This window comes from Balaenoptera acutorostrata, chromosome 3 (genome assembly GCF_949987535.1).
Source record: "Balaenoptera acutorostrata chromosome 3, mBalAcu1.1, whole genome shotgun sequence".
In the NCBI taxonomy this organism is placed as follows: domain Eukaryota; kingdom Metazoa; phylum Chordata; class Mammalia; order Artiodactyla; family Balaenopteridae; genus Balaenoptera; species Balaenoptera acutorostrata.
In genome coordinates this window covers 147,916,095-148,054,669 of record NC_080066.1, presented here as the reverse complement: position 1 = coordinate 148,054,669, position 138,575 = coordinate 147,916,095, and the positions used below count along the sequence as shown (strand labels likewise).

Here is a 138,575-nt window from a genome sequence, read left to right as displayed (position 1 = left end):
TGAACATGTTTTTGTGTGAACATATGTTTTCAATTCTCTTGTGGAATTGCTAGGTCATATGGTAACTCTGTTTAACTTCTTGAGGAACTGCAAGGACTGTTTTCCAAAGTGGCCACATGCACCATTTTACATTCCCACCAACAAAGTATGAGGCTTCTGAATTTTTCACATCCTTGCCAACACTCGTTATTTGCCACTTTCATTCTTTCTTTAAAAAAGAGTGGGCTTCCCTGGTGGTGCAGTGGTTAAGAATCCGCCTGCCAATGCAGGAGACACGGGTTCGAGCCCTGGTCTGGGAAGATCCCACATGCCGCGGAGTAACTAAGCCCGTGCGCCACAACTACTGAGCCTGTGCTCTAGAGCCCGCGAGCCACAACTACTGAGCCCGTGTGCCACAACTACTGAAGCCCACGTGCCTAGAGCCCCTGATTCCAACAAGAGAAGCCACCACAATGAGAAGCTTGTGCACCACAATGAAGAGTAGCCCTCGCTCGCAGCAACCAGAGAAAAGCCTGCGTGCAGTAACGAAGACCCAACACGACCAAAAATAAAATAAATTTATAAAGAAAAAAAGAGTATTATAGTCATTCTAGTAGGTGTGAAGTGGTATCTCATTGTGGTTTTGAATTGCATTTTCCTAATGATTAATGACATTGGCAATTTTTATATCTTATTTGTAGAAATGTCTATTCAAACCCTTCAAAGCCTATTTTTAAATTGGGTTGTTTGTCTTTTCATTGTTGAGCTTAAGAGTTCAATATGAATTCTGGATACTAGCCCATTATCAGGTACATGATTTGTAAATACATTATCCCATTCTGTGGCTTTTCATTTCACTTTTTGATGGTGTCCTTTGATGCATAATAGTCTAATTTACTCTTCCCCCCTTTGGTTGCTTGTGAACTTTTGGTGTCATAATTAAGAAACTATTACATAATTCAAGGTCACAAACATTTGTATCCAAGAATTTTATAGTTTTATCTTCTATTTAGATCTTTGATCCATTTTGAGTTAACTTTTTAATATAGTGTGAGGTAGGAACCCAACTTCATTCTTTTGCATGTGGATATTCAGTTGTCCCAGCACCATTTGTTCTAAAGACTGTTCTTTCCCATTGAATGGTTTGACAACCTTATAGAAAATCAACTGACCATAGGTGTATGAGTTTATGTCTGGACTCTCTCTGGCCCATGTAACTGTGGCCGAGTGAGAGAAGAGCGGTGGGAGATGAGATCAGAGGAGTCAAGACCTGGATTGTTCAGGGTCTTGCAGGCTGTAGAAAGGATTTTGGCTTTTGCTCTGAGTGAGATAGAGCCACTAGAGCATTTTGTTCAAAGGAGTGTCATGATCTGACTGACATTTTAGCAGAATCATCCTGTGTGTGCTGCTGTGTAGAGAATAAACAGAGGGGCAAGGCCTGAAATAGGAAGACCGGCTGGGAGGCTATAGTAATAATCCTGGCCAGAGAAGCATATCAAGTGTGAAAGCAAAGAACATGGCCCAGCAAGTGCCTAATGCATGGACTCTGTCAGGACTGGGTTAGTTTCCAGGAGCAGAAATCCATCACCTAGTTGGTTCTAGGTGGTGGTTAATAGGACAAAAGGGAATCTGGATTTGGGAACCAGCAGGTCAGTGGGTGACCCGCCTCCATAGGTCTCAGTGGTCCATCGTCTCTCACCTGCTCTCTCAGTGGACCAGCTTTCTCTGCTTGATCGGTATGGGGCTAGAGAGAGGAGCTGCCCTTCCCTAGTGTCCAAGGATGGTGCCCCCTCCCCTTTTAACTGGCCTAACTTACCACCATTAATTAGACAAAAGCAGCTCCTGACATGCCCAAGTCTCAGCCTCTCAAAGGCCCTCTGTCCAGTGCTATTATTAATAATGATAAAAATATTTTCCATTTCTGTCTGTGCTTCCCAGTTTTTGAAGCCAGAAAATAGCATATTCTAGGAGGCCAGAAAGCATTATGGTTAAGATGTGGTTCTGGAACCCAGTGACTGGAGCTGGAATCCCAGTGTTCCATCATTTATTAGTTCTGTGACCTCCGGAAAGTTTCTTGACCTCATTTACAAAAAACATTTAATGTGTTTGTTTGAAGAGTTAATCCATGCATATGTGTAATATTCAATAGGCATAAAAAGATATAGAGTAAAAATAATTATCCTCCTCCCCCTGTCTCATATGTCATCAGTCCCCACACTGATCAGTTTCTTACTTAATCTGTTGGAGCCTCAATTTCCTCTTCTGTACAATGGGAACAATGATGTTCGCCCAACCTCCCACCCAAAGCTTTCATAGAAATTAAATTAAACAACCTGAGCAGAAGTGCTTCATTAGTAAGCTGTGAGCCTATACAAATGGAAGGAGACAGTTTATATAAGCCAGGGTCATGACTTTGAAACTTTAAATAACCAAAGTCCATCAGGTTGTCCTCATTGATCCCAGGTCTGGATTTTGTTGAGATAAAACAAACTGATTTTATGGAGTCTTCCCATAATTTTTGAACTGTCAACATCCTACTCTTTCAAAGTCCAGCTTGGGTGTCACCTGTTCTGAGAGGCTTTCCCTGTTCCTTGTGTGGATCCCTCACCCCAACTCAGATGCACCTGCTGTTTTTGAGGCCCACAGTCTCTCCTTTCAGAGCTCTCTGTGCTGCAGGAGGCCTTTCTCCTGTTTGCCAATACATGGCGATGCAGCCCTGCATGGTGGAGTGAACAGAGCTTGGATTTTGGTGTCACCACCTAGGGGCTATGTGACCCGGGCAAGCGATTTAATCTCTAAACCTCAGTTTCCTCAGCCACAGATTTTGGTTAATAACTTTACCTCTAAGGCAGCAGTTTTGGTCTCAGGACCTGCCACTTCAAGGAAAACAACAGTATGAACACAGAGTATAAAGACCATAGAACTTTTATGTGTGTAGGTTATAGCTATATATTTAGATATCCACGTATTTACCATATTATTTATACCTATATATTTATTTACTTATAGATTTACCATATTAAACATTAAAACTGAGAAATTAAAACATCTTTATTTATTCATTTAAAAATAACAATAGCTTTGTTGTACACCTGAAACTAATATTGTAACTCACCTAAACCTCAATAAAAAATAATAAAATAAAAATTTTAAACATCCAACCCATTACATGTTAACATGTTTATTTTTTTTTTATTTTTTTTTTTATTTTTTAAGAAGGGGACACTTTTAAAAAAATTTTTTTTTATTTTTTATTTTTTTAATGCTATTCTTGTCTGCTTACATTCTTTTTATTTATGTATGTATGTATGTATGTATGGCTGTGTTGGGTCTTTGTTTCTGTGTGAGGGCTTTCTCTAGTTGTGGCAAGCGGGGTCCACTCTTCATCGCGGTGCGCGGGCCTCTCACTATCACGGCCTCTCGTTGCCAAGCACAGGCTCCAGACGCGCAGGCTCAGTAGTTGTGGCTCACAGGCCCAGTTGCTCCGCAGCATGTGGGATCCTCCCAGAACAGGGCTCGAACCCGTGTCCCCTGCATCGGCAGGCAGACTCTCAACCACTGCACCACCAGGGAAGCCCAACATGGTTATTTTTAATTTTTCAAAGTTATTTGTACTTTCCAAAACAAAAGATTTACTGAGAAAAAAATAATGTTCTTTTATATTTTTGCAAGTCTTTTTAATAGAAGATAGCTGGATTCTCATATTTGTTCTACCTTCATTATGCTGCAATATGTGCTTTTGGTTGAAATATATGAAGACAATCTAACCTCATGCAAAAAGTAGTTGGAGGGCTTCCCTGGTGGCGCAGTGGTTGAGAATCTGCCTGCTAATGCAGGGGACACGGGTTCGAGCCCTGGTCTGGGAAGATCCCACATGCCACGGAGCAGCTGGGCCCGTGAGCCACAACTACTGAGCCTGCGCGTCTGGAGCCTGTGCCCCGCAACGGGAGGGGCCGCGATAGTGAGAGGCCCGTGCACCGCGATGAAGAGCGGTCCCCGCACCGCGATGAAGAGTGGCCCCCACTTGCCGTAACCAGAGAAAGCCCTCGCATGAACCGAAGACCCAACACAGCCAAAAAAAAAAAAAAAAGTAGTTGGAAAAGGGAGAAGTACTGATACTTTAGTGGCCCTTTCAAATTATTGTGGATAGTCTTCTTCGACACTATAACAAAAATCAGCAAGTGATAGTTCATTAAAGATCTCCTACAGCATGAAATCTGAACTACTCGATAATCTTTTCATAGTCTGTCATATTAAAATCCATGGGTCTATCTTATACTTTAAGTGGATCTTTTACCTATGCATGATTTCATAACTTTGTGCAGTAGTCATTTGGAGAGTATTTTTTATAGAATATGCAAATCTTCCGAAAGTTGACACATCTCATTATCAACCTAGAAAAATCACATGCCTAATATCACTGCCGATTTCATCAGAAAAGTCTTTAAGCATGAGAAGCTGTCAAGATCATAGTGGCAGATACAAGTTTTCCAAAATTCTATCATACTGTTGTTTTCCTTGAAGTAGAGGGCTCATTTTGTCTATTTTCAACAAAATGTCTGCCAAACATCCAAATATGAAGAACAATGGTTTGTCTGTCAAGCATTCTTTAGAATAAAAATGATGTTCCAGGAGAAAGGTGTCTAATCTAGCTCACAACTCAAACAGTCATATGAGTACTAGTCCCTGAGACAGTCGTTGAAAGGCAGCAGAAGTGCTTTCTGTGTACTTCCCATTGTCACACAGAAGAGTAAAACATGTACTTGGGGGAGATTTAATAAGATGGCTAATGTTTACCGCTTCATCAAGGACATTCTTCAGTGAAACTGGAATCTTTTTGCTGCAGCTATGTGGTGGTGAGGAAAACAATGACCATTAGTACAGTTTGGTGCCACTGCCTTGATTCGTGCTAAGACATCAGCAGTCTTGCCCACCATAGCTTTTGTGCCATCAACGAAAATGTCAACACAGTAAAAAAGCAAATAATATCTTAGTATTATAATGAAAATACTCTAAACCTTTCAGGATCCCTTGAAAGGGTCTTGGGACCCCCAGGGGCCAGCAAACTATACTTTCAGAACCACTGCTAAAGGGTTGTTGTTAGGATTAGATAAAACGATGTATGTAAAGCAGTTGCTATGGTGCCTGGCACACTCCAAGTGCTTAAATGCTAGCAATTCTGTTTATTATTCAAAATGACTTCACATACTGTATCTCACAACGACCTCTCTGTACCTACCACATCTAGCCCAGACTGCCTTTGTAGTATTAGCTTCACTGGATTATACTTATCCATGAGTTTCTCAAGGGCATGTATCTGTAACCAGGAGGCCTGACTAGTGTCCAGCTCATTTAAATGAATAAGTGAGCTACTCATGGTAATTATGCCAATTTCCATTTTATAGATGAAAAAGGCTGAGTGTCTGAGATTGAGTGACTTTTCAGCTAGTGGCTGCACCTGTACTGGTAAGGTCAATGCTGAGGGGCGGGGGAGAGGGTTAGGCAGCAAATGGGGATCCATTGGGAGTAAGGGGTAGAGGAAAGGCAGGGGAAACATTTGCCAAGTGTAAACACTGCAAACAGACTTCCCAAAGGCCAAGCTTGCCCACTGCTGCCTACATGGTGCTTTAAATTTTAAATCCCTGAGGAAAATGATAGAGTACAAATGGGGAATTTGCAAAAGAGAAAATCCAAAAACTAAAAAGCACTTGAAGAGATGCTGAAACTCATGAGTAATCAGACAAATGCAAGTTAAAACAACAATGAGATCTCACTTTACACCTAATAAACTGGCAAAATTAGAAAGCTGAGTGACACCCAGCATTGGTGTCAACAGGGGTGGCCAGGAACTCCCATGAAATTTAGGTGAGCAGATCAACTGATGCTGCTATTCTGAAGCATAACCAGTCAGTGTCTAGTTAAACGAGGTATAGACCTACCTAGGACCTGCTCCTGCGCAAGTATCCTATGTAAATTCTGAAACTGCTGCATGTTTGTATAAAACTGCATGAAGTGGTTCAACATAGCAATGTTTAAGGATGATGAAGAACCAGGGGCGTGGGAAGGTCTGTCTCAGTGAAATAAATGGGTAAAGCGTGGTTGATGTACACCATAGATTAGTGTATCAGTTGGGTCCCTGCAGGAACCAGATGCAGGCTCAAAAAAGGTGACTAAAGATAGTCTTCAGTGAAAGTATGGGCATGATTCAGGGAAACCAATAAGGAATGGTAAAGCCCCAATCTCTGGCAAGAGGGGCAAATGGCGAGAACAACCTGAATCAACCAGAACTGGAGTCCTAAGGGAGGGCCACCTGACAAAAGCTGTGGCTTATGTGGAGAAATGCAGCTACTGACAAACTGGACTAGCAAGAAAGGAGCCAGGGAGCAAATACCTGACCTCTCTCTTCCTGCCCTCTTATCTCTTGATAGTGCCCCCTGTTGGCCAATCCAATTGAAATTTGGAGAGCAAGGGAGCATATAGCAGGAAAGAGGAAGCTGAAGGGGCAGACACAGAATATCGATCAGAAGTATAATGCAGGGACTTCCCTGGTGGCATAGTGGTTAAGAATCTGCCTGCCAATGCAGGGGACACGGGTTCGAGCCCTGGTCCGGGAAGATCCCACATGCCACAGAGCAACTAAGCCCGTGCGTCACAACTACTGAGCCTGTGCTCTAGAGCCCATGAGCCACAACTACAGAGCCCGTGTGCCACAACTACAGAAGCCCCCGCACCTAGAGCCCGTGCTCCGCAGCAAGAGAAGCCACCACAATGAGAAGCCCATGCACCACAACGAAGAGTAGCCACCACAATGAGAAGCCCATGCACCACAATGAAGAGTAGCCTACAACTAGAGAAAGCCCGCATGCAGCAACAAAGACCCAACGCAGCCAAAAATAAATAAATAAATAAATAAATAAATACTTTTAAAAAAGAAGTATAGGGCTTCCCTGGTGGCGCAGCGGTTGAGAGTCTGCCTGCCAATGCAGGGGACACGGGTTCGAGCCCTGGTCTGGGAGGATCCCGCGTGCCGCGGAGCAGCTGGGCCCGTGGGCCACAACTGCTGAGCCTGCGCGTCTGGAGCTTGTGCTCCGCAACAAGAGAGGCCGCGATAGTGAGAGGCCCGCGCACCGCGATGAGGAGCGGCCCCCGCTTGCCGCAACTGGAGAAAGCCCTTGCACAGAAACGGGGACCCAACACAGCCAAAAATAAATATAAATAAATAAATAAAAAAAAAAAAAAAAAAAAGAAGTATAATGCAGTAGTTGCAAATAGTGAACTAAATGTACACACAGCAACACAGATGGATCTTAAAATATTGGATGGAGAGTAAAAACTAAGAAACGGAATGAGATCCATAACACAATGACATTTAGGTCATTTTTAAAATGCACACAATCTAAAAAAATAGATATATATGTATATATAGAGAGACAGACAGACAGATAAAAACATAAAATACCTAGGAATAATTTAAATGAAGAAGTGTAAGACCTGTACACTAGAAACAACAACGCATTGCTGAGAGAAATTAAAGAACTAAATAAGTAGAGTGATATACCATGTTCATGGATTAAAAGAATCAATACTATAAAGAGGTCAGTGTTCTCAAATCCAATGCAATAGATTCAATGCAATCCTAATCAAAATCCCATCAGGACAAGGTGATTCTAAAGTTTATATCGGAATGCAAAGGACCTATAATAAAATAATCTTGAAAAAGAAGGGAAATTTTGTAGAACAAATCACTACCTGATTTGAAGACTTATGATAAAACTATAATAATCAAGACAGTGTGGTATTGGCAAATGATAAACAAATGCACCAATGGAACAGGAGAGTCCAGAAACAGATCCACCAAAATATAGTCAATTGATTTTGAGAAAAACATCAGAACTTCCCTGGTGGCACAGTGGTTAAGAATCCGCCTGCCAATGCAGGGGACACGGGTTTGAGCCCTGGTCCGGGAAGATTCCACATGCCGCGGAGCAACTAAGCCCATGTGCCACAACTACTGAGCCCGCATGCCACAGCTACTGAAGCCCACTCAGCTAGGGCCTGTGCTCCATAACAAGAGAAGCCACCGCAATGAGAAGCCCTTGCACCACAACAAAGAGTAGCCCCTGCTCACCACAACTAGAGAAAGCCTGCGAGCAGCAAAGAAGACCCAATGCAGCCAAAAGTAAATAAATTAATTAATTAAAAAAAAAGAAAAAGACATCAAGGCAATTCAATGGGTAAAGGAAAGTTATATCAACAAATTGTGCTGGAATAACAAGTTACTTATAAAAAAATGAACCTTGACTCCTATCTCGTACCACACACGAAAACTAGTTCAAAATGTATCACAAACCTAAACATGAAAAGCTAAAACTTTAAAGCTTCTGGAAGAAAACATAGGAGACTATCTTCACAAGCTTGGAACAGGCAAAGATTTTTTAGATAAGACACAGAAAGCAATAGCCGTAAAAGAAAAAATTGATAAATTTCTCTCTCCTTCCCCGAGTCTCCCTTCAGGGCTGGCATGCCTCCTCTCCCCACACGTTCCATACAGAGCCCTCACCCTCTACTCCCATCAGCACCATGTTTCTGAGGACTTTGGGGGATCATTCACACAAATTTTGCCATGATTTACTCAGCATTTCCCTTTAAACCAACTCACTCCCTTTTACTTAAATCTTGTCCAACCTTCTTTTAGCTTTGTCCTAAACAATCTTTGCTGTGAAATCCCTAGTTTGATAGGGTTGTCATTTTTCTCTATTAAATATTAAAACAAGTCCCTAACTATTAAATTTTTTTTTAGTGTGTGAAAAACCTAAAACTATTTCACGTACTGCACTTTTTACAGGTTCTTGTGAATATGTGTATGAATGGGCGTGAGCATGTATGTGTGTGTCTGAAGGTGTGTGTGGGTGGGTGAGAGTGAGCATGTGCAAGTGTTCATAAATATGTATGAGTGTGTGTCTGAGTGTGGGTGCACTGCAGGTGAGTGTAGGTGTGTGCATGTGTGTATGTGTGAGTGTATATGAATATGTGAGCATATGTCTGAATGTGTGTAAGTGTATGTGTTCCTGACTGTGTAGTGTGTGTGAGTGTTGGGGTGGGATGGGGCTGGAGGAAGACTAGACTGGCTACATAGTGATGAGTCATAGTGGGAGGTGACCACCTCCCCTTGCCCCCCAACAGTGAGCCCTGATCACCAGGAAACAGGCAGGGCAAAGAAAAGGCATGTGGGCTACCATCCCTTTCAGCCGCTTCCTGCTTATTATCCGCAGGCCCTCAGAGGAGGGGTGTGGGGGAGTCTCTTCTTGGCCACGGGAGCACCTGGTTACAGCTGGTGTCCTGGTAACCATCACCAGGGACTGGGAGTACTTCTGGGAACAGCAGAAGCCAGCAGGCGGGGGCAGGTCCTCCATTGCTATATTTACAGGTCTGGATTTAGCACAGGACCTTGAGGCGGGGGACCGAGCTCCTAAATTTTCAATATGTTCATCTCCCTGGCAACCTTGTGCAAGGGTTATTTTGTAGGAGCTCAGAGAGGTTAGATAAAGTTGCTCAAGTTCGCACCGCTAGGATATTCAGAACCAGAGCAGGACCCAGGTCAAGGGTTTTTCCATTAAAGTTCAGACAGCACGTCACCCCCCAAAACCCTGTGGCAGCCATTCCTTGCACATGAGAACCTGAGCAGTAATGCCACGTGACACCAGATTTCACTGTGGCTATTATCATATGGGTCTACCCTGTGGTCTTAGCTAAGTGGTTCTTTTGCCAATTTCCATGCCAAACCCCTCAGACAGGAAGCAGTTGGTGTCTTGTGCATGGAAATCCCATGAGTGGGGTGACACTGCACACAGCAACTGGCATGCAAGGGCATTGATCAAACAGAACTGACTTCAATTTGAAGTACTGGGGCAGGGTCCTGGAGGTGGGGGAGGGCCTCTGTGGCGGGACAGGGGTGGCCAGAACATTGAGGGTGTTTGGGGGCTCAGGGCTGTGACTGTTTAGCAACCAGCATGGAAGCATTTCAATATTTAAATAATTCTGGCACATTCTGCATGTCAGCCTTGTACAAAGGATCCTGGTGTTTTCAATCTTCTCAGAGGTAGAAGGTGAGGAAGCGCCCCTCTCTGTCCTTCCTCTGTCCCCTACGCCCTTGCATTGTAGATGAGCCCTTTAGTGCCAGGCACAATACTAGAGACTGAAGACATTAAAATCCGGATCTCTGTCTGCACCCCAGGAGCTCCTGTCCTCCTTTTCTAAGAGATATTCTCTCAGGAATCCGGCGCCAATCCCAGGTTATAGAGGAGTCAGGTTGGTACCGGTCAAGGTCAGTGTGCCCTGAGGGTCTGGGACGCAGGTCATTGTCACTGCGTGGAGTCCAGGGCAGAGGCATTATGCACACAGGGCCCTGAAGTTGGCTCTGGGACTCAGCCCCCCACTGTCTCATTTAGGCTTCACAGCGGCAAATGTATTCACAAACACTTTGGGCTAAAGAAGCTTCACTTTAAAGAAAGTAGAGGAAACCCTGTGGCAAGCGAGATCGTGGCCAACTCAGGGTGGATGGGTATTTGGAAGGCCCTGGGCTTCTGCCTAAGGACCTGCCTTCCTCTCGCTCAGTGGTTCTCAAACTGAAGTGAACACGGGATCACTCCAGGGGATTAATAGTTAGGCATGTATTTTAGCATGAAATGGAGGAAAATGACAAACCTATCAAACTAGGGATGGTACAGCACTCTCCATGGCAGGTCCCGCGGGGCCGTGCTGGGCCCCCCTGCTGCGGGCAGAGAGCTCCAGCCCTGTGTCCATCTTTCCATCACTCCACTCCGAGCTGAAAGTCCTGGGGGAGGGAGCTGGAGTGACAACCAAGACTGCCAAAAGGAGAGAGATTCCCCCTAAAAAGAAAATCTAGGTGCTGCTTTCTAAAGCAGGGCAGAATATATGCTGGACAGATGGATAACAGCAGACGTCCCCAACTGGTTTCTGTGGGAGGAGGGTGGTGCTGTGGAAAGACATGGACTCTGGGGCATGGACACCTGATTATGACCCCAGACTTATCACGTCTGCTCTGTAACTGTGGACATCCTCCATTTATAGCTGCGCCCAGACTTCCGGCTGCTCCTAGGGAAAAGCCCCAAATATTTTCAAGGCTTGGTGTGATCTGGTCCTACTTCATGTCTCTTATCTGTCCCCAGACCCATGGCCTGGGCCTGAGCCATCCCTTCTCTCTTCAAGCTCTTCCTCTCCCTCTCTTCTGCATAATTAATAGAATTAGGCAGCCTCCTCAGCCTTAAGACCTCACTCAAACCCCCAGCTGCCTGAGGAAGGCCTCTGTATGAGTCAGGGTTCCCTAGAGAAACAGAATATCTCTGTCATCTCTATCTCTGTAGATATAGAGAGAGATTTTAAGGAATTGGCTCATATGGTTGTGGAGGCTGGCAAGTCTGAAATTTGTAGGGCAGGTCGGCCAACTGGAAATTCCAGTAAAAGTTCATGCTGCAGTCTTGAGTCCGAAATCCACAGGGAAGCAAGTTAGAAACCCAGACAAGGAAGGTTTCTATGTTGCAGTCTTGAAGCAGAATTCCTTCTTCTTCTGAAACCTCAGCCTTTGCTCGTAAAGCCTTCAACTAATTGGATGAGGCCCACCCACAGTATGAAGTGTTACCTACTTAAAATTCACTGATTGTAAATGTTAATTACATCTAAAAAATACCTTCACCAAAACATCTAAGTGGTATTTGACCAAACAACTGGGTACTATAACCTAGCCAAGTTGACACATAAAATTAATAATCACACTTTTCCTGACATCTAGGGAAGATAAGCACCCCCTTCCTTCCCCCGCTTCCTGCTTACATGCTATTCTAGGACTGTGACTCTCTCCTTCATAGAACTATGACACTTTCTAATATTATCTGCTTAGCTTTGCTGTTCTCCACATTTTGCACTGTGTGCCTAAGGTGTGAATTTTTGTTATTTATTCTCAGAAATTGGGTTGGGGTGCTTATTCGATCTGAAGATTTAGGTTTTTCTTCAACTTTGATCAATTCCCAGCCATTATCTCTTCAAATATTGCTCCTCTCCCATTCTCTCTCTATTCTCCTGGGTGTGCTAGCTAAGGTGTGCTAGATGTTGTCATTTTTTTTCCCCTCTGTGTCTCTTAGCCATGGTTGCTTCCATATTTTTCCTCCCTTCTTTTTCTCACTATGCTAATGGCAGAGTGATTTTTTTCAGAGGAATCATCCCACTTGCTAAATGTCTCTTTAGCTGTGTCTTATTCTGCTGTTCAATCTATCAATTTTAATAAAAATTTGTTAAAAATTGGGTTGGCCAAAAACTTCATTCGGATTTTTCCATAAGATGTTACAGAAAAACCGGAACGAACTTATTGGCCAACCCAATATATTTTTCATTTCTAAAACTATTTGGCTTGTGTTCCATCAGTTATTTTCATAGTCTTCTATTCTTTTTTTTTTTTTTTTTTGAGAGTTATGTTTTATTCGGCAGGAATTTTTAGGACTTCAAGCCCAGGAGGCAGCATCTCAAGTAACCCTGAGAGAACTGCTCCAAGGAGGAGTTTTACAACAAAGCACAGGTAGTTGGGAACATCAAAAGATTACTGTTAATTAAAGAAAACCAGATATCCCAAGTTAAGGAATTTAGCGTCTTTCTATGTTTGGGAAGATGCAAGAGTCTGGGCTCACTGAAATCATTCCTTTGATATGCACCTCAGCTATCTGGGGCCAGTATCCTATGTTTGCACATCCATAGTTTCCTCAGGTCTCACTGTTGGGAGTGGCCACAGTCCGATGGCTGCTAGATGGCAGGTATTCTTTCCTTCCTGAGTTTCCTCAAGGCTCACCGGCTCGTTGGAGGGCTGCAATCGCTGATGACTGTGACATCCTTTGTTTACTGATATGGCAGGAAATATTCCATTTCTCAGATCCTCCTCTTGGTCAGGAATTCAGCCAATATTTGGGAGACATATCATGACCAAATTTTGTCCCAAGGCACTGGGACATAGTATCCTATTCTTTATTATTATTTTTCTTTAAAAAAATTCTTTATAATCACTTAAAATGTTTATTTTAGGTTTTCAGATTTTTTTGTATTCTTTCCATTTCTTAGGAGGTGAATTCTTCTGTATTTTTTGTTTATTTTATTTTATTTATTTTTTTTCTTTTTTTTTTAAATTTATTTATTTATGGCTGTGTTGGGTCTTCATTTCTGTGCGAGGGCTTTCTCTAGCTGTGGCAAGCGGGGGGCCACTCTTCATCGCGGTGCGCAGGCCTTTCACTGTCGTGGCCTCTCTTATTGCGGAGCACAGGCTCCAGTCGCGCAGGCTCAGTAATTGTGGCTCACGGGCCCAGCTGCTCCGCGGCATGTGGGATCCTCCCAGACCAGGGCTCGAACCCGCGTCTCCCGCATTAGCAGGCAGACTCTCAACCACTGCGCCACCAGGGAAGCCCTTTTTTGTTTATTTTAAAAAATGCTTTTGTATTTACTGATTATTTCTTATGGTAGTTTGTTTCCCTCTGTGGTTTGTAATTTTTGATTAGGAACTTCAGTGGGAGTTGTTTTGTTGTGGGATGTCTGTGAGAATGTCCTTACAGAGTACTTTAGGTTTTGCTTCTGTCCAGGTCCTAAGTTCCAGACTAACTTTTTTTTTTAAATTTATTTATTTTATTTATTTATTTCTGGCTGCGTTGGGTCTTTGTTGCTACACACAGGCTTTCTCTAGTTGTGGAGAGTGGGGGCTACTCTTCATTGCAGTGCACGGGCTTCTCATTGCCGTGGCTTCTCGTTTCAGAGCTCGGGCTCTAGGCGCGCGGGCTTCAGCAGTTGTGGTGCATGGGCTCAGTAGTTGGGGCTTGCAGACTGTAGAGCGCAGGCTCAGTAGTTGTGGTGCACAGGCTTAGTTGCTCCGTGGCATGTGGGATCTTCCTGGACCAGGGATCAAACCTGTGTCCCCTGCATTGGCAGGTGGATTCTTAAACACTGTGCCACCTGGGAAGTCCCTGGACTAACTTTTATGTTAACTTTTTGGCACAGGAGTCCTGGGACCGGTGGCACACCAAGGAGGGGATGCAGTGGGGGCCATCTAACTCTCCCCTCCATGTGGGGCAGGCCTGGACCTTCCATCTTTCACAGGAACTTTTCTCCTACCCAAGCTCAGGACAGTGAGAAAATTTTGTTGCTCCTCCTGCCGGCCTGATTGGTAGAGTTTTCCCAGGCTTCTTTTTCCCTGACTAGTTCTCTCTTTAAATCTCTAAGCCTTAAAAGGATAAGTTCACAGGGATAAATTCCTGTCCTCCTGCCTCAAACAGCCTAGGGCTACCTCCTATCTTTGAAAGGGCCTTAGAACTCTAGGCTCCAGGACTTAGGGCCTTTATCTAGTCAAAACCCCATGAATCATAGGCTCAGCTCTCACTTCTCATTCTGACTTTGAGTTCTTGCACTATCTTTGGAATCTGAGGATTTTCCTTTTTTTCTTTTGAGTTCAGCTGTGTATTTTCAAATGTTTTACTTGTATTTATGCAGCACTTCTATATGGTAGCAAGAGAGGGGCTGCCTGAAATACTTCAATCTAGCATGTGGCCAAAAGTGTTCTAATACATTGATCTGTGTGTTATCCAAGTAATATTAGTCTCCCCTGCTAGATGGTAAACTCCATGAGGTAGGGAATGTGTTGGCTTTTGTTTCCAAAAAGGACTGAGCATATGAGTTCAATAAATAGTCTTGAATGAATGAATGAAGATACTCTCTCTGGAGACATTAGTACCTAATTCATAGAGCTGTTGGGAGAACTCAGCAAGAGAAAGTATGTCAAATGCTTGGCATATGGTGTGAGCTCAGAGACGGTATTTATTAAAATAATCATGTCTATTAAGTCAAAGGCTCTACCATGATGGTTTCCCTGTAATTCAGCTCTCACCCCTCACCTCAGACTTTAGTCCTGCCTGGCCTAGGATAGCAGACACGTTCTGTGGGTGTGGCCTCCTGACTTCCTCAGAGTACAAAGGTCAGCCCTTCCCACCAGAACAGCCCTAGCTCCTGGGTTTTAACCTGAGCCCCAAGGTCTGAATATGAGTTGGCTAAAGTCCTGTCCTGTCTAGGGATCCCTGACCATGCCATTACCAGTGATCCCTTGTACGGCCGATTTTCTCTAGAAATCTCAGCTTTGAGAGGTTTGTTGAGGAAAAATGCATTTAATAAGTAATCATTGATTTATTTTTGCATTTTAATTAACCGAAGGCATTCAACTGCCAGGGCTTCCAATCAGCGTGATAGGGTGAGATAATTTTAGCCCAAAGCAAGGAAACATAATATTTTAATCTGGCTGTGTGGGCTCTCCTCCCATTTCTAACCCAGGGATTTGAAGACTCCACATGAGAAAGTCCTGCCCAGGGGGACCCACCAACAGCAGCAGTGCCTTGCAAACCAGAACCAAAGAGGACAGACAGGGGCTTCTAAGATGGCACCCAAGGTCAACCTTATAACTATTATAGTTTCAAGAAACTAGGTGGAAGTGGTGAGAGGCAAGAAGGGAACTGACAAGGCTTACAATAGGGTTTATGTAGCCTCAGGAAAGATAATTTAAAATGTGGTGTGTGTGTGTGAGGGGGGGGGGTCTCCTTGGGCATGTTGGAAAGTATACTCAACCAATGAGGGGAACTTTGAGCTATGGACTAAAAATAATGAGATATATTAAATGCCTTTTACATATCAGTCATCCCACTTAATACAATTCCTCAACACCTGTGAGGTTGGTACCCCCCCCCAACTTTACAAGTAAAGAAACTGAGTCAGAGGGATCTTAAGTAACCTGGCCATGGTCATGTAGCTGGTAGGTCAAGAGCCAAACGGGTCTGACTCCCATGCGCAGTCTCTGGCCACCAGAGGACTGCCTCTCCTGCGCATGAGGAATGAGTTTTAGGCCCTGATTCCCAACTTTGGCTGCTTGCTGGAATCTTCTGAGGATGTTTAAAAAGTATTGATGTCTGGGTTCAAACACTAGAGTTTTTTAAAAATTAATTAATTTATTTATTTTTGGCTGCTTTGGGTCTTCATTGCTGGGCGTGGGTTTTCTCTAGTTATGAAGAGCAGGGACTATTCTTCGTTGCAGTGTGTGGGCTTCTCATTGCGGTGGCTTCTCTTGCTGCAGAGCACAGGCTCTAGGCGCACGGGCTTCAGTAGTTGCGGCACGCAGGCTCAGTAGTTGTGGCTCACGGGCTTAGTTGCTCCGCAGCATGTGGGATCTTCCCGGACCAGGGCTCGAACCCATGTCCCCTGCATTGGCAGGCGGATTCTTAACCACTGCGCTACCAGGGAAGTCCCACTGCGTGAGCTTCTAAGTCAATGGTGCAGGTGAGGAGAAGTTGAGAATTCTGAGCTGGAGTTGTGAAGCTTCGAGTCTGGACCCAGGGTGGGGGCCGGGGAGGGGAGGTAAGCTGGAGATACATTTCATCAGCTTGTAGATGGGACTGACAGCCATGGGAGAGGTGGGATCCCTGGAGAAACTTAGAAGGGAGGGGAAGGGAAGTGAGGACTGGGCCCCAGGCCTCCACCATGGAGAGGTCAGGAAGAGGAGGCTGAACCAACCCAGGAGATTGAGAAAGAGGAGCCAGTGAGGGTAAGAGTGAAACCATGTGAGTGGGGTGTGCTGATGGGAGTGAGTTCGGACAGGCAGGAAAGAGGGAGGGCTTAACTGTGCCAAAAGCTTCGATCAGCTGGTAAGATAGGGACCGACCTAAAACGCTGAGACTGGCAAGTTGGAGGTCATGGGCAACCTTGACAAGAGAGCTTCAGAGGGGTGGTGGGGACTTAGACTTCACAAGAGTGAGTACAAGAGTGAATGGGACAGAAGGAGATGGAGATACAAGGACAGACCAATCTACCTGAGGGATTTGCTGTACAAGGGAATAGAGAAATGGACTAGCCCATTGGCAGAAGAAGGAGAACCCAGATGGCCGCTGATGACCTTGCTGAGAGGTTTCAGAGCAGCAGATGTGACAGACTGGGGACTGCTGTGTTAGGCAGGAGGCCGGCATGTCTTCCCTGAGACTGAAGGAAAGAGGGAAGAAAGCGTAAATGTGTAGACATCTCCGAAGGAAATGGAGGGCTTCTGCCAGTGTTCTTTCTCTGTGGTCTGAAATTTCACCATCACTGTTTTTGGAAACCTGACTTCCAGCAACCAAAGAGAAAGATGCCACCTAAAGAGCAGAGCCAAGATGGAGGCTGGTAGAGAAAGGTCCCAAAAGAAAGGATGAGCTCTAGTTACAGCCCCTTTGGTCTAAGGCTGCCTGTCAGGGTGGATCTGGTCAGAAAGCTGGTCTGGCTGGGGCAGCGAGGGCAGGACAGCACATCTGCAAACAGTCTACAGCTTCAGGACCCAGGACTTTACCACTGGATGATGCATTAATTTAGGAATCCCCCAGTTCTGACTAGGGGCTGATGATTCAGAAGGGCTAATGGACCCTCGGTAGGAAAGAATCCTTCCTACTGTTTCATGGTTCCCAGAGCCGCGCCTGTGAAATAATGAGGGTGACCTTTGCATCCAGAAAAAGGATGTACCAGTTAAGATGCCTCAAGCCAATAAAACAGTGATGCTTGCTACTCAAAGTGTGGTCCCTGAACCATCAACTGGGATCTCGATAAAAATACAGAGTCTCAGGCCTATTACATCAATCTCACTTTAACAAAATTCCCAAGTGATTCGAATGTGTTCACCTAACCAATAACATTGAGAACCACTAACTTAAGCCATAAAGATATTTACTTTGGGAGCTAGAATCCAGGGTAGATTCAGCAGCCCCCCTGATGTAATTGAGGACTAACAATCAGGGTTTTGTTTTGTTTTTTTTTAATTCTGATGCTTATTGCCTCATGATTATAAGATGGTTGCCACAGCTCCTGGAATCATGCACTGATATGACAAGGTTCAAAGCCTGGGAATGGGGTGAAAGGCCAAGGTGATAAGAGCTTGTTTTGTGAACTCTCTCCTTTTGTCAAACAGGGAAAAAACTTTCCCAGATCCCTGCAAGAAATGTCCCCTTGGTTCTAACTGGGCAAAGACTTGCCTCCCTCACCTGCTAGGGCATCTGGGAAAGTGAATTTCTGGCTTTTCGTTGTCCATAATAAGAAGCAGAATATGGAGGAGATTGGAAAAGGCTACTAGGCAGCCAGTCATCAGTGTGTGCCGTAAAAGGCAAATGTGAAACATAAATGCACATATGGCAAACTTAACATGTTAAATAATTAAGTAATTAGTTAAGTAATTATTTAATGATAGAAAACAAAGAAGATCAGGGTCTCCCCTTAATTTTGTCTTTAACTTATTCGATCAATTAATAGATCATTTTTTTTCTGTTTGATTGATTTGCTTTATGTTTGTCCAGATCAAAAATCAAAAGGTTTTGTTTAAAATACAAGCTTCTGAACTTCCCCAGTGGCACAGTGGTTAAGAATCCGCCTGCCAATGCAGGGGTCATGGGTTCGGGAAGATGAAGACCTCTTCATCTTCCCGGGAAGACCTCACATGCCGTGGAGCAACTAAGCCCGTGCACCACAACTACTGAGCCTGAGCTCTAGAGCCTGTGAGCCACAACTACTGAGCCCGCGTGCTGCAACTACTGAAGCCTGTGCGCCTAGAGCCTGTGCTCCGCAACAAGAGAAGCCTGCGCACCGCAACGAAGAGTAACCCCCCCTCGTGGCAACTAGAGAAAAGCCCGCATGCAGCAACGAAGACCCAACACGGCCAAAAAAATAAAATAAATTAAATAAATTTAAAAAAAAATTACAAGCTTCTTTGAAGGCAGAAGTTCCCATCTGAATGTACTGTTCCTAGCTCTGTGTCACTACACTCAGTAAAAATATAGGTGAAGAGACCAAGAATAACGTAGTCAACCTCGTCTATTAATGCTCTTCAAACATATAAATGTGCTGTCCACAACAGCTGCATAAAAAAACCCTTAGAATTTTACATACCCTTTACCACAGAAATTCCATTTCTGGAAATTAGTCCTAAGGAAATAATCATGAATGCATTTCAGAAACAGCCATTGACAAGCTGCTTATAAAAACTGGGGACAGGGGCTTCCCTGGTGGCGCAGTGGTTGAGAATCTGCCTGCCAATGCAGGGGACACGGGTTCGAGCCCTGGTCTGGGAAGATCCCACATGCCACGGAGCAGCTGGGCCCGTGAGCCACAATTGCTGAGCCTGCGCGTCTGGAGCCTGTGCTCCGCAACAAGAGAGGCCGCGATAGTGAGAGGCCCGCGCACCGCGATGAAGAGTGGCCCCCGCTCGCCACAACTAGAGAAAGCCCTCGCACAGAAATGAAGACCCAACACAGCCGTAAATAAATAAATAAATAAATAAAATTTAAAAACAACAACAACAAAAAACTGGGGACAACTTAAATCTCCAATGACTGGGTGTTTGTTAGATGATACAGCCATACAATGAGATACTAAACAGCTATAAAAAAAATTGACAGCGTTGAGTAGTATTTACTGGCAAGCGAAAATGTCTGCAATATATTATTAAGTGAAAAAAGCAGTTTATGAGGCAATAAGTATATAGTATAATCACATTTTAATTTTTTTAAACATAATTATGCTATGAAAAAAAAAAACACTGCAAGGACACACCACAAAATATTGCCTTTCTGGATGGCAGGATTATGTGAGGTTTTAATTTTTTCCTCACATAATTTATTTTGTAAACATGTTTTATTTTGCTATAAGGAAAAAAAAAAAAGTTAGAGAGGGTTTCTGGAGCTCTGATTAGGACCCAGGCTTCCCTTTCTCACCCCTTCTCCCTACCCCCAGGCTAAGCAAGAAGACTTCCCCTGCCAACTCAGAATGCTGTGGAGGCTTCTGGATACCCCTCCCACTTGGCCAAGTTTCTGTTTTGGTGGAAACTCTCAATGTTTCCATTGTCTGACTTGAGAGTGTTCAAATTATTCATCTCAGTTAAGTAGGACTAGGTGTTGTTTTGATAGAGACTCTCGCCCATCGATTTTCTTTACCTCTTGTTTGTTTTAGAAGCCAAGAATGAAAAAGGTTGAGAGGGAAGGCAGCCCACCTTGCAGTATCTACATCTGAAAGGCAGCCTTTCTGCTGGAAGAAAGGACAGTCGGGATGGCCTCTGGCTGGTGACTTTCCACACTGCCAGGTCCTTAGAGTCTTGAAAGCCAGCAAGAACTGTTTCTTTGCAGTAGTAGCTGCCTGGGTTCCAAGGTGAGTCAAATAATATCCCTTATCTAAGTAGACCAGCTGGTGGTTTCATGAGTGGACATTTATCCTCTTAACTCAGATGTACGTTCCTACTCTGTGCCAGGTGGTTTTGTGGGGAGGGGGATCCAGTCTAGACAGGTGACCATGGCAACCTCTCAGGGGTGGTGACATCTGAGCTGAGACTTGAGTGGACTCCCAGCCATGAGCAAATCTGGGGGAACAGGCTTTCAGACAGAGGAAACAACAAGGGGAAGGACTTGTGTGGGAATGAGCTTGGCCATTTCTAGGAAAGGAGGGAATCCTAGGAGGTCTTTTCCTGGGATAAATTCCCACAATGGGGTGACGGGACCAAAAGTTATAGACATTTTTAGACTCTTAATATATATATGTGTGTGTACATATATATCTCTCTGGATTGTTTCCAAAGTGAACTTAATTAAGATCTTGTGTTCAATTGTTAACAGTGGTTATCCCGGAGAGTGGGATTCAGAGGTCGACAGGATGAGAAAAGGGACTTTAAAGTTTCCATCTTCTGCATGATTTGAATTTTGTGCCGAGAGTATACGTCATTTTTATAATTTAAAGTGACCTAATGTTTTCGAACACTGGTAATAAGCAGGGTGATAGATATAGTGTTTTATTGTTCTAAATATCACACATGCATATATAAATCCATTATATGTATGAAATACTTCATACTAAAAGCTTGATTTTTAATAAAATGTATTAATTTATACACTACCAGGTAGCTCTAAATGTGACAGTTTCACCACATATGCACAAGAAATGACGATTATTACTCTTTAATATTTTTGCCTCTTAAATTGGGTTCAGGCTCTCGTTTGCTCTGATGCTAGACAAATCACTTTATCCTCTGTAGGTTTCAGTTTTTTGTCCAATGAGAAGAAAGATCTGACCAAGCTCTCAATTCCCTAACAGAATTTTTCAGGAAATTAAATAAAATAGTACGTGGAAAGGCACTTAGTAAAATTTTAAATGCAATAGACTAGAACACAGGAAAGAGAGAATTAGGAAGGAATTTCCACCTGGAATGGACTCCCCCTTTATCCACATCTCACCAAGGCCAGTGGCTTCTCAGTACAGCCTTCCTAGACTCTCTCATTTACCCTGTTCTGTCCATTATCTAAATTCTGTCTCAAATGTTCTTAAACCTAAGGCTTTACTGTGTGACACATTAATTGTTTTGCATGCATTCATGATGACATCCCCCAGAGGAGGGTCCAGTGAAGGCATGGTGTCCTGAGGGTGGCATTTTAGAGGAGAGGAGATAATTTGGGAGGAAAGGGTGGTCTCCCGATACTAAAGTTACAGCGAGTGAGATGGGTTAGGAAGAGTTTCAAGTGAGGTTTTATCAGAATTAGGTTCTAGTCTGGGTTTTTCAAAAACTAGCTCTGAGCATGTCCGGTCTCTTCACCTTTCTGGTTTTGGTTTCTTGAGATGTGGAGCTCAAGAAGCGGGGCTACAGAATTTTCCCTTTCTGTTTCATTATGGTGTTTTCGGGATTTGGTAAAGCAACATACTTTAAGAAGCCTTGAAAACGGGGAGGTTTTGTAGAAATACAAGGGCCTATTGCTGCTATTTAATGACTGCCTTTGTGCCCGGCGGGTCACACAAGGATGCTGACACAAGGCCTGCTGACCGAGGTTGGAGGGAAGGGGCCCTCTCACTGGCTCCAAGTGTCATGGACAGACCTTGAGCTTTGATTCTAGGCAGAACTCAGTTTACACCTTCGTTCTGCCAACTACTACCTGCTAGTTATTAAACCTCCCTGTGTTCAACATCACCTGTGCTCACCAGTATCCTGTGCTTCTCGCCTTCCTGGCACATGGAAGACTCAGCCCACTTGTAGGCAGGTGGGGCCATAGGACTAGTTCTGGCAACTGAAATGACAGCAGAAGTTCAGTTCCAGGCTGAAGAAGAAACTCATGCATGATTCTCCAGTCTCTCTCTTCCCCTGCCATGGCAACTGTGGCAGAGGCCTTGAGCTTACATGGTGGGCCAAGAGATCAAAGCAGCCAGGGTCTTGGAGTCACTGCATGGAAGGCTGCTGTGAGTGGCAAATACACACTAATTGCATAAAACCACTGAGATTCTTAGGACTGTTTGTTACTACAGCACAACCTCGCCTATCCTGACTGACACACAACCTGAGTCTCAGTTTCCCCTCCCCTATTTCACATGTCTGTGGTGAAGATTTAATGAGAGAATATGTGTCAAGCTGTTAGCTCAATGTTGGCTCATAGAAGGGACTCACTAAATGTGTAATTCTTGCCCACCCCTAGCAAGATGGTCATTCTTGGTAAAGTCACACAAGGCCACCCGACCAGACCTTCCCATGGACCTCTGGAGCATAGCTATGAGATCAGTAGTTCCTCATGGAAGCAGGCATGCCATCCTTATTAAGCTGCAGGTATTATGAGTTCTGTCTCTCCACACTTCCCAGTTCTTTCTGTGGAAATCCTGGGGTGGTAATTTGAGTTTGTTGAGAGATGTGGCACTGACAGCCCCTGACATCTGTTTACAACGAGCTGTGACAACTCCGCTTTCCCTGCACCATTGCCACCGTCTCGGCTTCCATCCACAGCAGGGGGCAGGGGTGGGGCTGCTGAATGGTTGGGAGTTGGGAGGGAGCTACCATTGCCCCTCCACGCCAAGCAGCGCAAAGAAACATTTGGGAATATCAGCATGCAGTAGGGCCTCTGAACCTCACCTGGTCCATGCCTCAACTATTTAACAACAATAAGATAATAAAAATAAAATAATTAATTCAAAACAAATTCTGAGCTGTGGGTGCCTTTTTTTTTTTTTTTTTTTGAGTAAGGTTTAATGAAATATTGGCGGTGCTAAAGCAAAACATGAACCTGAATGCTGAATGGGGAGAAACAAAACCCCTGTGGAAAATCACCTTTCCCTTGTTAATAATGGCTGGGTGTGTTTGAGGGGTGGTTCTGGGCGGGGGTTTGTGCAACCAGGCTGACACTTTTAGCTACATCAGGAAAGCAGTTTCCTTCTTTCTTTTTTTTTTTTTTTAAACTTACGTATTTTATTTATTTATTTTTGACTGCGTTGGGTCTTCGTTGCTGCGTGCAGGCTTTCTCCAGTTGCGGCAAGCGGGGTCTACTCTTCGTTGCGGTGCGTGGGCTTCTCACTGCAGTGGCTTCTCTTGTTGCAGAGCACGGGCTCTAGGTGCACAGGCTTCAGTAGTTGTGGCGCACGGGCTTCGTTGCTCCATGGCATGTGGGAATCTTTCCGGACCAGGGCTCGAACCCGTGTCCCGTGCATTAGCAGGCGGATTCTTAACCCCTGTGACACCAGGGGAGTCCAGAAAAGCAGTTTCTTGAACCCCACAGTGAGGGAGAGAAGTTAAAGAGCCCTTAGAAATTTAAATCAGGGCTCTGGTGGTATTTTCCAGAGCCAGTGACTCAGGATTGCTCACCTAGACACCTTCCCCAGCAACAATTCCCCTGCACACACACTGTCTCTCCACACACACACACACACACACACACACACACACACCCTCATCCAGTTATGGAGAAGATGGGAGCACGCAACTCGGAAATGCTTTTCGCCTAGCCTTGGAAGACACAGAAGAAATGCAAGTCCATTTTCAAAGTCTAGGCCTGGCTGTGGAGGGGCCGCTACTCCTCCCTCAGCCCCTCTCCTGACCCACAGGAGCTGTACGAGACAGTTCAAGAAAATGGATTCCACCCCACCTCTCCACCTTATGAGAAACAGATGACTCCTTCCTGGGAAATGGCGAGCGCCTCCAGAAATCCATCCTTGTCCCTTCTTTGTTCCAAACCAAACACTTGCCTTGGCTTCTGTTCTCACGCCCAGACACGCTCTACAGGAGTAGAGCTCCTGAGCCAAAGGCCTGGGACTTGAATGGAAGTCAACAGACTCTCCAGGAGCTGTGATCACAGAGAGGTGGGGCGGGTGTCCTAACAAACATTCCAGACTTACACATCCACACAAGGCTTATCCCCTTCACCTAGGTAGGCTATGGATTCACTTCAAGGGTGATAATAATTAACAAGGTATCAGCATGTATGGATCATTTGCCAAATGTTAGGCTCTGTGCTAAGATCTGTGCGAGTGTGTCCCATTTGACCCTCCCAGTCCCATTAATAGAGGAAGAAACTGAGGTTCAGAGAGATCAAGTCACGTCACTCCTGGGTGAGGAAGATGGAGTCCACCCTGGGCCCAGATCTCTCCACTCCAGGCTTAAAACTACTTTCAGAACTAGGAATAAATGCCGTTTTTTCAGATCCTCACTGATGGCCTGAGGATTCACCTTCATTTAGGTTCAATCAGTGGAATCTGGAGCTTTCACATTCCCTCCTTATTTCACTGAAATCTTACCACAGTGAGGCATGTGGGCGAGCCTCACAGCCATCTTAGGGAGGGAGCCCTGGACCTTCAGAGAGGTTAAGGAACTTGCAGTAAGTGACACTGTGATTGCTCTTGGGAATGGATTTGAATTTTGGAAACAGCCAAAAGCTATTTGGAGTAAAGTCTACTCAACTAGTTAATGTATCTATCTGCAAAATTAGGCGTGATCAATATAAATTTACACACAACGGATCATCTTGTGTGGTTCACAGGCTGGTCATTTTGAAGCCAATTCCAGAAGAGGCGTTTCAGGAATGGTCAGAAATTTCTTCCGAGTCTGAACCAAAATCTGCCTCCTTGTAATCTGCTCCTGGGACTCCAGTTCGAATCCCGGAGTCACATAAAATCGGCCTCATTGCTACCTCTCTCCACACTCCACTCCGTCCTCAGAAGCGTAGTTATCTGGATGCCAACCCAGCAGATTAGAAACTGCAAAATAGAAACAAGTGGGCATGCACATTAGACGAATCACCTGAAATGATTCTAACGTACCGGTGCCCAGGTTCTACCCCCAGAGAGTCTAATCTTATCAGCCTGGGTTAGGGCCCAGGTATGGTTGTCTTTTTGAAGTTCCTCAAGTGATTTTAGCCAGGGTTGAGAACTGCTGTGTTCAGAAGAGAGGAGAAATTAAACCCGGAGAGGCTGGGTAACTAGCCCAGGGCAGCACAGGAACCATATTGTAGAGCTGGGCGTTAAGCCACTGTCCGCCTGCCCCTTGGTTCCTCTGGACATGCCCACCCTACTGGACCCAAATGGGTGCCCTGACCGTGGGGTCCCAGCAGGGACAGCAGGGGAATGACGGTCTCTGCAATCCGCCCAGTTCTGAAAGTGTTGCTTATCACTCACAGTAATGTTTGATTTCTTGTGACAAAAGGAATGCTGGAGAGCTAGGCGCAGGTGATGCCCAGGGACCCCTGAGTGCCACTCTGCTCAGCTCCCACATGAGGACGTGGACTTGGGGATGTGGAGTCGGGTCCAGAACCACGAGAGGCCCGTGTCTGTGGACATTCTCTCAACTTGCACTTAGATCGTTAGAAGTACATACTTCTGGAACCATGACACCAGCCCTACTCTAATGGAGCAAGATATCCAACTTTCCAGGAGATCTTACCTCCCAGGCATTGAGGCAAGCACCCCTGCCCACCTCCTTCAGAATTCTGAGGGCCAGAGGAAGTTTGTGGAATGAGGCCGCCTCTATTGCTGTCTTGTTTCTGATAAGAACAAAGATTTTGAATCCTCGTCTAATTTAATTTCTAACCTTATAGGTACTGTGTACGTATAATGCTGATGTTTTGGGACTTCCCTGGTGGTCCAGTGGTTAAGACTCTGCGTTTCCACTTCAGGGGCATGGGTTTGATCCCTGGTTGGGGAACTAAGATCTCACATGCTGTGTGGCGCGGGCCAAAAAAAAAAAAAAAAAAAAGCGCATGTTTTATATAACCTGTAGCTGGGGACATGAGGATGGGTTGCCCTCCTGGCCCTGGCACTGAGACTGATAGGAATAACAGGCCTTAAGGAGCCGAGGCAGGGATTGTCTCCACTGTGGCTCACCAGGGGAGAGTCCACCGACTCGCCAAGGCCTGGCCTCAGTCCCGCTCCCTGTAGCCCTATATTTAAGCTTCTCTAGATGTCTCTTCTTCTTAAGCCCCAGATGCTGTGGTCCTGGCTCTCCATTACCCTTCTGCCACTAACAGAAATATTTATCTGGTTGTTACTCCCCTTACCTTTCCCTTCCATGGCTGTCCCTACCCCCTTCCCTCAGCTCCAGGACATACTTTACCTAGAAAACAACAGGAGGGAATTTCAGGCCAAGAAAAAGGCACAGGTGTAGTGATTAACTCAACTGACTACCATCTATACACATGGATACAAATATATTGATTCCACAGATGCAAGTTCATTTTGTCCATCCTCAACATAACCTTGTGTGATGGATAATTTTATGGGTCAACTTGACTGAGCCACAGGTGCCCAGATATTTTGTCAAACATTATTCTGGAGGTGTCTGTGAGGGTGTTTTTAGACGAGATTAGCATTTAAATCAGTAGACGAGTGAAGCAGGTTGCCCTCTTTAATGTGAGTGGGCCTCATCCAATCAGTCGAAGGCCTAAATAGAACGAAAAAGCCTGACCATCCTCTGAGTAAGAGAGAATTCTTCCTGCCTGATGGCCTTCAAACTGGGATGTTGGCTTTTTTTCTGCCCTTGGATTCAAACTGAAACATCAGCCTTTCCTGGGTCTTGAGCTGCTGGCCTTCAGATCTTGGGACACGCTCACCTCCTTAATCACGTGAGCCAATTACTTATAATAAACTTCTCTCTCTATTTATATACATCCCACTGGTTCTGTTTCTCTGGAGAACCCTGACTAATCATCACCTTGCCTCAGAGACATTGCCAATATCCCCATTTTGCAGATGGAGAAAATGATTCAGAGTCAGGGCCACCATTACCCACTCCGATGTGCGCTGCCCTGCCCTCTCTGGATCTTGCGCACTCCAGCTCTGCTCGCCTCCTTCCCTCCTTCCTCCCCATGTCTCTGTCCCTTCTGCAGCTCATCTTGTCCAGGTGGCAGCTCCATCTCCATCCTCCTTCCCCATCTGGGCCAGCATGTACCTAGATCTAAGAGCTGTGATTCTTTCCCTAGTTCTTTACAGGGAGTTGGACAAATCGATATTTATGGGGGAGTTAAACACACACACTGGCCTTCCCTGATTCTGCAGTCACTTCTTTTTTTAAACGCTTGAAAATATCTCAGAACCCACATTATTCCTTTGGTTGTCAAGCCACACCATTGTTTTGTAGAGAAGGCTGTATTTGCTGGAGACCCTGTCTCTCTAATCTCCATTTCTTTCCTTACCACTTTGCACATTCCTTTCTCACTCCAGATAATCTCCTTCTGCCTGCAGGTCTATTTCCAAAATAATTCAGGGAAAGGTGTTTGACTGGCTCACACATTTTGACCTGTTGTGGTTCCCAAAATATTCTGGAGAGATCTACGGGGTAGGTTAGCTTCTTCTTGGCCATAGGCTGGGTAGTTTTGGTGTGACGGCAAATGTATTCTGACTTTCAGATGGTAGAAAGAAAGGAAAGGAGGAAGAACAAAGGAAAGGAAAGAAAATGAGAAAGACACCAATAGCAACGCCCAACAGCTAAGTTTATATGAATGTAACCATAATAATTCTCTAAGGACAGCTTGTACTTTACCTTGGGCCAGCCAGGAGCAGGGGGCACCAACAAACACAGTGAGCCATATACCAGGTTTAAGATTATATTTACCCAGGTTATTTTTCCATCCTAAGTATTTGAAAACACTTCAACACATTCACTGTTAATAATTCTTCCTTCTGAGCATCTAGAGAAACAGGTCAGTGAAGGGACTTACTCAGTATGATGGAGCAAGTGGGAGACAGGAAGATCTTTGAGGCCTGGACAGTGTCCCTTATGAGGCTTCTCCTCCAGGCTGGAACCTGGGAACATCGTCTTAAGCTGGAGCCAAAATAGAGTTAGAGAGAATGTGGAGGAGGGCTTCCCAGAAGGCAGAGCCTGGAACAGGGACTTGAAGAAAAGGCTGGTAGGAGGCTGCCAGGCAGGCCAGGAGGTCATGATTCCAGAGTCCTCCAGCCCTCTGGCTGAAGAACCACTTCACCGCGAATTATTACCCCAGCTCTTGTTTGTGTCTGTATAACAGCCATAACAATGGATGCCACAAAGGTCAACCCTGGGGCTCTTGTTGCGCTAATGCATTTAGTAAGGGTTGGGGTTGGAGATTAGTTGATGCAGTTGCTGTTGATCCAAACATGGTTTGGCTAGGCAAGGCGGTGGAGGCCTGCGAGAAGCCCCAGATGGAATTCATGTCCTCTGGGGTCCCAGGCAAGGGGCAGCTAAAATTTAACTTGAACACATTCAAGGTAAGGCACATGGCGTGCAAGCTCATCTCAGCTTCTTACATGAGACGTAGGACTCTGAGTGGAGGGCCGAGAAGCTGGGGTGACCCACAGGGAGTGGGCACTCACTCAGTCCAGGCCAGAGGCCCACCTTGGTCACCAGAGCAAGCAGCGTGCCAGTTGTAGAGGAGCCCTGGGCCCTGGCCTCCTGAGGAGCTGCTGGACCCCACAAGGGTCTGGGCTGCCCCTTTCTGTGTGGGGTCATCTCAAATCCCACCTGGCATTACTTGGTGGGATCTTAGCACTTCCCCTTCATGTGACATTAGAAGAGGAGTCCCCAAGGGGTGGAAGGACCGACCCAAAGTCACCCAGTTGGATGGAAGCTGAGCCAGTACCAGAAGCTGACCCTTGGCTTCCAGTTGGATTATTTCCGCTTTTCTGGTCTGTGGGCCCCCGACCCCTCCAACCCCCATTCAACCAGAGGCAGGTAAACAGCAGCCCCCCAGCCCCCAGCTGGAGATGGTAGGGGATGGGCACCTGGGGGCCGCCCCGTTCTCATTCGCTCCTTCACCCCAGTTGTGCCTTCCAATGAGTGCACACCAAGCACTTGCTACGCCTCGTGCACCATTACATGTAAGGGCAGGAAATCTAGAGTCAGACCTCGACCGTTTCATTCCTCTGAGGCTTGATTTCCTCATCTGGAAAATGGACAACATTAATCCCTGTGTCTAACACATGCACTGAAATGCTCTATGAAGGGCGGCTGTACAAGACAGGGGGTCCAGGCCCCCAAGAAGTTCATGGTCCTCAGGGGAGCCAGATTCACCTATAACTATACTCAGGGTGTATGAACATGGTGGTTTAGGAGCAAAGGAAGGAATAACTAACTAACTAACTAACTAACTAACTAACCATCTAGGGTGTACCAATATTTGTCCTGCCACTTACCAGCTGGATGACCATAAACACATTTCTCATCCTCTCTGGAGGAAGCTGAATCTTCTTATTTGTAAAACGGGATAACAGAAATAGCACATAAATTCAGGGTTATGGATTTAAGAATTGGACATAACAAATATGAATAACAAATATGAAGCACCTGACACTCAATAGACATCAATATAGTAGTATCATCATTTTTGAGGGTGAAGTCAGAGAAATCTTCACAGGAGAGGTGACATTTGAGTTGAGTTTGAGAGATGAGCTGAGATCTATGGGGAGAAGTTTGAACAGCATGGACACATGGAAATATGGCTTATTCAGAGGAGAGCAAGCAGCTTGGAGATTCTGAAGCAGGGAGTTTGTGGGAGAGTGGGAGTGAGGACACAGGGACCAGGCCATGGTGGGCTTTGTGACTGATGCAAAGAATTTTGGACTTTTGGACAATGAGGGCCATTGGAGGTTTTTGAGCTTACGTAGGACAGGATCAAATTGGCATTTATAAGATAAGGTTTGTTGCCACTTTCTTGGCTACTGCGTTTTTGTTTGTTTTACCACAAGCCACATTATAACACCACTAATACAATAGTACTAAACTCCTGAATATCTATCAATCAGAAGTCTATTGGTTCCAAGTGACAGAATACCAAACTCAAACTAGGTGTGGTGGTTTTAAAATATGTCCACAAATTCTTTGGTCTTCATCCCTTCAAGAGGTAGAGACTGATTCCCTCCCTTTGATTGTAGGCTGGACTTAGTAACTCACTTCTAACAAATAGAACAAGTGGAAGTGACAATGTGCACTTCAGAGTCGAGGTCATGAAAGGACCCCCTCACTTGCTCTTTTGGATGACTCATTGTGGAGGAAGTCAGCTGCCATGTTGTAAGGACACTCAATCAGCCTACAGAGAGCTCAATGACCAGGAAATGAGGCCTCCTGCCAACAGCCACATGGGTGAACCATCATGAAAGCCCAGTCAGGCCTTCAGGGTCCTTGCGAACATCCAGACTGAAATCCAGTGAGAGACACTGAGCCAGGATCATTCAGCTTACGCCACTCACAAACCTTGACCTACAGAAACGGTGAGATAATTAATGTTTGCTCTTTTCAGCCACTAAGTTTTGCAGTACTTTATTATGCATCAATAAATAACTAATCTGATATACCAGCTTAAGCAAATAAAAATAAAATAAAATAAATTTTAAAAATTAAAAAAAATTAAAAAGATAGAGAAAGAGAACATGTCACCAGATTTAGATTAACAAAAATCCTTTAACAAGGAAACATGTTAAGAAATAAATGAAAACATGTGACTATAGATGCAACAAAACCCCTGTAATTTTTCCATGGGTAAAAGTGTACAAAATCTTTAAGAGAATCTTACTGAATTTATCTGCCGTATCCTATAGTGTGCTGGTTTTATTCTCAAATATTAAAATGAATAACACAGCAAATTTAAAAAATTAATAAATTGATGCACATAACTGAGAATTCCAGAAGTGGTACAACTTCATGCAGGGACTCAAAAGATGTCACCAGGACTCAGTTTTTCTTCACCTCTGAGAGCTGTCTTCCTCTGCCCTGGCTTTTTCCCTTAGATTCCATGTGGTAGATCCTGAAAGCTCCAGGCTCCTATCATCCTTACTGCTGGGATCTCCAGGGGAAGAGACTGTGTGCCTCTCTCCCAGGAGTGCCAGCAAGAGTCTCGTTGCGTGTCATTCATTCTGACTGGGTCCCGTGCGCAGTCCTAAACCAATCGTTGTGCTTGATTGGCCAGGCCCGTCATTGCCCAGCCCTGGTGTTTAGGGGTGGGGTCAACTTTACCTGCAGCACAGGGACTGGGGTAGGGGAAGTGCCTCCCTAGAGGAAGATCAAGGTACAGTTGCCAGAAGAGGAAATGGTTTCTGGACAGTGAAACAATGAGTATCTATTATACCCACATTTGCCCTGTACTTTTCCATATGTGTCTCGCATGCATTATTCCACACTAGCCCTCTGGCTGTTCCTCAAATGCTTTCCCTTCTTCATGTCACTTAGGTCTTAAATATTCCCTACTCAATGAAACCTTCCCCAAATACCCCATTTAAAAAAGTAATCTCCCTTTACTTCTCTTCTGTGATATTGTGATTTATAATAAGAAATATATATTTTCTCTTTGTCCTGTTTCTGGCACAGAGCTCCTAAAACCCTCAAAATTTCCTAAGTGGTAAGAGCAATAAAGATGTCTTGAAATTCATGACAAATCCCTTTCAACCACATCAGAGTTTATGTTAATGAGATGACTTTTGGAAAGCACCTAAGGATGGGGGCTGGTTGCCAGGGGAACCGACTGTGTTATTGGAGGGTTGGAACTTTCAGCCCTACTCCTGAGACCTCCAGGGAAATGAGATCAATTGGAGATTGAATCAATCACCAGTGGCCAATGATTTAATCAATCATGCCTATGTAATGAAGCCTCCATAAAAACCCAACAAGGACAGGGTTGGGGTTGGAGGGTGTTTCCAGAGAGTTTCTGGGTTGGTGAACACACGGTGATTTGGGGAGATGGTGTGCCCGGAGAGGATGTAAAAACTCCACCCCGGGACTTCCCTGGTGGTCCAGTGGTTAAGAATCTGCCTTCCAATACAGGGAGTGTGCGTTCAATCCCTGGTCAGGAAACTAAGATCCCACATGCCACACAGCACAGCCAAAAAAACAAAACCAAAACCAAAACTCCACACCTTGCCCTATGCACCTCTTCCATCTGGTTCTTCCTGAATTATATCCTTTTATAATAAACCGGTAATCTAGTAAGTAAAATGTTCCTCTGAGTTCTCTGAGCCACTCTAGCAAATTAATCAAACCCAGGGAGGCAGACGTGAGAACCTCAGCCTCTATAGCTTGTGGGTCAGAATCACAGGTGGCAACCCTGACTGTCAACTGGCATTTGAAGTCCCATAGGACTGAGCCTTGACCTGTGAGATCTGACACTGTCTCCAAGTAGATGGTGTAAGAATTGAGTTAAATTATGTGTAGGACACCCAGCTGGTGGTGAAGAATTGCGTGGTATTGTTGGAAAACCCACACCCTCTATTCCCCTTCCCTGCTTAATTTTTTCCTGAATACTATCATATTATTTTCCTCATTTATCTTACTCTTGGTCTCTCCCATTGGAATGTGACTCCTTGGGCAGGGATTTCTGTCTATTCTGGTCTCTGCTCTACCCTCTGTGACTAGAACTGTATCTGGCCCAGAGTAGGTACTCAATACATAATGGTTGGATAAATGAATGAATTTTCACAGCCATCCTGGGAAGTAGGTGGGATGAAGGTGATTCTCCTTCTGTTAGAGGTAAGGACATTGAAACCTGAGAGAAGGCTCCCGTTGGCAAAAGATTAAAAAGAATTTTTAAAACTTTAATTGTGGAGTGCTAGTGAGAAAACAGCAGAGGAGAACTTAGTGCATGACAGTGTGTTCCTACCAAATGAAGGTTAAGTGATGCCCTGATGTGGTGGTTCAAATAGAGAAATTAATAGGAGAATTGAGTCATCGCCTGGCACGTGGTGATACAGGTATACTGAATGCGAAAGAAGCACCTGCTCTACCACAGTCAGAACTTACATCACGCTGGGAGTTGTAGTTTAATTTCAGCAAATAGCAACAGTCACATTTAAATTAGTGTAGCTTGTTTGAGTCTTACTGGCTTTATAGTTCCTGTTAAATACAATTTGTAAGCTTGTTTTGATTTTATCTCAATCATCAACCTTACGAAGTTTGTGCCTAGGACTTCCCTGGTGGTCCAGTGGTTAAGACTCTGCGCTTCCACTGCAGGGGCACAAGTTCCATCCCTGGTTGGGGAAGTTCTGCATGCCATGTGGTGTGGCCAAAAAGAAAAGAGCTTATGCCTAGTTTTATGTTTGTGCACATTTAAGGAACATTAAAACAAAAATTAAGTAACTTTGTGAAAATTTGTATCCTTTATAAAGGAATTGAGTACTCCAGATTGAGAAACACTGTTTCCAAAGACTCAGACCCTCTTGTCATTGGAGATCTGAAGGAGGAGCCTAAGGAAGATATTCTTAGAACAGAGCTCAGAGCTTAAAGACCATCCGGTGAGTCCAGCTCTCTCAATTTGCAGGTGAATAAACTGAGGAGCTCATGTCTTCTGACACCCTCACCCCCTCCTGCGCCCAGTTAAGGACACCTGCTCCCAAAAAGCTATCCCTTTATTTCCATGGAGTGACCTGAGAAGGTCTCTAGGGTTGAGCTTCTGTGGAAGACCAGTGGGACCCAGTTGCTAAGGGGGGGGAAGCTGGGGTTGATCAGACTCCCATGGAACTCACTCCCTTGCCACCTCCCAAGGGGGTGGAGGTTGGGGTGTACTACTCACCAGGAATTTCCCAGCTGTGATTTGGGTGTTTTGCTCCAGTGTTTGCTGGGAACTAGAGGCAGCTGGGGGAGAGCTGCCCCCGCTCCTTGGGGGGCTCAGGTCAGGCAGTCACCAGGCACGACTATCTCCTGCTCACAGAGCTGACCTCAGGGTGGCTATCTGAGGGGGAGATTTCTGAGGCTTCTGCTTGGATTGACCCCTGGACTTTGGGGGAGAGATATATGCAGAAAAGATGGAAAAGAGGGCACCAGACAGGCTAGATGTTCCATCACCTGAGGTCTAAGACCTGAGAGCTGGCCAGAGCATGAGAACCAAAGAAAGTTTTCTGCCTGCTCCAGGCCAGCCTTTTAGTAAAGATTCTGCAGGAGGGACGCTGTTGATTGTCTTCTTTCCTCCCTTGATGGGCCTGAGGTGGGAGGGGCAGGAACTGGTACCGGTGTCTTGAGGACTTAGGCCTGAGGTCTGAGAGCTGCTGGCTGGGGTGCAGGAGGACGATGGCCTAGTCACTTTCTCCAGCACTGGTTTCTTGGGAGGTCAGGGGACTGGTGAAATGCTTACATGGACTATGGCAGAGGACTGGCTTCCCAGAGCCTCCCACAGGTTGATGGGGGAAAAGGAGGCACAGAGATGGCATTTGACTCAGGCCATTTTTCTTTCAGCAAAGATTGAACTGGAGCACATTTTGTGTGCTAGGCCCTGTAGTAGGCTATGTGGGGGCCAGTAGAGGGGTAAGACTGCATAGGAACAGTAGGAGATGAAATGTGGGCAAAGGACTACAATAAAGCAAAAAATGCTATCTCAGTTACAAATGGCGTCCTGTGGGAGCTCAGGGGAAAGCGAGTTAATGAATTAGATTGCTATTGGGACTGGAAAAAACTGAGGCCTCTGACCTTCTGAGCTGGAAACCCAAGAAACCATAGTGATTTCCCCTCTTCTTCTAGCCTTCTACAAATACAACCATGTCCTTAGCTCTTAGGAAGAGCCCATAAGGAGCCTTAGGCTGTAAGGTCAGAGGTTCAGGACACAATGAAGGAAACTCCGAGATCTCTGGGCTTTTAGTTTCCAGAATCTTGCAGATCCTACGTCTCTGTTTCCCCACAGGGCCTCGTGTGGTCAATTACACATGGCGGGGCCTGAGGAGCATTGGAGTGGCTGTGGCACTCTGCATTGTTTATGTCCCTGCATATGTCAATCCAGTTCATTTTTACCCTCAGACTGTGCGTCGGTTACTATCTGTTGGATGGATGAATTCTAGGAGAGGAAGCCCATGGTTTGGTCCTAGCTAGACCTGGAGGTTTGGGAGGACCAGGGCTCTTCTCTGAGTCTCCTAGTATTCTGCCTGGCACAAAGCAGGTGCTTGGTAAGTACTCCCAGAACTCACAGACATCATAATTCCTCCCTCTTTCTAAGGGAAGTTGGGTCATCTATTCCAGAGGTAGGTTCTTTCAGCAGCAAAGCACTTCTGGCTTTCCGGGTGATTCATCACCAGCTGGATTGGGGCTGCCTGGAGTGCTGGTAATGGACTGGGCCAGCGTCCCAGAGCCTGCTGCTTTTGAGCCGGGAGTTCCATTCCTGAGCAGCTCCAGAGAAAGCCCCAGCTGGTGGAAAGGACCTGAGTATTCGCTTCCTGGCCACTGACTCGAGCAGACACCTTCAGTCTCGATTCACACCCATTGGCCTGTAGAATGGCAAGACCTCTGCCCACAATCTTGGTTCCTTTGTCATCGCATCCAGAGAAATCCAAAGGGTGGATGGAAAAGGGGCAAGAAAGGCTGAGCCTCTGGGAAGAAAGGAGTCAGGGTGGTTCCCCAGATGAACCCTCTCATTTTCCTTTATGATCTTACCTTACTTCACTTGGGCTGCCCATGTGACCCTGGGGAATTTTTTTTTTTTTTTTTTTTTTTGGAGCTGTTTTTCTTAACCTTCTTTTATTGAAAAGTCATAATGGACCTGCTGCAATGGAAACCAAAACAGCTCCCATCAGGGGCCAAACAGCCTCCCCAGACAAGCATTCATGGAATATTTACTGAGTATCTATTACCTGTTTTAAGAGAGACAGGACCACATCTTTCTTGTTTGCTCTTGTATCTTTACTCTCCAGCCCAGTGCTGTGCACAGAGCAGTTGCTTGATAAATATTTGTTGAATGAATGAATGAGTGAATTAAATTTGGGGAAATTAATAAAATATGCATGTCATCATCTATCTCAAGCAGCTAAAAAAATCAATTGCTATTATCAATGGCAGTGGGAATGACAGTTATTGATTCAAATGGTCAATAAGCATATGAACAGATTAAACCCATAAGAAGAGACCACTACTCACCCATCTTCATGGCTAAAATTTAAAAAAAAATTTTTTTTTTTTGTGATAACACCAAGTGGTGGGAGAATGTGGAGCAACTGAAATTCTCACATCCTGCTGCTTGGAGAGTAAATTGTTACAGCCAGTTTGAAAAACTGGCAATATCCACTAAAATGAAACATATATCTACTCTATGATGCAACAATTCCCTTCCTAGGTATATATATACCCAAGAGAAATTAATGCATATGTTCATCAAAAACACACATAAAAATATAAAACTGTTCATAGCAGCTTTATTCATAGTTTCAAATTGGAAACAATGCAAATGCATTGACAGGAGAGTAGATAAATTACTTAGCATATACTTATACAATGGAATACTACACAGGAGGAAAAAATAGAAAACGAAAAACAAAGAAAAAAATCAACTACTGATACAAACCACAACATAAACAAATCTCACAGACATTAAACTGAGTGAAAAATCCAGAAACCAAAGTGTGCATACTGTATGAGTCTAAAAACAACTTTTCAGGCCTTACTTTCCCGGCTTTTCTGCCATATCTGATGTTGCTGATGCCCCTCACTTTGAAGCTTCACTCTGGATTTTTATGACACCATGTTGTCCAGGCTCCCTGAGCTCCTGCCGACCACTTCCTCTCTTTCCAGGGGTCCTTGTTTTTTACACTTCCTTTCTAAGTCCTGATCCTCTGGGTTCTGCTGGGCGCTCTTCTCAGCAGAAGAAGAGCTCTCATGGTGTCCATACTATCCGTAGTCAGATGACTTTCAGACACTGTTTCCCCTCAGGTCAGGGCTGTGCCATCACCTGCTTGCTGGACAGCTGACTCTGGACATTCTCAGAGCCCTTCCAGTTCAGTGGGTTCAAACTCAATCCATGATTCTGCTCCCAAACCTAAAATTCTTTATCTCAATTGATTGTACTTCCACCATTCACCAGATCCTCTAAACTAGAAATCTATGGCTAAAACACTGGTTCTTAACCTAGGTATGGCTGATATTTTGGGCTGGATCATTCTTTGTTGTAGGGAGACTGTCCTGTCCACTGTGGGATGTTTAGCAGTATCCCTGGCCTTTATCCACTGGATGCTAATAGTAACGCACCAATTGTGACAACCAAAAATGTCTCCAGACATTGCCAAATATCGTGTGTGTGTGTGTGTGTGTGTGTGTGTGTGTGTGTGTGTGTGTAACTATCCCAGGGTTGGGAACCACTGGGTTAAAGGCATGGTTTTAGGAGTCATATATAACTTTGGACTAGTTAGCTACCTCTCTGAGCATTAGTTGGTTTTCTCTGTAAGACGGAGACATTCTCACATCAAAGGTGGAGCTTAAATAATATAGGTAAAGTGCATGGTCTGTCCCATATCAAACATTTGTTGAGGGAATTCCCTGGCAGTCCAAGGGTTAGGACTCTGCGTTTTCACTGCTGAGGGTGCAGGTTCAATCCCTGGTCGGGGAACTAAGATCCTGCAAGCCGCGTGGCCAAACAAAACATAACAAAAACAAACAAACAAAAAACCAACCAAACAAACAAAAACATTTGTTGAGAACAGCAAAGACTCCTCTCTCTCCTGCTTCTCTCTCTCCTGCTCACATGCAAACTCCTAGGCCTCTCAGTTTTATCAAGTATTTCTTGTCTATCCACTCTTCTCCATTTGCTAAATACTCAGTGTTTATGTGCCTCCCAACCAAATTCGTATGTTGAAATCCTAACCCCTAATATGATGGTATGAGGAGGATGATTTGGTCACGAGGGCAGAGCCCTCATGAGTGGGATTAGTGCCCTTATAAAAGAGACCATAGGGAGCTCCCTGCCCCTTCCACCATGTGAGGCACAGTGAGAACATGGCTGGTTTTAAACCAGGAAGCATGCTCTCCCCAGACACCAAATCTGATCATGGACTTTCCAGCCTCCAAAACTGGGAGAGATAAATGTTCTTGTTTAAGCCATGTGATCTACAGTATTGTTATAGCAGCCCAAATGGGCTAAGACACCATTCCTATCTGGATTACTGCAATTCCTTTGCAACTGGTTGTCACAGCTTCCAGCCAGCCTTGTTCCCCTCAGGGCCACACTTCACAAGGCACAGGAGGCCTTCATGGTCTGGCTGCTGCCCACCTCTCCAGCCCCACCTCTTGCCCGTCCTTGCCTTGAGTTTCTAGTCTAGCCATGCTGAAATGCTAGGCATGCCTTTTATACCATGGTTTCCTGCCCCCATGTATTAGCTCACACTGTTCCTTCTGCCTGGAATAACCTCCCACTCTCTTCTTCGTCTGGCTGACTCTTGTTCTTTAAGGCTCACTTGAATTTCACCTCCTCCAAAAAGTGATACCTGGAGCCTCCTTTCCTATGCTGGGCTCAAAGCTTGTCCTCTGTACCCCACTCTGTATCTGGTCAGGGAACTATCTATCTCCTTGCAGCATATTTTTGTTTCTGTGTCTGTCTCTGCAGGGCTGCATGGGGGCAGGGAGTATATCTTTTTCATCTCTAGATACATAATATCCAGCACATCCCCTGACACACGGATGGTACTCAGCAAATATTTGAGTGAATGAACGGATACAGCGCCATCATTACCCTCTATGTCAGGTTTAGAGCCATAGTTTAGAAGTGGATATAAAATAGTCCACAAATCTGCTGTCTCCGTGGTTCTGAGGCAGTGCTTCCTCAGCCAGGGACTTGTGGTAGGCACAGTGCTGACCAGTGACACTTGCATAAACGTGCGAGATTGACTAATGATGCAGGGAGCGACAGCACCACCCATATCTGCAGCACCCATATCTGCTTACAACAGCATCAGCTGGCTCTCCTGGGAGTCACAGGCAGTTTCTTCACCTTTTCCATCTGCGGCCTTTCAGGTATCCTAATTCACGGCCCTTTCTAACTTCTTCACTCACCTCTGGACTGACACGCTTACGTTTCTGCAGTAGACCCAGTCATCCCTCAGGGGAACAAATATAGATTAAGCACTACTCTGTGCATAAGCTATTGGAGGCCTCCTTGCTACTGTTCTTCAGTCCAGGACCCCTCAGAGGAGCCCACCAGGGTGTGAGACCTGCCTCTTCTTGGTGCCTGTCACTGCTGGAGCCCACTGGGTAGACCTCCCTCTTACTAGGCCTGAGGAAGGAAGCCCAGGCAGGCACCAAGAAGTTAAAGGTGTTTCGTCAATCTTGCCCTCCCTCCTTCTCCAATAACAATATGGCTTTGTTTGTCAGGCATAAGATTACAGGGTTGGCCTGTGGAGTCCTGAGAACCTGATAAACCCTTTTTAAGCTCAGCTCTTTGAACCTCAGTTTCTCCATCGGTCAGGGGTGTGTGTTGGAGGGACGTGGCGTAGGTAGATCACTCGGAATTATCGGGATGCTGCCCAGGTGTATATGAGGGTAGCTCGAGCCCTGCCAGCCCGCGGGGACTCGCAGGGGATCCGGGGAAGCTGAGCGACATAGCCCCTGAGCCCAAGGGCGGGCGGCAAAGGACCCCGCGGCGAGGCGGGAAAGCTGTGTGGCCTCTGAGCACAGTTGGCTGGCAAGAAACCTGGCTCCGGGAGGGCAGGGGTCTGCGGGGTCGCGCAGGGCGGGGCGGGGCGGCAGAATCAGGAAATTCCCAGGAAATTCCTTTCCATTCCGGCACTTCCCGCCCCCCTTCCTTGGGTGCCGACCTCTCCGGACCCTGGGAAAGAGAAAATGGAATGCTTTTCGGGTTTCCAAGCGTCTGTCCTCCAGCTTCTGGCACTCTGGGGTTTGGAGCGCGCGCGGGAGCGCAGGACGCCGGCGCGCCGGAGTTCGGGGCCTTCGTGTCGGCGGGGAGCGTGTCCAATCCCCCGGCGGCTCCTGGGGCTCCCGAGCGCGCGCCCGCTCGGTCCCCGAGCTCGGGGAGGCGTCCCGCAGCTTCGGTCCCGTTCAGCTTAAGCTGGTGTCACATGAGCCGCGGGGGAGTGGGAACCCGGGGAGTGGGCGGGGGCGTGCGCGCCCGGAGGGGGCCGCCCAGTCCACCTATATGCGCCGCGGCCCGGCTGACGGATGCCAGGAATTCCCAATGAGAGGCGATGGGGGGAAGTTTGGGCAACTCGGCCTGGCCAATGGAGAACCTCGGGAGGGCTCTGCCCCTTCCCCTCGCCCCCGCCCGCCTCTGCTCCCGCAGCTCCAGTGTGTCCGCCTCGCTCAGTGTGCGTGGAGATTAGGTCTGAGCGGCCGCCTGAGGCAGGCAGTCAGCGAGCTCGACCCGCCGCCGCCGCCGCCGCCCCTAGCAGCCGCCTTCGCGAGCAGCGCCGCGGCGGAACCGGGCGCAGGGGAACTAGCCCGGCCCCGCCAGCCCAGCCCAGCTCAGCCCATCCCCGACTCCCTCCCCACGCCGGGGCAGCAAGCCGCAGCAGCCGCCACCGGGAGAGAAGGTGGAGGAAGAAATCCAGCCCCTAGCACGCGCTCACCATCATGGACCATTATGATTCCCAGCAAACCAATGACTACATGCAGCCCGAAGAGGACTGGGATCGAGACCTGCTCCTGGACCCGGCCTGGGAGAAGCAGCAGAGAAAGGTCAGCAACCGCCCCAGCCCACCGCAGCCCCCGGCCCCGGGCCACTCCGCCCGCGGGGCTCTGGGCTCCCGGCTGCGAACCGGTTCCAGGCGCGCACGAGCGGGGGCGGGGGATGCGCGGCCGCAGCGAGGAGGGGTGTTGGGTTACAGGCGCGGGGCGGAAGGGGGAGCGCCCCGGTCCCAGAGCCCGCGAACGCCGAGGCCAAGCGCGGGGAGGTGGGGCCGCCGGCGGGCAGGTCGCCTTGGGGCGGGCTATCCAGGCCACCCGGCTATACAATCGCACCAGCCCCGGGAGGGCAAGGCGCGGGGGCGGTGCTCGGGAGGCTGGGGCTGAGTCCCCGGCTCGGTGGCTGTTAGCTCCGGATCGATTTTCCCTTCCCTTCCCCGCCCCTTGACCGCCTTTCCGTATGGCGTGCGGTGGCAGCGCGCTTCCTGGGTCGCCTTGGTACCTGGCGGGGACATGCTGCACGGGTCCTCCCAGCCTCTGCCCGCAGGCCGAGGGGGAAGCGGGCGCCGGCGAGATTGGCAGCCTCCTCTGGGTCTGCCTGGAGGTGGACCTGCCAGAGTGGGGTTGGGGCCGAGAGGACCCGGGCGCAAACGCTAGCTCCCCAGCGGGCCCTGGGGGGGGGCGGGGTCAGGACGGCAAACCGTTTTATTGCTTAACTCAGTGGTTGGTAGCTGCGAACCGAGATGGGCTTGCGTCTGCGTCCTGCCTCTCTGACCCCCGCTGATTCCCGGGAGATCGCGAATTTGGGCAACTTGATCTGAGGCGAGGGGCTTTAGGGCAAGGCATTGTCTCCGGGGATATTTGGGGTCAGTCACTGGGGCTCCATGCTTAGCCAACGAGGCGCGTCCCAGGCGCCGCGTGCGAGGGCGCGCTCCGCCACCGGCGCTGGGCTCGGAGCTGGCGATGGGACCCGGGCACAGTGGCCGGTGGCAGGAAGAGTTCACAACCCACTCTTGTTGGGGGGGGGAGGGCGCCCCAACCCTGCCCCAACCCTGCCCCTGCTTCCTGCCTGCGCGGTGAGCTCTTGCCCCAGGCGGCCACGTACCCTGAACAACCCCCTCCCCCTCCCCCGCTCCCATCCGGTCCCTCCTTACCCCCCAACCCCCCACCTCCACCCCTCTGCTGATCTGGGAATGGGGGGGGGACAGGATGGCCGTCCCTCTGGATAGTGCGGTTAGGGCTGGGCTTGAGGGAGAAAGCTCATGTCCAAAAATGGTAACATTCATTCCCTTTTTTAAACTTAAAAGGGGGGGGAGTTTAGGGAGCCGACTGAAGTTTTTTTTCAGCCAAAGGCATCCTGTATTAGCTCACTCAGGAATCCTAAGCCCTGAAACGGCGCCCTTTTACTCACTTCATCAGACAAGAAGAGGTAATTTAAAACACGCGCACAAAGGGCTTCCCAAAGCCGGGCGACCTGAGCTCCAGGGTCTTGGCTTCTCCTGGACCCAGCCCTCTGGCCGCATCCGAGGGTTCCCGGGCTTCAGCTGACTTCTTTGCCATGTGGCAGTTGCTTAAACACCCCTCCCCCTCTTCCTGTCGGCCCCTCTGGGAGAGCTGGGGGAGAGGTGAGTCCTCCTTCACCCGATTTATCTCCTGGGTCAGTTGGGCTGTTGGTGGAATTGAGAAGGGAGTGATTTGGAGATTCCTATGTGGGAAAGGGTGGGGCTCTTTTTTTCCCCCCAAGGTGCAGCTTTCTTGAGAATAGATTTTAAATTGGACGTGAGGGGTGGAATTAGGGATTAGGGTGTGGTGGATATCTTGGGATCTTCCATGGGCAGTAGAAGAGGAAAAATTCCTGTTTGCCTAGCACCTACTGTGTGCCTGGTGGGGCAGGAGTGACAGGACTGCCCAAGAATTAGGAATTAGGTCCTTTTAAGGACTGTGGGACTAAGCACGGGGCACTGGACCTGCACACAGTACTCATTATTATCAAATGAATGAGTGAATATATTAAAAGCAGTTGGGGAGAAAAATTATATAGTCTCTTTCTCTCCACACACACACCCCCGCACTCACACTCAAAAACTCTGACCTGGGTGGTAGTGGGTGTGCACCAGGCTTTTGGGCAGCCAGGTGGGAACAGAGTCACCTGGGAAAGTTGGTTATCTAGGGACAAACTCAACAGTTCCAAGAGCTGGCATTGGCTGATGTGTGCCGGGCACTCTTCTAATCATATATATTGTTTCAGTTGTTACTCCCAACAGCTCTGTGAGCTGGGCACACGTGAGGATGAAGAAATAAGGGGCAGAGGGGGAAGTAACCAGCCCAGCGTCCTGACGGGTGCACGGTGGGGCTGCGATGCAGCCGTGTTCCGGGCAGGCAGCTTCCCCTCACTTGTTCCTTGTTGGTGAGAGAGGCCGGAAAGCTGGGTCTGGCGTCCAACCCTGCAAAGATCTCAGACTAAGAGGAGCCAACACCTGCTTTGGTGGGGTTGATGGAGAGGGGTACACGGCACAAGCTCTGGGCCTGATTGGGAAAATCTGGTCCAAGGTTTGTTTTTTTTCCTGCCATTAATTCTGTTACCTCTCAGTTTCTGCACATTTTCCCTAGTTCTCAGAGGGCTGGTGGGGATATAAAGTGGTACAACAAGTGGAGGATCAGACTTAAAGTAAGTTGGTTCTTTGGACACCCTCCCTGCTGACCATGGGAGGTGAGGGTTGAGTGGGACCAGAGTTAACGAGTGGACAGAGGCCGACCATTCCAGATGCAGGCCGGAGAGTGAGTCTGGGGGTGAGGGCGGGGAGGAGGAAGACACAGTGCCGTGGGATACAAAGGCCACTGGGTGGGAGGCTGAAGACCCTGTTTTTAGCCCTGGTACAATCAGTGCTATGTGTGAGACTTCGGGCAAGTCATTTCACTTCTCTGAGCTGTTACTAGAAACTTCAGCACATACTTTTGGAGCACCTACTCTGGGCCAGGCCCAGTTCCAGGTGCGGAGGCTAGAGCAGTGAACTAGACAGGTGAGGTCCCTGTCCTTGTGGCCCTTCCATTCTGTTTCCTCCTCTGGCTGTGTGCCTGCCCTGCCCTGCCCACCCCTCGGGGCTCTTAACAGGCATCAGATTAAATGACTTCTTGGGCAAACGGTAAGGCTGATGCAGATGCAGGTAGAAGTTCGTGCAGGCAGCAGGCATGACTCAAGAACCTGCCTCAGGTTGGCCACGGCTTGTCCCTTCAAAGAATGTTTCAGTGCAGAGTTCATCATGCTGGACTCCCTGCCTCCAGACACAAAATGCAGTGGATTGGGGAAGTTTACTGGCTTTCACAGTCCTTCTGATCTTGGAGGCTGAGCACCAAAGTCACCTCTTCTAGGGGCCCCAGGTCTGAATGCCCATTTTGGGGGGATGACCATAGTCCCCACTTTATTCCCTCATGTGGATCTAACCCACGTCCTCGTGTGCACACGCTCACGCATGCCCGGGGTCAGGTGGGCTGGAGAGAGCATAGATTTTGAGTAGCATCCTGGCTTTACACTTTTAGGCTTGTGGCCCTGGGCAAGTTACTTAACCTCTCTCAGCCTCCAATTTCTTATTTATAAAAAGGAGCTAATACCCCCCTGCTGGGCTGACAGCAGAGAATATGTAAAATGGCAGCTTCTGCTGTTCAATTTTTTAAAAAAATTAATTAATTTACTTTTATTTTTGGCTGCGTTGGGTTTGTTGCTGCGTGCGGGCTTTCTCTAGTTGCGGCGAGCTGGGACTACTCTTTGTTGCGGTGCGCGGGCTTCTCATTGCAGTGGCTTCTCTTGTTGCGGAGCACGGGCTCTAGGCGCGTGGGCTTCAGTAGTTGTGGCTCGCGGGCTCTAGGTGCAAAGGCTTCAGTAGTTGTGGCTCATGGGCTTAGCTGGTCCATGGCATGTGGGATCTTCCCAGATCAGGGATCAAACCCGCGTCCCCTGCATTGGCAGGCGGATTCTTAACCACTGCGTCACCAGGGAAGTCCCCCTGCTGTTCAATTTTATTCTCACTCTTCCCTCTTAAATCCTGGAGGCTCTGGTTTAATGTGTATTCCCACAGGTGCCAGCCCCTGTTGTTTTTTTTTTTTAACATGTAGGACCTTAATTAATATTTGTTGAGCTGGGCTTCCCTGGTGGCGCAGTGGCTGAGAATCTGCCTGCCAATGCAGGGGACACGGGTTCGAGCCCTGGTCTGGGAAGATCCCACATGCCACGGAGCAACTGGGCCCGTGAGCCACAACTACTGAGCCTGCGCGTCTGGAGCCTGTGCCCCGCAACGGGAGGGGCCGCGATAGTGAAAAGGCCCGCGCACCGCGATGAAGAGCGGCCCCCGCACCGCAATGAAGAGTGGCCCCCACTTGCCGCAACTAGAGAAAGCCCTCACACGAAAACTAAGAGACCCAACACAGTCATAAATAAATAAATAAATAAATAAATAAAATAAAGTATTAAAAAAAAAAAAAAAAAAAAAAAATATTTGTTGAGCTGATGGAAGTTCAAACAGAGGTGGCCCTGGCAGGTGAAAGAAGGTGGTTGTAAATAGGCCCAGATGCTGATTCTGTACCCACGTCAAGCCAGGTTGTCAGGGGATATGGCAGGAAGAGAGGCCACTTTGTTTACACTTGCTTCTGGGCTGTGAGACCATCATCACAGGAGCTACCAAGGCCACCGACCAAGATGGAGGACTGCAAAGAGGGGAGGGCCTGCTGTGGGTGGGTTTACCTGGGGAGGAGTGGGACGTCTGTTTACCCTGAAGGCAGGAGGTTAGGACTTCTAAAGCCAGAGTGATGCCTGGTGGAGATAAAGCCTAAGAGAGGAGAGAATTGGCCATCGTCTCCATCCTCATACCCCCACTGTTCTTCACTCCTTCCTGCTTCACTCCGTGCCAGTGTCCATGGGAGCAGGGACCTAGCCTGTCCTGTGCTCTGCCTGGCAGAGAGTCAGGCCTGTTGTACATGGTCCAGAAATGATGTGAATAATTGGATAAATGGCATCATGCATGGCTCCCAACTCCAGGCCAGTGGGGTGGAGGTTGGGATGAAATGCTTTACATTCCAGATAAAACACCCCATCCTGGGGCTGGACCCCGGCTCCAACCTCTGCAGGTGGACATGCTCTGGGCACACTGGGTTCAAGTCTTGGCCCCTCCACTGACTAGTGGTGTGATCCTGGGTGAATCACTTACCTGCTCTGTGCCTCTTGATGCCAAGAGGGAAATGGGGATAATAATTGTTCCCACTTGAAATAGCTGCGTAGAGGTTTAAACCAAATAATGTATGTAGGGAATTTAGCATAGCACCTAGCATATAGTGAATGCTCAATAAATGTTAACTATTTTGAGGAACCAGATTTGCTATTGCCTTTACCCATGATGCTCTGAGATAAGATGTAGTATATAAACCCATTTCAGAAGGAGACACTGACTAGAAGTGTGTGGGAGTTGTGTTGTCCTTGACCTTTGACCCCGAAGTCAGCTCTGGCTCATTCAGTGTCACCTGACCTCTCCAGTTGCCCAGTACCTTTACCTATAGAATGGTATAGAATCCCTTGCCTACCCTTTCCCTACTTCCCTGGGTATCCAGGACGAAGAGATGAATGCTGAAGTGCTTAAAAACTTTGTCAGCTGGTTGTAATACAGGTAAAATGACCTCAGAGAATGAATTTCCTCTAAAAGAGACAATTCTAGAATGTCTTCAGCCCCCTCTGATAATTAGCTGAGGCCATTCTTTGGGTCCGGCCCACACCCGCAGCTGCTTACCCCGCCCTGCTTTGCTCCAGGACCGGTTACAGCTGCTTCCTCTCTGAAACCTGTCCCACATGGGTGCGCTGAGCACAGGTGCCCCACTGGTTGGTGAAGTGATTGACAGAGCCTGAAAGAGAGAGAGAGAAGAGATGGACGAGGCCTGGAGCATCAGGGCTGTGGGTGCAGGCTGCCACCTTCCCTGCCCTGAACAGGTAGATGTGAGAGTGCCCGGAGCACAGGACGAACCAGACTTTCCAGTTCTGAGGAATGATGAGACGTTGAGGGCCCGCTGGTCACTCGAGATGGGCTTGTAGGATCCAGCCTTTTCAAAGGGAAAAGGAGGAAACTCATTTCCTGAAGTCTGACTTCTTGAGGAAGGCTGCCAAGGCTGTGCTCAGTGGGACGGGGCTGGGAGAGGCCCTCACCGCTGGGACCTTCCTTGTGGGACGGTTCTGTGTGAGGAGGTCAAACCAAGTGGGCATCCTGTCGTTTGGGATTTGTGGTTGGGATTTGGGCCTCCTTTTTCCAGCTTCTCGAGGAAGGCCTGGGGCTGGGCGCCTGGCCAGTGGCCACAAACCACAAACCTGGCTGGAGGACTTGTCACATGAGACCTGGTGCCTCCTGCCCTGCCAGGGTAGGGCGGCCTGAGACAGGACCCAGCCACAGACCTGCTACTGTGTGTCTCTAGGGAAGAGCCGTGTCTCTGCCTCTTACCTTTTAGTCCCTTCACAGTGTAAGAACCTGGACCATTTCTCCTTGTGGATGGAGTCAATCAGTGAGCGCTGATCGAACCCCTGTTAGGTATCAGACGCTCCACCCATGTGGGGTTGTGGAAATGACAGTTTAGGTGCAGAGGGAACCAGAAAGACAGAAAATCCCACCAGGCCACGCCAGTCGCGGCCGGGGGTGTGGCATTGGCCACCGTAGAGCAGGAACCACCGCTGCTGCCTGGGGTGACAGGGAAGGCCTTGCTGGGAAGCCTCCCCTTCCCCTGGCAGTTAGGGGTGTGTGTGTGTGTGTGTGTGTGTGTGTGTGTGTGTGTGTGTGTGTGTGTGTGTGTGTGTGTGTGTGTGTGTGTGTGTGTGTGTGTGTGTGTGTGTACAGAAGGGTAGGACAGTGGGGGAGAGGGAGACGACTGAAAGGAGCCCCAGGCAGCAGTGAGTAGTCCTGTGGGACCTCCTGCAGGCCGGGAACACCCTGCCGTGGTTTTCCCTCATTGTTCTCCTCCCCCCATTCTCTCTGCCCCTCCCAGAGCTGACCTGTCGCCTTCCTGAGAGGCCAGGCTGTTTGTACGGCTCACGGGTTGGGCTCTGGAACCCCACACCTCTGTGCAGGTGTGGTGTTAGTTGGGACCAACGCCACCCGAGCTGCCCCCATGTGCGACCCGCCCAAGGTTCTCCTGGGACCTGGTGTGCGTGCGGCCCAGGGCTGTGGTGTCAGGGAGCCTTCCCAGGGCCCTGTTTTTATCCCCCCGGAGTGTGGTCAGTGGACCCACATCGCTGCAGGAAGGGCCCCAGGAGCTGGGCTGAGTTACTCACCTGGGGTGCTGGAAGCCCAGTCCAGTCTGTAGCTCCCCAGAGGAGTCTCGGCTAAGAGGCGGCAGGCAGAGGAACCCCCCTAGCCTGGTTCCTTAGTCCTGGTCAGACGGGGTCACCCTGCTGGGACTCGGGATTCAGCCCCGGGTGCTGTCTCCATCGGCCAAGGCAGTGTCCTGCTAAGTTCTGATTGCCCAAACGTGGCCGACGCCAGGCACCTGGGGAGTGGCGGGGGCAGGAGACCCTCAGAGCCACCCTGGGAGGCCACCTTCCTCTTAACACACGGCCAAGATTGCTCGCTGGTTCTCAGGCCGAGCATCAGGTCCGAGAATCCTCGCGTCTCAGCGGGTAGAGGGTGATGGCGTGGAGAGGGCTGGTCAGGCACTCCACTGCTTATCTTTCCTGTTCTTCCTTCACCCCCCATCACGTCTGTGCAGGGCAGTGAGTCCCAGGTAGTGATACTTTGGCCTCAAAGCCACGCGGGCAACACTCACGACCCCCACCTACCCCTGCCTCGTGCCCTGTTCAGCCGCCCCAAATGGTGCAAGGCCTTCGTCCAGCTCCAGCCCCTCCCAGACAAATGAGCAGAAAGTGGCCGTCCCGGCAGCCCAAGAGCAGAGCCAGGAACAGGACTGGATTTTTTTTTTTTTTTTAAGTTGAAGAAATTCTTTTTCTCATAGTGATCACAGTGGCTCATCCTTTCGGAGCATGTGCTAAGTATCCGGCCCTGTGCTAAGGACTCTACGTGCGTTAACACATCTAATCCTGCGAGGGGGATACTGTTACCCTGTTTTACAGATGACAGAACTGGCTTGGAGCAGCCGCATGACTTTTCCAAGATCATACAGCCAGCGAGAGGTGGAGCAGGGGTCCGTAGCCGGGCAGTGTGGTTCCCGAGTTTGCCTCCTCAAACCGTGCTCTCCTGCTTATAAAGCAAATGCTTGCGAATCTAGGAACAATTTAACCAAAGCCTAACATATACAAAATGAAACCCAGTGATGAAAACGTTCTGGAATTAGATAGCAGTGCTGGTTGCACAGCCTTGTGAATATACTAAAAACCGCTGAACTGTAGGCCTTAAATGGGTGACTTTGATGGTATAAGAATTATATCTCAATTTTTAAAAACCCTCAGAAAATGCTAATATAAGAAGAGAATGACAGTTGTCTGTCATCCCACCTCCTAGAGGTGAGCTCTCTCCATCCTTACCCCTCTTCCTCTCACTTGGGAGCCCACCTTTTCTGTCTTGCTCACTGTTTATTCTAAGGTCAGGGATCCAGGTTCATGGTGAGTGAGTGGGAGAAGAGAAGAGGAAAATAATCAAGAAGGATGGCTTTCATAAAACATCATGTGGCCTTTTTCTTGGAAACTGCTTAAGAATAGATCACAGATAAGAACAGGCAGACAGAAGGCTGGGCTTGGGGGAGGACAGGTGGCTGTCCTCATTTCTCCAAGGCCAAGTCCCATGGGACCTGCCTTGTTGGCCTGGGCTTGCTTCTCACCTTCTGCCATCCCCAGGGTCAACAGGGTGGGTCCAAGTGAGGCAGCTTTCCCCAGGGCCTGAGGCATGAAGAGGGGAGGGCAGGGCCAGGGTCCTACCCCAGGAGGCAGCTGCCCATTCTCAGAGGTTGCCTAGCAATAATGGGAACAGGTGACTTAGCCCACTACAGAGGCGGGAGGCGAATAAAAGGCAGCTGAGGATAGAAATTGGGAGTAGTTGCAGAGGATGCTGTTACCCTGGAAACTGCCTGCTTGGTCCTTGGCTAGAGCGGGCTACTTCTGGGCTGGGATCCACTCTTCATTGAGAGGTTGTGGGGTCCTCTCTAGGCCTGTCACCCACAGTGTCAGGGGGAGGGGGACGTAGAGAAACCCCTCTTGCACATGGCCTCTGTGGTGGATGTGTTCTCTGCGGTCTCATTTAACATTCACAACAGCCTTGTAAGGCATGTGGGATGATCACACTTGATAGATGAAGATCCTGAGTTTAGAGATATAAAATAACAGGCTCACACCGGAAGGCTCACAGTGAGAAGGGGCTGGGAATGAAGGTGCTGGTACCCTTGGTGCTTAAAACAAACCTTTTATTTCAGTTTAAAGCATTTCACATGCCCAGGATCTGGGAGGTAATGTAAACACTATCCACCTTCAGGGAAGGGAAGAGAAGATGAGAGAAGGAAGCCTGGAAAGGAGAGTTGTCTGTTTTATATCCAACAACCAGCCAGTAGTATTTATTAAGAAAGTCTTGGTTCCCCAAATAAGTAAAAAGACTGATAGTTCACATGGATTGAAGGTTGCATGGTTTGGATTATCTCAATCTGTCAAAAACCCCTTTGAGAAAGGTACTTTTATTTCCCTTGTTACTACAGATAGGGAGATTGAGGCTCAGAGAGGTTAAGTAACTTGCCCAAGATTGACCAGGTAATAAGCCAGGTTATGAATGAACCCAGGCAGATTGACCTTGGAACGCCACCCTTAACCATAAGTACAGATGCATCCTTTGTTATTTTAGAGGTTACGTTTTAATTGATACATGGTTTATATAAATGAAATAAGGAACAAGTCAAGATGAAATATAACCAAGTACTCATCATATGGTTCATGATTTTTAACATTTACGCTTTCACATATGGTTTTTTTCTCCATTCATCATGATGAATAGACTTGTGAGGCCTTATCCCCATTTTATAGACAGAGCAAGTGAGGCTCAGAAAGGGGGAGTGATTTTACCTCTCGCAACCTGAATGGGGTAGAGTTGGTTCTGAATCCAGGTCTTTGACTAGAGGGTCTGTGAGGCTGAAGGGGTGGGTGTGGGCCTTTCCGAAGTTCCTTTTCTCGGTTGGAAAGGTAGTGGAGGATTCTAGTTGTATTTCTCCCCACTTTTCAGTAGGAGTAACTGTCAGGAATAGACTCAGGTCCCCGGTGGCCGCTCCTGGAGCTGACCCCAGCTTTGGGGGATGGGCTTCCCCGCTATGAAATTCAGCCACGTCCCCTCCTTCTCTGCTGCTTGGGTTCCTTCAGCTTCACCTGCTCCTGCCGGCGCCTTTGTTTGGTCGCCAGGGGAACCTAGCACCCTTTGAACCAGGTAGCTGAGGCTCAGTGTTTATTTTGATTTTAGAAGCCTGTGCGTGTGAAACACAAAGGTGGAGGTTCTGGTTTGAGCTTTGAGGCTGTTAAGAAAGCTGATGAGGGAAAGTCTGGGGGCTTAGGCTGGGGTAAGCAGTTTTGGCTTTCAGCGCCACGGGCCAGGCCAGAGGACAGCACTGAGGGGAGGACAGTGCCCTTCCTGCCCCCTCTTCCCTCTGAACCTTGCAGCTAAGGGTCTAAAGCAAAGGCCCTGAATGGTTCAGCTGAGGGCAGAAAAGTGATGGGGGTGGGGAAGGGAAGGGAGTCTCCTGTCTACCTTGTGTTTACTGTTCCGTGGTGGTTGGTACTGTGGAGCGTGGTCTCAGGCCTGTGATTTGAGGCCAGGTCATACAGGGGAGCGTTTTTTATGGGCCTGAAATTTTATTTTTTAAAAGCCATCGGCAAAGCTGATTATAACCAACGGGAGTAGAACAGCAGAACAGAGCGGTGCTTGGCTCTGTTTTCAAATCATCTGTAGGGGAAATGACACGAGGGGAGGGAGTGGTGAGGTGGGTGGCCCCCTTCAGGCAGGTCTCCTAATGGAACTTGGCTTTCCATCTTGGAAGAGGGGTGGCAGGTCCTGCATGTGGGTGGGAAGGGACTTGTTACTGTCAGACTCTTTCTCCTCATGTCCCATGTGGAAATGTGCACATGTCACAGCCTGTGGTTTGAGGATGGAGAGAGAAGTGGGGCTTTTAATTCTTCTAAGTCCCAAGACCAGGAAATGGGATCACTACCTCCCCCCGTGGGAGGGTCTGGTGGGGACAGGGCCAGTGGCTTTGATGTCCCGTGTCTGTTTTGACCTCTAGTTCTGTTGAGTGAGTGAGCGAGGATGTGTATGTCAGTGTGAATGCAGGCACACGTGTGTGTGTGTGTGTGTGTGTGTGTGTGTGTGTTCACGTATGTGTGTGTCTGGCTCTGAGAAGCCCCGCTGTTATTTTTGGCCACTGCCTTGACTTTGGCAGGGGAGTGGCCCCCTTTCAAACACCACAGACATCCTCCAGATAATATATAATGGCACTTTCCAGTAGAGTTCCCGATACTTCGGAAAGGCCTTTCTTTCCAGGAACCCAAAGTGCTTTTCCAGACTTGGCCCCGGGAGCTGGGAGATGGAGGAGGTGGCTTAGGAATCCTGCTTTCCCGGAGCAGGGGAAGTGGGGGCCAGACCCCTGGTTTCCTGCCCTTCATCCTGGATGCTGTGCTGGCCGGGGCTGTTTGGAGGTATCTTTGCATGCATGAAGTCCTGAGGACGCCCCAAACTCTAGCCCCAAAGAAAGCCACCTATGTATATTTATTTTTTTTTGGTAAGTTATGCAGTGGTAAATTGAGTTTCATTGTATATAATCAGCTTTTTAAAAATTAAGGAATTCCACATTGGGGTTTCACTTCTCTGGGCCTGTCTGGAACCCCCTCAATGGGCTGCTTGGTGCAGGCAGTGAGGCCACATTGGGACCCAGGGGTGCCCGGCTAGGGGACCTGCCCCCAGTCCCTTTCCATGGAAGCTGCTGGTTCAGGACAAGGCCAGCTTAGGCCCACCTTGTGGCCCAGGGAGTATGTCTGGAATTATGTACAGCGGACCACCTACCCCCTCCCCCAAGCATGAGGCAAGCTGGTGCTGTGCTATGGGCCAGGCGCGTTTCTGAGTGTTTCACAGATATTAATTCATTTAATCCTCACAACACCTGTGTGAGATGATTTGGCTGGGGGTAAGGAAATTTAGAAAGGACTGCAAAGGCTCAGGTGGTTACAGCCATTATTTCCACATTTTCTGCTCTGAGGCCAGTTCACAAAGACGATGAACATTCCAGATTTGAGGTCACGGTGTTTTTCTCCCCAGTCCCATTCCTGTCCCTCAGTGAAACTGACTGCTATCCAGTTTGGTGTTTTCATTCCTAAACATCTGTTTGTACAGTTCTTGCCTGTGTAGTTGTCTGTGTGACAGATGGTGTCACACACAACGTGTCGCCATGCACACCTCCCTTTCTGCTCTCACTTGTCCCGCAGCCCACGTGGCAGGAGCTCCGACCCCTCTTGCATGGATGAGACGGCTGACGTCTGGAGGGGCTGGAGGACTTGGGGGATTTGCCCGGGTCACACAGCCGCTTACAGGTGGCAGGTGGGACCAGAAGCTGGACTTCTTGCCTCTGCGGGTGGCTCTTTGTGTTCACCTGCAGCTCCCTGCCCCATCGGAGTTCAAAGACTCACTGGTATTTGGTGAGGGAGGGCAGGAGCAGTCAGTCTGTTTCTTATTTTCTTTCCTCCCACGTGTGCTTTTGACACCTGGTTCTCGTCCCCTGGGGCACTTGTACCCTTCTCTGCTGCCCTCTTTCTGGGGCTCGAGAGTCAGGTTCTTAGGGACTCACACCACATTGCCATTTTTTTCTCCTCCCAGGAGAGAGCCCTTCTGCTTTTATTGTTCCTCGATGAAGCAAATATGCAACGACAGAAAACTACTGTGAATTTGGGAATGCTTCTAGATGAATGTGTGTTGTATGTCTCACAGTGGCTTCTTGCAACATTTGGAAGTTAGTTGTTCTCTGCACATAGAGTTTTGGAAGAGGCGGGAGGTGGGAAGCCATGGCTGAGCCCGTCTTGCCTGGATCCCAGGGGCAGCCAGTGGGATTCCAGTTATGTCTCTCTGTCCCCGCTTGGTTTCCGGGCTCCGGCCCTTTCTTCCTAATCCCATGGCTCTCAGCCACTCAGCCCTTGCCTTGCTCACTTGGCACCTAGGTAGAGGATGGGCTGGAGAGAGCTGGAAAGGACAGCTGTGCTGGCAGCCCTCACCGCACTTGCTTAGGGCACTGTTGTGAAACTCTTGGCTCTGAGGACATTTGGAGGGTTCTCAGGGGATGTCACTCATCTGTGACTGACTTGGGACTCCTTGGACCAGTGAAGGTGGGTTTGTGGGGTCTCCTGGGGCCTCCTAGTAAGGGGTCCATTACTTGGGGCTCCTGAAGGCTGTGCCACTGGGATCCAGACACTCATGCCACCTCATCCCAGAGCCTTGAAGCCTAGAAGGATAGGGGTGGTTTGTGGAGTAGATCAATGGTTCTCAAACTTGAAAATGTGCATCAGAATCACCTGGAGGGCTTGTTAAAACACAGGTCACAGGGCCCCATCCTCAGTGTTGGTCATTCAGTGGGTCTGGGGTGGGGCCTGAGGATTTGCTTTTTTTTAATAAATTTATTTGTTTATTTATTTATTTTTGGCTGTGTTGGGTCTTCGTTTCTGTGCGAGGGCTTTCTCTAGTTGCGGCAAGCGGGGGCCACTCTTCATCGCGGTGCGCGGGCCTCTCACTATTGCGGCCTCTCTTGTTGCGGAGCACAGGCTCCAGACGTGCAGGCTCAGTAGTTGTGGCTCACGGGCCTAGTTGCTCCGCGGCATGTGGGATCTTCCCAGACCAGGGCTCGAACCCGTGTCCCCTGCATTGGCAGGCAGACTCTCAACCACTGCGCCACCAGGGAAGCCCGAGAATTTGCATTTTTAACAAGTGAGGTGACACTCTAAAGTTACTTGCAGAGGGGGTAGATGTAGGCAGGGGTGAAGAATTGGGGCTATTTTTGCAATCTACTGTAGAGGTCTTGACTCTACAGTAGACTGTGACTTTGCTGATAATGTCTACCTAGCGCCTCCTCTCCCTTCCCCCAAAAGAAAAACCATGTTCTTTCTGTCTTTGGGAGGCCCAGGCTTGGGGAGGGAGATGTGCTTCTGCACCCCAAGAAAGGGTGACTCCTCAGGAGCCTCCTGCCGGCACATAGTAGGTACTCACCAAATATTGGCTGGACGGTGACAGTGGGTGCATTTCAAGGGGGGTGTGGTAGCCACAGTCCAGCAGGAGACGTCTGCAGATGCCGAGGTGCTGGGTGTGATGACCTCCCAAGTCACCAAGGGTCACTCCAGCGATGGGGCTGAATCCAGGGCCCAGAGCAGGGCTGGCTCCCAGGACTCAGAAGTGTGCCCTGGGGTCAAGAGGAGGCTGAGCTGGGGAAGCGGCCTTTTGCTCGGGATGGGGTCTGAGCCTGCCACGCTGCTGCTCTGCTCAGCACCCCCTCCCCGGGTGTCCTATTGCGGGGAGGCGGGAACCAGCGCAGGGCTCCAGCTCCCTGTTAGGTAGTCCAGCTGCCTTTCTTCCTCTTTTGGCCAGCGGCCCCCTTTGGATTCCTCTCCCGAGGAGCTGGCCTTGCTGACACATCCCTCCACTCCCTGCCCTGTTGCATTTGGCTGAGGCCTCTACTTCAGAAATTCTTAGGGAGTTTCTGGTCCTGTTGTGTGGGTTTGTGGACCTCAAAGGAAGTAAAATCTGGGCCTCAGTTTTCCTTCTCCTTCCAGGCCCAGAGCCAAGGGTTCTCTCCATTATTGGACATCAGCAGCCGGCTGTCTTTGGGCTCGACCTCCTGGGGGTGTGGAAGCAGACAGAACGCTGGGCTCTCCAGCTCACCAGGATATGGGGTTCAGCAGGACCTTGGTCCACCTGCCTTCTCCTCCCTTTCCGTTGGGACCTTGGGGGGTGGCATTTAGGAGAGGGATAGGTATGGAGAGACTGTCCCATTTTTGCACTGTTAGGCCAGAGAGCTGCTTGGGAGGACCCTGTCCTCTTTCCCTGGAACAGGGAGAACGGTTGTCCATGATGTACCGGGGCCTCAGGAGACCTGAGGTCTCCTCTTAGAGCTTCCTGTGGCTACTGTGTGATGCTGGACAGGTCACACCCGATCGTTACCTACAAAATGAGGGAGCTGGGTTATAGGATGACGGTGGTGCTCTGCTGTAAATGTCTTGCTTGGATTATCACATGGAGATGATCTCCAGGGTCTGAGTCAGTGCCAGTATTCTGTGTTCTCGTCCTCTTTGGGGGGGTTACTCAGCAGAGTCTAGCATTTCTTGAGGTGACCTTGAGGTTGATCCCTGCGCTTCCCAGTCTGGCCCTGAAGATAACCTGCTAATACACAGTCTCTTACCTTTTGGAGTCTTATATGTCCTCAGCTTTCAGCAGTTTGTCCCACCCTCTAGGGAGGGCATGGGCGGGGCCTGGTGAATGAGCTTCCCTTATGAACCCACAGTGCTCTGTGTCTTGGGCCCTGCATGGACTCTCTTACTCTGGAAATGCCTGCTTGGGGTGTGGCCGAGTGGAAAGCCAGGTGCCTGGGGAGGGGAGAGTGGGGAGCCCTGTTTGGGTTGGTGATGGGCCCCTTAGCTTTGCCTTGTAGACTGGATGCTCCAGGTATGGTCTGGGGGTGGGGATACTGGGGGTGGCTCTGGAGGGGCGGGGAGAGCATCTCTGCCCACTGCAAGGTAGATGGTTCATAATCAGTCCTTTGTGTAGGCTTGGCTGACCCACAGCCTGGTGCGAGGGAGGCGGCCTGCCTGTGGGTTCAGTGGGTACGAGAAACTCCTGCCGGAGCAAGGGTATCTGCCCAAGGGACTGGTGTCAATGGGCGGCCTTGTTTTTCACTTTGTTTACTCCCAGAACCCAGCTCTATCCTTTCCCTTGTAGCAGTTTGAAGAAATCAATTCATGGAATGCCTGACCAGAAGGGACCTATACTGTTACCTGACCTTCCCCCCATTAGATGAAGAGACTGAGGTCCATAGTGGTGATCTGACTTGTCCAAGATGCAATGCCAGGAGTTCATTCCTTGTGGGACTGGTTTTAGTAAAGAATTTATTCTGGGTACATATAAATCATCTTCTGAAGTCATCCTTGCCGGTGGGCTCCGGAACACCTGCTGACAGATAGGCGGGTGAGCCTCTGTGCTCTGAAGGCAGATGGAGCTGACGGGTTTCTGGCTGGTGTGTGGGTGGTCAAGTTCAGGTGAATTTCACACATGCTGGCAGCTGTGCTCTGCCAGGCTGGAGGGGGTGATGGACAGACAGATGGGCCCTGTGCATGGCTGCTCTTACACTCAGACGTTCCTGGCACGGGCTTCTGATTTTGCCGTTGAGGAGGGGAGCAAGAAAGGAGTCAGAGGGACAGGTGCTGGTGGTGCTGGTGGCACTAGTGGTCCTGGTCCTGATATTAACACTTAGTACCGCACGCCCAGCCCTGTGCTAAGCCCGTTACACGTATTATATCAATGAATCATCATAACCACCCCATAAAATCTAGGTCCTCATACATTTTCATCTTCACTTTACAGAAGCCCTTGACCATTATCGAGATTAAATAATTCACCCCAAGCCACCAACTCCTGGGCTCTGGCCTGTGAACCCAGGGCTGCCGGGCCAGAGCCTGCACTCCTACCCAGCACCCTGGCTGTCTCCTCTCTGCCAGGACAAGCTGCCTGACGGCAAGTCAGCCCTGACTGGAGAAGGGAAGCCCCTCGCCAGAGAAGGAGCTGGGTCTCCACCCTCCCTGGGCCCCAAATACCTCTCTCCTGACACACACATTCCTGCGCATTCCTGAGGAACCAGGAAGTGGCGTCTCTCTGGTCCCCGACGCTGCAGGTCCCAGCACTGTGTCAAGCAGTGGAGGTGGCTAGGGGGGCTCAGGGCCAGATGGGGGCTTTTTATGTCCCCTCCATACTTCTCTTTGCCCTCTTCCTTTCTTTTCCTTGTCTGTTCTCTTTCCCTCCTGCCCCGCAGTGGCACCCTAGACACTGGCCACCCCGAGGATGGCCTTGGGAGGTGAGGCTTGGCCAGGCCTCACCCCTGGGGAGGGGCGGCTTTCTTTGCCTTCCTGGGGGGCGCAGGGTGCTGGTTGCCTTCACTGGCTGCCCCAGAGCGGCGCGCCTTCTTGGCTGTGTCAGGGTTGGGCTGCTCCTGTGTCCGTAAAGGTGCTCCAGGCCCCCACCCTCTGAAATAGCCACGCTTGTGTTTCCCCATCTTTGTTGCAGCTCCTGTACTGGCTGTTTCACATCCTCCATCATATTTGCTCCCCACAACAAGGTAGGAGGTATCAGCCCTATTTGCAGGTGAGGGAGTCAAAACCCCGCGAAGCCAGAGAATGCGCTGAGGCTAGTATACGGCAGATTGAGGTTAATGCCCAGGTCTGTGGGCCCAAGTGCCCACATCCGCTATAGCCCAGTGTGAGCAGAAAGTGACAGCTGAACAGAATCCCCCCCCAAACAACAACAACAACAACAACGAAACACTTCCCAGCCCGGCTATAGCATCCTGGGTCCAGGTGGGCTGGGGTATCTCCCTGAGGAAGGCGGCTTGCTGGCCTCCTCTGAGAGAAGAGGGCAGATGGAAAGCATTTACAGGCTTGTGGGCACCTCTTACTCACTAAGCTGTGGCTGGGGCATTGCTCAGAAAAGCTCATTCAAGAGAATACATGATTCAAGGGCAGCCACAAGCCAGTCAGAGCCTGCCCTTTGTGTCTGGCCTTGTTCTGTGATTCCTTCTTTTCAGAGAGTTTCAGTGCCCATTGTCATCGGGACCTGTTAATAGACGCTGTGGGAGCCTGGTGAATAATAATAATAAATAATAATAATACTGTAAGAGCTATATGCACTGACTCTTCTAATGCTGTGTGCCTGGCATTGTCCTTAACTTTTTACATGTAAGCACTGGGACAAGGACTTTCCATATACTAACCCATATATATTCCTCACAACAACCCTGTGAGGTGGGCATTAGTATCCCCATTTTACAGATTGGAAAACTGAGGCCCAGAGAGGTTTAGTTATTCACCCAAGGCCCTACAGCTAGCCAGTGGCAGAACTAGGATTTGAATCCAAGGATTTCCAGTCAGTAAGACCATGCATGATTCCCTGGAGGTCAGGGACCTCCTTATGGCTTCTATTTCTATCCCCAAAGCTGGCCTAGCACCAGATACTGAGTAGGCTCTAGGAAAAGTTGCAATGATAGAATGTAGGGCATTTGGATCCTGCCCTTTGAGAGGAAGTTGCCTTCAAGTTGCAGGGATCTTGGCATGGGCTCCTATGGGGGTGTGAGATGGGCAGCAGCCCTGAGGCCCACCCTGGGGCTCCTGCAGCCACTTACTGAATGGGGGGAGCGCTGTGTATGGGGAGACTTCAAGTGCAGATGCAGTCGGCAAGCCTGGGAAGAAAAGCCCAGGAGACACAGAGCCCAGAAGCCCCTCATTAGCTATTTGTTCCTTTGGAAGGTCTCCCCGGCTTCCTGTCATAAGTGACATTAGGTGTTTAACTCCCAGGGAGGGATAAGATAGCAAATAATTTAGAATTTAATAAAGTTATCAATTCATACAAGTGGGGGGCAGGGGTTGTTTCTTATTTCTCTTTATCCATGATGCCTGGCATGTGGTAGGCACTTAAGGAATGTTAGTTGCATGAATGAATGAATTAAAAAAAAACCTTATTATGGAAAATTCAAGCACAGGAGTAGAGAGTAGTATAATGAATCCCCATGTACCCATTACCCAGCTTCAGCAATTAGCAGCAGAACCTGTCTGTCGTATGTAGCCATGTGGGATACTTTACAGTGAGATTAGCATGCTAGGACGAACTGCTAAGACCTTCTCAAGTGGAAAAGGACAAATGGAGATGAAATGGTGCCCTCGTGACGCCACTGTGCCAGGCACGCTGCAGGTGCTTATTTGAAGGTTTGACCTGACTGTACTTGATAACTGGACCAGGTGGCATTGGGCTCCAGCCCCAGGGTGGGAGGAAAGTTTCTGAAGGATGAGTTCAGCAGATCCATGAGATGCTCAAACATGTACGCTGGGGCTAAAGGCATTGCAGCCAACGATAGTTCATCCACTCAGTTCACATTTATTGTGGATCTCTTTTAAACATTCAAATGTTTAAAAAGTACAGAATAGTAAAACAAATACCCAGGCGCTTGCCACCCAGATTTAAGAAATATTAAGCACTCACTCTTTTCAGATTAGGGCCAGATGATGCAGGATGTCTGCCTCTGAAGAGGCCAGTGGGGGAGAGACCCATGAACTAGCATTTCCCTGTTATGTTCAAAGATGTCACAGCCCATATAGTGAAGGGAGCCCAAGGAAGGCCCCAGGCCACATTGGAGGAGACTGGTGTAAGACCTCCTGGAGGAGGTGATAATGTGAGCTAAAATTTAAATCTAGAGTATGTCAGAGTGAGTCAGGCAAGGGGGGTGGTGGCGAAGAGTGGGCCAGGCGGGCCAGGCCGTGTGTGACCAAAGGCTTGAGACAGTGAGTGTCAAGTTCTGGGAAGGGAGAGGCCGGGGATGAGTGTGAAGGAGGGGCGGGGAGGGGCGGAGAGGAAGAGGCCCGAGGGTGGGTGACAGTGAGTCCAGGGGGAGTTGGACTGTGGGGCAGTAGCAGGCTCTGGGCCTGTCTGAACTGCACACTGCACACTGAGAGGATTAGAGACCAACATAATCCCCTGTGGAGTCTGGGGAAGGGTGGGAACTGCGGCAGAGGAATATTTGAAGGAACCTGGCTGTTGGGAGAAGCTCCAGGCTGGAAGAGTGGCTGTGTTGGACTTGCTGTGTTCGGTGGCCCCAAGGGCTTGGAGAAGCAGGCCTTGGGGGAGGTTGAGTGGAAATGAAGTCTAGCTCAGAATTTCTAATAGTCAGACTTTCCAAAGAAGGAATGAACTGTTAGGTTGGGAGTTTCCTGGTCTTGAATGTGATTAGGTAGACCTGAGATATTGGGGGAACTCCCTGGTGGTCCAGTGATTAGGACTCTGTGCTTTCACTGCCAAGGGCCTGAGTTCAGTCCCTGGTTGGGGAGCTAAGATCCTGCAAGCTGTGCGGCGCAGCCAAAAAACAAAAAGACAAAACAAAATTAAAAAAATCTTGTAGTTGAGGTATTCAACTAACCCAAAAACAAATGAGATGGGAGGGACGTGGAGGGAGAGGGGGCACTGTGCCTTCAAGGCCCCTCCTCACTCTGGGTTCTAAGACTATAAGCTGGGGGAGAGTGGGTTAAGTGACCCGTGGGCACAGGCGAATGGTGCTCCAAGGAAGGCAGCCATGGAGGAGGTGCTGGCCTGTTGCCATGGGAACCATCTCTGCTGTGGGTTTCCAGTTCCAAGGATGCCCTGGAAGGGAATGAGCTCACTCCACCTGCAAGGTGATGAGTCAGCCTGCTCCGAAGTCCTGCTTGCTATCCAGGGCTGGGCAGGAAGTTGAGTGGCAGACCCTGCCTTTGCCCCTCCTCGGACCACTGATACTTCTCTGCCTGATGTGGGCTGTTGTCACTAGAGACGAGACGGGGGCAGTAGAGGAAGCCACCCACCATTCTGGTGGCCCTGGGGAGCCTGACTCCGGTAGAGGCAGGAGGAAGCCTCTAGTCCAGTTGGCCAAAGCATGGCGCTCAGCAGGGCTGAACTATGCTCTCTGCAGGCCACTCAGCTCACATCGATGGGGCAACAACTACACCTGTGCTGGGCCTGGGGCCTGCGGTCCCGTAGGCTGGACGGATGCTGTGATTTCAAGTGTGCTGAGGCTTTTGAAGAAGTTCAGACTGTTCATGAATGTGTATTGGTCAGGTGTGGGCTGGTTTCTGAGGGTGGATGAGGAAAACTTCCAGGAGGGAGTGGCATTTGATCTGACACTGGAAGGCTGAGGGGTCACTGGTTTGCCAATCAAGTCCTAGGTATTTGGAGGTCCGGGGTTGCGGCTCATCTCCTTCCTCCCCACCCACCATGTGTGCGATTTGTTGTTCTTGTGAGGGAGTGCGCAGAGCATGTCCACTGACTGCCAGGGGATGGCCAGAATCTCAAACAACTGTGATTTCAGGGCACCAAGCATCTTCCTCAAGACCCTATGAAATGTAGACCATCATCCACTGGGTTCCAGTCTCTAAGGATCCAGATGAGGGCCCTAACCTGTTCTCTCCCTCCTGGTGTGGCAGACTGGGGATGACACTGGAAAGGCCAGGGGAACTCTGCTTTCCTAGTTTCTGCCTCTTTCCGGAAAAACGTTTGAGGAGATATGTTAAAAGGCTCATGTAAAACAGTGTTTTAAATTAAAATTAGAAGACCCAGAGCTTTGTCAGGGTAATGGTGGTGGGGTGAGGTAATTGAGAAAATAGTGTTAAAAGAGGTTTGTCTTGGGACTTCCCCGGTGGTCCAGTGGTTAAGAATCCGCCTTCCAATGCAGGGAACGCAGGTTTGATCCCTGGTCGGGGAACTAAGATCCCACATGCCATGGGGCAACCAAGCCTGTGCGCTCTAGAGCCTGCGCGCTGCAATGAAGAGCCTGGGTGTGGCAACTAAGACCCAATGTGGCTAAATAAATAAATACTAAAAAAAAAAAAAAAAGGTTTGTTTTTTTTAATTTTTTTTAATTTTTATTTATTATTTATTTTTCGCTGTGTTGGGTCTTCGTTTCTGTGTGAGGGCTTTCTCTAGTTGAGGCGAGCGGGGGCCACTCTTCATCGCGGTGCACGGGCCTCTCACTATCGCGGCCTCTCTTGTTGCAGAGCAGAGGCTCCAGACGTGCAGGCTCAGTAGTTGTGGCTCACGGGCCCAGTGGCTCCGCGGCATGTGGGATCTTCCCAGACCAGGGCTCGAACCCTTGTCCCCTGCATTGGCAGGCAGATTCTCAACCACTGCGCCACCAGGGAAGCCCAAAAGGTTTGTTTTTGTAAGTCAGCTCTGACCCTAGTTTTGAGCTTCCCGGCAGCCAAAACAAAAGAAGAAATTAGAATCCACATCTGTTATTTCCTAGTAAAGGGAAGTGTACCAGTTCATTGGAAAGAGACACTTTGCCTTTCTGTGTAAGCACTGAACACCCAGGGCTCTTGCGTTTTAGGAGAGCAGTGTGGTGGATGGTGCCGTCAGTGTTAGTTTCATGGAACATAGAGACCTTTTTTGTATATTGGTTCTTAAATCAACCCCAGTAGAGCCAAAGGCATGATGTTAAATCACACTGGTGTGAAGGCATTTCTGTGGGGAGCTGAAGAATGAAATCTTGTTCTACTGTTTCTGGAGGTGCAGCCTGAGCGAGGCCCCAGTCCTTGGAGATGCTTGTCAGCGTTTCCTGGAGACTTACATGCAGTTGTCTGACAGGAGCCGGAGGGCGGTCTGTGTGGACTCCTGTGTGCAGAGGTTTTCTGAGGCCTTTCCTGAGATGAGAACTTTTGCTTTCAGTGCTGGGCACATGAGGGCCAAAGCTGCTATTTCGTTAGGAAAATGAGAGTTTGGCCTATATCACCTCTTCACAGGAAAGCTGTCAAGGCCAGAGCTGTCTTTGGAAGCACTTGGGGGTCTGCTGTGCATCTCAACAAGGTGCTCCTGGCCCCAGGCTCTTTGCCACAGAGGAGGGACGAGGCCGTCCAGTCGGGGCTGGGCCTGGGCCTGGGCGTGGACCTCTACAGGCTGCCCCACTCCTCAGCCATATGTCTCCTCTTAATTCTCCCATTATTGGACATTTTCATGGTTTCCAGTTTTTTTTTTTAAATTAATTAATTAATTAATTAATTTTTGGCTGTGTTGGGTCTTCATTGCTGTGCATGGGCTTCTCATTGCAGTAGCTTCTCATGTTGCACAGCACGGGCTCTAGGCGCGCGGGCTTCAGTAGTTGTGGCTTGCGGGCTCTAGAGTGCAGGCCCAGTAGTTGTGGCGCATGGGCTTAGTTGCTCCATGGCATGTGGGATCTTCCCGGACCAGGGCTCGAACCTTTGTCCCCTGCATTGGCAGGAGGATTCTTAATCACTGCACCACCAGGGAAGCCCCATGGTTTCCAGTTTTGAGTGCTCATAGGTAATTCCTCTATAAATATTCCTTTCATGTGGACATTTTCCTGCATTTTAGGATAATATCTAGGAGCTGAGTTAATCAGTCAAAGGAGATGATCGTTTCTATACGTCCTTTTACATATTAATCAGTTGCCTTTACAAGGCAGACTAATAAAAATTAAAAAAAATAAAATAAAAGGCAGACTAGCTTAGTGTGCCACCAGCAATACACAACCTATTTTTTATTGAAGTATAGTTGATTTACAATATTATATTAGTTTCAGGTGTACAACATAGCGATTTAAAATTTTTATAGATTGCACACTCAACCTATTTTTTAAAACTAACTAAAAAGGAAAGTAATTTTTATTGTGGTGGGTTTGGAAAATACAGCAAAAGACAAAGAAGAAAATAAGGATTGCCTGAAATTCTACCACCTGAGAGCATGGAGGTGTGTCTTTTGATGGTCTGCTGTGGTGAACCTGTTGCCTCTTGTCAGGCAGGAGTTTGAGCTGGGACAGTCCCTCCTTTAATGGCTGTCCCTAGGCGCCCCTACCTGGCAGGGGGGTGCCTGATTTTCCTCTGACCCAAAATATCTTTTCAGCCATTGGCCTGTCTGGCTGTGGACTTACATTTCTAAGGTTCTAAAGACCTTCATAACATTTTCATCTAGTGCTAGATACATAAGAAGATGGCTTGGAAACTGTCAGGATTTAGATATTTGGATGGAAAATGTGAAATATTATCACCTAGTGGCAACTTAGCAGATTCCTCAGTAGCTACCACATACCAGGTGAGATCTAAGGGCTGGGGGTGGGGTACAGCTGATGAGTGCCAGTGGGACAGGCGGTCAAGAAGTAGAATCTGAGGGCTTCCCTGGTGGCATAGTGGTTAAGAATCTGCCTGCCAATGCAGGGGACACGGCTTCTGGCCCTGGTCCAGGAAGACCCCACATGCCGCAGAGCAGCTGAGCCCCTGTGCCACAACTACTGAGCCTGGGCTCTAGAGTCCGCGAGCCACAACTACTGAGCCCGCGAGCCACAACTACTGAAGCCAGCACGCCTAAAGCCCATGCTCCACAACAAGAGTAGCCCCCGCTCACCACAACTAGAGAAAGCCGCGCGCAGCAACGAAGACCCAGCGCAGGCAAAAATAAAAAAAAATTAAAAAAAAAAAAGTAGAATCTGTGTCTGAGAAGATTCTGCCCAGCCCTGGCTCCTGACCGCATTCCCCAAGTTCCTGTCTGTCTGTGAGGCTCGTCAGAAGAGCCAGGGTCTTTGGTGAAATTGAAGGGAAGTAGGACGAGTCGTAAGTGAGAACCTACGCCTGCTGTCTCTGTGCTGGTTCTCACTTCTCTGAACCGAGCAGCCCGTGGTCCAGGTGACCCTCTCCTCTACCGCTTGTCTTCAGGAGGAAGCCTCCAGGCAGGGGAGACCACTTCCTGATCTGGACGGGCCCTTGCTGAACTCTTGGTTAGGGTGCTGGTGCTGGGCTGAGGCTTGCTGACACCTCCAACCCACAGTGATACTTCTGTCACCCGAGCAGTTACGCATCTGCTCTGAATTCCCCAGATGCTGGAGTGAGAGGACGAAGAAGGTCTGTTCATGATATGACTTGACTTCAAGTAGGGATGGATGCGTCAGTCCCTAAGAACTCTAAGAGCTGACTAACGATTTCTTAGGTGGCTTCAAATGCCAAAATGGGTGATTATACTGGGGGTGCCTGGTACAGTGCATACAGTAGGACACACCTGGATGACTGTGTTATTTTCAGTATGGAGGAGGTGGTGCACAGAAGCTTCCTTTTCCCTACAACTCTGGCCCTCCCCTTGAGTTGGGTGGGATTTGGACAGGGACCATAGCTGGAGGCTCATAGACGTCTCTTGGGAGAGGAAGAAGTGATGCTTAAATGATGGCATCTTAGAGTTACCCACGTGTGGGACTCTCAGGCCTCTAGCAGGTGTACCTAGAGGACGCTTGATGTTCCTAGTGCTGTCTGTCCTATGGCCAGCCCATCTGACACAGTTGGGGACAGTTTTCCAAGGTCCGGGGGCTGTGGATGATCAGAACTTTGGAACCATGGGATTCACCACAGAGAATTTTCGTGTTGGGACATTTCCTTGGGGGTCCTGAAGGGTGAAGCCATCAGAATGTCTCAGCTACTGTTCTAGTTGTTTGGGTAAAGAGCTCCCTGTTGGAGCCTTGTAAGGCTCTCCAGCTTGTGGCCATGTGGAAAGGCTGGGATTGATTTGTTCTGTCTGGTTTGTTAGACACTCTACCCTCTTTGCCTCTCCCCACCCAGGAAACCACCTGAACTGTCAAGGCTGGTCCAGTTACAATTCATGGTAATTGGAGGGAGAGAGGGACTCCTGAGGAGGCCGTGACTTGTGCCTTGCTCTGTGAAGGAGAGGCTTCTTTGCTGTGAGGAGTGGAGGCAAGTAGCAATTAATGGCCTCCTCCTTACACCTTATTAAATGACCACCGACTCCAGGTGACCACGGCTTCCCTGTAGGTATTCTGGTTCCTGAGGGCATATCCACCCTCTGCCACCCAAGTGGAGAGTTTCACTCCAAGGCTGTACTCCTTAAAGGGTGGTCCACGGACCACCTAGAGTTCATGTAAAAATTGTAGCTTCCTGGGCGTTGCCTAGACCTGCTGAACCAAGTACACTGGGCTCAGAACCCAGGAATCTGCATTTCTAGCAAGCTCCCGCCTTAATTTTTAGGTAACACTAGAGATCTCTGCGAAGGATTACCTGGGAATATTGTTGCTTCAGTCTGAATGGCAGGAGATCAACTAAACAAACTCAACTCCTTCATTCTCATTCACTCCTCCCCTGGGACATCCTGGTGATGCTTCATCTCCTTGTAGACTTAGACCACAAATTCACTAGCTCTCCAAAATGTGAGCCAAGCATCTCTTTTGGACCCCAGACCCAGAGGGGGAATATTAATAGAGGAAAGGAAAGAAAGGAAAGAAAACCTCCTCTTGCTTCTCTGACTGTGATTGTTTTTGGCTTTGGAGCAGGTGGGCCAGTCGACTACCTGCAAGGCTGTGTTAAAGCAGTATTGCAGTGCTAATGGTGGAAGCCACTTTTCTCATCCCGGGCATGCGGAGGGGTGTCTGTATCAGACAGGCAGCCCATCCTGCCCTCCGGTCCCTCCGGGCCTGCTCAGGGCCCGCCTTGCCACTGAGCACAAACATCTGTGTCCTGCAGTGACCTGCCAGCTCTGTTGTTTGGTTTCCTGTGGAGGGAGGGCTTTTCAGTGTTGTGTATCCTGCCTTGCCTGGCTCCTCTCCCTGTCCCACCTTAGTGACCTCTGGTCCTCTACACTCAGTGGAGCCAGATTCTGACTGTGGGCTGTTGTCTGGGTTCTAGCTTTCATCCAGACAGCGTGACAAGAGGAGTTTGGGTTGGCCCTAGACTGTGTGAACGCCTCCTCACTGTTACGGCCCTGGATTGTTTCAGCCTGCGGGTCTGCCAGCAGCAGTGTGTTTTGCTGGCACGGACTCAAACTGCCCCCTTGAGACAGGGGTCCCAGCAGCAGGAAGCTAGAAGGCCTGTAGGACTGAGCTCAACAGGCAATTCCCCAATGACTCCACACCACTAGGGGTCCTCTCGGGGGTTCTAGGTCAAGAAACCCTCTGGCAGCCTCTCTGCCTAGTGGGAGTTTTGCAGGGGAGATGTGGCGCTGTGGAGGTCATGGCGTAGAAGGGGATCAGGGGCCTCAGAAATGGGGGGGCATTGAGTCTGGTAGGGAAGGCCTCAAGGGAGCTACAACAGGTCTGCTGATGTCAGAGTAGACTAGGGTTACAAGAAGGATGGCTATAGAGGAGGTAAGATTTTAGAAAAAGGATCTACAGAGCGCTGAACCTGGAGGCCCAGAGAAGATGAACTCTTCCAGTCAGTACAACTTAACTTTAAATAGGTAAAAGTAAAATCCGATCAGGGCAAGTTTCTAGTCAAATAAATGCTTACGCTCTTTTCTGAAGGCCTTGAGGATTGGTGCAGCCTGGGTTAGTATCTGGCTCGTTTATGTAGCAAAAACTATGGAAGTGTTCTTACCCTTGGGCTGGGTAATTCCACCCCCAGGATAGTGTCCTGAGGAAACTGTCCAACTGAAACAAAGAAATGCTTCAGAATATTCTCTGTGCTCTCCATAGGAGCAAAAGGAAGGCTTCTGTGTCTCACTAACGTCAGGGGAGGAATTTAACAAACCGTCCTGACACGTGACAGTGGTGGAACATATTTACAGCCTTTAAATGACATTTAGGAAGATTACACAGAAATGAAATGTTCAACAGACTGTTGAAAGTAGGAGAACTTTATGTAGCATGTACATTATAATCGGTTGCAACTGTAAAACCCATGTAAACAGGAAGATAACGTACAAAAGTGAAAATGGCTGTGTTGAAGTTGTAGGATTAAATACTTAAAAAAAAAATAGTACTCAGATTTTATAGCAAGTCAGAGAATTGCTATCTGAGGCAACATCCTGCTTCAGATGTTTTTCTGCTATCACCTGTCCTTTTTCTTGAGGAATGGCAGCTCAGTGAGATTTTAACTGTCCGTTCTGAGCACTTTGGTGTGTGCTGTGCACTGCTGAGCCCCATGGAGCACACAGAGGGGGTAAGACATGGTCCCCTGAGCCTGAGAGCTCTGGGGGAGGTTTCTTCTCCCTGGGGAGACAAAATGTGCTGGGCAAGCTGATTAGTGCTGGGTGTTGAGGCTTGGCCCTAGCACGGCCAGGGGCCGTGGGGAAGGGAGGGGGCACGTGGGTGGATGGTCTGGGCCTTCAGCCGGAGTTGGAAGGATCTGTGGGACCAGGAGAGCTTTCAGGACCAGGGAGCAACCAGCCTGGCAGCCGGGAAGCCTGCAAAGCCCAGCAAGAAGAGTCCAGTTCTCCTAAGATGGGTTCTATCCAGGTCCTCACCGCTTTGACTGAGATCAGAGTTATTTAAATAAATGCCTGTGATTCACCCCATTTCTAGAGACTGGGAACTGAAGTCCAGGAAACGAACTCTTCCAGGACTCTGCAGAGTCCCCTGGGACAGGGCTGCTGCACAGGCCCGCTCCCCACGGGTTTGCTGTGCCCCGTCTGCGAGCCCCACCCGTGCCCTCCCCAGGGGCAAATCCCCTGCTCGGGGTCCACTCCTGGGAGGCTGCCCTTTGGTCCCTTTTGGGTTGGCGGTGGGGATCAGTGTTCCTTCCCCAGTGATCTCTCCTTTTAAATCTTTCCCTGGCCTGCAGGGGTGCCGGGCACTGCTGGGAGGCCGCCCATCCCCATTTTCCATTTGGAGACCTTGACATTTTGTTTAAGAGGGGGTGTGATTGAGAGCGTGTGAGGGTGAGAACCGGAGGTGCTGGCTCCTTAAGGCTTGGCCTTCAAGTGAATTTTGGCAGAAGGGACACTGAATGTTTAATTTTAGGGCCAGGAGGGGGTGGGGGAAAGTCCCTTACTGCATCTGGTTTGTGTTAAGTCCTTCCCTTCAGAAAAGGGCTGTGTTTATGGTTCAAATCCGGCAGAGATGGGGCGAGAGGGGCTCCACTTTCCCGTACTAGGCAGTGGGGCACAGGGAATGCACACAGCTTCCTTCTGGTCCTCCGACCCCATCCCAAGATAAATGGTTCCACCTTTGAGAAAACTTCGACATCCATTTTATCCCTGAGGTTAAAGCAGGCATTTGCTTCCAGCAGCTGGGCTTTGCAGGCGGAGCTGCAGAGTTCGCGGAGTTGGCCAGCTGTCAGCTTGGCTTGTCTGGCGTCTGAGGGTCCCCGATGGGTCAGCAGTGCTGCTGGCTCCCGCAGGCCTCCCGGCCGTGATTCCGGGATTGAGGGCTTGCGTCCAGGAGGCCCAGGTTGTCAGAGCTGGAAGGTCCTGCAGAGACCAGATCCAGTCCCTTCTTGACAGATGAGGAACTTGAGGCCCAGAGGGCTGAAGAAGCTTGTCCAAGGTCAGAGAGCCAGCGGTAGACTCGGGATTCGAACCAGACTTTGCTGACTCCCAGTTTGGTTCAGTGCTCTTTTCAGGGCCCCGTATGGCTTCCCCTTCTGCCTGCTGTTACTCTTCCAGGCTCTGCTTCCTCAAAGGGCCGGCTTTGGGGACAGAGCTTGTGATGGCCAGTCTTGAAATTTGGTGGCAACATTCACAAGGCTGTGAGCGCCTCGAAGGCTGGCTGACTCACCGTCGTTTTCCAGCCCTGGCATGGTCCCTGGCTCAGGGGAAGAAGAGCTCAGAAAAAATTAAATGAATGGATGAGTGGGCGGCTTGGCCTGAGGGTGGAGGCGCTGGTGTTCCAGTTAGAATCATTGTACTTCCTTCTGAGCATGTGTTCTGAAGCTGTCCTGTTCCAAGGCTGGGTCTTGTCTTCTCCAGCCCCAGCACATCACCCAGCTTTCAGGGAAGTCTAGAGTTTCAGAGCTGAAAGGAGCCTTCGATAGCAAAGGGTCCATCCCCTGCAAGTTACAGGTAAGGAAACTGAGGCAAGGCCACACGGCTGGTCAGTGGGAACACAGGACTGGAGCCCGAGCCTGGCGTGTTCGTGGAGGGAGTTGAGCGTCCGCTGGCCTCCCCATCCCGTGTCTTCCTCAGTCGGGCAGACGAGCCATTTCGTCTGCCTCCCTCTTCGCTCTACCTTCCTCCCTGCTGGGGAGGGTGGTTTCACCAGAGCCGACTGGGGAGAGGCCGGGGCATGCAGGGATGGGCCACGTCATTCCCTTGTGCTGTCCTAGAAGGGGAAAAAGGGCGGGCGGGCTCATTTCCTCGCGGGGAAACCAGAGCTGGAGTCACCCTGGAGTCAGAGCCCAGGGAGGGGCCCCCAACCCTCCCACCGCCTCTGGCCCTGGGTCGGGGGCACTTCCCTCCTGCCGGTTTCATGAAGGGTGGAGGAGGGCCGGGCGACAGTACCACTGTCCCCCACCCCAAGTCTGCCTTACTGCCTTTGGGAGGGCGTTTCTTGTGGTCCTCTGCAGGGCAGGCTGGTGGTGGCAGCAAGGGGAGGAGTCCGGTGACAGCATTGTCCCATTCTAAGAACTGGGAGTTGTTAAACCTCCTCATGCGTCGTGATCTGAAATGTTTTTTTTTTTTTTTTTTAACAAGTTAAGTAAGTTGTTTTTATTATTTATTTATTTTATTTATGGCTGTGTTGGGTCCCCGCCTCCGCGCGAGGGCCCTCCCCAGTTGCGGCAAGCGGGGGCCACTCCTCATCGCGGTGCGCTGGCCCCCCACCGTCGCGGCCTCTCCTGCCGCGGATCACAGGCTCCAGACGCGCAGGCTCAGCAATTGTGGCCCACGGGCCCAGTCGCTCCGCGGCATGTGGGATCCTCCCAGACCAGGGCTGGAACCCGTGTCCCCTGCATTGGCAGGCAGACTCTCAACCACTGCGCCACCAGGGAAGCCCGATCTGAAATGTTTTTGCCTTATAAGTCTCAATCTCTTTTTTGGTTTTATTATGAAAGTAAGACATGCTCATGGTAAAAAAAACAAAACAAAAAAACAATTCCCCACAGGTGACATGGTTATTCTTCTATGCCACACATAAGATTTTGTATTTAATTTATATATTATTTATTTAATTGTGGTAAAATATACATAGCATAAAATTTACCATTCTGACCACCTTTAAGTGGACAGTTCAGTGGCAATAGTTACATTCACGTTGTTGTGTAACCATCACCACCATCCATCTCCAGAACTTTTTCATTTTGCAAAACTGAAACTGAACCATCAAACCATAGCTCTCCCCATTGTTCCTCCCCCAGCCCCTGGCCACCACCATTCTACTTTCTTCTCTGTGAACTTGACTGCTTTAGGGACCTCATTAAAGTGGAATCAGAGAGCATTTGTCCATTCATGTCAGGCTTATTTCACTCAGCGTAATGTTTGTAACGTTCATCCCCGCTGTGGTGTGTGTCAGCATTTCCTTCCTCTTCAAGGCTGACTAATATTCCGTTGCATGTACGTACCATATTTTGTTTACCCGTGCATCTGTCGATGAACATTTGGGTTGCTTCCACCTTTTGGCTATTGTGAATCATGCTGCTGTGAACATGGGTGTGCAAATACCTGTTCAAGTCCTTGCTTTCATTTCTTTTCTTGTATATACCCAGAAATGGAATTGCTAAATTTTATGTAATTACTGTTTGCGACTCTCAGGCTCTTTGAGCCCCCATGGCAGGGTTGATAGGTCAGCACAGCGCCCTGGGCACCCGCCCCCCTCCCCCCCCCCCCCCGCCACCCACCCTCCTTCCTTTTCCCCCAGGGCTAGGTCCCTGGCCTGCTGGTCTGCCATGGTAGCTGTCGGCAGAGGTGGGCGGGCTGGCCAGCTGGGTCTCCTTTGTGTACCGTGTCCGGGGCTGGCTGCAGCACTAGGGAGGTTTGGAGCTGCTGAGCTAGTGTGAAGCTCTGGCATCTCCTGGTGAAGAAGGGCCTTTTTGGGCCAGGTTCCTATCCCTTCTGCTGCAGATCTGGGGAAGGGGGCTGTAGTCTCCTGGGTGCCCTGGGGTGGAACGGGGACCCCAGAGCCAACTGGTCCCACTCTCCCCATTCGCTTTTTTTTTTTTTCCCCCAGTTCTTCCTGCCCCAGGCCATTTCTCTCCCAGAGGGTTAGCGTGTGAACGATTGCTGGCCGGGGAGTTCCAGAGACTAATGCAACACTTCCTAGCTGCCTTTGGAGAAAAGGTTTATTTCTTGCTAACAGAGCAGGCTCTCCTCTCCTGCTGCCTGCTCTACCCACAGTCGACCACTATCTCAAGTCAGGCCCCCAAATATGCTCACACTGCAGAGCAAACTGGTTGCTGCCTGCTGTCTGGAATGGACCTCCACCACGTGCTGCATACCTGCCCCCTGCAGGGATCTGTGTATCGTTCCCCTGGGTGCTCAGTCTGTGTTTCACTGGTGGGGTGTGTAGTTATCTGTCAGCTTGGCCATGGCTTCCTGAGAGCTGGGCCCTCTCTTGTTCTAGTAGTCACTGGTCTAGTGCACTATACTTAGTGGATGCTCAGTGAGAGAAAGAGAAAGTGGAAAGAATTTGGAATTTGGTTAGGGAACTCCTGGTTTGGGGTTTGAGGCCTGCTCTTTGCCAGCTGAGTTACTTAACCTTCTGGAGCCTCAGTTTTTCCATCTCTAAAATGGGGATCAAAATCTACCTCTTAGGGTTTCCCTGATGGCACAGTGGTTAAGAATCCACCTGCCAATGCAGGGGACACGGGTTCGAGCCCTGATCCGGGAAGATCCCACATGCCGTGGAGCAACTAAGCCTGTGCTCCACAACTACTGAGCCTGCGCTCTAGAGCCCGCAAACCACAACTACCGAAGCCCGCACGCCACAACTACTGAAGCCTGTGCGTCTAGAGCCCGTGCTACACAACGAGAAGCCACCGCAATGAGAAGCCTGTGCACCTCAACGAAGAGTAGCACCCGCTCGCTGCAACTAGAGAAAGCCCGCATGCAGCAACGAAGACCCAACACAGCCAAAATAAATAAATTAAAAAAAAAAAAATCTACCTCTTGTGAAGAGTAAATGTGATAATCAGTACAAAGTGCTTGGTAAGTGTCACTAAATGTCAGGTGTGTCACTGTTGTGCCCTGTAAGTGGGAGAGACGTCATCAGCTGCCAGGCCTGGGTGAGGACTCTGCAGGGAGGCGAGGTTTTAGGATGGCCATGGCGCTTTCCCTCTGCTTCTCAGTTGTCTGGTCCCTGGAGAGGCTGGGTGAGAGAAGGAAGGCACCGTGTGATGCTGTCTGGCTGGGTGGTGGCACTTTCCTCTGCAGGAGGAAACTACTTCCTCTCCAGGGAGTCCGCAGTTGCTCGGAACCCTCCGTGGGGCCGGCTGCTGCTCGCTGAGCAGGGATTGTGTGTTGGGAGGAAGAAGGGATCCGGGGTACCTTGGGCTTCATTCCAGATGTGACATGTCTTCTGATCTCAGCACCCTTCCCTGCCAGACCTCCTTGGAGCCCCGCTCCCCAGCACCAGGAGGTCTGGCTCAGAACTGCCCCTGCCGTGGTTGCTGTATGACTGTTTCTTAGGGGGGTCCTACCTACCTTTGTAGATTGCAGGCTCCAGGACCCCTGTCTCCCTCATATTTGAGGACAGGAAATTGCAGCCTCCATCGCCATGCAGTAGAGCTCTCCTTTCTCCTGCAGGATAGGATGGCTGGGACCACCCATGCGTGGGTCCTGTCTAGGCTCTGGGGAGGGAACAGGATTGCGAATCCCGCTTGGAGCTGCTGGCTCCTTTCTGCCCCTCCCTGCAGGAGAGTCCATCCTGCAGAGGCTTCGGGGTGTTGGGAAAAGCCCGGCCTCAGAGCTGCCAGTTCTGGGGTGGGGGGAAGCTCTGCCATCTTACTAGCTGTGTCCTTGAACAGGTCCTCCTTCTGAGCCTCAGTTTCCTCATCTATAAAAAGAAGGCAATCTGTCTTGCGGGATCACTGCCAGGACTAACGAGATGATGGTGTCCTGCACCTGGTGGGCTCCCTGAGTGGGGGCAGGGCTTGTTATCTTGGAAGCGAGCCCAAAGCCAAGGAGCCCTTTCACAAACTCTTCTTTCCCTTCTCTACCCAGAAGGCAACGTGGTAAAGACTTCCTGTTTGTTTCCACAGCCCAGAGTTGCCCAAACTCGCCTGATTCTAGGATTCATCTGAGTACTTGTGACTTGTTAAATACCGATTCTCGGCCCCCACCCTAGAACTTCTGAACCAGAATGGCGATTGTCGGGTTGGGGTCTGTATTTTCATCATGTTTTATCAGTAGGCCAACTTGGGAGAACTCGCATCCCTCAGATTGCCCTCCCGGTGGCTGTATCATTTGATCTTCACAAGAGGCCACTGAGGCAGGTCTGAGGCAGGTAAATGGGAGACTTTATAGGTGAGATGGTGAAGTTTAAGGGACAGACCCGAGGTGGTGGTGGTCTGAGCCACTGGTTCCCTCATGGTGGAAACAGAATTAGAACTCAGATCTCCCAGTGTGTCCATGTGTCCATGGTGCCTGCAGACATTCTAGTAAAGCATGGAAAAGGTGGGGGATGGAGAGAAACGGGGTGACCGGAAGGAGGTGAGTAACAAGGCTGCAGTGGTGGCAGAGGAGCACCAGTGTTGCCCTTCTGATGCCCCTTGAGGGAGGCCTAGAGACCAGCCACAGGGACAGGAAGGGTGTTGGGCTGGAGCCCTTCCCCCACCAAGATACTTCCCCAGGTGTGCCTTCTGAAAATCAGGGCCCAGGTGAGCATGATGAGCATGGGCTTTGTCCCAGAGCCACTGGGAGTCAGCAGGTATAAGGAGGTTAGGGGGTGGCCTGGGCCAGGTGCCCGAACACCTTCCCGGGGCTGTTGGCGGAGTCCTGGAAGTCCTTTGTGCGGGTAGGTCTGCTTCTCCCTCCCTTCCCCGCCTTTTATGATTAGGTCTGGGAAGCCTTCTAGAAGCACACGCAGGGCTGGCTCCGCTGCTCAGATGGTGGAAGGCAGCGTGTGTGGGGAGAGAGGAACGGGCGCGGCCAAGGTCAGCTGGCCATGCCAGGTACAGGGGCCCACTGCCTCCCTGCTTCCTTATTCCCAAGGTTGGCCTGGTCCATTAAAGGAAAACTAGTTTAGGTCCTCTGTATACCACCCCCCTTTCCAGTTTCCCCTTAAGTGGCTCTTAATGATGCTTTCAGGCTGATTTTCTCCCAGTATTGGTGGAGAGGCTTGGGGAGGGTGGGTGGGAGGCACTGGAATTGCTCCGTTAGGACGTTCCAGGCTGAGGTGGGCTGCCGTGACTGCACAGCAGCGTCGCTTCTACCTGGGGGCTTCGGGAGCTGCATCTGCCTGGGCCCACCCCCGGAGGGTGATCCGACTGGGCTGGGGTGAGGTGGGCTGGTGCGCAGTGTGAGAGGAGGAGCCCTGCCCCCGGCCTGGTGCACGTGACGTGACTTGCTGCTGGGCCCTTGGGAGGGGCAAGAGGGAGGAGAGCCAGGCTGACGGAGCCTGGGGTTAGGAGCATGGGCTCTGCGCCCGGATCTCTGGCTCCTCTGGCTACTGTTTGATGTGACCTTGTGAGCGTCTCTGTGTCTCACTTTTCTCCTCTGTAGAATGGGATTAATGATAGCACCTACCTCATAGGTGGCTGGGGGGATTAATTGTGTTAATACTGACAGAGCACTTGGGAGAGTGAGCTGGGGAGGGCATCCCTGGCCTCTGAAGTCCTTCTGCGCTGACCTTCAAATTAGATTGTCAGGCTGAGGACTGTGGGCCTTCTTCTGTAACTGTGGTGAGTGCTTGTAGGTGTCTGGCGGGCAGGGGGCCGCGTTTCAGTGGAGGGCACCTTCGCCCACACCTCCTTCCTCGGTTGGCTCGGGTCCAAAACCTGGGTGTGACCTCTGATCCCTCCCTCCCTCCCTGAGTATCTCTTGTATCCACCCACTTCTCTGTCCCCGCCACCACCTCCCTGGTCTAAGCCACCTTTGTCTCTTGCCTGGACCTTTGCATGGCCCTCTGACTGGTCTCCGCTGCCATTCTGGCCCATCTCTGATCTGCTTGTCACGGTGCAATTAGCAGTCTCTTTCCAAGATGCAGGTGTAATTATGTGTAAACTAGCACCTGATTCCTGCACCCACCCTACCCCCACCCCTCAACCCTCAGCTGAAATCAAATAAAACCTCTCCCGTTGTTCTCAGGAGACACCGTCCTAACATCCTACGGGACCCCATGCCCCTGCGGTAATGCTGACCTCTGGCACCCCACTCTTCTCCTCCTGCATCAGCCCCAGTGGCCATTTTCCAGTGGCTTGAGCAGGCCTTCGTCACTGACCCCTAGGGCCTCTGATATTTTCTTTCCTCTGCTTGGACAGCCCCACCCTCCTGACCATCCCGGACCCCACACACGTGCATTGGGTACTGTCCATCTCGGTTTGCACCTGTTGTTCTGATGTATTTATTAATAGCGCCTCCCTTTATTTTCAAGTGCCCCGGTTTGGATGATGAACTTTGTGGTCCCCCTTTCACATTTACAATCTCTTCATCTAATTAAAATTCCTCAGCTTTAAAAATTCACTGACTTCCTCAAAGTAGTGGTCAGACACACACACACACCCTGGACCAGGTTAGGGACCCGTTTTAACCTCATGCCTTCCAGAACTTTTCCTGTATGCATTGAAGCTCAGCTTGCAAATATATACTCACTGATATGAGTCTTTGATTAACATTTGTCATCCTTGTTAGACCAGAAGCTCCTTGATTTAAGGGACTATGTCTTGGGCTTCCCTGGTGGCGCAGTGGTTAAGAATCCACCTGCCAATACAGGGGACACGGGTTCGAGCCCCGGTCCGGGAAGATCCCACATGCCACGGAGCAGCTAAGCCCGTGCGCCACAACTACTGAGCCTGTGCTCTAGAGCCCGTGAGCCACAACTGCTGAGCCCATGTGCTACAACTACTGAAGCCTGCGTGCCTGGAACCCGTGCCCCGCAACAAGAGAAGCCACCGCAGTGAGAAGCCCGCGCACCACAATGAAGAGTAGCCCCCGCTTGCCTCAACTAGAGAAAGCCCTCATGCAGCAACGAAGACCCAACACAGCCAAAAAAAAAAGAATAAATAAAATAAATTTTAAAAAAATTAATAAATAAGGGACTGTGTCTTTACTTGCCCAAAATGTGACCCGTTCCTGACACAGTCAGTGCTCAGTAAGAATTTACTGAATGAGTGAGTGAATGAACAAATGAATGAATTTACCTTCTCCTGCTCACTGGCAGGGGGAGCCTGGAGCCTGTGTGGGTCAGGAGCATGGGCAGTGGCCCGCCTTGAGGGAAGCTGCTGACATCGAGCCAATCCAAGCCCAAACAAGCCAGTTGCCCACACCCTGGCATACACACCCCCTGACTTGGCTGCCCCTATAATTATTCATGACCTCTCTCAACGGGCTTTGTGTTTGCAAAGCCAAAAGAGACAAGAGTTCAAACCCTCTTTCCACCTCCCCAAAACTGAGACTTAGGAGAAAGAGTTGCCTGGCCCATTCTTTATCTCTGGGGAGCCACAAGGTCCAGGACCTTCTCGCATGGCTCGATATGAGTGCTGGCGTGATTCTCACCCAGTGTCCTGGGCTGCCCTCCCTGGTCCAGGCCCAGGGACTGCCTGGGAACAGCTAGCTGCACACGTGCCCGTGTGGTTCTCGGCAAACCTGGGACTGGTGCTGGCCGATTCCTCATTATTCTCCAGCCTGAGCAAAGGTGGAAGGCTTACCTGGAAGAGCCGCAGCCCCCAGCACAGTGGAAAGGGCCCACACGCTGGCATCCTGTGGACCCCAGTTCAGATCTCAGCTCTGCCTCTCACTAGCTGTGTGGCTAGGAAGGTTGCTTTACGTCTCTAACCCTTGCTTTCCTCCCCTACTGCAGGATTGTTGAGTGGATTTGCTGCGATGGAGCATGCCTCACCCAGTGGTAATAACAGCCCACATCTTTGAGCAACTCCAAGATCTTATTCCCTCTCTCTTCCCCTCCCCTTGGGGCTGCCAGAGGTCCACTTTGCCTTCCGTGTCCCCATCTTGGAGTTGAGGGCTTAACACGGTACTTTCCCCTGGAACAAGGTTAGGGGGAGGCTGTGGTGCCCTTGGGCAGCCCGTGTTCTCTGCAGCCCCCTCTCCCCCTCACTGCACACTTTCTGAGCTTAAGCCCGGTGCTGGGAGACAGAGCGGGTGTGGATCTCCGAGCTCCCTGGAGGCTGTGAGCACACTCACCCACAGACAGAAGCCCCGTGTCCCACCCCATCCCAGCAGTTAGTTGGCCAGATCTGCCTACAGCTGCACTTCTTCCCACCTTCTGGAAATGTGGACGTTTCCACAGACACGATTCTATTCTTTAGCCTCTGCTCCCTGCTCCTGACCCCCCTGCCGCCCTGTGCCGTGCTGAGGTGTTGGCCAGCCACCTGGCCGGCAGGCCTGCTGCGCTGGGCTGCCGACGCCCCAGGTCGCTGATGGGTCTTAGTGGAGGCTGGGAGGGCAGGGATGGTGTCGGGCCACGTCCGCCTGGGCCTGGGTGGGGTTTTTCATGGCCCACGGGTTGCCTGTCATTTCTTCAGAAAAGGGTTTTGGGGTTTCTGTGCCGCTTCATAATGTGCTGATCTGTGTCTGTATTTTGGGAGAAGAAACTTTATTTTCCTGGACCTCAGGTGGAGAGAATTGGCTTAATGAGGCCCCTCAGCTCACGGACTTGTGGGTCCACCCGCCCGAGGCCACTGTGCATCCATCACGTTGCACCCCACAGTCTCCCTACGATGGGCACGTAGGGGGTCCCCAACCCCTTCCCTGCCAACACAGATAACGGAACGATGAACATTCTCCCACGGACCCCCGGGTTCACCATGTGAGGGTTTCTTTGAGATTTCCCGGGTGGCTTGTTGGGCAGGTACGCGTTGAATGTCATGATGTAGTGCTGGCTTGCTCTCCAGCATGGCTGCACAGCCCACCCTTCCAGCCAGGCACGAGGGCTCCTGGATTCCTCCACCACAGCGACATTTGGGGTAATCCCCTCTCTAATTGTTTACCAGTCTCTTAGGCGTAAAGGACAAATTATTGTTTTATATGCAACTGAGGAGGAACTCTTAAAGTGCCAAGCCTCTCTGTTCCCTTCCTCCATTCAGAGTTCCTGGAACCAGAAACTTCCTCTTAGGCATGGGGTGATTGCTGTCATAGCTGAGAGTCACGGAGGTTCTCTGCAGAAAGCCCCCCACTCCCCAGGGAGTGGCGGTTTATAGGGAGCCTGTTAATGCCCCAACCTCCCCACCCCCACCCAGAGTGCACATCACTCGTGGGATTCCTTGTAGCTGGTGATGCTTACACAGCTGCTGGATTCTGAGGTTGTGCCCCCTGCCGCCTGCTTTCTGCTTCCGGCGTCTCCGGCATCCTGAAGGCTCTGGGTTCCCTGGAGCTTTGACCTTTCCCTTGGGAGGCTGCGTGTCTACCTGCATTCCGGTGTGAGGTCACGTGGCGGTCCCTCGGGAGGGAGGCGGGTGGCATCATAGCATTGGCGTGGGGTCTGGGCTGAGGTCGTCTTACTGAGCTTATGTCCTTGATTGGGTCAAGGAGCCTAGGGCCAGGGAGAGCTGGGGCACAGTGCCGGCTGGTGCGTGCTGGCCCAGACTCAAGCACACACTGGGCATGAAGGCGACCTCTGTAACCCCAGGATGGTGCCAGGTGACCATTTAGTGCACACGGGCAATTCCATGGGCCCCGAGTAGTTCTGTCTCACTCCTTCCTGTGAGCCTCCTTTTTCTTTTCCTTCTTGTATTTTACTAACGAACTCTAGATATTATTAACAGCTTATCATGTGCTTGGCTTTTTGCAAATGTTACCTCACTGAAACCCCTTAATACCCCAGTGAGAAAGGTATTAACCCCTTTTACAGATGAGAAGACTGAGGTTCAGAAAGGTCAAGAACTTGCTCAGGTCCCAGTGTTACTAAGTGGCAGACCCAGATCACATCCAGGTCACCTGCGCCTAAACCCATCCTCGTAACCGTCAAGCCCCTGGTCCTCAGTGGGATCTCTGGGCCAGCAGCATCAGCACCACCTGGATTCTTGTGGGAAACGCAGTTTCTCTGCCTGTCCAGAACTATGGAATCAGAAATCTGGGGGGATTCATAAATCTGTTTTAACGAGCCTTCCAGGTGATTTTGATGCACCTTCAAATCTGAGAACCACCACATGGAGCTATTCTGCTCTCCTTTTTCTCCTTTATTTTTTCTGCCCTGCGCTTGTGTCATTGGGCCAGTCAGTGTAAGCACAGACTTTGGGCCTCGGCTTCTCTTCATGGGTTTCATGCCCACTCTAAGAGGTACAGTGTCTGTCCCCACTGGGTCTGGGGCCTCCAGGAACCCCTCCCAAGTCCCTGAAAGCATTTGATAGAGCTGATGCCTCCGCTGCCTCCAGCTGCAAGCCTGGCGACAGTGGCCACCACGGGGGGCAGAGTTCCCAGCACTGTGCCAGAGGAGATGCCTCGAGAGGGCGGGGGTCCCAGCGGTGGACTGTGGGACAGGCCAGAACAGAAGCTCCAGTCCAGCAGGTTATTCAGGGACACAGAGAAGAGGCCTGGAAATTTTCTTTATCCAAGCAGTATCTCTCTTCTTCTTGCAAATTTGTAATAATGGTTTGGCCTCTGGAGAGGCCACATGGGGGGCTTGGAGCCTAGGCAAGACCCTTGTTCCCAGTCAGCAAATCACACTCAGTAGAAATGACCCTGGCGAGAGGAGGGGAGCTAGCTGTACTTGATTTTACTTTTTGAGCCTTCACCATAAGTCAGGTATTGTGCTGTTTGATTCTTACCACAACCCCAGGAGGGGGCAGATTGATTATTCCCATTTCACAGATGAGACCATCGAGGCTTCAGGCTGTGAAGTTGAGGGTCACAGCTCAACCATACAGAGGAGTCAGGTTAGATGCTCGAGGCAGCCAGACCACAGCTCCCCATATTTTATGAATACCAGGCTGGGCCAGATTCTTGTCATGCGGGGAAGTTCTCTGTGGAATTGAGTGGCCCGTGGCTCTCAGCATTGTGCCAGAAAAACCAGATGACCTCACATGTGAATGACTTTTCCTTCTTTGGGGAAGGAATGTGTGGGCCATTCCTGTGAGCTGCAGCCCACAAGACCTGTGTGCTGTCAGACCCACAAGGGCCAGAATCGGACTCCAGACGTGTGGGAGGTGTCATAGGCAGGCCCAACCTTGGGGTCGGCAGTGGGGAGCAGGCTGTTCTCACACTGGCCTCCGTAAGTAGTGTCAAGTGTGCCCAGGAGGAGCCAACAGGCCTTTGATGGTTAAGCAGATGTCCTGGGGCGTGACCTGCTCTTCAGAGTAACCACTCCCTGGGGAGGCATCGACAAGGCCAGTGGCACCTAAAGCCCACACAGTTCAGGCCTGGCCCAAGTGCTACATATGCCCGAAGGTGAGACCAGACCTCCCACCTTAGAATCTTGGTCTCAGTTACCTCAGTACCTGGAGAGAGCGAGTGTCTGGGGCCTGCCTTTGAGCCTGGTTTCTTGCCAGTGGGCCAAATGGGTAAACAAAACACAACAAAAACCCCTTGATAAAAGACTTAGTGGGGTTCTGGAATATTTTAGTTTTTTTTTTTAATAGTAGCTTTATTGAGATATAATTCACATACTGTACAATTCACCCATTTAAAGTATACAATGTAAAGTTTTTAGCGTAGTCACAGATATGTACAACCATTACTGCAGTCAATTTTAGATCATTTTCAGCACTTCTAAAAGAAACCCCATCCCCCTTAGCTATCACTGCCCCCCCCCAGCCCTAAGCTACCACTACTCTATTTCTGCCTCTGTAGATACATTTTTGGTTTTTTAACATCTAGTGAGCACTTAGTCTGCATCTGGCACTGGGCTAAGCCTTCTGTTTTAGCTCACACAACCCTCCCTCAGGATAGCCGCACGGGATAGACACTCTTTTTTGTCTTTGTCTTACTGATGTGGAGACTGAGGCTCAGCGAGTCCAGGATCCCAAAGGCCATAGTGACAGAGCCTGCCGATGGCTGGACCATTGCTGTGGCTCTTTGGTCCCCAGGAGAGGCCAGGCTGTGGATGGTGGCAGACTGGTGGGGGCAGCTGATGCTCCTTGGCCAGGAGCTGAGAGGACAGGCCTTGTTTCTTCACTGGAATCTCGCGCCACCTGACTTTTAAAACGGCCCTGAATTCTCTCAGGAGCCCCAGGTTCTGCCTGCGCCTATGGGAAGGCACCGGGCTGCTTTCCAAGGGCCTTGGTGAGAAGGGGTGCCTGGGCCTCGTGGAGGGGCTGGCAGCTCTCCTCTCTCCCACCAGGGTGTGGTCATTAGGTCAAATCACCTCCTAGAATGAGCCATCTGGCCACCTGTGCTTTGGCCTTGTGGCCTTGGCGACCCTCCGGGCGTCTGGTGCTGTGTCTCCCGAAACGGGCTGCAGGTGGACATGAACCGGAAACACAGGCCCCTGTTCCTCCCTCTCCTGTTCTCCTCACCCTGGCCGGGGGCTGGTCTCAGGGTTTCCTCATCAGTCAGTAGGAGAGAAATAACAGACCTCTTTCTTCCCAACCTGTCGAGCTCTGTGAATGATTAACTTTGATTGACTAGAAAGGGAATGGGAAGTGAGAGCAGTAGGACAGGGGACATTTATGAGGCTCCTGCCCTTTTCTGACGACCGGCTATTTTGCTTCCATTGCCCTCATTCTGACAACAACCCCACAAACTCGTGATATTATGTATCCCCATTTGTCAGATGAAGTAACTGAGGCCTAGACAGGTTCATTAAAGCCACACAGCCACTGAGTGACAAAGGCCAGCTGGATTAACGTTTTTTAAGCATCTGTTGTGAACAGAGCACCAGACAGTCTCTAAGTACGTGAGGTCTAATTTGGTCCTCTTTAATGCTGTGCCGGCATAGGTCTTGTTATCCCCATTTTACAGATGGGCATCCTGAGGCTGAGAATGAGAATCTTGTACAAAGAGACAGAGCTAATGAGAGGTGTAGGCGGGGGCCCAGCTCTTTCCAGTTACAGAGTCCAGCTCCTTTGGGAGCTTCCAGCCACCTGCCTCTGAGTTTCCGGGGCCCCAACATTTGCATGGCTTTGGGGGCAAGTGGTTAGAGAGGTGCCCTTTCAGAGCAGAGGAAACCGCCTGGTGGTTCAGCACCACTCCCAGGGGTGGAAAGTAAACAGATCTGGGTGGAGATGTTCTTGAGGACTCTGCTTTTCATCTGTGAGTGAACCAGCTGACTGCTTGCTTTGAAAGGCTGGCAGCCAGCCCTTGATAAGTTAACCAGATACTTCCATTTACGTTACCGGAACACTGGGCATCTGAGATCACTGCTGGCAGGCCTTTGCTTAGACAAGCCACCCAGTGCCCACGCCCTGGCCAGGCTGGCCACGTGCGGGGGTCAGAGGGACTCCATGGTGGCCTGAGGGAGAGAGAGTGCTCCCTGGCTGGTCCACAGTGACCTCCCCCGGGCCGGCAAATGCTGCAGAGACCTCGGCCCTGAGCTCTCAAGGGGCCCTGGCCTGACGCTTGCTCATGGTGGCCAAGAGTGGCAGAGGAGGGTGGGCTGTGACTGACAGCCATGGCAGGACGCCCGCCCAGAAGGGTGTGGAGATCGCAGGGCCGCTGAACTGATTTCTCAGTTGATGAGCCTAGACCAGGACCAGGGTCCTGGTTGCTGTGTGCTCCAGGGAGGGGAAAATCATCTGATGAGAAGCCAGCTTGTACAGGAAGCCCTGTACTACCTGCGAGAGGCTTAGAAACTTGCGTGGGTTTTTCTGGGCCACTGGGCCAGGGGGTACTGCCCTTCATCTCCCCCCGCAGTTAACAGTTTGCTGTCTGTTGGGGTGGACGTGTGGGTGTAATTGCTGCTTTATCTTCACGTCCTGGTCCCTAATTATGACTTTCCTTATAATAGTTTACACTGATAAGGCACTTCAAAGTTTTTCACAACCCTTTCTCTATATAATATTTTATTCTATTACTAATTCTTTTAAATAGATGGAAGAATTTTTCCTTTTTCATCTCTTCCTATTCTTTGAAAATTTGGAAACATTTGTTTTTTCCCCCCGAGAATTCATGAGCCCTGACCACCACCCCCACCCCTCTTCCCCCCCATCCCAAGTAATCCCAGAGAAATGGGAAGTTCCCTCTATCCCATCCAGAGGTCTGACTCGGCAGATAAACGTATACACACAGACTTTTCTTAGATTTGCATGGCTTTTTGTTTGTTTTAACAGATAATGACTGCACATGGTATAAAATTCGAAGGAAACAAAAAGCGTATTCTGTGACAAGAAAATGCCCCACCGTCCCCTGTCAGGAGCCTCCGAGCTCCCCTCCCTGGAGGCAGCCACTGTGCCAAGTCCTGTGTGTCCCTCCAGGGATATTCTGGCATAAAGCTTCTATGGACTATCCAGTAAACTAATACCAGGTGTCTTTTTGTGAGGGTTAGGCAGTCTTGAGACCGAAACCCTGATCATGCGTTGAGCCATTGAGGTGAAACCGCCCCTGTGGGATTTATTGGCCTCTGACCAGGAGCAGAGCCCATCAATCTCAATCAGCCCTACATGGGAGCTGAAGATTGTCCCTGGGTGCTCTACTTGGTTGTGTCTTTTACTTTTGCACGTTATGATGGGACAAGTTGCTGGGCTCTGACCTGCAGGGTCTGGGACTCATTTGGGGTTACATAGCTGGAAAGGGTTGAGGTGATAACATATGAGATCACACGCATGCCTGGCTAAGCCAGGGCAGAGCCCAGGTTTACCTGACCCCTGTGCTCTGAACAGTAACTCCCCTGGAGTGAACCGGGGCTGGTGTCGAGTGTCAGGATCCCAGGGGAGCAGGAGGATGTGTCTGGGAGAGGTGTGGTCGGTACGCGAGCCTGGGGCCTGGTGGCCAGTGGGGTGGCACTGGTGTCCTCCCACCCGCTGAGCCGGCCTCCTTTTGGCTGCAGGTGGGTTATCTTGTTTACTCAGGACCAATGGAGAGGTCAGCCAGGTGTGGATGGCCTGGATTATGCGCTGAGGAGAGTACACATCACAGAGGAGTGCTAGCAGGGAGAAGGGCAGGGAGGAGGTGGGGATTGCCAACCACATTTGCAGGCGGCTGGGCAAGGAAAGAAAGTCATTGCCATTCAGTTATAGGAGCACAAGCACTGCTTGCGTCGGGATGGGTTTTGTCTCCATCGTCTTCTCTCGTTCCTGTGATCGCTCACGTGGTTTTAAGCCTGTGGTACATACAGTTTCGTATCCTGCTTTCTTGGTAATTACATATCAGCCTTTTCCCATAATAATATATAGTTTCAGAACCCATCATTTTGGCCGTCTAGTGTTCCATTAAGTGGATGAACCATAATTTATTTAACTAATACTTTATTAATAGAATTTGGGGCTGTTTCTAATTGTTTCCTCTCAAGTAATGCTGGCGAGGATGTCTTTGTGCCCATGACCCTTCTCTTTCTTGAGTGATATTTACCCAGGATAGTGTCCCAGCATTGGGCTAAAGGTTATGCCCGTTTTAGCTCCCCTCGGCGAGTTGCCTTCCACCAGAGTTGTACCGAATCAGCCTACCTGCTGTGACGTGTTGCAGCTTGGCCACTGTACCCACCCTTTAACGGGAATCAGCAGAAACTTATTTTTGCAGATGTAATAAATGAAAATTGGTACCTTCTTTTGAATTCACAAAACATGGTGGTGTGTGTGCACGTGTGTGTGTGTATGGGGGGGATGCACATCTGACTGTCGTCCCTGGTGACAGGTGTGGGTCCTTGATCAACCCAAACAAGGAGAGCTCCTGTGGTCCCTCACGGAAAGTTCTCTCAGTTTTTGCTTGCAGATTCCCGGATGGCCGATGCCGGTGGTGGTCTGCGAGGAATGTTAACCGTGCTGGGCACAGCTGTCTGCTTGCGTTAACACGCCATTCGTTCCTGTATGGGAACTCTTTTGTTAGGAGACTTAGAAAGTTTTCACGTTTTCCCACTGTGGAACCAGAGACCCTGTCAGTCTTAATTCAGATTTAACCTGCCCCTACCTTTTGAGGGGCTGTGGGATGTCTTATTTTTAAGTTGGACCAGCGTTTAAAAATGAGAAGACTCACATAAAAGTCCAGATTTCTGGCTCCTCTTCATTGGAGGTCTGGCACCTGTGGACGCACGTTCCCATATGAGCCGAGGAGAGACGCCTCCCGTCCCCTCACCACACCTGCCCTGATACCGAGATTGTGTTCTAACTGCCATTATCACCGTGTATGCTCGGGACCAGTTCTCTGTGCCCATGTTGCTCTCCTGAGTGGAAACCCAAAGGATAGCCCGAGAGGGCCACTGTTTCAAGAGAAATCCATGAGCACACATGGAGGCAAGGGCGCTCGCCAGTCCCACTTTCCTTACACTTTCCCCTTTGGCCTTTTATTAAACCTCTTTGTGCCTTAGTTTTTTCATCTGTAAAATGGGGAAAATAATAGCACCTGCCTTGTAATGTTGTTTTGAAGGTTGAGTGAAAGGGGGTAAAGCACTCAGAAGAGGGTCTAGCAAGAGCAAGTACTCAACAGATGTTAGATACTGCCATTTATCATTATTATTATTATTAATGGCATATGTGCTTATCTTCTCCAGACTAGATTCTCAACCAGGGGTGATTTTTGGTTGTCTCAACTTGAGGTGGAGGATGTTACCTGCATCTAGTGGGTAGGGTCCAGGAATGCTGCTAAACATCCTATGATGCATAGGACAGGCCCCAAACCCTTAACAAAGAAGTAACTAACCCAAAATATCAATGCTATTGAGGTTGAGAAACCCTGCTCAGACATTTCAGTGTGTGACTCTTGGTCTAACTGAACTCTTCAAACACATCTCTAACCCAGCTTTTCAAGGGCTACCTTGGGCTCTCGAAGAATCAGCATTATAAGGGACCTACTTAGCTCAGCCCCCATGGGGAGCTTGAATCCTCTCCCAGCACCCTCGCCAAACACATGCCTTTGGTGGGTAATGCACTGTATATCCAGCGTTTGGTCTGTTCTTTATTACATTGAACTCTAGTCTTCCCTGCAGCTTCCTATCCTTGATCCTAATAATAGTAGCTACCATTTATCGAGCCTCATGTGTGGGTGATTGTGCTTAGCACTTGCCATGTGTTGCTGCACTGATCCACACAACCCTTCGAGGCAGGTTCTATTATTATACCCATTTTACAGATGTGGAGATTGAGGGTTGGAGAAGTGATGTCACTTGCCCAAGTTTACTCAGGGCCAGAGATGGGATTAGATCCAGGTGAGTCTTGCTCTAGAATCCACGTTCCTCACCATTACTGCCTGCCTTGTTCTGCCCGGGGCTGCACCCAACAAGTCTTTCAAATATTTAGGATGAGTCCCTGAGTCCACTTTTCATTCTTCCTGGTCAAAGAGTCCCAGTTCCCAGAATTCTCCTCAAAGACATGTTTCTGATCTGTTCACCATCCAGAACGATCTCCCACCTCTGGACAGCCAGCTACCTGCCTCGGGACTATGCTCCCTTTGCCTCTCTCCATCACGCTGCCTCCAGAGAGGTTGCCCATCCCATGCCCTTCCCATGCCAGTTGATGGTCCATCAACTCAAGACTCTCTGTGCCAGTGCTGACTGGAGTCACCCAGGTTCCCTCTGGGTGGTGTTTTCACTTCACAGTGACCTGTTTTTCAGTGACATGCCACAAGATTCAGCCCACCTGTCTGCCCTTGGTTCTGCTGTTCCCTTCCAGCACCCCACTCACACCTGCACCTGAAATCCACGTCGTCCTGGTGGAGCAGAAAAGTATACGGGACTGGGAGTCAGGAGGCCAGGTTGTGAACATATCCAGCTGTGTGGCCTGGGAAAAGTCACTCACCCTCTCTGGTCCATGTGTCCTCAGTTGTAAAGTGAGGGTTTTGACTCAGGTGTGCCAAGCATCTCTCCCAGCTCTAACATTCTTTGATGACATGTGTTGGACAGCATGAACTTGTAGTAGTTATCTCTAATTATTGTGGTACCAGTAGTGATAGGTAATTATGGAGCGGTCACTGTGTTCCAGACCTTGTTTTCCGTGTGTTAAGTGGATTATCTTATTGAATTCTCCACCAACCCCATGCGGTTATTACCCCATTTTACAGACTAGTGCCTTGAGGCAGAGCCATGTTGACTCACTTGCCCAAGGTTGCCACCTGGCTAGAAGCTGATGGACTGGGGTTTGCCTTGTCTTCAGTGTGATTGAATCCTTCCAGGCTCTTGGATTCTTGCTCTGTGGAGTGATTTTTATTTTTAAATTAAAAAAATTAAAAGATTTTGGCCACACCTCGCGGCTTGCGGGATCTTAGTTCCCCAACCAGGGACTGAGCTTGCGCCCTTAGCAGTGAAAGCACGGAGTCCTAACCACTGGACTGCCAGGGAATTCCCTCTGTGGAGTGATCTTAAGCAAGTCCTGTGATCTTCCTGTGCTCAGCGTCTTGTGTTTTACCACTCCCTCCTCCCACCAAGGTCAAGACTCTGAATGCCACTTGACTTCAAAAGCTCAGCCCCTGACTCATGCTTATGGGGTAATCCTCTGTACCCCAGATCCCAGCTGAGTGTGATTATTCAGACACCTTTTAGAATCTAAAATTTAGATAATAATGATGACGGTAGTGACTACTTCTTACACACTGAATGTATTTCAAACACACATTAATATTATATTATCGTTATTAATATAAATTAACAATATTAATATGTTAACATTATCATTTTTCCTAGTTTTTTTGGTTGTGGCAAAATACACTGTATTATTATTTAACCTTCATTGCAGTCCTGCCTGGCAGATGCTGTTGTCTCTAGTTTACAGCGTGAAAGCTGAGGCTCAAAGAGGCCTGTGTGGCTAAAGTCGCATTCTAGTGCATACGAGCTGGGGAGTAGGGAGAGCATGTTCTCAAAAGCCACTTGCCTTCTCAACACATTTTAAAGGAAATATAGGGAATTCCCTCGTGGTCCAGTGGTTAGGATTCGGCGCTTTCACTGCCTGGGGCCTGGGTTTGATCCCTGGTTGGGGGACTAAGATCTTGTAAGCCACTTGGGGCAGCCAAAAAAAAAAGGAAATATATGGATAGGATACTTGTTAAAGATATAATGCAAAGCCCTGAGAGGATTCTGTGTGAAAGCAGGACTGTGAGACCCACAGAGAAGGTAGACAAAGATGCTTCTCTCTCCATCAACTCCATGGACCTTGGCCCAGCTCAAGTGTCCTGTACTCTCTCTCACTCCCTGTTGGGTTGGAGCCTGGCCAGGCCCATTTGCAACCTTGGACTACAGTACTGGATAGTTAAACTCTGTGTCTCCTTAAAGTCACCTTTATGCCAGATTAAACATGGGTAGATGCTTCAAGGTCAGTGAGAAGTTGAGCAGGAGTCTGGGTTCTCTGCCAGCCCCTCCCTCTCTGTCCAGGGCCCTCCGAGGCTGTGCAGTGGGACTGGAGGTAGGTGAGGTGCGGAGAGAGGCTGCTGAGAAGAGAGCTAAGTAGCCCTCACTGTAGCTCTGGGAGCACTTCCAGCATGGTGCCCAGGCCCTTTTTCCTGAGATCTGTCTGCCTACCCGAGCTCATTCTGCAACAGAGTGGGTCCACGGAAGGCCCATCAGTTCCTCCTATCTCCTTGGTCAGGCAGTGAGCCGCAGCAAGGATCCCCTGACAGGGCTCATGGAGCAAGCGGAAGGTCAGGTAGGGCAGGGCCTGGTTGGGAGTGAGGCAACAAGATGCCACCTGCCCTTTCTCTGAATGAGGCTGGACCGTAATCCTGCTGGGGTAGCACTGCCCACCATGCTGGGCATCTGGGCTGGAGGCCATGGGGCCATGGTCTCTCGCCATGGGCATCCCTTGTCGCTGTTCGCTTTTCCTCCTGCTAAGGGGCAGGTGTCCCCCTCTGTCATAATGTGGGAGATCAGGCTTCAAGTCTAGGGCCTGCCTGTGCCGGAGGAGAGAGCGTGGCTGTGCGGTGTACGTGGAGGACCTCGCTCCTGACCCTGCTGTCTCCCCTCCCAGGCCCCGTCAGCCTCCTCTGCTGGGGATCCACAAGGCCACGGTCAAAGTCACAGGCTTTCTGCCCCCATACCGCAACCTTAGCCCTCCCCCCACAACACATCAGCACCTGTTCAAAGAAAAAGAGCCCCCAGACACAGGTGTCATCTTGGGGACACAGCGCAGCACTTGCTGGGGTGGAACCCAGGACGGAGTTTAGTGGCTGGAGGCCAGGAGAAGGGTGTGGGCTGGGAGCACGGGGGGCCGAGTCCTCTGAGCCCTTTCCCCCGGAGCTTCCAGGGGAGCTAGCTTTTCTCCTCCCTCCTACCATTTACTGAGCTTGTGTTACGTGGTAGGCACTTTATAAGTATTTTCTAGTTAATCCGCCTGACTTTTATAGCGTGCTGTTACTATCCCCATTTGCTGCTAAGGGACCCGAGGTTTAGGGAGGTAAGTCGGCAGGTCTCACCTGCAGACTGGTAAAGAGTGGGTCTGAGCGCTGAACCGAATCTGGTGCCCCCCAAGTGCACGTTCTTAATCACTGAGTTACCCTTTCCTCCATGGCCTGAGCTTCGAGCTGCTTGCTGGGAAGGTGCTCAGAGGCCCCTTCATAGCAGCCTCCTGTAGGGGCCGGGAAGGGGGCTTGGGGTTTTAACCAAGTGCAGCCCCTGAGGCCTCAGAGGCAGGGCTTTGTGTGGGGAGTCAGAGCAAACACAGGTGCGTGTCAGCCTCCAGGGCTCTGGGACTGGCTTCTCCAGGAAATGAGCCTGGCTGCTTTCAACAGCACTTTTCCTCTTGCAAAAGTGGTACCTTTTTACCCACGTGGCCTCTTCCTCCTTCCTTTCACCCCATCCCCTCTCCACGACTGGGTGGTAAACAGTGAGATTTCACAGCCCCTCCAGCTGCGGGGGGCTGGGGATTCCCACCAGGACCCCGGCCCCACTGGACCTGAAAACTATCCCTTTGAGCTGCTGGGCTGACCCACTTCCTGCCAAGTCAGCAGAAAACCCCAGGCAGAAGCTGAGTGTGGGCCTGGGAGGGAGATGAGAGTAAGGTGCTGTGGAAATGCAAGATGGTGGTAAATGACCGCCCGCCCCCAACGTTCAGTGTGATGACACCCGGGCAGAAGTGCACATACAGGCACATGACAGCTGGGAGAGAATAAGGAACTACAAACAAATTCATATTTATTTTAAAGATTTAAAAATCCTTTAATATTTTTTACATCAAAAAATTGACAGCACAGTGAAAATAAAAACTAAGTAGCCTCTCATCCCCTGCTAGGTTTGCAATGCCAACATGAGAGGAAGGGGACCTCGTAGATACTCTTTCTTGCCCTGCTGCGTCCCCTTTCCTCTGAGCTGTCTTCCTCTTCCAGAGGGTCTCTGAGAGCGCTGTTTGGCCCATCACCCCCCTGCACTGATACCATCCAGGTGTGGTTGGATCTTCCAGGACCCTCCCACTTTGCATCGGTTCCTCACTTGCTCCTTCGCCTGGTTGTCTCGCTTTTACATCCACTAGAATGTCCGTTGCACAGGGCAAGGAATTTTGTTATTTTGTTCACTGCTGCGTCTATGACTCTGTGCCCCGAGACTTCAGGGTGAGTCCAGGTGTGAAGCTGACCGGTGGCCACCATGCAGTGGGATACGGGCAATGATAAGAGGGGTTGCAGGGTGCCGTGGGCTCACACATCAGCACGATGTGGCAGGTGGCTATCAGGAAGGCTTTCTGGAGGAGGTGATATCTTAGCCCAGTCTTAGAAGAAGAGTGTGAGTTAGCCAAGCATGACATAGAGGACACTCCAGGCTGAGGAATCAGTGTATGTCCCCTGCCCACCCCCAAGCTGTGTGCCAGGCTTACCAAAGCTTTGGGACAGCACACCCACAGCCCTCTTGTCTATCATGGGTGTGGGCTGGCCTACAGAGCGGAGCTGTGTTTGCAGGGAGAGGGAAGTACCCTGTGTTGCTGAGTGTCTAGTGAGATATGATTTAAGAATGAGGCCCAGTGTTGGAGGGGTGTCATAGTGCGGCCCCCTGTCCCCACCTCGTGTGGGCTGCTGTCTCCCCTTCTTGCTCACAGGCTCGTCAACTGTTGGTTATAAGCCTACGCAGCCATTTCTTCTCCCCAGTACTCACTGCTGTGGCACTGCCCCCTTCTCCTGCCCATTTATTGCCACTTCACTTTGGAGTTCCCCAGGGCAAGAGGACGTGGTGGTGGGGGTCATGAGTCTGGTGACCTTTCCGAAGAGGAGGAGTGTTTCCAGGGAGGTTGCTGCTGTTATGAGAAATTTAACACTGTCACCATTGCCACTTTGCAGGACAGGTGGGGAGAGAGCTGGCTGGCCCTGCTGTGGGGGATGGAAGGTTGGCTCTTGAGCCCCCATGTGGTTGAGAGTACCATTTGGTGCAGAGGAGTCTTGAGTTGCCAAGGAATAGATTGGATCTAAAGAAAGAGAGCTCTTCTCTCTGTTTGTGACAGCTGGGGAGAGACACTTGCCCAAGTTCTGTTTGGATGGGCGAGCGAAGTGGAAGTGCACGCTTTCTGTTTCTCATGTTTGTTGAGTCACCCTGTTCCTCGTGTGAGCCACCAGAGGGTGCTGTTGGCGCAGGATAGCTTGGCCTGCCTGATGGTTGGCTTAATACAGAAGCTTCAAGGTTGCTGCTCTCTCCCCACAGATCAGAAAATTACAGTGCTGATGGTCTTTCATTTAGTCTCCTGACAGTCCCTTTTCGAAATTCTTGCTCGTACTTTTGCACCTTAAGGTGCCTCCACCTCCCACCCCAAATACACACACATACACCAAGGGGGTACTTACCTCTCTCTCTTCATTCTGACACTGCCCCTCTGAACTCTGTCCCCAACAGAACTGATTAATCTTCCTTTAGCTAGCTGCCAAGGGGACGAGGATTTAATAAACTTATTTACCCTAAGGTGTTAATGAGGCTTAATACTTTACCCCTGGGGTACTCGACCTTGTAACTGTGAAGATCGAAACTAAGCCTTATAATCTAAGAGGTGAACTGCTAAGAATGGAATCGTGCCACTTCTCAGTGTGGGTGGAGATGAGGAATCAGTGTATGTCCCCTGCCCACCCCCAAGCTGTGTGCCAGGCTTACCAAAGCTTTGGGACAGCACACGCACAGCCCTCTTGTCTATCATGGGAAGAAGGTTGGGAGGGGACCTGCTAAAGGAAGGTGCTGCTTTGTCCATCCCACTGGTGCCCACCCATGCCACTGGCCCTGCAGGGTGACCCCTCAGCTGTTGCCCTGTGATGAGCTGAAGGAGACTGCAGAACAATCACGCTGAGAAGTTTTATGGGCTCTGCTGTGTGGGTTTCTCGCCCTTTATGGTTATATGTCTTGACCAACAAGGATGACAACACCAGCCCGCCCAACACCTTGTACGGAACAACTGGAAAAAGGGCGTGAGAGAGACGGGTCCTAAGGGCCTCAGAGACCATGTGGCTTGTGGGAGAGACTGACCACTTGCTCTTCTTTCCTTTGCGCAGACGTTTACAGCATGGTGCAACTCCCACCTCCGGAAGGCAGGGACGCAGATCGAGAACATCGAGGAGGACTTCCGGGATGGCCTGAAGCTGATGCTGCTGCTGGAGGTCATCTCAGGTGAGCTGGACCACTGGCCTTGGGAGAGCCAGAGCAGAGGTGATGCCAGATGGGTGGGGCCCCCATGGCCCAGGATCAGGCAGTGCCCACTGGGTTCTGCCACTTCGGGAATGCTGCCCTGACACCTCTGCGTCTGCTCTGTCCTTGGTTATGGCTAGCTTTGGGTGTCTTGAAAAAAGTTGCGGGTGACGTGTGAATTCAGACAGGGAGACTGGGTTTGGTCCTGGCTCTGCTGCCCGCCGTCTGTGTGCCCTCGGACAAATCGCTGCCTTTCTGCCTCGGCATCCTCATTTGCATAAAGAGGAGTTTGAAGGATGGTCTCTGAGGTCTCTTCTCCTCCAAATGCTAGGATTCTGTGGTTCAAGAAAGCAACCATGGCTGACCGTCTCCAAACGCTGGCTCCACTGCTACCTAGCTACCTATATCCAGGTGATCCCAGCCCCTTTTCCAGCCCCCAGCTTGGAATTTGGGTGTCCAGATACCTGGAGGGACTGCTCCTCTCCAATGCATACCTCCTCTTTCTTATGGATACCTTTCCTCCACCATCCCTTAAAGGTCAGAGGTCCCGAGAGTCTAGCCTTGGCTTATGCACTGGAGGATCTCAGCTGCTTTCTTCACTTTACCTTCCACCTTGCTGCCAGTCCTAGACTAGTCTCCGTCCAGCCTTCTCCCTGGAGCCTCCTTTTAAATACTGAATCGCACTGGGCATCTTCCCCCACATGTGCCCCAGGGTTCAATGCCTTTGCTCTTTGGCATTCAAGTTTCATTCATTCTATTTCCTTCTATTATCCTTCTTTTACCTCTGCTACCTCACGGTGTCAGTGCGCCTGCGTCAGCTGTCACCTAGATAATGTCCAGAGGCCTTTGACCCCTCCTCCCAGCTTCTCCCTTCCCACTGCCCTCCGTTACCCACAGGCAGCCAGGGTCCATCCAACAGCCCAAATATGGTCACGCCGTTCCCTGCTTGAAGCTTTTCAGTGCCCCTCTGGGGCTTTGCGCCTGCAGCCCACATTCCTTAGCATAGCTAGCAGGATCCTTCAGGAGCTGGCACCTGCTTTGTTTTCAACTAGCTATTCGCAAAAAGGTGTCAGACTTCAGACCCTCTGCCACGTGGGGGCACACGCAGTCCTCCCCAGATGGCACGCTCTCTGTTTTCTGTGCTTTTGCACAAGCTCCGACTGCCTTCCCCCACTCCCCAGTACTTGAAAATATTTTCACTGCAGGTGAAATCTGTGAGGGGTGGGGTGGGGTGTGTGTGTGTGTGGTAAGATATACGTTAACATAAAATTTACCATGTTGATCGTTTTTAAATGTACACAGAGGCACTAAGCACATTCACATTGTTGTGCAACCATCACCACCATCCGTCTCCAGACTTTTTCAGCATTCCACACTGAGGCTGCATACCATTCAATGCCAACTCCCCATTCCCTTCTCCCCGCCCAGCCCCTGCCCACCACCATTCGGCTTTCTGTCTCTGTGAACTTGATTCACAGATTCTGTTCTAGGTTCCTCGTACTAGTGGACTCATACAGTATTTGTCCTTGTGTGACTGGCTTATTTCATTTAGCGTAATGTCCTCGTAGTTCCTCCATGAAGTAGCATGTATGAGAATTTCCTTCCTTTTTAAGGCCAAATAATATTCCATCGTGTATGTATATCCCACATTTTGTTTATTCAGTCATCTTCAATTCACACTTCAGTCCTTTCCACCTTTTGGCTATTGTGAATAATGCCGCTAAGAACATGGGTGTACAGATATCTGTTCAAGTCTGTGCTTTCAGTTCTCTTGTGTATGTACCCAGAAGTGGAATTGCTGGGTCCTAGAGTAATTCTATATTTAATTTTTTTTTTAGGAACTGCCATATGTTTTCCTCTGCTTTTTAGAGTGTCTTTCCCGACCTCCTCCTCCAACATTTCTTAGTTTAAACAAACTTGGCATTGTTCTTTTTCATTCTTCAAAACTCTGTTTAGTCATTTCCTCCAGGAAGGCTTCCCTGACTACCACCCCCCGCCCCCCCGCTCCTGCTTTGAGTGGCTGCCCTCCTCTGGGCTCCTAGAACAGGCTGTTGATTCCTCTAGTGTGTCATTTGCCATGCGGCAGGATCATTTTTGGCTCATGTGTTTTCTCCCCACTGCGCACTGAGCCCCTTGGGGCGGGGACAGTCTTATCTGTATCCCAAGTGCTTAGACCTGTACTTGGCACGTAGGTGATGCTCAACAAATATTAGAGTGACTGACTACCCCGCTGGGCTTTTCCGCATACCCACCAGGTGCTCTCACTGAACGGGCCGGCCTGTGCACATCTGTGGGGCGGGGAGAGATTGAGTCACCGAGATGTTGCCTTTTCCTCCTTGAGCGTTTCTGGAGGTGGGTAGGATAACAGGAGAAGGAAGGGGGTGCTGCCTGCAGAGGTCCTCTGAGGGTGGTCCCTGGACCACCCAGCAGAATCAGCAGGACTGCTTGGCCACATGCAGATTCCCAGCCCACACCCCAGACCTCCTAAATCAGAAACTCAGGAAGCAGGGGAAGGGGACTGGACATCTGCAGTTAGCAGGTCCTCCTGGTGGTTTTGTGCTGAACGAAATCCCAGAACCACTATCCTTGCTGCCTCCACTGTCTTGGAGAAGCCCTGTTCCAGCCAGTGTACGTGGCTGGCGGGCTGGCTGGCGAGCTCAGGCTTAGCAGGACCTAAGGGCTGGGGCTCTAGCGGGAGCAGCCTTCCGGGGTACGAGGTGCTGCCTCCATCCATCCTATCGGAAGGGAGCCCTGCGGCATCTCATCTGCTCAGGAGGGCGGTAGGGTGCCTTGCCAGAGAGGGGGGCAGTGGCCACAGCCTTGGGAAAGCCGTGAGCGGAAAGTCTTGATTTAATAATAAAAACCCAGCTGTGCTTCCCTGGGAGCTGCCAGGCCAAATGACATCTGTGGCGGGAATTCTGTTCTCTAGAAGCTGGGGGGCCCCCTGGGGAGTGGGGAGGCCCCCTGGAGAAGTGCCGCTCTGACAGGGTGGGCATGGCCCAGCATCAGGGCCACCCTGCCCCTCGAGATCTCTCAGCCAGACTGTCAATGTGCTCGGAAGGGGGCGAGGAGGGCACCGCTGGGCTGGTCTGGAGACCGTGGCAGGTGCAAGGGTCCTGAATTTCAGGTCCTAGGATGGTGGTTCTCAGCCTTTTAGGGTCCCTGACCTCTTAGAGACTCTGAGCGCTGTGCGCCCCTTCCCCAGATATGGGCACACATGTTGTACATATACATTTTTCAAGTGGTTTCAGGAGGTCCCTGGACACCTGTGGTCTGTGCTCTTAACAGGGTGTTTGGAGAACCCGTTCCTCAACGCCTATTTCCCGGCAGCTTCTGACCGAAAAGCCTGAGCAGCAGAAGCTCCCCTGTGGAAGCTGGAGGTGTGGGGTGGGGTGGGGGAGTGGCTGCTGAGTGAGGGTTGGAGGTTGACTCAGAGCTGAGCTGAGGGTACCCCTGGGAGGCAGTAAATGGACAAGAGCAGCGGTTCTCAAATGAGAGAGGGACTCCATGGCAGCGCACAGGGAACTCTTCCAGAATACTCTAGAGCGACCCAAACACTCTCCCAGGCCAAAACAGTCTAGGCTAGGAGTTCGGGGCCTTTGCATATACTGTTCCTTCTGCCTTGGTCACCATTCCCTGCAGTCTGGGCCTGGCTGCCTCCTACTCAGAGGCCTCCCCTGACCACCTCACAGCTCTTTCACCCTCCTACCTGCCCTCCTCTGCTGTCTCTTTTAAAGCATTTATTTTAAGCATTTACCCTTCTGGCTATTTGTTCATTTGTGTGTTTCTCTGATGAAGATCTGTCTCTCCTCCTGGACCATAAGTACATGAAGGCAGCAAACTGTTCTGTTCAGCCCCATATTCCCAGCACACAGCCAAGTCCTTGGCATATGTTAGGGGCTTAATACAGACTTGCTGAGTGGCTGCAAGCAGTTTAGACCTGAGAAGTAGGAGAACAGCATCTCACTTCCTGTTCCTCCCTCTCGGTCTGTGTTCAGGTGAACGCTTGGCCAAGCCGGAGAGAGGCAAAATGAGGGTGCACAAGATCTCCAATGTCAACAAGGCCCTGGACTTCATAGCCAGCAAGGGGGTCAAGCTGGTGTCCATAGGAGCTGAAGGTGAGTAAGGCCTGCCCCTGGCTGCCCCCCTGGAGCTGGATTCTCCCCACCCCCCAACTTCCTGGTTCTTTTGGCCTTTTCCAGCCTGACTCCTAGACCCACTCCTATGTCCCACCCACTCCTAGACATCCCTGGGGGCATGTGGAAGTGGGGCTCCCAGCACCTCCACCTGGTCGACCCGTGGATCCTTCATGTAAAAACAGCACTTTCCATCCAGTCTCTGCACCTTGGCAACCCCTCCGCTGAACCCTAGCGCTGTGGGATACACCTGTGTGGAATGCCACTTCCCTCTTCCACAGGCCCGGCTGCACTGCGCTGTCCCAAGCAGAGAGTTCTGCGGTCTGGGGAGAGTGTGCAGACCCTGGCTGGGTGGAGGCAGCCCCCTGCAGAATGGCTGTCTACACACCTTTAGGAACATCTTTAATATCATTTCCCTGCAGAGCAGCTTCTTGACTCTTTTCCCTTTACTTACAAAAAAATTGTTTGTACACCTGAAAACTAACACAAGATTGTAAATCAACTGTACTTCAATTTGAAAAAATTGTTTAAAGCTCAGTCTAAACCATTATTTAGCACGTTCTTAATGGTTAAAAGGAGGTCGCACAATTTCTTGTGTGCGCTGTAATGGTTCTGAAGGATTTAGGGAGGGTCGTGTGGTGATTAGAATAAAATACCATAACTAGGCCCCGTCAGGACTGTGTCCCATGGATTCTGCAACGGGTTGGGCATCTGCTGTGTGGTACCAGAGATCAAAAGGTGAGTAAGACGCCGTCTCCATTCATTCATTCCTTCATTGTAGATATAACCCTGGCTGTGATTACTGATCACTTGCTCTGCAGCAGGTACTGTGCTGAAGCCCTTTGCACCAGTGATCTCATTTCATCCTCACCAGCCCTATGAGGTGGCTCTAATTATTATCCCCATTTTACAAGAGGAAAATACATGCCTGACGAGATTAACTTGTCCCAAGTCCCATCATCAGCAAGTGGTAAAGCCAGAACTCAAATTCAGGTCTGCGTGACTCCAGAGAAATACCCCAGAGGGTGGCCTTTCCTTGCAGAGGTTGGAGGGTCTTGCTTCAGTAAATCCATAGGAGCTGATCTCTTCTCTGGTGGATGACTTTAAAGTCCTCCTCTTTTTTTCTAGAAATTGAGGGATTTGATGTATCAACATCAAACTGAGAAACTTGAGCACAGCGGTTGGCAGACTACAGTCCATGGGGTCCAACCTGGCTGACCCAGGTTTTTGTAAATATTGGACCACGGCCATGCCCATTTGTTTACATATTATTGGTTGCTTTCCTGCTACAGGCGGAATTGAATAGTTGTGACAGAAACCATATGGCCTGCAAAGCCGAAAATATTTCCTATCAAGCCCTTGACAGGAAAAGCTTGCTGACCCCTTCCTTACCGGGGACTCAGGCTAGTACTTGAGGCCATCACGGGGTAGTGCCTTATGCATCCCATCCCCTCAGCTGTGAGGCAGAGATCACGTCTTCTACATCCTTGTGGCCCCAGCTCCTAGCAGCATGATGCACAGTCAGTGCTCAGTAAATGTTCGAAGGGCTTGTGCGTAGCAGGATACTTCGCTTTGTGAGTGGGAAAATAATCGCTGCCTGTTAAGAAGTAAAGAATAGTTTGTTCTCTTAGGGAGGAACCAAGACTTGGCAGAAAAAGTTTCAACCAAGCAGGTATGGGAAGCCAAAGAACTTGCCACTCAGGTCGTCTGGTGCAAGCTCAGATGCTCGCTGGGACACGGAAGTAGAGGATGTATGACGTGGGCTGTGGTGAACGGTAGGGATGAGTGGGGAGAAGAAGGGAGAACATGTTCTTCTAAGCAGGGCAGCTGCCATGTAGATCTAACCAGTTGTTGCTGTGTGGGAATACTCATCAAGCATTGCTAGATCTTCCAATTTTTCAAAAGAAGCCAGAAATCCAGATTTTTAGTGAGGAAAATTTAGCAACTACCTAAAAAAATATTTTTGTAAAGACTCTGAATACCAAAGGGGAGGAAGAAAGGAGAAGATGGGCGAGAATAGCACTTGCTGAGTTCCAGATCTGTGGCTGACTAGACAGGATAATTTAACAGGCTTGTCATGTCACCAGCCACATTTTACAGTCAAGGAAACTGAGGCTCGAAGAAGTTGATGGAATGGAAGTGTGTAGTACAGGCTCTGGGCCAGACTGCTTGCATATGGCAGAGCCCAGTAAACCCCGGGGGTTTGGGCTCTGGAGCTGAGGTCTAAAGCTCTCCCATCACCCCAAGGCTTTGCTGCCTCCTCTGCAGGGGCCCAGGACAGAAATTGCATGTCTGATTTTCCTCAGCTCTGAAGTGGCAGGTCAAGCTGGCTGTGTTCTCTCAATAGAGGGGTAAGGAGCAAAGACTGACATGGGTGTAAACGCTCACGACGCCCCTCTAATCTCTGGGGGAGTCACCTAACCTAGCTGGCCGGAGTTTTCTAGCTCCTTTGGCACAGGCCTCGCTTCTCAAAAGATTTCTAAAGCCTCCTTAAAATGAGACATTCCCTTCCTTCTTGCTGCCTTTAGGCCAAGGCTTCCCTCTTTGAGATCCTTGCTCCCGTTTCAAGCTGAAATAATAACCTATATAGGAAAAGAATCTGAAAGAGAATGAATATATGTATATGTATAACTGAAGCACTTTGGGGTACACCTGAAACGAACACAACATTATAAATCAACTATACTCCAATAAATTTAAAAAAAGAAAACAAAAAAAGCTGAGCACCGAGATCGTGCCAGGACGGCCGCTCTGCTGAGCCAGGAAACTGGATGAGGCCCTGAATGGGTTTTGTTTATTTTAATGAAGTGAAGTTTACTGCTGTAGACTATAAAAGGCAGTGGAATGGATCACCTGGAAGGAGCCCTCTTGGGGTTGGGGTGGGGGAGATGTTGCCAATTGTCCTGGCTGGGGTGCCCTGGGGACCAGGCCCAGCCCAGGTGAAAGGCCCCAGACCTTTGAAGGGTTATCACGTAGGGCAAGGTGTCGACTCTGGCTGACCCTGACGTGCAGAACCAGGCCCGGAAGGAAGACCCTGTGGGCAGGCTGACTGTGGATAACATACAGAACCTTAGGGGATGCAGGAAAAGGGTGCTCTGGGAAAGGCACGGGTTCGCTGCCCCCAAAGATGTTCAGATGGAGGCCAGAGGCAAGAAGCATCCACACCGCGGCAGGGGTTAGAATAGATCCTTAGGATTTCTTGTGTGATACTTGATTCTAGACTGTCTAGACTTCACGGGGTTGGGACTTGACGTGGGTGAGTGGTTGGGATTTAACCAGATGAGAGCACCTGAGAAGGATTTTTCCTTTTAAAATCTTGAGGCAGGGAAAGCTTGATGGCTTTGGGTGCTGGAGCCTGGGGGTGGGCTCGATGATTTAGCATCTGTCCTTAGGATGGAGGGGGCGGCGGGTACAGTAGCTAAACCCAATGGTCTTGGGAGATGGTGACCCCCAGGGTCCTAGTTTCTATCACGTGGAGTTCCTTCGGCATCATTCATTCCACCATCTGAATACTGCTCAGGTGACTGCCTCCCTGGACTGGGGCGAGGGGAGAGGCAGGTTCTGAGTAAAAGCAGGATGTGAACAGCTTCACAGGTAGCTGTGGTCTAGGAATGGCTTCTTCCCACACCCACAGAGACACTGTTTTTTTGGTTTGGTTTGGTTTTTTAAAGATTTTTTTGATGTGGGCCATTTTTAAAGTCCTTGTTGAATTTGTTACAATATTGCTTCTGTTTTATGTTTTGGTTTTTTGGCCACAAGCCATGTGGGATCTTAGCTCCCCAACCAGGGATCGAACCCACACCCTCTGCATTGGAAGGCGAAGTCTTAACCACTGGACCGCCAGGGAAGTCCCAGACATTGTTAATCTAGCGTCATGGTTTTTCCCCCAGGGGCCCGGTTGTGGCCTTGGAACCCTTCTTTTGGACCCAGCATTTCAGGCCATTTAGATGCCTATGAGATGGGCAGCCTTACTCCAAACACAGAGATGCCTGGGGAAAGGATCTACCGTTCTCGGGACCAGGGCAGGAGAGCCCTCTGGGGAGGGTTACACTCTGAGGGTGTGTGGGGAATCAGGTGGGCACTGGGGATGGGTGGTCCATGGGCTGTTAACTGTACACACACCACTCTCTTTGCCTGTCCTTGGCCCCTCTGTTTTCTGGAGTGAAACTGCTTCTTTGGTAGGAGTTAGAATTCAGTAAGCAACACCCCCAGGGCTTGGGTGTTTCTGTGGAAGGAGGAGAGACGTAAGTAGGCAAGACCCAGAGAAGAAGCTGCCTTGTCTTCCTTGGTGCTGGGAGGACACTGAGCTCAAGGCCAGCAAGAGGCTGGGATATTTTGATCTTCACAAATGGGGCAGCTGGCGAGGGGACACTGGCCCCAAGTCATTAAAACCTTGTGAACATAATGTTTAATTATGTTCTAATTGTCTATTTGGTGAGCACAGCTGTGATCTGCTCCAGACCTGGGTCCGGTCCTGGAGGAGCCTGAGTGCTCTTATGTTCTCTGCCCGCTCGCCCGCCTGTTTAGTGTCCTCCAGTGTCCTATTCATTCATTCATTCATTCATTTGTTCCTTCATTCAACAAATGTTGATGGAGGGCCTTTTCTGTGTCAGGGACAATGCTGGGCTGTTAAGCAGTGATGCAGAACAAAAGATCTTTACCCTCAGGGAGCTTACGTTCTAGAAGAGGGAGAAAGAAAATATATATGTCAGTTGTAGAAAAGTAAAATGGGAGGTCCAGGAAGGGCTCAGTGAGAAGATGAAGGGTGAGTGGAGACAGGAGGGAGGTGAGGGGTATCCCAGGACGGGGGGAGAGCTGCAGGGAAGCTGGGTGACTGGAGGGGTAGCGGGAGGAGGGGTCCTAGAGGCCCCACCAGCCACTGCCTTTGGCTCCGAGTGGAGGTTTTGAGCAGAGGGGTGGACAAATCTGGGGATTTGCTCAGTCATGCCTTGTACTTTGCACCTTCACAGGGTTTCCAGTGTATGGTCATGATAAATACCCGGGCAGCAAGCGCCTTCACACAGCAACCTTGCTCTGTATTTCACTCCACTGGCTGGGGCTAGAGAGAGAATTTTTCTCTCAAAAAATCGAGCAACTTCAAGATGCTTGCTCCCTATTGCCAAATTATTTCCCAGAAAGGTGTTTTTTGTTTTTTAAAAAACTTCTAGCCACAGTATGGTAGCCTTATTACCATCCTGGTGTGTGTTCGCTTGTTTTTCAACTTTGCTAATTTAATAGCTGGGAAATGGTATCTTATATCTTTCATTCCAAGTGAGATTGACATTCTTACAAATTGGTTATTTGTATTTCGTGTTTTGTGAAGTGTATTCATGTCTTTTGCCTACTTACGTATTATGAATTTAGACTTTTCTCTTATCAATTTATATAAACACTTTGAACGTTACAGATGCAAAACCTTTGGGGGTCACAAATGAAAGGGCATTTAAAAAATATCAAACTTTTAGGAACTGGTTCTTTTTTTTTTTTTTTAATTAATTTTCATTGGAGTATCAGTTGCTTTACAAGGAACTGACTCTTGACTGATTAACTGACTCTACTCCTGCTCCCCGCAAGCCTGCTCTGCAAAGTGCAGCCGGCTGTTTTAGTTATTAAGGAGGAGCTGCTACATCTCTCTAACCCAGGTTTTCCAACTTGGATCATTGTCCTGCGGATGCCTAGGGTTCTGGGAGGGGCATTCAAACCCCATTCTTTACAGGAAGAGTCACATCCTGTCCCATGTCCAAAGTGGACGCTGTGCTTCCTTTACTCAGCACCCTGATGCAGGCTCAGCAGAGTTACCCACCGTCCCCACCAGAAGCAGCTGTGGCCAGGCATCACTGCTCAGTGCCTTTACCTTGCATGTAATTTTGCCCTCCCTTTTGAGGAAGGGGATGAGATCCTAATTTCCTTAGTGGAATCCACTCTTGTTTAAGGGGTTTGTTTTGTGGGAAGCAAACCCAAGTGGATGTGGGCTCAGGGGATTAGGAGTCCCTGGAAGTTGCCCCTTCTTATGGTTTTGTTGGGTCTCCCCTAAAACTAGTGTTGCAGGTAGGAAAACATGAGATATTCTTTGGATGCCTGAGTCTTAACTGAGAGTACCTCACCATGGGGCCAGGTTACCATCTCCTGGCCTGGAAGCAGGTGAAGGTAAGGAGTCTGCATTTGATTGTTACCCTTCTCAACCCCCAAGACTATAAATGACTCCATGTCTTAGGCTCCTTAAAGACAGGGCTTATTTATCTTTGTATTCCCTGCCTTTGAGTCTGGTACAGAAAAAAAAAAAAAAAAATTACTTCATAGAATTTATAACGTATTTTAAAAAGTCTAGAAAGTGCTGCTTAGACTGACTTTAGTGGGGTATCTTTTTTTTTTAAGATAGATTTTATTCATTTTTTAAAAAAATTTTATTTATTTTTAGCTGCGTTGGGTTTTCGTTGCTGTGAGCGGGCTTCCTCTAGTTGCAGCGAGTGGGGGCTACTCTTCGTTGCGGTGCGTGGGCTTCTCACTGCGGTGGCTTCTCTTGTTGCGGAGCACGGGCTCTAGGCGCGCGGGCTTCAGTAGTTGTGGCTCGTGGGCTCTAGAGCGCAGGCTCAGTAGTTGTGGCGCACAGGCTTAGCTGCTCTGCGGCATGTGGGATCTTCCCGGACCAGGGCTCGAACCTGTGTCCCTTGCATTGGCAGGTGGATTCTTAACCACTGTGCCACCAGGGAAACCCATAGTGGGGTACCTCTTAATTGTGATCTTGAAGCTGTTGTTTGTTTTTTATTAAAAAATACCCAGCTAGTGGCATCATGAACTTGATTTGTGTTAGTGGATCCTTCCAGCAGCAGTTTATAAACGTTTGTCGGGTTGGTTAATTTCTGTTGCCTGCACTGGCTTTCCAGCTGTGGATGGCTGTTTTGAGAGCTGTGCTTGCCCAGAGGTCCTCAGCTCACAGAGGTGCCAGGACATTTGTGATGGTATAGAAATTCTCTCCCTCTTCTCTGTTAGGCTGGTGGACACCACTCAGGGTTTAAGACACCCCCTTCTCTGTTGCCTTTCCTGTTGTACCCAGTCGAATTGACCACTCTCCTGGTGCCCCCAAGACACCCCCAAGTAGACTTCCTTCCTGACACCTGTGACATGTAATTGCACTAATTTTTAGACTTCCCTCTAGAAGTGGAGTGTGTGGTCATTGACCTCCTAAGTGGCGCACGGAGTGACATGGGCACTCAGGGAGTGTGAACTCTGTCCCTGCTGAGACCCTTCTTAATGTGTCCTACTGCTGTTTCTGTAGAAATCGTGGATGGGAACGTGAAAATGACCCTGGGCATGATCTGGACCATCATCCTCCGCTTTGCCATCCAGGACATCTCCGTGGAAGGTAGGTCTTCTGCTCTGTCCTATGCCATCCCCAGGCTTCCACCTCTCCCGTGCCTTCACCATCACGTCTTCCTCCCTGATCCCCGGGACAACAGGGCCTTGATCACGGGCCACATCCTGGGCCGCTTACCCATCGCTGGCATCTGTGCTCTCTCCTAGTCTACAGGGAAGTAAGAACTGTTTGGAGTGCTGGTCCCCATAGATGTGTTGTCCCCAGGGAAACCCCTCACTTTGAGAAAGCCCAAGGTTGCTGTGGGGAAGTGTATTGGAAACATCCCACCTGGCTCTTGGGTTGTTAAATCTGAAAGGGTAGGGGAATAGCAGTCAGGAGGGAGTGACAGGAGGGTGAGCCGACACCAGGTCCTCCACTTTGCTCCCATAGCACCCTCTGGTGGCCGCCTTTTAGATCTGCAAGGGGCCACCATGGTCTGGGGCAGTGATCTCTCTAAACTTTTGATTTCACACTCCAGCAGTTTTTTTTTTTTTTTTTTTTTTTTTTTAATAAAGTCTCTTTATTCTTTTTTTTTTTTTTTTTAAATTAATTAATTAATTAATTTATGGTTGTGTTGGGTCTTCGTTTCTGTGCGAGGGCTTCCTCTAGCTGTGGCAAGTGGGGTCCACTCTTCATCGCGGTGCGCGGGCCTCTCACTATCGCGGCCTCTCTTGTTGGGGAGCACAGGCTCCAGATGCGCAGGCTCAGCAATTGTGGCTCACGGGCCTAGTCGCTCCACGGCATGTGGGATCTTCCCAGACCAGGGCTCGAACCCGTGTCCCCTGCATTGGCAGGCAGATTCTCAACCACTGCGCCACCAGGGAAGCCCACTCCAGCAGTTTTTGAGCTTTATGTCTGATACGTGTGTATTTATTTTGCACTAAATTATATACATGTATTTCTATGCATATTATAAAACACACCAAACCAAATTTTTAAAAGATGAGGTGGAGTTATTTTTAAAATATTTTTTATTCATTTTAATGGCCTAGAAATCAAATCTTGAAAAGATTTTTGTTCAAAATAATTTTTAATGAGAACAATGTGGATTAAATTGCTTTGTTATGGAAATCTTCATTTGACACTTGGTGATACAGCAATGTGAAGTTCTAAGTTTGGTTTATAGATACCTGGTATTTAGGGCTGAAGTGGTTAAAAAGATACCCACAGTAGTCACTTAGGGCATGGTGCTTGTTAGTGATAATAGATATAAATCTGGTTTTCAAATAGCTTTCTTGATGAGTTTATTCTTTTGGGTAGACATCTTGTCAGCTCTGATTAAATCGTTGTTTTTTCATCTTGTAATGTGACTGACAAAGAGCTTGAACTAAAAGCATAAGCGTTAGCTTTGCTGATTTTTTAATTGTTTTCTTGTGCTTGAATTATTATATTATCTTTGCAGGAATTGTTTAACATCATTTTAAAGTCCATTTTGTGAATCGAAAGTAAATGAGATCGTCCACAAACCCACTTTACTGAGTACTATAACCTGCAATTCACAGCCATGAACACATGGGGGCGGTGCGGTTTGCAGCCCTCCTGGGCTGGGAGCTTCTGGGGTCCTCTCAGATACCTGCCCTATCTTACTGACACATGTCTGCTTTACACACAGCAACAGTGTCGATCCATGCATTAAATATAAGGAAACCATTTTTTTTAAAAGATGAACACTAAATGCAACCGGAAGTCCTAATGCTTTCTTCCCACATGGCTGTGTGTCCTCCACAGGGCACATGGGGCCCCTATCTGAAGATTCCTGGATTTCAGATTTCACAGACCAATCAAACCTTCCTCCCCAAAGTGGCCACCTGACATAAGTTGCCAGCTTATTTTGTATTGTTGCCATTTCTTTGCATAAAAGGGAGTGAAGGGGAGATATTCTGAAAGTTTGAAAAGCCATTTTCTCAGTATTTAAATGTGTAAGGTGGCCAGTTATGAAACGCTTCCTAGCTTACTTCTATGTTTCTCAAATAAGTTCTCAAACTTCGTCAAGGAAATAGATTTGGTGGCCTGGTAGCAGCAGGGTTGAAATCTAGGGGTCTTTGTGTGGACCCCCTGTGTGAAAAAGCATGGACCCTGTGGTCACAGTGGGACCTCCATGAGCCCACGCCCCTCCCTCCACCAAGCCAGCCACTGACCTCTCTGCCCGTCATCCCCTTCCCCACAGAGACTTCAGCGAAGGAAGGGCTGCTCTTGTGGTGTCAGAGAAAGACAGCCCCTTACAAAAACGTCAACATCCAGAACTTCCACATAAGGTGAGTGGCTGGGATCTGAGGGACCCTTGCGGAACCTGGGCTGCCTCCCCCAAGGACCCCAGGGCACACTTGGCTGGGTCAGTCTTAGCTCTAGAACAGAACAAAGACACTTGGGGAAGAAGTTGCTTTTCTGGGAAGGGAGGGTCACCGTTTGATGCCCCCTTCCTCCTGGAGAGGAGCCCTCTCCCTCCTAGCTACTGCCTGATACACCTTTGGTTGATGCCCTTGGAGCCCCCCAGGGAGAGTGTCTGGGAAGTTCTAGCCTGGGCCTCTGGAACAGAGCAGACGAGGGCCCTGGACCTTGGGTGGGGGTAGGGTTGGATGTGGCAGGTGTATCTCAACTTACCAAGCCCCACAGTGTCGTACCCCAGTGCCTGGGATCGTGGCAGGAAGAAAGTTCCTTCCCATAGTATCTTCTCCCAACTCCTGCTCCAAAGGGTTATGTACTCATCTCTGGAAAAAGGAGACCCGTGCTTAGTGCTTTGCCCCTACTGCTTGGCCTAACTCACCAGCTTGCCCCCCTTCTCTCCCCCGGGCAGCTGGAAGGACGGCCTTGGCTTCTGTGCCTTGATCCACCGACACCGGCCTGAGCTGATTGACTACGGGAAGCTGCGGAAGGTTCGTTTGCTCACCTGACCCTCCTGCCCCCTCCCCCAGCAGCTCCTACCGACTGGTCCCCCTTGGTTGGGTGGGGGATGGGCAGGACTGGGCCCCCTGTTCTGAGAGCCCATGGCCCAGTGTGAAGGGGTGTCAGTCTCCTTAGACTAGCTGAGGAGACAACCCTTCTAGAAGTAAGAGAAAAACACCTCCTCTGTCAGGGCTGCTTGAGTATGTATGTGCATAGCACATACTTGCTGACATGTCCAACCTGCCAGGAAAAATATCAAAACCACCAAAGCAATTTTGTTAGGATGATGGGATACTAAGTGGCCTTTTCCCCTTCTGTTTTTCTGGGTTGTGCAAGGTGCATATATTACTTTCATAATTTAAGATATTGCATATTTTTAGAGACATCTATCCCAGCCTTGTCCGAGACTTGCTCTACAGTCCTGGGCACGTTCCCACCATGGATTTGCTTTCCCTCATTGCTGAAATTTGGCTGGGGATTTTATTGCTGCTTGATTCATTTATGCTTTTGGTGTGAAGTTGCTAGGGGGTTTTCTTGAGCAACAAGATGTTGAGGAGCAGACTGGGAGGTGGGAGCTGTGTGTCTAGCCTCATGGTGGTTCTTAGTGTCCGGGCTGGTTCAAGATGCTGGCCTGACCTGGGGGAGGTCTGTCCGGGACACCCGGACTGTACTCAGCATCCCCCCTCTCAGCCCATCCCAGCACCGAGAGGCCCTGTAGTGCAGACATCCTGGGAGAGGCCACCCGTGGAGCCCTCCCCATGCCCCCGGGATATGGTCTGGAGCTCGGGTTGGAATGTCACCTGTTGGTGCTTGAATCTCTTGGCAAAGGGCTTCTAGGAATGACCGTTCTGGTATTTGTCTCCTTGACCTTGATACCTGGAGAGCCCAGTGTTCAGTGAAGTCCCCCACCTTGCCTCTGCCCCCAGTGGCCAAGCAAGACTTGATGTTGCTGGTGCAGCAGCAGCTCTGTGGCATCAGAACCTCCGTTTTGGGGTGTGGGTGGTGGGGTGAACCGCCAAAAAGGATTTGTGAGGGAGGAAAGGAGTAGCTTCCTATCCCCTCCAGAAACCCCAAGCTGGGCCTGAAACTTGAGGCTGGGCCTCTGCCCACCTGGAAGAGCCCACCTGCCGAAGGAGAGAGCCCGCTGCCTGGCCCTGTGCGTGGTGGTGTCCAGGTGTATGTGGACGAGGGTCCAGCTAACCTCTTGGGGGATGGGGGGGGGTCCCAGCCCTCTAACTCAGACACTTTGCAAAGAGAAAACAAATCGATTTGAGAACCCCCCTGACCCGCCTGAAAGCTGTGTGGCCAAACCAAACAGGGGCCAAGGTGGGGGAATCCTAGAGGCGGAGACTTTTTTCAAAGGTATCATCATCATGTACCGCCCCAGCGGTCAGCCAGTGCCCTGTGGTGACAGGCGTGCGTGTGCCTGTGTCCCTGCTTGGGGGGCCGGGGTGGGCAGCAGCCAGTCAGTGCACAGCTGTTCCCCACCTCCCGTATAAAGTGGGGTCCGTGCTGACTGTGGCTTTTCAGTCTCGGCCCCCGCCCCGCCGCCCGACTCCAGGAGCCTCAGCCGTTCGGGAGGGGGGAGTCCAGGGGCCTTTGTCTCATTCCCGGCCAGCCTCTCCCCACCCTCTGTCCCTCTCTGTGTCTTTTCATTTCTCCCTGTTTCTCTGTGTCTGTCTCCCCTTCTCTTTAAGTCAGTAGCAACAGTACAATCCAGCCCAAATCCTAGCACAGACCTGTTCCCACTGAACCGTGGATTCTTTCCAGAAAGCACAGAGGTTACCAGAGCCTCTGGTGCTTGGGAACAGGGTAGAGCCAAGGGCTCTGACCGGGAAGCACTTCCTTCCGGCACCCGCTCTAGGTGGGCGTGGGGGCCTGGCGGTCCCTGGGAATCGAGGGCGGCAGGTGGGTGTGCACCCGGGGCCTGAGGATGGCCAAGGGCCTGGACGGAAATGACCGTTGCTGCTTGACAGTGTTTTTTATTATTCTGGAAGCTGTCAGAGACTTTCCCAGAAGGACTCCACCTTCTCTATTTTGAGCAGTTTCTTCCTGAAAGCGTCCCAGATGAATGGATTTATCCTTTTGTACCCTGTGATTCTCACCTTAGCAAATGCGGAAGCTGAGTGGTAGGCTGACAAAGCCAGTTTGCTTTAGGTTAGTCTGGGAACCAAGAATCGAGTGGGAGGTCCAGCAAGGAACTCCCCCAACTAAGTTATAGGTTTTTTTCCACATTAAAATTTTTTTTTAATTTGGTAAAATATACATAACTTTTAAAGTACCACTTTAACCATTTTTAAGTGTACAGTTCAGTGGCATTAAGTACATTCACACTGGTGTGCACCCATCACCACCACCCAACTCCAGAACTCTTCATCTTGCAAAACTAAAATTCTGAACCCATTAAACCATCATTCTCCACTCCCCCTTCCGCCAGTCCCTGGCACTCTACTTTCTGTATCTATGGATTTGACCACTCTTGTAGGTACCTATATAAGTGGCATCATATAATATTGGTCCCTTTGAGTCTGGCTTATTTCACTTAGCATAATGTTTTCAAGGTTGTCTGTGCTGTAGTATGCCCGTCTCAGGATCTCTTTTCTTTTTACGGCAGAATAATATTCCATATCTATTTATCTGTCAGTGGGCGTTTGAGTTATTTCCACCTTTTGGCTATTGTGTATAATGCTGCTATGAATGTGGGTGTACAAATTATTTGAGTCCCTGCTTTCAATTCTTTGGGGTATAGACCCAGAAGTGGAATTGCTGAGTCATATAGTAGTTCTTTGTTTAACTTTTTGAGGAACCTCTGTACTGTTTTCCACAGCAGCTGCACCATTTTACAATCCCACCAACAGTGCACAAGGGTTCCAATTACTCCACCTCCTCACCAATCCCCAATAAGTTTTCTTGAGAAGATAGCAGAGCCAGAATATAGTCAGAAGACTGTAGCTGTTTGAAGGAGCCCCAAATTTCATGGAATATGAGCGCCAAAGGGGCTTGAGAGCTCCTAGGCCAACTCTTGAGTAATAGGCGGGGAGACTGAGGTTAGGTTACTTACCAGTCCAGCTGGCTGGTGGCGGAGCTGAAACCAGAAGCCAAGACCGATGGCTCCCAGGCCAGTGCCTGGTCTCAGCTTGCATTTCTTTCTTTCTTTCTTTTTTAATTGTATTTATTTTTGGCTGCATTGGATCTTCGTTGCTGAGCACAGGCTTTCTCTAGTTGGCGGCGAGTGGGGGCTACTCTTTGTTGCGGTGCTTGGGCATCTCACTGTGGTGGCTTCTCTTGCTCTGGAGCACGGGCTCTAGGCACGTGGGCTTCAGTAGTTGCAGCACTCAGGCTCAGCAGTTGTGGCTCGCAGGCTCTAGAGCGCAGGCTCAGTAGTTGTGGCGCACGGGCTTCGTTGCTCCGCGGCATGTGGCAGTCCCCCTGCCCCCAGTCTTGGTGATCATCGAGATGGGGGTAGCCAGAGACTTCTTGTGCCTCTCACCCACCTTCTTCTTCTTCTCCCCCTAGGACGACCCACTTACAAACCTGAACACGGCCTTCGATGTGGCGGAGAAGTACCTGGACATCCCCAAGATGTTGGATGCAGAAGGTGAAAGGCGCTTTCCTTCTGGGCCTTCGGCTCTTCTCCCGGCTGCATCCAGCGGCCAGGAAGGGCAGGCCCCGCACCTGAGGCTAGAAGGGAGAAGGCTTGGTCTTCATTTGGGGAGCCAGGGGGTCACTTGCCTCTCAGGGATTCCGCAGACAGATTCCCTGAGGTTTGGAGGGAGAAGTGGTAGCTGGTGTCGAAAAGGGCTGCCTGAGCATGATCCTCGTCTTGGTCTTGGAGTCGGGGTAGTGGGTGCCGGGGTGGAGCGCAGTGGTCCTTTGTTGTTGTAGGGGAGGGGAAAAAAAGTTTATTATCATGTGCATCATGGACACACATGGGAGCTTGCAGTGATGAGTAACTCAAAGGGGTGATTTGAGTTTGGGGTCTATATACATACCTGACTTCACAGGGGAAAGGGAGTGGGAGAGAGGGCACTTGTGGAAATACAAATGACTTTTTGGAAAGATGAATGGGCCCTTAGGAGAATAGATGGAAGATATGATAGTTTGTGACAATGTCTGTCAAGTTGTAAGGCCATTTTCAAACGTGCAAAAGCAGGGAGAATAATATAATAAACTTCCATATACCCACCATCCAGATAGAACAGTTATTGAGATTTTGTCACACTTTCTTTTTTTTTCGCTTTTGTTTTCTTTGTTGAAATATTTTAAAGCAAGTCCCAGACATCACAGCATCTCACTACTACATACTTCAGAATACATACCTTAAAAATAGCAATATTTTCTTATGCAATCATAAAATAATTTTCACACCAAGCAAATTGACAGTAATTCCTTGATACATCTGCTGCCCAGTTCAGAATCAAATTTCCCCATTATTTCTTTTTAGTTGCTTTGTTTTGATCCAGATCCAAACAGAGTCTGCACGTGGCATTTCGTTGTTCTATTTCTTGTGGTTTTTCTAATCTGTCGCACTTCTCTCTTCCCTCCGACCCCTTTCGTTCCTGACATTGAACTTGTAGTAGAACCCAGGCCAGCTGTCCCGAGTACCCCTTACTCTGGTTTGTCTGTTTCCTTCCTCGGGTACCATTTCACTCCTTCCTCTACCTCTCGCGTTCCCATAAGTGGAAGTTGATGCCAGATGGCTGGTTAGATGCAGGCTCAGCGTCTTGGCAAGAAGACTTGGTGGTTCTGAGAGCTGCTTTCCCCATCACATCAGGAAGCGTATCATGTGTTCACCAGCTGGCTTTAACTCCAGATATTTTCTTGACAGACATCGTCGGAACCGCCCGCCCGGATGAGAAAGCCATCATGACTTACGTGTCCAGCTTCTACCACGCCTTCTCTGGAGCCCAGAAGGTACCCGGGGCCCCCTGCTCCTTCCTTGCCCAGCACACCTCATGCCAGACCCCAAGCCATGCCCTCCCGCCCCTCCTCTCCCCGCCTCTGCTTGGCGACAGGGTCCAGTGGTCTGTCTCTTCGGTAGCGTCAGCCCCCGGTGCCAACGTGGCATGTCGTTCTTGCTCAACTCCTCTCCCACCCGCCCCTCTGCTTTCTCTCATCTTCCTCTACTGCCTTGGAGAACACTGGGAAAGCGGTCACCTTCTGGGACCCAGATGGCAGGCTTCAGCAGGAAGGGCGGCATGGGTGAAATCAGCCAGGGGTGGTTCTGGAGGCCTGGAAGCGCTGTGGGCAGCAGCCCCTCTGTGCCCACCTCTGTTGAAGCTAAGGCTTTAACAGAGCAGCAGGCGTGCCTTACGGAGGCAGATCTGGGGAGGTGCCTCCTGTCTTCACTGACCTGTTCTACAGAGGTGTCACGAAGCCCCCGCCTTTCTCCCGCTCACAGGCGTAGTTTAGCAAATCTGTCCACAGCCCTCTTGGGCCTTGGCGCCTTCTATATCTTGCCTGAGGCCCCCATGCGGGGTCATTCTGCACAACCCCTTGGGGAGACGAAGGGAAAGGGTGGGCCGTGGTGAACACTTCAAGTGTCCTGACCCAGGTTTGCCCAGGGAGGCCTGAGGTTAAAGTCCAGTTGTATAGGTTCTGCACTCCACAAAGGCGTCATTCACACTGCAGACACTGAAGATTTGAATATTTTCATTAGCAGGCTTATCTCGGGTGGCAGGCGCCCCTCCCCCAGGTCCCCTCACAGGCAGGACCCCAGAAGCACAACATCCAGGTCGCTATGACGACAGACCACAGGCTTGGCCCTCTCAGCTCTGGGCCTTGGAGCTGCCACATACTCAGGCAAATTTCCCACCCTCTGCATGGAGTCTGAGTGGCCTGTTTTGAAATGCATGATGGGGCGACGCTCCCGCCTCCCCGACCCTCTGCCCAGCCTTCCCCAGCCCCACCCCCTCTCCCCCCTTTTTCCCCACCTCTTCCCTATCTCTCTCCCACCCCAGCCCCTTTCTCCTCCCATCATCTCATTTTCTCTTTCTGCCCATTCCCTCATTGTCTGTCTGTCTTGTGTGCTCTGTCCACCATGGCTGTTTGGGTTTGTTCTGCGCCGCTGCTGCCTACTTTCTTCTCTCAACCTCTTCTCCTTCTCTGTGCAGATGTGTAGGCACGCTAAGGCCGGATGGGAAGGCCATGTGACCTAATGTTTCATGTCACTGCCACGCCTTCTCGGTGCGCAGAAGGTGAGCTCTCCCTCGGCCTCGCCCTCTCTCCCAGCGCCCTTTTGCCCATCTCTTCCATCGCCCTGGATACTCCAGCCCCAGCCCCTTGGAACTGCAGCCCCTGGAATGAAAGGCGGGATTAGAAAAGCTCCCCTCCCCCTACCCCAACCCCAGCCTCTTGTAGGAGGGCAAGATGCTCTCTGAGCTTTGGCCAGGACACTTAAAGATGCCTGAGAATGCCAGCCTCTGGATGGCCTGCATCTCTGCCCCTACACGCTGGGCATAATAGGTGCCACAAACAGGAAACAAGCTTGCGGTCTCAGCTCCTTCCCTGCACTGAGTTGAGAGCCCTTATCCCAAGCAGCACAGTTCCTGGCTCTGCTTCCTGCCTATTCTCTTAAATATCCAGGACCTCCTCACTTCTCTCTCTCTCCCTCCATCTACTTAAGCAAGACTACCCTCTCAAACTACCCAGCAACCAGGGCAGGGCGAAGTCTTCTGCCTTCCCCCTGGTGTCCAGTCCAGAGGCTCAGGGTCCTGCCTGATCCTTCCCAACCATGCCTGCCAGGGACAGTGGTGCAGGTTGCGTACTACCCAAGGGTGCCCTGTGTGCACCATAGACCATGAAGAGTTGAATATTTTTTACAAAAATAATCTTGCAAATGGCAGTAAAAATGTCTTCTAACAGAATAAGTATGACAGTTTTGCAATAGAAGTGCCTTGGGGAAGAGGTGCCTTTAAAATATATATATATATAAAAGCATTATGTGGGCTAGCAGCGGCCCCATTCCCTGCCTGGATGGGCACCCAAGACCTTCCTCACTTTCCTTCCAGGCCTCATGGGTACTGCCTGATACGAAGCAGCCCCGCCTGGAGTCTCCCCATCCTGGGTGTCCCAGCATCCCCAGGAGGCCCAGCCCTTTTCCGCCTCTTCTCTGGCCTGCCTCTTGCTTCTTCTTTCTCTTTGTCCCACCTCTGCCGCTGCTCTTTCTTGTCAGCTTCTTCTGGCCCCTCTTACGCCCCACCTTTTAGGCAGGATGTGCGCACCACCTGTCTACTTGCCTCACTGGGCCTCCAGCCCTGAGAACCACACAGAGTCTTGCCTGCACCCAGGGCTAGGCTGAGCTCTCTGCCGTGGTCTCTCCCCTCTTTCCAGCTCTCCTTCCTCCTCCTCCCCTGCTCCTGCAGGGTTCTCTCCTGGGCTTCATGCCCGTTGACACTGGCCTTCCCTGCCTCTGAAGCCTTCCCTGTGTCCTGGCTGTTGATGCTCGGAAGGGAGCGTGTGTGTGCGTGTGTGTGTGCATGCGTGTGTGTGCGTGCGCGTGTGTGTGTGCGTGTGTGTGTGTGAAGCAGTCTGCTTTTCTCCCTCCCGAATCTCATACCACCTCCCCCCATGCCCTCTTCCCTCTCACTCATCCCTGTTGCAATCATTTCATGCTCCTTTTGTCCATACATGAGGACAAGATCACCAGTTGGGGGGATGGGGTGGGGGGGTGGGGATGGGGGGGCGTGTTCCTCTCACGTCCTGGGTCAGGGGCCTCACCCAGAGTTGCCCCTCCCATCCCACTTTGAAGGAGTCAGGCAACTGCTTATAGCTCAGCAGGCCAGTGGGAGGGGAATCTTGCCCCTCTCCCGTGGAAGAAGGAGGAATCTTTCAGACTCATAGACTCTTCTTGTCTTGACTGTCTCCCTGTCTGGAGCCAATGGGGAAAAGTCTCCTGAAACCCACGCCCAGTGCCCCGCATCCTCTTCACTGTCTTTCTCTTATCAAGCCTTGGGCGGTGGAACTAGAAAGACAGCCGAGTCTAATACATGCGTGCATGCAGGTGTACACATGTTTGTGTGCCTGTGTGGATACTGTACTTGGATGGATGCAGGTGTGTGTGATTGACGTTCCTAGTCAGATGAGGACCAACTTCTGTTTGACGTGTTGGTTTTGGTTCTCATTCTTTCTCATTTTTCCTCTCCCCTCCTCTTCCCCTGGAGGGATTTAGAATGGCTTGTGAGCAACCAGAGTTTCTTTGTGTAGTTTGTTGCTTTAACATTCATGGCCTATTGGGAACTGTTTCTGAGAAACAGCCTTTTAGGGCACGAACTGGACTTGCTGTAGGGGGTTCTGGATGCTTTTAGGAGTAGATGATGCTGTTTGCAGCCTTCCATTTGTCACCAGCTGGTTGTGAATCTTCTAAGGGAAAGAAACCCCGTTCCTGCCCTCAAGGGATTCATGGTCCATCCGGGAAAACTCTTAATAAAAGAAGCTCATGATGCTGTGGTCTGATCTCTGCTCTGCTGCAGACCTGAGCAGGGGAGGGGCGCTGCAGGGCTGCGGGACACGGAGGCTTTCTTGAGCAGGACACACTGGAGCTTGAGGGTCTTAAGTGTTGAGTGGTGAGGATCTGCAACTGAAAGGCTCAGGGAAGGTTGAGGAAGGTGGTCACAGCTTGTGCGACGCTTCATGGTGTGACAGTGCAGCCTCCAGAGGAGAGCACGTTCGTCCCGCTGCCCGGAGTGAGGATTGGGGGCAAAGCCAGAGTCGGTAGCTGGGGTCAGGGCTGAGCGCCGTGGGGTTGGCCCCCTTCTGTCTGGGGGCCTCGCTGGCAGGAACACCAAGGCAGGGAGCTGACTTGGGACGTGGAGAAAGACTAGGCAGTGGGAAGCTGTGGGAGGAAGGAAATGGGCAAGTCTAGCTAGATTTGGGAGATTTTTGACTAAAAATGTCACAGATGAGATCTTCGTGGCACTCGCATGACTCTGTAGGTGGTGGGTGGCAGCGCCACGGCGCGTCATTTGGCCTCATTTGGCTGTTTGATGTCACCGGCATTGAGGCTGCTTCCTCGCCACACTGTACCTGTACCAGCTAATGTGATGCTGATTAGTAGAGTGGCAGTTTGGCCTGGAATAGCTGAGGGTTTCATCTGGGGATAGCTAAGCACTCTGGGGCTAATAATCCATAACTTAGAAACAAATAACTAATATAAAACTAAGCACATTGTTTTGTATTACGTTGTATAACAATACACCTTAAAGTGGGTCATAAAAAACAAAAAAACAAACCATGGAAGGGTCAACACATATTTCCAGTAATCTTTTCCTTTGGCACTTGGAAGTCATCCTTTGGCCTGTTTCTATAAAATATTTTCTCAGCCCATTTGATGATCTTTATAAAAAGTCCCCAGGAGGCCCACTCGGGAACTCCCCTAGACTTCATCCAAAAGGAGCCCCCTTTGACCCTGGAGCCTCTGAGGGACGGCCGAGGCCCTTAAGGCCCGCAGGAGTGTCTTCTAGAATCCCATGAGCGCAGGCCTCACTCAGTCCACCAAGTTCATGAATTGACACACAAATCAAAGCTTATGGCCTCTGAGCCCAGGATCTCAAGATGAATCAGGAAGATAACACGGTGAAGGTGGGCTTGATCCGTTCGCCATCACAGTGGCAGCTGCTTCTTGCCGATGATTAGGGGCTACCTGTGATTCTTACTTGCTTGATCAGCACGTTGGGCTGGGGGCTTTGCAGCCACCCCACATTCTTACATACATGTCAGCACACGGGAGAGCACTGGCCTCCCCCGGGTCCCCTCCCCAGCCTTCAAGGGAAGTGGCCCCGGTGACTCCAGGCAGATTCCTGGGGCAGCTTCATGGGGACATCAGCCCAGTTCCCATGACCCTGCTCGTTCCGGGGCCCCGCATCTTCTGGGACGGGCTCCAGGAAGGAATTTCCCTCCTTGTGGCCTCTTGGGATCCCCCATGTTTGCTTGTTGGTTCCTAAGAAGAAGGACGATCCGTCAGGAGTTCCTGATGGTCCTGTGAGAAGTGGCCTAGGCATCTCCAGGACAGAGTTAGGTTGGGGCGCAGCGGGTGAGGACCTAAGGATGTGATTGCTTGTCTCAGTTTCTTGAGACCTGGGACTCTCAGCTCCCCCCTCTGGCCACGCCCACAGCTCTCCTGCTAGAGGCCCACGCGCCCTGACACCTCACCCTGGAGGGTGCAGTGTCGTCGCTTGGAGCTTGAAAGAACCTTTATGGTGATCTCATCCTGCCCCCTCGCACACACACCTCCTGGCAGTCACCCACGCATCACATGATTTGGTGGGCGTGTGTTCTATTTGCAGAGTTCTGCAATGAAAAAGCATTTACATCTTCTCAGTTGTTCCTTCCCAAGTCAAAGCACCGTCATTCTCAGGAACTTCTTCCTGATGCCTAGCCTCAGTTTATCTTGCTGCAGTTGAAATCCGTTTTGTCTTGTTCATCAATCGGGTGCAAGGTCCCATCTTTCTCCCCCTTAAACCTTTGTCGTCTGCACGGTCACCCTTCTCCAGGGCCCCAGGATGCGTATCTGTTTGCTCATTGGCATTATCTGCTGCCACCCTTAGGCCATCTTCCTATCACAGGACCCCAAAACGGCTGCGAGTTCCCCTCCCCTTGCAGTTGGGTTAGGATGTGCACAAGAACTGCATTTAAAGATCACCTGAGCAAAGTGGGTTTAGGAGCGCCTGGCCCCTGCCGGTGTCAGGTGCACCATGCCCTCTAAGCGGGAGAAGCAGTGTCCCCTGGGGTTTCTGGGCCTTTGCATCCGATTGCCGTTCAGTCCTATTTCGTTCCTCTTGCCACCAAGGCCCACATCGGGTGTCTGCTGGCCCAGCACTCGGTGTGGAATGTGCGCTTAGCTTTCCCGGAGGTGCCCGTGGCGACTTTCTGGACATCCTGCCTGTGCTGGGTTGATCCTTAATTCCTGCAGCTTCTCTAAAGTTCTTTGGGCTCTGGGCCAGGAGCCTAGAGAGATTCTGCAGGGGTCCTGAGAGGCCCCGCTCCTTATCAGCACCTTATTCTAGGACTCCCAGATTTGAATTCCTGCATCTCCAAGATCCTGGCAAAGCCAGTCTGAAAGCCTGAGCCTTGGGAATCCCAGGGTCTCCATGCCCCAGGATGGGCATGGATTTTCTCACCCCTCCACCTGAGCTGAGTATTTCGATTATACCAGTCATTGGATTAGTTTCTTCCCAACATACATGTTGGATCTCAAACTTAGGCTCTTCTTCAGGGGCCCCCAGTTCAGCCACTAAGATCTCCGTCTGGGCTCGCTTGATCTGTGGGACTCGGCCCGGGCTGGCAAAGAGGATGGTGAGGAGAGCCTGTGAATTCAGAGTCTTGGGAGGTGCCTTCCAACCGCGTGACCTGCAGGGGTGGGAGGAGACCTTGTCACCGCAGGCGTGTGCCAGGTGCTCCCGCCGTTGTGAGGCTGACCGTGACCCTCTCTGTCTTGTTGCCAGGCCGAGACAGCCGCCAATCGCATCTGCAAGGTGCTGGCCGTCAACCAGGAGAATGAGCAGCTCATGGAAGACTACGAGAAGCTGGCCAGCGATGTGGGTACCTCTGGGTGCTCCTGGCCTGGCCCCGGCAAGGCCCTGCCGCCCTACCCTGAGAGACAAGGGAGCCCCAGAACCCGTACCTCCAAATCTGTGCCCAGGCACAGTCCCAGACTGGGTGTCATCCCTCATCCCTAGCAGTCCTCCTAGGGCAGCTTCGGCTCTGCTCCCACAGAGGGTGGGTCAGGGGCCAATCTGGGCTTTGGAGAGCCGAGTTCCAGGCTTTTTCTATCACCGAGAGTAAGCCTGGGAAATCCCTTCACCTCTCTGGGTCTTGTTTTGTTTTCACTTAACAAGTGAAAGCTGTGCTAAGGGACCTTGGAGGCCCTTCGAGATCAGTGAGTGTACTGTTGTTCTGGGGGTTTCGCTTGGACTAGAAAAGGAGTGTGCGGTTCTGAGAGGACGTGAACGGGGAGTAAATCAGTGCTGGCTCAGGCTAGCTTAGCAGCCGGGCCCACCCAGGGGACAGGAGTGGACAGGACTGGATTTGCTGCTCTGCCACTGGCTGCATTGGGGTTAGAGCCCCACTTGCTTCTTCCTTAGAAGAATTCAGCCCTCTGAACAGCCCAGCCCAGCCTCTTGGTAGATCAGATCTGCCGTCCAGCATAGTGACAACCCAAGTTCTGGTGCCCAGGTGCCTGGGTTTAACCTCTGTGCTACCATTCCACCTCGGTCACCTTGGCAAGTCACAGAGCCTCACAGTGCCTTGGTTACCTCCTCCGCCACCTGAGGCAGGATCACAGTACTTAACCCCATGACCACGTAGCTCTCGTCATCATTCAGATGAGTTAGTTCAGGCCACGTGCCTGGTACCTGGCAGGGGATCACGTCTTTCCTCTCATCACTTCCACTCCTCCTCCTCCTCCTCCTCCATCACCTCATCGAGGAAAACAATCCCTGCCTGTGCCCGAGAGGCCAGCCTCTTCCTTTTTGAGTCAGGGACCCACATTCTAGAATCCTAGAAGGTCAGGTGGCAGGGGCCTCAGGGAATGAGTGTTCACACCTCCATGGTAAGATGAGGAAACTGAGGCCCAGCCAGGTAGTAGACCTAGAAATAGAACTCGGGTCTCCTGCTCTTAGCTGAGCCATCTTGCCCCCAGGTCTTCCCTTGGCAGAGCAGGGAGGTTGAGTGATGCTGGCTGTGAGTTGACGTACCCTAGCGGCCAGGCTTCATGAGGCCTTTGATTCTCAGAGGGAACACCGTGGAACCTGGCCGAATGGCCTGGGGTGGTAGTTGGGAAAGAGTGTGCTGTCAGGAGAGATGCCCCCCCAGCATCAGGAGGAGAGGGAGGCCAGTCCTTGCCCCCATCCCAGCATCCTCCCCCGCTCCCTCCAGCTGCTGGAGTGGATCCGCCGCACCATCCCGTGGCTGGAGAACCGGGCGCCCGAGAACACCATGCACGCCATGCAGCAGAAGCTGGAGGACTTCCGCGACTACCGGCGCCTGCACAAGCCGCCCAAGGTGCAGGAGAAGTGCCAGCTGGAGATCAACTTCAACACGCTGCAGACCAAGCTGCGCCTCAGCAACCGGCCCGCCTTCATGCCCTCCGAGGGCAGGATGGTCTCGGTGAGCACCCGGACCGCCCCCACCCTGAGCTGTGCCCGGTCACCATCAAAGGTGGCATCGTGAGTGGGGCAGGGCGGGGGCGTGTGCTCTCTACCTGCCCACCCTGCTCCAGAGACCAGTTCTCCCTTCCAGGTGACCGCCCAGGCTCCAGCCCACACTCAGCCATGTGGGGTTTCCTCCCTCCCCAGGAACAGAGCCCCTTCTCTCCTCACCATTCCGGGTCAGACTTGCCCTTCCAGACCCCTGAACATCCACTTGGATCTGCCCCCAGCACCTTCCTCCCTACCCCTCAAAAAAATCATCTTTGCAAACAAAATTCCTCTTGACATGTTGAACCAAACAGGGTATAATAGCAATAAGGATAATTTTCACTTTCATGGAATCTTACTTAAAAATTTTTTTTATTACCTTAAGTAATAGATTTTTTTGGTAGGATATTTCAAAGGTAAAAATAAGCAAAATTCAGAAAATAGAAATTATTCATAATCTTACTACCCAGGATCAACTTAAAAGACGTTGGGGGGGAAGAGATTCTTTTAGTCTCTGTAAATATAATTTTTAAGGGAACCCTAAAGCATGTTTTAATTAATAAGCTGCTTAAAAAAAGAACACAATATATTGTGACCAGGTTTCCATGTCATAAAATTTTCTTCATTTATGTCACTTTTTGTTATTCCTCCCTCTTTTACCCTCTCCTCAGAACTTGAGAAATTTTATGAGCCAGAGAAACATGTAAAAGAAAATTTAAAATTCAACAGGATAGAGCTTTTTACCCTTTGCAATGGAGAGTTGATGAGGAGACATGAGCACATAAGGCAGGAATGGAAGGGAAGGGGAGAAGCATGCAAACAGCATTGGAAAAGGAAGCAGGATCCTGGGGGGGGACTCTGGGGGACAGGAAAAAGGCTGCGACGTTGTACATGGCAGTTTGGAAAATTGCAGTCCTTTTGCAGGTTCCAGGATGAATCAGCAGTTTTTAGACGGCCGGAGCTGCTGCTAGCTGGGGGGGGGTGCTCTGTGCTGTAAAGCCCCTCCTCTGGGGGGACGCAGCGCGGCCCCCGGCACATGGCAGGGACCTGGGTGGCACTCGAGCTGGGTCAGCCATCACTGCCCAGGGGTGCCCTTGTGCTAACTGTAGGGGATGGCCCTGTCAGTGGCTCCCTGTGAAGGCCTGTGGGTTTGTGCTCAGCACCTGTCACTATCTCTGGGCAACTCTTGGCTGGCTCACCCAGGCCAGGGTCCCTACAGGCTCCAGGCTATTGCCCAGGGCCCGGAGGCTGGGGCCCGTGAGTGGACCCAGAAATGTGGGAAGGCTGGGAGGCTCCCACACCTGCCTGCCTCGTTCAGTCTGTTGATCTGTCTCCCTGGCTGGCCCTGTGACCTCTGTGATTGCTCAGAATCCTGTCAGAAGCCAGTCCTGGAGCACAGAGGGCCTTGGGCTTTCTCCCCACTGAGCTGCACACACAACGCCCCGTAGCTGGGTGGCCCCACTCTCTGTCCAGGAGGCCTGGTGCCCGGGAGCCCTGGGAAACACCGTGTGGGCTGGACGGGGATGGCTGAGACGGGGGGGGGAGGCTCCTCCTGGAAGGCATGGAGCAGCTCTGGGGTCTCGGGGGCCAGGCGGGCTGACCCTGTGCCGCCCATCCTTAACAGGACATCAACAACGCCTGGGGTTGCCTGGAGCAGGCAGAGAAGGGCTATGAGGAGTGGCTGCTGAATGAGATCCGGAGGCTGGAGCGGCTCGACCACCTGGCAGAGAAGTTCCGACAGAAGGCCTCCATCCACGAGGCCTGGACGGACGGTAAGGCCAGCCTAGCCCCTGCCCCCTATTCCAAGGGTCTGGCTTTCATGCTGAACCACCAGCCACAACTCCTTTTTTTCTTGTTTTTTATTTGTTTTGTTTTGTCTCTTGCTAGTTCCTTGATATTAGGCAAGTTCATCAGCCTTTTGGTTGCCTCAGTTTTCTCATCTGTAAAGTGGGGACAATAATAGTACCAACCTCATAGGTTTATGAGGGTTAAATGACTTAATACATTAGATGCACGGAAAAGAGTTCCTGGCATAGTACAATGCTATATACGTGTTAATTATTCTTGTCACTATAATGATTTCTTCTTCCCTGAATTAGGTTGGGGTTCAAACCCCGACGCTGCCACCTTGAAGCAGTGTAACTTGGACCAGTGGTCTTGTTTCCTTGTCTATTACATGCAGGTGATGATGTACCCTCCCGGATTAGTTTCCTAGGGCTGCAAATTACCATAAACTGGGTGGTTTAACAGGACAGAAATGCATTCTCTCACAGTTCAGGAGACTAGAAGTCCTAAATTGAATTGTCATCAGGGTTGGCTCCTTCTGGAGGCTCTGAGGGGGAGGTTGTCCGATGCTTCTTCCCCACGTCTGGTGGTTGCTGGCAGTCCTCGGTGTTCCTTGGCTTGTAGCAGCATCACTCCAATCTCTGCCTCCATCATCACGTGGCTGCTTCTCTCTGGGTCTCTGTGACTCAGTCTGCCTCTCAGTTTTCTACTAAAGACACCAGTCATTGGGTTTAGGGCCCACCCTAATCCAGTATGACCTCATTAACTAATTACATCTGCAAAGACCCTATTTCCAAATAAGGTCAGATTCTGAGGTTCTGGGTTGCACACGAGTTTTGGGGGGACACTATTCAACTCAGCATACCTCCTCATGGGGTTGTTATATGCTTACATATCATAAGTGCATTTTATGCTTAGTTGGGTGCCTGGCACATGTAACACACTCAGTAAATGGTAGCCCTTGATGTCTTCCCTCCAGTGCCTGCCCTTCTCCTGTTTCTGGCCTCCCATTGTAATAACCTGGAGCCCTGGCCTTAGCACCTGTGTGTCTCTATCACTCTGACCTGGAGGTTCTTGGGGCCATGTCTGGTGTCTGCTTGTTGGCAGCTAAGGTTAACTCCAAAGAGAGAAGATCATACCTGGAATGGTCTTTTCCTCAGAACCTGGGTTGGGGCTGGAGAGGGGGGCCATGCTGCCGATCTCCTAGGGCCATGCAGCCTTTTCAGCTGGAGCCCCCGGGGCAGACCAACTGGCCAGTGGAGCTCAGTGCCCTAAGACACTCCCACTCAGCTCTGTTGTGATCCTCGGACATTAGGCTGGAGACGAGTAGGGACGGCCACTTGGGGGTAGCGAGGCTTGGTGGGGGATAGGAGTGTGCTTGACTCAGCAGAGGGGGTTTGCTGAGCTTTGTATACAGTGATATGAGGTTGCTGCCCCACGTTCCACTGTGCATGTACGGAGCTATTTATCCAAGCGTGGTTGTGCGGAGTAGAAGGCGGATGGTGGAAATTGCACCTATTCACCCACATGCTTCTATCGTGTCCTCTCCGGAGCCAAGGAACAGCTTGCCAAAAGGTACAGAGCAAGGATTGGCCCCGCCAGCTTGCCAGCCACCAGCAAGGGCATGAGAGGTGCTGGCATGCCTGTAGTCGATGCCGGCACAGCTGCTGGGCACAGCAGTCTGGCTACACGTACTCACGCTTGACAGTGTTATTGCCCGCTTACATGGGAATTCCATTTCTTGAGACTGTCTAAAAAATTAACCCTAAGCATGGCTGAAGTCACGTGTCTGGGATGTTTGCGATGAGACCATCTACAATAGTGCAAGCTGAGGGGCCTGAATGCCCCATGGTAGGGCAATGAGTGGTTACGCCAGTGACGGTTCAGCCATGCAACAGAATGTCATGCAGCCATCAGAGTGGCTCATGTAAAAGCCGCTGGAGCCAGAGTAGAAGCTGATGATGTGCTGCTGAGTATTTTAAAAGCAGGAAACATTATTTATATACACCCGATGGTTTTAACACAACATCCATATAAGGCAAGACTGAAAAGGAGTAGATAAGTAGGCTCATCTGTGATATTTTTTCCCTAAACTTGTCATATTATTATTCTGACAAAGAAAAAAGAGTAGAGAGAAGGAAAGAAGCCGTCACCTTACAGCCCAGCCTTCATTTACTGAGAGGGGCTGAGCATCCCTGATGGGTGCAAACACAGGAGGTGGGAGTGCAGGCAAGGCCAGGTCAGCCCCTGTCCTGCAGCAGCTGCTTCCCAGGGCAGCTGATAACCATCGTCTAACAACAGTCTGGGAGGTCATTTCTCAACCCCTTTTCCTCCTGGGAAACAAAAATCCAAGAAATCCAAGTCTGCCTTGCCCCTAAAAAGGGAGGGCAGTGCACCTGATGATTGGAGAAGATTCTGGCCACTGATGGCTTATGTGCAGAGTGCACTGGACATGGTACCCACACTGAGCGTAATTGAGGGGAGGGGTCCCTGCCGGGCTGCTGGGGACCAGCAACTATAACTGGAGAAACTCTAAAGATGGGGTATCCCTGAGGGACTTGGCTTGTTTTTCCCTGGTTATACCACAGGCATAGATCATTGTTTCCTGCTATTTATAAAGTTCATGTTATGCCCTAACTTCCCCTCCTAGTCCGGCATAGCCTTTGTACATCACCACGCCTGATGGCCCTGACATGCTCCGTGGAAAGTAGTGACTTTGCCGCCCCTGCCCCATCGTGGATGGGTGTTCCGGTTGCACATCTGCTTTCTCGAACTGCAGATAATTGATCATCATATAGGACACATCTCCTCGGGATGTACCAGAAGTGGACCTCCCGGGCCCTGAGGGGTGGGTAGTTGGGGTCAAGAAGGTGGGGCCTCCCGGCTCCCGCCCAGCCTGTGCCCTGTCTCTGACCCCAGGCAAAGAGGCCATGCTGCGACAGAAGGATTACGAGACGGCCACCCTCTCGGAGATCAAGGCCCTGCTCAAGAAGCACGAGGCCTTCGAGAGCGACCTGGCCGCCCACCAGGACCGCGTGGAGCAGATCGCCGCCATTGCGCAGGAGCTCAAGTAGGCCCGGCCCAGCGGGCGCGGGGGGTGCTGTGGGAGGTGGGAGTGTGGCCTGAAAACTCATCAGTGCGGAAGGCTAAGGATGTTCCCCCCAGGTGGGGAATAGCCTGTGATCGTTCTGTCCCAGGCCTTCGGTCCTCACCTGTAACTGGTGTGGGACCAGAGGATGACCAAGTCTTGGCTCTGAGCTCTCAGCTGGTCTTAGTGGCTTCCTGTCATTGGGCATTGGGGTCAAGACTGGCATGGCCTACAGGCAGGGTTGGGGTGGGGGCCCTTGCAGAGGAGAACTGGCCTTCTCTGGTCTCCTGCCAGCGGTCTCCTGAAAGCCGAGGAGTTGAGAGTGGGAGGGGAGTCCTGGAAGGTCTTCATGAAGCCAGCACACCTGGCCTTCCGGTGCCACCAGCACCCCAGCCCCAGGGAGAGGAGAGCAGGCCACGGAAGTCACCTGGGTCATCTGACTCTTCCTGTCTCCTCCCTCCCAGTGAGCTGGACTATTACGACTCACCCAGTGTCAACGCCCGGTGCCAAAAGATCTGTGACCAGTGGGACAATCTGGGGGCCCTAACCCAGAAGCGGAGGGAAGCTCTGGAGGTGAGGGCCCCCGAGGGAGATGGAGGCCTGCCTCCAGCAACTCTGTGTGCTCCTTCCAGCTTCGTGACTCTCTTTGCTTTGGGCTAAGAGGCTCCACTGGGTTCCCTGGGCCTTCCCCAGGCCTGTCCTGCCTATGGAAGGCTCACACTGACCCTGGACTTGGCCTTTGCCCTGATGAAGATGTCCTAATCATATCCCATCCTCCCGGTTTAGTGTACTCAGCCCCACCCCAGCTGTTTGAGAACTTTCTTGTTCTCCAAACCATACTCTCTGGGGGCCAGGCTGGGTGACTCAGTTGGGGGGTGGTCCATCCACCCCATATTAAGAACCAGCACCTCAGAGAGAGCCTGTTCTTTCTGTCTGAGTTAGTCTTGTGCTTCCAGACCTGAACCCCTTTGGGCTGGCCGGGAGGATCTCGAAGGCTGTTGGGAATAGGGGTGGGGGGGACGCGGTGATTCTGGACATGACTTTGCTAAACACCTCCCCACCCCCATGCCATCGGCACTCCCAGCGGACAGAGAAACTGCTGGAGACCATTGACCAGCTGTACTTGGAATATGCCAAGCGGGCCGCACCCTTCAACAACTGGATGGAGGGGGCCATGGAGGACCTGCAGGACACCTTCATCGTGCACACTATCGAGGAGATCCAGGTGTGCTGCCGCCCCCCCCTTGCCCCCGGAGGCCGGCTCCCCAGCTGCCCACGGCTCACACTACTGCAGGACTGCCCCTGTAAGGAGAGGACTGAGGGTAGCATCCCCAGGATGTTATAGATTTGAAAGCTTTGCATTTTATTTACTTTGACTCAGTAATATATGCACATGGTATAAAATCTAAAAGCTAAAAAGGCGAAGCAATGAGTTCCCTTCCTTGTCCCCCAGCCCCGAGTGCCCCTCCCCAGAGGTGAGCAGTATGACCACATGGTCTCTGCGTAGGCAAGCACATTTATTTATTAACATGTTCTTCTCCACGCCCCTTTTTTAATGCAAAAATTCATTATAAACTGTATCCCGAGCCTTATATTTTTAACCTAACAATTATCTAGGAGCCCATTTCGTAGCAATAAGCTGTTCTTTTGTACAGCTGCAGAGTGTCAGATGAAAAAGGTTTTGCAAAGTGCTGAGGAACGTGTGTTGGGGGAGGTCACCTGAGGAGCAGACCTGGAGCACCCCTTGTCCCCGACCTGACTGTGGGGTGGTGAGCGCCCCCCGGGGGGTTGCTGCTGACTTCACCAGTCCTGAGCGTGAAGCTGTCGGCATCTTCCCGTGGGCAGCCCGGCCATCCTGGTTCTCAGCCATGAGAGCCCTGGGTTGATAACCTCTGGGCCTCCCAGCTCGTGTGGGGCCGGCCTCCGGTGGCCCCTCCACCCACCTCTACCCTGGGGCCTGCAGGTCTCTCTTGGCTCCTTGGGACTTGGGTCTCCCTTGGGACTTCCCTCCCAGTCACTGGGCTTCTCCTGCATGCCCGTCTATGTCCAGGGACTGACCACAGCCCATGAGCAGTTCAAGGCCACCCTCCCTGATGCGGACAAGGAGCGCCTGGCCATCCTAGGCATCCACAATGAGGTGTCCAAGATTGTCCAGACCTACCACGTCAACATGGCGGGCACCAACCCCTACACAACCATCACGCCTCAGGAGATCAACGGCAAATGGGACCATGTGAGTCCAAGGGCTGGGTGGGGCGTTGGCGGAGCCACTGTAAGTTTCAGAGGGGCGGGGATTTTTGTCTGTGTGTGTTGTTGATTTTCACTGATTTTTCATTGATTTCATTGTCACATAGTAAGTGCTCATTATCTGTCAAGTGAATGAATGGCTGAATTTCTAGAACAGGTCAATGTGTTCACTCTATTACTGACTGGCCCCTTCCCTTCACGGCTCTTCCATTTCCTCTGCCGAAATGGGGGCAGATGGCTGGCCCATCCCAATGTCCCATGATTGTTCCTGCCCCAGGTACGGCAGCTGGTGCCTCGGAGGGACCAGGCCCTGACGGAGGAGCACGCCCGCCAGCAGCACAACGAGAGGCTACGCAAGCAGTTTGCGGCCCAGGCCAACGTCATCGGGCCCTGGATCCAGACCAAGATGGAGGTGGGGCCCATCGTGGGAAGCAGGGAGAGGGTTTCCACCCTTCCCAGCACCATCCCAGCCCGTCAGGCTTGCCCTGTCTCCTCTGGGACGGGACCTGCGGGGACTGTGGCGTCTGGTCTGCTGCCCTGTGGGTGGGGGCGGAGTCTATGCGGGGAAGGCCTGTGGGGTGATTCCGGTGTCTGGTTTGAGAGCAAAGACCCACACAGGGACACCACTAAAGAGTCACATGAGAAGGTCCCCCAGAAGGAGCAGTACCTAGGTGACTGACTCGGCTTGCCCTTTGGCTTATGTGGCTGACCAGGTCTCCCTTCCTCCTGAGTTGTGAGCTTGGTCAGACAGGGTGATCTCCCCAGAGAGAGAACCGAGCTTTGGGCAAGCATGGAATTTTTTGCTGAATTGTTGGGACAGGTACGGGTGTGATGTAGGTAAGGAAGGGACACTGTGTGGGTTAGAGCATGGTGTCCCTCTGAGCTCCTTGAGGGCGGAGACCACATCGAGTTCATGTTTGTGTCTTCCCTGCATCCCACCCCCACCTGCTTAGCACATTGTGCATAGTAGGTGCTCGGGATATATTTGCTGAGTTGAACTGAGTGCACAGAAGGTGCTTTTACAAGCAAGGTGTGTCTACATGGATGAAAGACTGACAGAAACGGGGATCAGTCCTGGACCACAGAGACAGGTGGGATTGAGGTGGGCAAGGCAGGCATCCTAGGAACAGAACAGCAGGAGCATGGCCACTGAGAAGGTAGGTGAGGTGCGCTGAGCCTGTGAGGAACCCAGCTCAGTGGGAGAGTGCCTGAGATGGATGGTAGCCGGGAAGAGGCTTGGGAAGGGAGTTTAAGGAGCAGAGGAGTGAACATTTAGGTTAGCAACTGACCTTGCATCCCCTTCCTGAGGCTGAGAGGTGCCCGAGAGACAGGAGGTATTCAGCCGGTGATAACAATGCTGGTCATACTCCTTTATGATGCTGTTTCCATGCCAAGAATCATCTGAGGGGTTGGTCAATGACCTGGGGGCCCCAGTCTCCACCCCAGGGGCCCAGAGTGGGGTGGTCTGACAAGGGCCTCCTTCCCGGGTGAGCAGGAGATTGGGAGGATCTCCATTGAGATGCACGGGACCCTGGAGGACCAGCTCAGCCACCTGCGGCAATACGAGAAGAGCATTGTCAACTACAAGCCCAAGATCGACCAGCTGGAGGGCGACCACCAGCTCATCCAGGAGGCACTCATCTTCGACAACAAGCACACCAACTACACCATGGAGGTTGGTGGCAGAGCCCCAGATCCCCTTCTGCTTCACCATCCTGGGCTGGGGTAGTGGTGGGGGGTTACCCATCATCCAAGAAAACTGGTCATAGTAGGATAAACTCTGGCTTTTAAGTGAGGGGATACTCGCTTCTCCTCACTCCTGGAGCTCTGGGTCTTCAGTCCTCAGTGCCTTCTGAATTTCCCGAGGAGCCTGTTGAGAGTGCAGATTTCCAGGCCCCATCTCCAGAATTTGATTCACTAGGTCTGGGATGGGGCTCAGGAATCTAAATTTTTAACAAGCAGCCTGGTGATTCTGAGGCTGGCGGTCTCCAAACGCTGGCTTGGCATCTGCTTTCTAAATGACCTACTTGTTTTGACCGTGAAGGCGTGTGTGTGAGGTTATGGAGTTGGATATTCAGGGAATTACCCACTTTTTTGTCCTTTAGTTTTTCCTGCTGCCAACTTTGCCCTCCTTCCTGACCTGACCACACTGGTCATTCTGGTCTCTGCCATCCCGGGCAGAGGCCACCACCCTCCTGTGCTTCCCCCTTCATCATCAGGGTCCTCTGTCCTGGTGGGTTGTCCTTGTCCTGGTCCCCCTGCCTCTGGTGACACTGTAAATCTGGACAGAAGGCCTGGTTCGATTGCTTTGGCCATTTTGATGGTCAGGGGAAGGAGTAGCAGGGGTGGCCCAGGCCTGGGACCCCTTTGCTGACAGGCCCTGCCCACCCCCAGCACATCCGCGTGGGCTGGGAGCAACTCCTCACCACCATCGCCAGGACCATCAATGAGGTGGAGAACCAGATCCTGACCAGGGATGCCAAGGGCATCAGCCAGGAGCAGATGAACGAGTTCCGGGCTTCCTTCAACCACTTTGACCGGGTGAGCCCCGCCCCCTGCACTCGCTTAGGGCAGCCCCAGCCCCTGCCCCAGGGCCCTGGAGGGCACTGCCCAGCACGTGGGCCCGCTTCCTGGGCAAGTGAAGGGGGTGGTGGCCGGGAGGAACTGCTGTCAGCCTGCCCTGACTCTGCACCGCACCGAGCCAGCCTTAGAAGCTGTCCTGGTGTCCCATGAGCTTCCCCGCTTTCCTGGAGAGAGTGCTCGCATTGTGAGTTAAGGAGGGGGCCTTTGACCCCTGACCCTTGGTCTCCTGCGACCAGGAGTCAACCCCCGGGAGCCAGGCTGCCATAGCCTCAAGGGAAGGCCTGCTGTCCCCTGGCTGTGGGGACCATCCCTTGCTTCTGCCTCAGGACAGAGCAGGGGCTCCCTCCTTCCCTCCCCCCCGGTGTAGCCTTTGGGACACTCTGCGGGGGTGTCAGAGTTGTCAGTCCTGGGTTCTCCTCCTAGCTCTGGGACAGGACAGTTCTGCGTGAGCTGCCCCTCCCAGTGCCCTGGGGCTTTGCGGTGGCCACAGGGGGTGGGAGCATGGGCTTAGGTGCTGCCCACCCCCCCTGCCTGCTTCACTGCCCTCCAGGCACCTGGGTGGGTGGAACCCTCCTGGAAACCCCGGTCTGGGCAGTAGGGCCGGAGGTGGGCTGGGCACTTGTGAGGCAGCTGCTTACCCCTGTGGCTCACCGTGCTCCCCTGTGGCCTGCCTTCCGGAGCAGGGCTGAGTGTGCCAGGGAGAGGGCCCCTGGGCCTCGTCTGTGTGTCTAACCGTGTGCACTTTTATTTCCCCTCCTCCCCCGACCCTCCACCCTCCGCCCTCCCCATCCGCATGCCTTTGTCCCTGTGTCTCCCCACACTCGCTACCCTCCACCGGGGCATGGCCCACCCCTCCCCTCACGGCCTCCACCTCCCTGGCACCGCATGGCTCGCTGGCTGGCGCACGGCGGCCCCAGGATCACTCCGGCACGCTGGGTCCCGAGGAGTTCAAAGCCTGCCTCATCAGCTTGGGTTATGATATTGGCAACGACCCCCAGGTACTCGCCTCCTGCATGGAGCACGCTCAGGGGTGGCGTCCGGGGCGAGAAATAACGCGTTTCTCCTTTTTCTTTTCTCTCTCTGTCTGGATCTCCCTGTCTCCCCTTTCCTGTGGGCCGCGGGGCTCGTCTTCTCCTGCTGTTCCCCCCTGGCCCGTATCGGGCTCCTCCTCCCACTACTCCGACCTCTGCCCTCTGTTGTCTTTCGTGGGAACCTGCTCGGTGCCCACCTTCCTCTCTCCTCGCCGCTCTCCATCCTGTGGACGGATTTTTGCATCTCCCTGCTCTGTCTTCCTCCTTCCTGTGGACTTTTTTCCCGGATGTGTATTTGCATCTGCTCCTCCTACCTTCCTCTCCCCTTCCTGACCCCCAAACCATACACCTCGACCTCCCCTCTGGCCACCTGGGCCATGTCTTCCTGGCCCTCGGCCGGCCCTTCCTCCTTGTGTCTCGGTGCCACTGGCCCCACAGAAGAAGACAGGCATGATGGACACGGATGATTTCCGCGCCTGCCTTATCTCCATGGGTTACAACATGGTAATGTAAACCCCGCTCTCCGGCCAGGGGCAGCCAGCTGACTCGAGAGGCCGAGTCCTGGCCGTGGCGGGCTGGAGGCCCTCGGGCTCGGGGTGCCCTCCCCAGAGGGGCCTCAAGATTCTGGTCCATGGGGAAGATGGCGCCCTGAAGGCTGAGCCCAGCCGCAGGGCCTGTGTGTGTCCCAGAGACCTGGCCTTTTCGCCTCTCTCTGCTGGTTTATCTTTTGATATTTACAGTGGAGGTGGGCCTTTTCTCTCCCACTGTGGATGGTGGGGCTGACCCCAGGGCTGCCAGGAAGGACTGGCGGTGGGCACTCTGGGTGGGGCTTGGTCCTGCTTCGTCTTGCATGAGGCGTGGAGATTTCCACCTCTGCCCGTGTGATGGCTCCAGCCAGGCCTGCTGCCCCTTTGCCGTTTCCTCAAGCCCCTCCCCAACCTTCTCAGCTGCCAGCCCTCGTGCCAGCCTTCTGAGCAGGACAGGGGCCTCAGCCAGGCAGCCCGGCGATGCCTGGGCTGTGGTGCAGAGTGCAGAGCCCATGGGCTGCCCAGCAGAGGGGCAGGGGCACGGGCTTTAGAAACAGGGAACCCGGGAATAAATCCCAGCTCTGCCATCACCAGCTTGGGGGCCTGGATAAGGTGAGGGGAACCCTGCCCTACTGTTGTAATGGTTAAATGAAGGAACTCACGTGAGTGCTGTGCCCATGTCTGACACATAGAAAGTACAGTGCGGTGGAGGCAGACCACCCAAGTTCAAGTCTCAGCTCTTCTACCTACTGGCTGTGTGACCTTGGGCAAGTCACTAAGCCTGTCTGGGCCTTAGGTTTCTCATCTGAAACCTGATGGAAATAATAAAAAATACCTACCTCATATGGTTGTGAGGAGGGTTAAATGAATTATACACAGCACTTAGAATAGTGCCTGGTATATAGTATATGCTATGTGAGTGTTAGCCATTGCTGTCATTAATTATTATCAGCATTATCATTATTGCTCCAAGAGGAATCAAGGCATCCGTAGAGGGTGGGAAGCCTGAACTGGGTCTTCACTATTGGGTATTATGTTCCTATCATGCCCTCAAGACAACCCAGGTTAGGTCAGGGGTCTGCTTTGCCCTCTCTAATAGCCTCAGGCTACTCCGAGCCCGCAGGGGCTTCAGGTCCATAGAGAGAGGAGATCGTGGCTGAGAGGATGACAGGCCTGGGATTGGCTCTTCCCTCCAGGGAGAGGCAGAATTTGCCCGCATCATGAGCATTGTGGACCCCAACCGCCTAGGGGTAGTGACGTTCCAGGCCTTCATCGACTTTATGTCCCGTGAGACGGCTGACACAGATACAGCAGACCAAGTCATGGCTTCCTTCAAGATCCTGGCCGGGGATAAGGTGGGTCTGCTGTGGTGTGGGCACCATGCTGGGGCGGACTGATCTGGAGGGGTGGTCGTGAGCACCTCCACTGCTGCTCCCCCGCCCCCCCCCCCCCCCCCCCCCCCGCCGCCCCGGGCCTCCTTGCTGTCACCTCTACCCATTTCTGTAATGTCCTGGGATCAGCTAAGGCATTAGGACACAGCGTTAGCTTAAGGGGGTCCCCTGCCAGGGACACTGCATGTCATACTTGTGATGAGATACTGGTGATGGAATGATGGGTGGTGGAGGGCAGTCCAGTCAGGTGGAGTGTGTGAGTGGGTGATGGAAGGTCCATCTGAGAGCTTGGACTTCACCCCTATATCATTCTGGGCACAAGGTATGGCGTATAGGTGGGGAGCAGGAAGGAAGCGTGTGTCTCATTTTTCTACCCTGAGCAGCAGTCAGCTTCAATTTTCCAAATCTCCCAAGTTCCCTGCAGTGCCCTGCCTGACAGTGGAAACATGGGAGCATCCAGAGGAATTTGGGGGCAGAGGCATCTAGAGGCCAGATTCCCTTTCTGAAAAATTCACAGGATAATCCTTATGCCATCCTTCCTTAGCCAATAGGGAGTATAGTTTCTGCAATGTCTCAATCTATGTGGAAATAAAGACTCAACCCACAAAGTGGTTCCTAAACGTCTGATTTAAGTTCGAGGGCAGCATGTTAGAGTCATAGCACTTTGGAGCTGGAAGGACCCTGAGAAACCACCTCCTTGAAGTGACTCATTTTGTAGAGGAGGTCTCCGGGGCCCAGAAAGGGACCTGGTCTTCTGACTTTTGAAGTGACCTGAGGGCCAGCCCCTCCCTCCTTCAGACTGGCTCCTGGGGGACTCTGGCAGAAGTAGGGCATAGGACGGGGGCCCGCCTTGTGGGTCAGAGCCCCTGAGCTCCTGTGGAGCCTCAAGCTCCCAAAAGAAGTAGCTTCCAAGTAGACTTTCATGGGCAAGCCCAAGGCGGGGAGAAAGCAGAGGCCCAGACTGGGAATCAGGCCAGGTGGGGTCAGGCCCCAAGTTTGCAAACACGGTTCAGATAGCTGTCTGTGGCGATGATGCCCAAAACTTGATGCTCATGTAAGTTGCAGGAACTGGGTGATGTCCTCGGAGCCCAGCTGAGTGGGTGTGAGGGGCCCTACTCTGTCCCACCAGATATGGTGTTGCTGTTCCTGCTCCAGCCTGAGGTCGGGGCGGGCTAGAGCAATACGTGGAAAGATTACAGGTGCAGGTAGCACTTCCAGTTAGCTTGGAAACCGCCTCAAGTAGTTATAGAAGTGGAAAACTTGTAAGGGGATTTAAATATACACACACACACACACACACACACATATGTATATGGTTATATATGTATATATATCGTATATATTTATATACATACACATACATATATATGTACATATGTATGTGCAATATACATGTGCATGTGTATAGGTATATATATCATATATTTACACACATGTATATGGTTATATATGTGTATATGTATATATAGCATACGTATTTATATACACACATATGTATATGGTTATATATGTGTATATATATATCGTATATATTTATATACATACACATACATATATACGTATATATATATGTGTAATATACATGTGCATGTGTGTATGTACACAACACACACACACGTATTTCTATATCCAGAAGTATGAGGACAGGGCCAGAATGGGGACGGAACGGGGTACCTAATGTCACGAGTGAGGTTTACGGCCTCCGGCCTTTGCGGCCGCTTTGCTTTACGGCCGCCCTGACCCGTCGTCCTGACCGCGCTCTCTCCGCAGAACTACATCACTGTGGACGAGCTGCGCCGTGAGCTGCCACCTGACCAGGCCGAGTACTGCATCGCGCGAATGGCCCCCTACACCGGCCCTGACGCCGTGCCCGGTGCTCTGGACTACATGTCCTTCTCCACGGCGCTGTACGGCGAGAGTGACCTCTAGCCCGCTCCCCCCAGCCCACGCCTTCACCCCCGTCCGCCATGCGCGCCCAGCCCTGCGCCTCAGCTGTCCCCCCTCTCCCGCCCGGGTTTGGTTCACGCTCTGCCTCCAAAGGGGCGAGCTGGACCCAAGTGGCATCGAGCCTCCCAGCCCGCGAAGTGACAGTTTACAAAATTATTTTCTGCAAAAAAGAAAAAAAGTTACGTTAGAAAAAGTAAAAAACCAAAAAAACCACATATTTTATTATAGAAAAAGTATTTTTTTCTCCACCAGACTTAAATGGAAAAGAGGAAGAATTAACTATTTGCACCGAAATGTTTTGTTTTGTTGTGACATAGGAAAATAACCAAGCACAATGTTATATCCATCCTTTTTATCGATTTTTTTTTCTATCTGTACCATCTGCTGTATTCATTTCTCCAATCTCATGTCCACCTTGATGTGGAGTGGGGGGGTGAGGGTAGGGGATAATCTTGTCAAAGGCACATTGGTGCATGTGTGTTTGCTAGCTCACCTGTCCATGAAAATATTTTATGATATTAAAGAAAATCTTTTGAAATGGCTGTTTTTTTAAGGAAGAGGATTTATGTGGCTTGTCTTCTCATTTTTAAGTCCAGAGGTGTAATTAGCCTATTTATCAGCACACACTTTTTTAAAAACAATATTGCTCATTAAAAATGGTCAGGACAGGGGCTTCCCTGATGGGGCAGTGGTTAAGAATCCACCTGCCAATGCAGGGGACACGGTTCGATCCCTGGTCGGGCAAGATCCCACAGGCTGCGGAGCAACTAAGCCCGTGTGCCACAATTACTGAGCCTGCGCTCTAGAGCCCGTGAGCCACAACTACTGAGCCCACGTGCCACAACTACTGAAGCCCGCGCGCCTAGAGCCCGTGCTCTGCAACAAGAGAAGCCACTGCAATGAGAAGCCCGTGCACCGCAGCGAAGAGTAGCCCCCGCTCGCCGCAACTAGAGAAAGCCCACGCGCAGCAACGAAGACCCTAGACCCTCACGGCCAAAAATAAAATTAATTAATTAATTACTTTTTTACAAAAAGCAACACTTAAAAAAAAATGGTTAGGAGAAAATTGGCAAGTGTGGACCACTTTGATACAGCTTGGCACACACCATATTAAAGCAACAACACTCCATGTCAGCTCTTTGCTTGCTCCTTGCTTACTGTTTTCCAGAATTGTGTGTGGGGTCGATGGTGTGGGGGCACCTGGACCACCCCTAATATGCTCTTGACCTTGGCGCGTTCCATCTTCTTACACCAGTTTCGTTTTTAAAAGGAGAAGGTAGTTTCCTCACGAGGCTCCTATGTGTTGAAAGTAAACTCCACCTTCGTTTGTTTCCCACAGCATCAAACAGCTCTGTGACATCTACATGCCCCCATTCCTTTTATTTTTGCCACAGGGGACACATTCTCAGAGGCATCTCGTCCCTTGCTATTCAGACTGTCCCACAGATGGCCGCTGTCCAGCATCACCTGGAGCTTGTTGGAAACGCAGGCTCTCAGGCCCCACCCCAGACCTTCCTGAATCAGAATCTGCCTTATAACAAGGTCCCCGGGACATCTGTGTGCACTGCTCTAGCTTCTCCTGTTTTTTCCCCTTACGTGTGTTTCCTCCTCGAGGTTATCAGGCAATGAAGACTGACAATAATGATATCAGTAATAGTAACAGTGCAGTGATTTACAGAAATGTAACTTAGCAACGGAAGCTAAAGGTCTGTGTTCCAGTTCTGGCTGTGTCTAGGAGTAAAACAGTTTGGTGTAGTGGTTACAGGGAGTTGGGTCTGTGGAGTCTGACTGCCAGTGTGCAAATTCATGACTGCCATTTACAAAATGGGTAACTGCGCACTACAGTTCCCTTATCTGTTAACAGGGAATAATAGTGCTGTTGGAAAGTTGATGCTATAATACACAGCTTCTAAAATATTAGTGCATATAAATGTTAGCTGTGGTCAATCTTATTTTAAGTTTCAAGGGATTCGCTTGAAGGATCTCTTAAAAAGAGAACCCTCAACATGATGCATCCCCTCATATAAGAGGACTAAGCCTAAATCAGAACTTATTGAACTGGGGCCAAAGATAACAAGTTCTTCAGTGTGAGTCCCTCTTGTTTAGGAATTAGTTCTATGAGTTTCTGGAACACCCCTGCCCTGGGAAAGAGGCAAGGCTGCTCAGGAGAAAAGACATGGGGAGAGAGGTTGGCTTTTGCTTTGGGAAACATTCCTATAGGTTTTACCACTGGCTGGTAAAAAGCCAGTAAATGCTCAAGGTGGGTCTGCTCTGACTGCAGCTCTGTGGGGAAAACTGTGGAAAAAGGCCAGAGCCTGCCCTCAAAGTCTTTTGAGAGAGGCAGATAAGCAAGATACATTGTTTTAGCTATTTACATGCAAGTCTACCCAAGGGTGTGGTGGTATAGGAGTTGAGGAGAGGGAAACTGTTCCAACCAGAAAGTTTCCTAAACTCAGGGTATAAGTGCTTTAATAAGCTTCAATTTCCAGGGACTTCCTGGTGGTCCAGTGGTTAAGACTCCATGCTCCCACTGCAGGGGATGTGGGTTCAAATCCCACATGCCATGTGGCGTGGCCAAAAAAAAAAAAAAAAAAAAAAAGCCTCAATTTCCAGAGATACGAGCAATTTTTAAAAGAATGTGTGAGTCATTTGAACAAAGTGTGTTTACAGAGTTATTCCACAGCCTTCAAGAGTTTGCATTTCTCAGTGTTCAGGGGTGCTTGTATGTGTG

General features: G+C 50.5%; 1 protein-coding gene across 3 annotated transcripts; it reads left to right on the top strand.

The window, feature by feature from the left end:
- Window positions 1-40,312: 40,312 nt before the first annotated feature.
- ACTN1 (actinin alpha 1) lies at window positions 40,313-136,080 on the top strand. 3 transcript variants are annotated; one of them, XM_007184347.3, is made up of 22 exons: window positions 40,313-40,684; window positions 93,607-93,721; window positions 97,738-97,857; window positions 105,152-105,238; window positions 107,397-107,484; window positions 108,024-108,102; window positions 111,629-111,710; window positions 112,941-113,026; window positions 119,554-119,646; window positions 120,986-121,216; window positions 122,870-123,017; window positions 125,950-126,100; window positions 126,583-126,691; window positions 127,203-127,343; window positions 128,169-128,351; window positions 128,643-128,777; window positions 129,861-130,040; window positions 130,760-130,906; window positions 131,866-131,946; window positions 132,418-132,483; window positions 133,703-133,861; window positions 135,668-136,080. In XM_007184347.3, exons 1-22 carry the CDS (start codon window positions 40,580-40,582, stop codon window positions 135,824-135,826), a joined length of 2,745 nt encoding a protein of 914 aa, XP_007184409.1. In that variant the 5' UTR covers window positions 40,313-40,579; the 3' UTR covers window positions 135,827-136,080. The 3 variants fall into 3 exon arrangements, with proteins under 3 accessions (XP_007184409.1, XP_007184411.1, XP_007184410.1); XM_007184349.3 differs by lacking the exon at window positions 131,866-131,946; XM_007184348.3 differs by lacking the exon at window positions 132,418-132,483 and having other exon boundaries at window positions 40,314-40,684.
- The last annotated feature ends 2,495 nt before the right edge of the window (window positions 136,081-138,575 follow it).

What these genes read in the sequence shown, in the direction of transcription:
- ACTN1 (XM_007184347.3), top strand. Translation starts at nt 40,580, where the DNA reads ATGGACCATTATGATTCCCAGCAAACCAATGACTACATGCAGCCCGAA. An exon ending in GGGAGAAGCAGCAGAGAAAG is followed by an intron (nt 40,685 to 93,606) that starts GTCAGCAACCGC and finishes TCCTTTGCGCAG; the next exon opens with ACGTTTACAGCATGGTGCAA. An exon ending in AGATCCTGGCCGGGGATAAG is followed by an intron (nt 133,862 to 135,667) that starts GTGGGTCTGCTG and finishes CTCTCTCCGCAG; the next exon opens with AACTACATCACTGTGGACGA.